The sequence below is a fragment of the Lemur catta genome, chromosome 4 (assembly GCF_020740605.2).
Source record: "Lemur catta isolate mLemCat1 chromosome 4, mLemCat1.pri, whole genome shotgun sequence".
Taxonomy (NCBI): Eukaryota; Metazoa; Chordata; class Mammalia; order Primates; family Lemuridae; genus Lemur; species Lemur catta.
In genome coordinates this window covers 50111109-50238962 of record NC_059131.1, presented here as the reverse complement: position 1 = coordinate 50238962, position 127854 = coordinate 50111109, and the positions used below count along the sequence as shown (strand labels likewise).

The following is a 127854-nucleotide window of genomic DNA, read 5'->3' as shown; positions in this document are numbered from 1 at the left end:
GAAGGCTGAGGCAGGAGGATCACTTGAGCCCAGGAATTTGAGGTTGCAGTGAGCTATGCACTCCAGCCAGGGGGACAAGCAAGACTCTGTCTAATAATAATAATAATAATAATAATAATAATAATAATAATAATAATTCTGATTCTAACGCACAGTCCAGACTGAGAACTACAGATCTGGCCAAAACCTCTCATTTTTCAGATGAGGAAATGGAGGCTTAGAGAAGATTGGTGGTTTTCTTAGGGATGTGCAGTTCATCAGCAACAGGGTAGATCCTGTCTTGCCTCCTGGGCTTCTGGTCAGGGAAGGGGGCGGAACCCCAGAGTCCTTAATGTTGCAGAGCTACAGTCCTGGAGCCCAGGCCAGTCTCACAGTCTGTGTCCCGCTGGCTGTATTCCTGACAGCTCACTCTCCAGCTAAGCATGAAGATGTCTCTCAGGTCGGCCCTACTGCTGCTGCCTCCACCCCCTGCTCCTGGCATTTCCAAAGAGAACTGTGTTCCGGAGAGCCTCTGTTGCATATCTGGCTTGTCATGCCTCTTGCCATAGTTGCAGTTGTATGATCTGCTTGTCCTTGATGTCCCTTCATAGCACTGGAGACAGTGGTAAGAGATCAACAAACCACTGTCCTCAACTTTGAACTTCAAAGTAACTTTAAAAATGTGGACAGCCGGGCATGGTGGCTCATGCCTGTAATCCCAGCACTTTGGGAGGCCGAGGAGGGAGGATCCCTTAAGAACAGTTCCCCTTCTTCACAAAAAATTAAAAAATTAGCCAGGCATGATGGTACCTGTAGTCTCAGCTACTCACTTGAGCCCAGGAGTTCCAGGTTACAGTGATACAGTGAGCTATGATCACACCACTGCACTCCAGCCTGGGTGACAGAATGAGACCCTGTCCCTAAAAAAAATGGGGTAGGGGGAAGGTGGGGGAGGAGAATGAGAGGCACACTCACATTGTGGAACCTCTCCTATAAGCCAAGTACCAGACATGTTTCTGTATCCTCTCCACAACACTGCAAGGAAATGTTGTTAGCCTATTTTACAGAAGAGGAAAGGTGGCTCTGAGAAGTGAGGTGACTTGTCCAGGGTCACACAGGTAGGGAATGGCTGAGTCAAGAGTGTTCAAGCCTGTTCTCATCACCACCCTCTGCAGCCTCCTCCATATGCGGTGCGTGCCAGCCCCTTAAAAGACAAGAGTGTGTCACCCTGCACATTGCTTCTGAGTGGCAAGAAGAATGTGGTAACTATGCAGTGGAGAAAGCTGACCACACGCTGACCCGGTGATCACAGTGAGCGTTAGCAGAGGGACATCGCCCAGTGCCACTGGTGCAGTCTGCTGGCCAGGCTGCCTAACCTGAACCTAGTCATGAAGAAACATCAGAGGAACCCAACTTGAGGAACATTCTATAAAATAATTGGCCTCTGTTCTTCAAACATTTCAATGTCATAAAAGACAAAGGAAAGGCTAAGGAACCGTTCCAGAGTAACAAAAACAAAAAGGGACACAACACCTAAATGCTGTGTGGGATTTGATTCTGCACTGGATGGGGGAAATGCTTTGAGGTCCTAATGGGCCAACTGAGAAAACTGGAATATGGAGTGTAGAATAGAAAAAAATACTGTATCTGGGTTAAATTTCCTGAATTTGATAACCGGATAGCATCTACGTAAGCGAATAACCTTGTTCTCAGGAAATACACACTGAGGTATTATGAGATAAAGGGGCATGAAGTCTCAAGCTATTCTCAAATGGTTCAGAGAAAATAAATGTTGTCTCAGTATTTCTTACAGCAACTACCAGAGAGTTGCGCCCGTAGCAGGTAATGAATCAAAAATATTTGTTGATTATTTGATTAAATAATTCCATGAGCTCCTGACATCAAGGAAAATATTTTTCACAGTGGCTTTCTTTCCTGGACTACCTGCCAAATAAAAAAAAGGGGGTTTTCTTGGCTTCTGACACTTCTGCTTTATTTCGGAGAGGACGTGAATGAAATCCTGATCCTTCCCCAACCCCTCCTCCCTCCACCCCCAGCTCCTCCAAGAAAGGGGAGAACCCTAGTATGAATTTGTTTTACCTCATTATCGATTATAAATTCCTTGCTATTTCCTGGAAATTTATTTGGGATTTTATTAATCTTACCCTGTTCTTTTCACCCTCTGTGCCTGTGAAAATCTTAGGGCAGAATCTCCTTCTACCAGATGGAGGGACTGAATGAGGCCTCTCTCTTGAAAAAGAGAGTTGACTTAACTTGATAAATACTGAGCCCCTGCTATGTGTGGTCTATAGAGCTCTTATCCTTGACATGTGAGGGAATAAACAGGCTATTACTGAACTAAATGTTCCGAACTACCTCCAGCGTCCTTCATTGCTAAGTTTCATTAAGAGAGGATTGCATCCCAGCTGTTTTTGGCAGGGTATACATGTATTAGTCAGGGTCTTAGCTACAAGCAACATAACCTGCCCTGGATGATTTATGCAGAAAATAAATTATTAAAGGCTATTTAGGAGTTCACAGAATCTCTAGGAGGGCCACAGGGGCCAGCTGGAAGCCACTCAGGCAGGAGCAAGGCCCAGCCAGCCCGTGGGCCTCCAGTGGGAACTCCCGCCACCCCCTGCTGGACACAGTCTCTGCCACTCACACCTCTGACACTGGGCACTGAATACCAGGCACCCTGCCCAGCTCTGCGGAAAGCCCCGGCCTGTGCTGTCCCCTGGCTGGGAAACAATTCCTCTGGGTACCTGCTTCCCAGCTGGGCGTGTCTAAGAGGCAGATCCTCGCTGCGAGGAGGGGAGTCACTGACTTGTGTCTCAGGGAGGCAGGACTTGCAATGGAGAAAAGACCCTAATTACGGGAAGAGAGTCAAGAAATGGTTGGTGGCCTCAAGTCAGGACCCACATCCACTAATACAGTACCAATGTGGGAACAGCCAACCCAAGAAAATCTCCTAGTTTCTAGATTTTCTTTACATTCATTACTTCGATGTATGTGTTTTGTTAGTCCCAGCTTTAGTCCTCTCTTGCCTTCTATCTGCTATTGTTTGGCATTCTTTTTTTTTTTTTTTTTTTTGAGACAGAGTCTCACTCTGTTACCCGGGCTAGAGTGCCATGGTGTCAGCCTAGCTCACAGCAACCTTAAAACTCTTGGGCTGAAGCGATCCTACTGCCTCAGCCTCCCGAGTAGCTGGGACTACAGGCATGCGCCACCATGCCCGGCTAATTTTTTCTATATATTTTTAGTTGCCCAGTTGTCTATTTTTAGTAGAGACGGGGTCTCACTCTTGCTCAGGCTGGTCTCAAACTCCTGAGCTCAAAGGATCCGCCCGCCTCGGCCTCCCAGGGTGCTAGGATTACAGGCGTGAGCCACCATGCCCAGCCTATTGTTTGGCATTCTAAAGCATGTTCTGAATATGAAAAAAGTCTATAAAATCCTTGAATCTTAGTTCTAAAGCGGAACTTAGAGGAAGGGAGTGTAAGGAAGGGAGTGTAAGTGATAACGATTCCAAGCACCTGGAAACCTGTTGTCTACAGATGAGGAAACAAGGCCCAGAAATGCGAAATTTGGCCATAGCTAGTATGGCTGTGCTACTGGCTAGGAGTAGGATTTCCCAGAATGTGCTTTGCGTAGTATTAATAGGTGGTGGGGCGGGGAGGGCGGGGAGAAGGAGGAACCAAGGGAAACTGAGAGAGGAAGGGGGGAGGGAAAAGGAAAGGGAGAGGAAAGGAAGGAAAGGGAAAGGGAAGGAGAAAGAGACAGAGATAGAAAGAGATCCCCTGCATTAGATAAAGTTAGCTCAGTTTCTTTCCTGCAGGACTCTCCGGGACTTTAATATACTGCGAAGGAGTTTATGCAATGTTTCCCTAATGCTTTGGACCACAGAGCACACCTGGGATGCATGGCATCTTGCTGGGACTCACAGAACACTCTTAGGGACATACTATCTTACCCCATGCTTCCTCTTACTCCTTAGAATGCTGCAGAACAGTTAACTTCTTTGAATTTGAAACTCCTTGACTTTCATGCAAATACAATTAATTGATTTTCTATGTAACTGGTTGCAGACCAATTTTGAGGGTCCTTTAAAAAGGCAAGGAGGGAACAGTACTCAGTTCCCTTTCAAATTCTCTAACTTGGGAACAGAGTATCTTGGGAAGTTGACCACTTGACTTAAAGTTCACCATTTGACTTAGGAAATGCAACTTGAGATTTTCCAACAATAGAGCCCCTGCCCTCACTGGCAAGCTTTATGGTCAAATGACTGTAACTAACATGATAAAATAATGTTATTAGATGAGGAAAAAGATTTGTTTCCTACTCAGTCAATTTAATACATATAAAATTCAAATGTGTTTAATTTGTACAAACTGAAATATTGTCATGAACTGGTTTTTATTTTTTGTTCATTGCCATGTTCAACCTGACAGATCATCTTCAAACTAATTTCACACACATATATGAACAAAACCTGCAAAAAATTTGGCTCCCATGTGAGCTGTCCCCCAAACCCCTCACCAGAACAGCTGCAAAAGGCTAACGCTTCCAACCACGGCATACCATTTGGTTTAGTAATCCTTGGCACACTTGATATTGAGATAATTTAGCAGCCTATTAAAATGCCCCCCCCCCACTTTTTAAAGTTGTTTGTTTGGTTCCATCTAAACGGCCATTAATATGTTGAAAACCCCCATCTTTGAGGTGTGTTGAGCCCTGATGAATCTCTTTTATTGTAAAAGGACTGAACTGTGGAGGTCACCATGCACCAACCAGTCCAGTTTCTCTCAAATAGTACCTCACTCAACCCATTTAATCCTGTCATGGAAAACGAAAGGCACACTGGCAATGTGAAAGGTCTTATGGTAAAACTTGCAAACTATATTTTTAAACAATTTATGTATAGGCCTTGATGTGTCTAAACATCCAGAAACATAAGAGAAATCTCTTTCCAGGACCTCTTTAAAACCCAGCCAGTCACCCCTCCCTTTGGTTGCTTTTTTCTTGGTGTTCCCATTTCATGTGAAAACATTTGCTCCAGGTCCTAACCCTCAACTATCCCATGAGTATGTGAATTACAGATTCTTGCACATCTGAAGTGCTTTCTTGCGGCTTTTTTTGGTTTTGCTTTGTTTTGTTTATCCTACACAACTTCCTTCCTTCCTTCCTACTCCTTGCTCCCCAGGGCTTTTAGAGATAGGCTAACCACTAATCATGTCCTCCTGCAGCAGTGACAGGAGAGCAGATCCAGGCTCCTCCCTCCGCTCCTGGCCAGAGGATGGAAGCAGTAATGGCCATCTTTAACAACACTGCTATTCACAGCCTGGAGATCTGGGAAACGTCCATGAATGCAGATAGCCAAATGAGCTGCTGCTTAAGTAACACACAGCTGCTCTGCTCTTCTGGGAGCGTTGCTGCCTCCCAGAAGGCAACACCCCTTGCACGTTTTAGCCTCTGCAGACGGCCTTCCATTAGGTCATCCTCACCCAAGATGGCCACTCTCAGAGCATCCCACAAACACAGGGCAAGTTCTTAGGAGCCACTCAAATGCTTCCCTCCCACTGTGTTCTTCTCAAGGGCCATCTGGATTCCAGGGGCCACCGCTAACCATAATAACGGTCATTCTTTCCATTTCTTGCCTTCCTCTTGTAAGTGGAGAGTTTACAAACTCCATTGACTCATTTGTCAAGTTCTGATCTAAATGTGGGGCCTCGGACTAGAGTGAACACCTGCTAGGCAAAAACTAAGCCTGCTGAGGCAAAAAAAAAAAAATCCTGACTTGATAAACGCTAAAAGTGTGACAAGTTCCTCTGGATCTAAATGCCTGTGGCCAACAGTCTGTTCGCTTTTCATTCCCAGAGCTTCCATTTAGTTTTCTTCACGGGAATGATTTGCTATAAACAGAAGCGCGAGCTCTCATGGGGCACTTCATATCAAAGTGCTTTTCAAATGGCACTTAGGACGCCAAGCACTCCAGGCTGGGGGCACTCAACTCGCTGAGTTAAATTAAGGCACACACAAAACAAGGGCTTGACCCAAGGCCCCTGAGTGATGGGCGGGGTGGAGACAGGCTCCTAAGCTGGTCAAGGCTTTGAGGGGGGCAGGACTTGGACAAGCATCGCACAGAACCACAAACGACTGTTAGAGACACGAGGGTTGTGGAGCCAGGAGATGCCTGGGTTCGACTCTGGCTCTACAACTTCCTAGCTCAGTCCTTTGTTCCTCTTACTTTACCTCATTAGTCTCGGTTTTGTTCTTATCTATTAAGTGAAGATAATAACTCCTACTTGCATTAAATGAGAATGATGGTAAAATGCTTAAGGTACAGTGCCCGACACTGCATGGGTACTCAATGGTGACCATTACAGCTTTCCGTTGTGTCCTCATACTTGTTATTGCTCCCTGTGTGGCTCTCTTAATTAACGTAGGGCCTTATGACTTCAGTTGGCTCCGCCCACAGAAAGTCAAGGAACTTTAAAAGTTTAATAAGCACTGAAGATGCATTCTTATTCTCCAAAAGGTAGTAAACCAAGGCAGGAAAATGCACGCCTTTTCCAAAAGGGGTTTGAAACAAAGGCCTTTTGAAACGGATGAGCCTGGCACTTTCCTTTGTGAGTAAAATTAAGGCACAATAATGAAGGAAGCTGATTTCTTCAAGGCACACAGTGGGAGCCCTGGAATGTAAACCCCACGAGTACCAAGAGTCCCTGGTGGCTACATGTCAGGCGGGGAAAGCCTTTGCCTTCATGCTCTTAGAAAACTCCCAGTTAAATGAAACCTCTGGACAAATATACCAAGATTTTTATCATTTAGTCTGTAGCTTAATTCTTACAGTTTCTGATTCATGTTTTTCCAAGTGCAAAAGACCGCTTCTAAGAGTGTCACCTCAATTTCTGGAAGCAGGGCCAGGTATCTGCATTGTAATTAGCTCAAGAGATGTGTGGGCACCCCATACTTTGAAAACCACTGGCCTGAATGCTGCTGGAAATGCTAGGAGAGGAAGGGGTGAAGGCGGGGGACAGAGAACACCACAGAGACTCAGAATTCTCTTAGTCTAAGTGGAAATAGTTTACACCGATATTGTCACAAATCCAAGATATCTGGGGTAAATGGTTTCCTCATTTTTCCTCCATAAATCAATGTAGATATTCTTGGCAAGCTCTGCTCCTCTGCAGGGTGGGCAGCTGTGAGTCAAGTGAGGGCTTTATCTCCTCCTCTTCTCCTGACCTTCCCTTCCTGCCTTTTGCAGATGCAATTCTTTCCCTGTCTGCCTCACAGCTAATTATTTTAGCAGACAAGCTGAGAGCCTGAAGAAAACAGGATATATTCTTGAAAGTAATAACTATACTGAAATTTAGTGGGAAAAGTCCCTCCTTTGGTCCCAGTTTCTTAATAAAATCAGCTAGTGGAGTGAGCTGCTATTTGGCTTAGTTTGCCTGTTAGCAAATCATGCCTTCTGAGTTTAAGGTACTCTTTCGTATTTCATTTTATCCTAACTTGGGAGCAGCAAAGGTTTTTGTGATCTGGGCCATATTCAAAAGTTTTCCAGTCTCAATGATTCGATGGAAGGGTGGGAGGTAGGAGTGCCATAAATCCAAACCTCTTTAGACTCTTAAAACATGAGAATTTCATTACATAAATCTCTCTCTTCACATATTTGTTCAAAAAACCCACAAATACAACAAAACAAAGAAAACTTTCATTTAGAGTGTTCAAGGAAGCCTTTCTTGTTGTTTTTAAAGCGCCTGAGAGAGGATTTTTGTTGGCTCACACCAAAAATCTTAGCTTCTTTTCAATGGTCTGAACAGAAAAAAAAAATGTTAAGGCACAAAAGAGTACTACAAGTATGAAATAGCAAACATAAAGATCATTTTCATCCAATCTTTTCTGAGATTGGTAGGATTAACCAAAACTAAAGAAATAAACATATAAAATTGTCACATTGGCTAGGTGAAGTGGCTCACATGTATAATCTCAGCACTTTGGGAGGCCCAGATGGGAAGATCCCTTGAAGCCAGGAGTTCGAGACCAGCCTGGGTAACATAGCAAGACCTCTGTCTCTACCAAAAAATAAATTGTTTTAAATTAGCTGTATGTGGTGCATGCCTAAAGTCCTAGCTACTCAGGAGGCTGAGGCAGGAGGACTGCTTGAGCCTAGGGATTCCAGATTATAGTGATTGGGCCACTGCACTCCAGCCTGGGCTACAGAGCAAGACCCTGTCTCTAAAAATAAAATAAGTCACATCAGTTAAAAAAGAATAGTAACTTAAAGATAGGAGATAGTTTTCCTAGTACCACCTATACCTTGTGTGCTTGAGAAACACAAACAATAAACACTAATGTCCTCAAAATACACATTATGAATTGTACTCTGCATTAGGGGACCTTGTCAGTTTTGATATCATAAGAAATGTTTTGATAGCAGTCATTAAAATTAAGTGTGGACTATTGGTCACTGAAAACAGTTAAACGCTTCCACTTTTGGACAAATTTCAGGCCAACATTCAGAACTAACGAGGCTTCCAAACATCTGATATGCATTTTAGCTAACTGTACCAGCAGAGATGGCACTTAAAGGGCTTGATGATATTTGTTGTATACTCTGGACTAATATGGGAAATTTAAGGGATGCTTTCATGGTGAAAACAGTAAGAATGGATAAACAGGCAAACAAATAGCAAGAAAATGTATCCAGCACCAACTGCACACTCTCCATCTAGATGGAGCTGTAAAGCTCACTTGTATGAGCTACACAGTTAGGTTCAGGAGCTAAAACTTCTTGCTCACCTAGAAGATCCATTAAGTTTCTCCTTAGAGACGGTTCCTGCACTGAAAACTAAACACCCTGTTGATGTACTTACCTGCTGCTGGTTACTTAATTTCAATATATAGTATACATAAAATATATATTTACTATACAGTATACGGTCATTTATATTTACTGTATACTTAAATATAGAGCACATATATTTACAGGTTGAGTATCACTAATCTGAAAATTCAAAATCTGAAATGCTCCAATGAGCATTTCCTTTGAGCATCATGTCGGTGCTCAAAAAGTTTCAGATTTTGGAGCATTTCGGATTTGGATTAGGGATAATCAAACTATAATACACAGCAGTGGCGTGTGCCCCCTGCCCCCAGCCTTGCAAATCTCTGGCTCAATTCATCCTTGCCTAAAAGAGTAAATGTAGGGGTAAATTTTTTTCTCTAGCAACTATCAACTAAAATAATTCCACAAACTTCCAAATTTTGGAACCAACTGGGTTTATACTTTTAAAAAACCAGTCAAAAGACTTGAAGGAACTATATATAGGTAGTCTCCAAGTTGCAGCCCACGTTTGTTTGTAAGTCAGTTCCATGAACTTGAAACATGTATGTCCTCTGCAGAAGGAAAGCTACATCTGGCAGGTGGGTTTCTCAGCCAGATGACAAGTCATTTTCATCTATCAGTGGCTGACTTGTAGCTGCACTAGCTTGAGTTCAGGGAGCTGCGAACCTTGCCAGTTGGGAGTGAAGAGAAAGCTTCTCTAAAAGGAATGTTGAAATAAGCAGTTTGCTCTGGTTATATCACCACTTCCAGCACCCAACGCTCATCTACCTGGACCCCTAAAAAGTAAGCTTGCTCTAAAAATTGCATTTTCCTCAAGAGTCTGCCAATTTTCTCCAATACACTCCTTAGGCCAAAGTTACAGACCTTCCCTTCACTTAAATCACGAAGAGCTGCTAATCTTCCCTAGGTGTCATGTGAGTCACTGGGCTTCCTTTTAATCCACACAAATGTGTCAATGGCTGGTGGGTGCTTTAACCTTCCCAGAACTTGCATTTGGAGTCAAGGGTGTTTACCGCACACTTAACCGAAGACTCACTGCGGGGAGGAGGGGTGGAGGTCAGCACACTGCTAATCAGCTCTGGGACTTGGTCTCTAAGTGCTTCCCATTTCCCTTCTGCACCCAGCCACTAAAAGCTGAGTTTTCTGCAGGAAGAAGAGGCAAAAGGGCATGCAGGTGCGGGCCTGGAGGAGTGGTTCACACTTTGGAGCCTGATGGTTCTCTTAGCATCCTACAGCAGGAGTGCGAGCTTTGGGGGCACAGCTGGAAAACAGGCAAACCCGCAGGCCCCAGATGCAGTAGGTCCAGAGTCGGGTTCAGAGGCCTGAATTTTTAACACACACTCCACGTGATTCTGACCTCATGCTGAAAAAGACGCTTGGGCAAATAATTTGACTATTTAAAAAATCTAGATATTTATACTCTAGCTACATCACTTCCTATAGGATACTTAACACATGTGATTTCATTTTAGAGTCTCCTTTAAAATTCCAAGTTGTGTAAGTAGAGAACAAATGCTGAACGTATCTGCTTGAATTCCAAAAACAGCTAAGTAAAAACAAAACAAACAAGCAAAATAGCCCACTTAATTGAGCCTTTAAATTAAACTCCTTTGAATTGTAGTCATCATAGTTTTAGGTTCCAAAATTTAGGTTCTACTCCTTCCTTTTCAATAGTTCTTAAACTTAACTAATGCCAGAAGCTTTCAAATGCAGATCTAAGTTAGAAAGAAATAACCCCACACACATTTGGAGGTAGATTGAAGGTTTCGAATCAAGGGGTCAAATATGTATTATCAATTTACTTTTGACATTTGAGCCTTGGTTAAGGCCCAAATTTCTTACTCTTTAAAATACTAAGTCATCACAAAATATGAAAATAAGAGCAGTTAATTGAAGTAACTCACTCGGGAAACCCTTGGATTTGGTTTTCTAAAGTAAGATAGACCTCTAAATTTTCTTGTGCATAATTTAGACATGCCGAAAAATAAAGTCCTAACCCCTACAGAATATCAAGTACCCATTTAACAAAATGACCAAATTAATATTGTGGTACACCTTAACTTCGGAATTTTCTTAATTCCTTAAAACCTTTGATAATAATACCTTTGCATTAAAATATAATTACACTCTTCTATGCACAGAATTCTTTTTCTATTTTTGAGACAGAGTCTCACTCTGTTGCCGGGCTAGAATGCCTTGGTGTCAGCCTAGCTCACACCAACCTCAAACTCCTGGGCTCAAGCGATCTTCCTGCCTTAGCCTCCCGAGTAGCTGGGACTACAGGCACCCACCACCGCAGCCAGCTAGTTTTTTTGTTTGTTTGTTTCTATTTTTAGTAGGGATGGGGTCTCACTCTTGCTCAGGCTGTTGTCAAACTCCTGACCTCAAGTGATCCTCCTGCCTCAGCCTCCCAGAGTGCTAGGATTACAGGCATGAGCCACCACACCCAGCCTGCACAGAGTTCTTACTCTCGAGAATTGGGGGCCCTCTTTGTCAAACCCCTGTTCAAGGAAGAGAAAAGCAGCTCACTAGAGTTTTCTTTTTATTAATCTTTAAAAAAAGTGTTCATCAGGCAAAAGCTCAATTTGATGTTCTTAAAAGTCCGCCCTGGGCTTTGAAAGCCACACTGCATTATTACCTCCATGATTGGTTTCTATACTTCCCAAACCCAAACCTTTCTATTGGCCCACGAAAGTGTAGCTAAAATATTTTCTAATTCTCTTATTCTTACTTCAACTATTTCATGGAAAATTATATGCAAGGTCTTTACCAGACTTTCCTTTTTCCCCTGGTGGGTGGGAATTGAGGGAGTAGATATGAAAGAGACAGGAACTCCCCATTCTGCCAAAAGGAAGAGAGAAACCCTTTGAATTCCCCCTACTCAGTTAGATATTTAAGTGAAAGTATGGTTGTGAAAACCATTGAAATTTATGTATTAGCTCCCTTATTTTCATCTCCCTTAACTCATTTGTTTCTATTCTATGACTAAAGTTACCTGCAATATAATGGTTAAAGTCACTAATTGTAGCCTTTTGCAAGGTTTCACACACACAAGCGTGCTTTCCCGGGTCTTTCTTCTCATCTCCTTCACTTACCTCTGATGTAGCATTTTCAGTATTTGAAGAGGCCAAGGAATTTGAGGCAGAGAAAAAAAGTGACCCTACAAATTGCACTGTGGGTAGTTGGCCAATTAGCCACAGGTTAAGTTTAATGTGAAAACATTTAGCATGTTAAATATCGAGCTAAAATAAATCCTTGAGTTTCTGGTTCACTTGAGTTGGATACTCTCTTTGATGCTTCTAAAATTAGTACAGTTAATAAACTCATTCAGTTGTGCAGTGGTCAAAGTTTGTAGGTGGAGATAAAAAATGAAGAGCACTGAGACATTCATTCCATCAACAATGACACCATGCAGCGCCCAGTATTTTCTTCCTCCTTCACGTAGCTATCACCACGGTCCTTTTTTTTTTTCCTTTTTTTGAGGAAAGAGTTGTTTACTAATTTGCTGGCAAATGAGGTTGGCAGACTCCTGTCTCAGAGTACCAATGCCCTGCCTCTAAGCAGAAGTTCAGAGCTTTTAAAGGTTCTGATTAATCCCATACTCCTATCTTCCGCTAAAACAATATCATGACCTCCACCCTGTGACACAAATAAGAAAGGACTCTCTCCTGCCCCTCCTGACCACTGACCTGAGGCAGGGATGTAGGTTTTAGTTCTCAAAAAGGGCAAGAGGGTTTTGAAAAGACAGAAAACATTTTTACCCTTTTTTCAGGCCATTCCCTCTGTTACATATTTCCCACTGTCAATTTTTACCCTTCCGTATCTCTGGGAGGGGGGCGATGCAGTGATCAAGCTACTTCCTGCTGAACTGCGGTGATATTTTAGATGGAAGGTTTATACTTACTTATGTCATACAAAGTTCTGGCAGTAGATTTGCAGCCACAGATGACCAGCCGAAAAAGGGCATAAACAACAACTCTAACCGTGAGGACTGACATCGGAGATGGAGGGTACCTGATAAGAGAGATTTTACCCCACTTTGTATCTTAAGACACCAGTAGGACTGTGGGTGCTTCCTGTCACCTTGCACGTCATGTCTAATATAGGGCTGGGTAAGAAAGAAACATGGGACCTCTGAGTGCAGAGCTATTAGTTGCACATTGTAGGTGGTCGGAGAGACCGGCTTCTGCAAGTTCAGAAATCATGTACAGAAATATTTGCACCAAATGAGGTTTAGGATAACATACCCAGCAGCAAGACAGATCAACAGAAGAGGCGATAGCCCAGGAAAATCCTCACCAAGGAGTTGTCCCTCCATCCTATAGACAAAACCAAAAAGGATTAGCAAAAATATCAACATTTTAATTTTTTCTCCCTTTTTCTCAGATACTTGAGATCTCTTAAGGCTGGCCCTCCACTGGGGCTACACCTCTTTACTCAGGTATGTTGGACCCAAGGTTTTACTTCTGACAATTTTAACGAGGTGTGAATTGTTAGAGGCACTTCATAGGGTCCCTTTCACTTTTCTGTTTCCAACTGGGACAGGGACCTGAAAGAGGCAAATTTGTGTATAGGGGTTAGCACCTGACCCACTCATTTCACATACTGTTTTATTCTGCTTCCTTTACTTGTGGTTATATTACCATACTTACCTTGGGGTGTTAGGAAGGGTCTCTCATGAACTATTTTCTTAGGGGATTAATTTAACCCTGCTTCTACAGGGCTGCCCTCATCCAGAGGAGGATAAGCAGCAACACCCTATCTCACTTTAGATGGGTTTCCTGCATCAATTCCAGGATGTATGTAATTTCTGTAATAGGTGTAGGGCTTTGCTTACTTGTTGGGTTACCTCTGCTACAAAGGAGGGTCCATCATCACTCTTGTGAAATGTCCAGGGCTCTGTGGAGTGTGCTCCTGGGTCCTGTTGACAATGGGTACAGGCTGACATCCTTGCTGGAGGAGGAGGAGCTGTTGAGCTGTCTCTGTAGCTGCCTGTCCACGGCGTCCATCACCGGAATGCCATTCTCTATCTGCTCTGCTCTTTCCCGGGACCGCTGATGCCCATTATCCTGTCATCCTCTGAGGCCTGCTCCTGCTCTGTGCTGGTGTATGTGTCTAAGAACTCAGCAAAGGACCTGTCTGAGGCCAGCAGCTCCTGGTAGGAGCCCATCTTGGAACTTCAGATGTTCTCTTTGCTTGGGTAGGGCAATCTCTACCCAGCCTGAAAAGGTATCTACAGATACAAGCCTAGGCATCCGAGTGAAACTGTCAATCATTAAAAGGGGAGACTCCCCACATGGGCTCTCTTTGTGGTGGGTCACCTTTCTATCCTTAGACCGCCCCAAGTACATAAACAGTTAGTTGCAAACGGGGTCCTCTCAAATGAGGTCCCACCAAATCCATCAAGGCATCACGCTCCCAATGTGTGTATTCATGCAGGTGCCTCATAAGAGGCCGAGCCAAAGCTTTGGGTAGGAGAAGGAGTCTATGAGAATTCTGTCTCCATTTAGCTGCATCATTCCCAAATGTCAGAGCCTCAGTCTTTAGTTTTAAAGGGGATCTAAATGTAGCCGGGATATCAAGGTGCCAAGGAACAGATCACCTCCAGCAGCTTCCTCAGTAGCTCTGCCAATGGCCTGAGTTCTTTTTGTCATGGTGGCCACCCATTTGGGCTCAGCCATGGCCTGTATTAGGGCCATTATTTTGGTGGCATACTTAATATCCTTACTCACTTTTGGTAGCTTTCGTCTTGCCAATGCTGTAACAATGTGCAGGCTTGCTGAGGCCTGAACTTCAAAGTGCAATGGCAGCCTCCTGTATACTTCACCAGGCCCTGGCATTTATCCAGCAGGAGCTTGGTGGCATCCCCCACCCAGAGGTGAGCTTCTGCTGCTTCCAAAACCACCCTGGTGCTCCTGCTGTTTGCCCAGGTCCGCCCCCTGGGCCCACTGTGATGAGTTTTTCAGCCGCTGCTTGTCTACAGCTGCCTCACTGCCACCTGGCCCCTCCCCCACCACCCCTTGCCTGGCTCACAGAGCACCAGGTGCAGCTGGTGCCAGGGATCAGGGTGGCAACTGGGAAAAGGGGTCCCCAGACCACTTCTGTTCACACAGCTGGTGCCAATCAAATCCCCACCGTCAATTTTGCCCAAAGCTCCTGTGGGGATATTTGGAGGCAGGGGGCTCCAGGCCCCCTCCTTTGCTATCTGAGTCCCGGACTTAAAAAAGAAACTATTTGCTCTTCTGGCGGCTTCCTGCCACCTGGAGTCCTTTGGAATTTGGGAGTATGTTCCTTTCAAGGCCCTTCTTCTTTAGAAAATGTCAGTCCGGGGCAGCTTTTTCACCCTTTCCTTTTGACTGTCTCAAAGGACCCTGCTGGCTGTTCTTGCACATCCAAGCCCTCTATCTGATATTGCTGTAAACTGCTCTGCTACGGCTAGGGGTTCCCTCTGGCCCAAATTGAGCTTACTGCCAGGAGAGATCATTCTGAACCCCAAGTCATAATTTACTGGGCATGGGATTGAAGAGTTGGTTCAGGCAGCACCCCTTGCCCCGCCCCTCCCATAGTGCCAAGATGGAGGCGGCAGCCCACGTGTGCCAATCCTCCCTCCTGCCGGGTCCACCCCCAGGCTGTGGCCCCACCCAGCAACCTGCCCTGGCCGGCTGCAGGGGTTCCAGCGGGGACAGGAGGACCTCACTTATCAAAAATCATACAAACACAGATCATTTTGTGTACCATAAACAATGAGTTTATATCAAGCAGAGAGCTTGAGGCTCAACATTTTAATTCTATAGCGGCAGGTTGACCATTTGAGCTCTGAATTTTACAAGAACAGCTCAGAAGAAAGCACGGACCATCAATCACCACTTTTCCTCACTCTCCAGACAAGTGTTATCACAATAATCTTTAGACACAGGTACAAAAACTCACCAGACAAAAACTCAAAATCAAACACAAATAATATACGGAATTCCCAACACAAACAATCTAACATGCCACGGCCTATCAATCAAATGGGAATTTTCATTTAATAGCCACTTCCCCTCACACTCTAGCCTGTACACTGGATTACAATAATACCATTCTCTTTACACATAGGTGCATAGCTGTAAGTTAAACATTCAGCTAAAGTTTTACCAAAGGGACTTTGAGATGGAGCTTCCTTATGTTGCAAAAAAACTCACAAATAACAAACAGACAATACAGGGGATACAAAAATGCCAGGACCTATCAAACAAATGGGAATCCTAAGGGGACAAACGCCACCCCAAATGGGGCACCTCAGATGGTACCTCAAATGCCCTACTACTGGGCTGGAAGGTTCACAAATGGGAATCCAAAGGGGATAAACACCACCCCAGATGGCTGACAGATTTAAAACCCTCCCCAAATAGGTGGCCAAATCCACCCCCCCACCCTGTTCCCTAGGCCTTCAACAAATGCCCTCACAGGGTTGGAAGGCTCAAAATCCTCCTCAAATGGGTGCCCTATTTCCCCCTTTCCCTGGGAACCACAAATGAGCTCTGAATTCAAATCAAGTTCCCTAGTTCCACTCAACCTCATGACTTCTATCCCAAAAGGTGTTTCAAAACAAATGCCCTGATGGGGCCCCAAACGAATGCCCTGCTGCAGGGCTAGAGGGTTCAAAACCCTCCCTAAAATGGGTGGAAACAGGGTCTCGGCATGCACACCAGGGAACTTACCAAACAAACGGCTGAGGCTGTCTGGATGTTTCTAGACCCATTTCCTTCTCAACTCGGTTCAAGTTGCGGGGAGCTGCGTCTACTTCGGGGAGACAGAGATGGGAGTTCCCTGGAGCTTACACAGGCTCCAGCAGCTGCTGGGGCCATCCCTTGCTCTCTCACCTTGAAAAGAAGTTGCTCCTACCTGCAAAGACCCACAGCTCTGACCCAGGGTTGCTCCCTGCCTCAGTCAGCAGTCATGGGGTGCCATTCCACCAGCACGCCAATGGGCACCCACCGAGGGATGACAAATTCTGTTAACAAAAGTTCAGCACTTGTCCCTGAGGCTGCATCAGAAGAATGAGAACAAGTGGTTTGAAGAGAAGGAAAGAGGAGTTTATTAATTTGGCGGCAAATGAGGCTGGCAGACTCCTATCTCAAAGTACCAATGTCCTCCACCACATTCTTCTCCTTGCAACTGGGAAGAGACTAGATGAAAGACACCAGAGGCCACTCTCAGGATGTCCTGAGGGACTCTGGCCGTGAAGGGGACAATGAGGTTCCAGTATAGAAGTTAATGAAGAAGGAAAGGCAAAAATACTCTTGTCTACTCCCCAGCCCTCATTCTCAAACATAGTATAAAAGTAAGAAAGGGTGAGTTAAATATATTTTCATCCTTTATTTTGTTAAAAATAACATGCCTAAAAGTATGAAGATGAGTTGAAATGTCCTTGAAAAGAGCCATGTTACATACAGGTCTCTCTAGTATTCCTAATTCTGTGAAGGCCACCTTAAAACTTTTGGGAAACAAAATAGTCTTTTGGAAGAAAAAAATCTCTAATGTAGTTGTAATTTGCTTTTATTTCTAGTTTTTAAAAAATGTATTTAGAATCATACCAGAAATAATGAGTTGCTCTGCCAATAACGGAACACTGAAGTGAACCTGACCTAACAACTAGTATAAAGTTGTCAATCCATTTTGCATTATCAAAAATAAAACACAAATAATAAGAAAATGAAACTAAAGACAAAAACTGTTAAGAAAAACAAAGACAGGGTTACTTTGAAAAATTTGATTTTATTTTATGAATCAAAAAGTATATTCATGTTAAATTTAGCATGTTTAGCTTTCCAATGATCTCTCAAAATACATTCCAGATATTAATAGTGCTCAGAACTGTGTAAAAGTTAACATCCAATACCATGTTTTAAAGAAAAAAGTTTAAATGTAGGACCTATTTCTAACAAACCCTTCTCAAAAGTCAAGGCATTGGCAATTCCAATTTAAAAATAGAAGAATTTTAATTGTCGGAAATTTAACAATGGTCTCAAGAGCTAAAAACCAGATCTCTTTTAAAACAGAAATTTTTTTAATTTCTGAGGGATTCATTCCTGGCAACAACTCCAATTAAACATAATACTCCACCCAATTCCCAAATTATAAGTGCATTATTTTACCTTGGAATAGGAAAATTATAAAATGAAGTTTCTAAATTGTAATATATATTAATACACCATATTAACTGTCATGTTTGCTAGCAGAATTATGAAGTAAAAAACAAATTCTACACTCAAGGGACAAATGATAAATGCTCTTTCACTGTTTTATGAAAGAGTCCATCCAATTCTTTGTTGTTTTCTACATATTTTAAAATCATGACCAAAGGCCAAGAGTCCATCTATTTCCCCAATAGTCCCACATGTTTGTCCTTTAATAAGCCCAGTATTCAAAAGGCTAGGGGTATTTATAAGAACATGATTTAGGAACACTTTAGAATTCTAAAGTGACTCTGAGATCCACGTTCCCCAAAGCTAGTAGACATTATTCATTGGCTATTCACGTGTACTGAAGCATGTCCAGCATGCAGGCAAACTTATTTGTTCAAATTGAGGTAAAGCAGACAAAAAATTCTTAATATTAACATAAGCTGCCATAACTAAAACTAACCTTTTGTTGCGTATTTCATATAAACAAATTAAATTTTTTCACAGAAGAGACTCAAGCCGATAATTTCTCTGATTTCATCACCCTCCCAAAATTAAGCTATTTCTTTCAAAGCTATTACTAGTAAAAAATGTTTTGAAATGAAGGAAAACATTTTTTCCAGAACCTGCATTTTGTACTTAGTGCGATACAATTTCTCATTATTTTACTTTTTATACTTAGAAAGACTAATATATGGGTACAATCTGATATTTTTTCAGACACCAAGCAATACCGACAGGATTCATAAATAGGATTTTCTGACACAGGCAGGAAAGTCTGCTAACATTTACAAAATACCAACTACTCTTCTTTCAAGCATAAAAGATGGCTGAGAATTAGTATTTATGATTAGTTTTTCGGTACAAATACAAATTTAAATCTTGATTTTTTTTTGCCATCATTTTAAATAATCAAATTTTACTCCACTTCCAGGTTTCAAACCAAACCAAAAGAAAACCGAATAAAAATTACCCAACTGGCAACAAGTCCCATATTCCAATGTTATTTTTAACTCAACAATTAGAATAACCTACTGCCAGTCATTTATAAGTACCTGCTTGTTTTATTAAATAAACACTGTTCAGTTATATAAAAGAATAATCTATAAGAATGGTACTTGGCACCGGGTTACCTTAATGATTCTGGAATAAACAGAAGCATTTAGAAAACACCAGTCTTAAGCACTTTTAAAATTGTAATTTGAATTACCAAAAGCATTTTTAACCATTACTTTTCCATTGATAGATTCTAGAGAGTCTAGTCCCAGCCAACATGTTTGATTTTAAAAAACAAATAAATCCCTAAGCCACATGGTAATGGAATACTACACTTGCCTTTTATATCATATGGAAACAGTTCCAGGCAGACCAAAAGTAGAAGAAAACCAGCCAAATCAAAGTATTGTAAATAAAGTTCATCTTAGGTACCCCAGAGAGAAAACCTCAGAAATCAAAATCAAAAGACCACCCACTGCCCCTCCCCACGCAAAAACCCACCCAAAACACTTTATTTAGTTCTGAACCTAACATTTCCCTAAGATGTTAACAGGAGAAACTTTAAGGTACTGAAAGCTGCAGCAGTAACTGTTGAAAGTGCCACACTACAGAGGAAATGCCCTATAGGGTTCAGAGGCTGCCCACCCATCCCTAAGCACCCCCCACCCCACTAATATGTAAAAGCTCCTGTTAAAGTTTTTTCTTATGCTAATAAAGGCATACCACCTAGTGTGCTAAAGACTAAAACTAGCAGCATTAGAGCAGTAAAGTGAAAATAGGAAGCCTACACGAATGATCTAAATGCCTACTTAGAAGAAACAAAGCAGCAGACAGGACCCTTTGCCCTCTTGTTGTTTGTAGGAAAGTGGTTGAATTAAACAGTCAGATTTACCCACATTAACAAAAATTTAACAAAGCTTCCCAAAGACACCAGAATAAAACTTGACCTTCCCAGTCAAAGGGCACAGAGAGGCCTCTTCCATGTCCTGGAGTTGAATGAGTTCAAAGATTGGCAATAAAGGAAAAAAGAAAGTGTTAGGGGCATGTTGGGAATAAGCTTTGGAGTCTATCGAACAGTCACACCAAGTTTCTCCAGCACACGGACACCCTTTTCTTGGTATTCTTGTCGGGTCATCCAAAAGTTGTCTTTGTCTTTCATGATATCTGCTAGAACAGCACCACCCAGGAATACCATGTGCTTTCTGCGGGGTGGGTCTTCAATGCGGATCTTAAATTTCTAGAGAAAGAGAGGATAATAAAATGCCACATGTGCATAGTGCTTTCTGCTTTATGAAAATGATTTTTAATCTCACAATAGTCCTGTGATATAAGCAGGATAGCAGGATTTGGTAGCTGAGGTACAGAGCCATTTAGTAATTTGCCAAAGCTCAGTTAGGAAACCACATATCCATCCCAGTGAGTTTGTAACAGTCCTGATTTACACCTATTATCCCACCATTATTATTAACAGTATCCCTATTCACTTGCAAGTGTCCCAATCTGATGGATAAATTACGGGACTGATGATTCTACTGACAGCCCAAGAATCAGTGTGTGATTATAGCAGGTTTTCTCACCCACTTCCAGATGACCACATGGGCAAGTCACTTAACTGTCAGATGAAGTCCAGATAAGAAGACTTGGATATCGACATCATCTCTCCCCAAGTAATAAAAAAAAAAAAGACTTGGATAATTTCTTAAAGGTCTAGCTATGATTCTAGTCCAATGCAATAGAGTAAAATTGAAGCTTTTTTCTTCTAAGCAAAGTTCACTTTCTATTGTCTCAAACTCTAATGAAGTGTTCCCAAAATAAACAAGGCCAAATATGGTCAAAACAAATCATGGGGATGTTGGAGAAAATGAACACAGTAGCCAAAATTAAAGACAACTGGGAAAAGTTTTATACTCTGTAGCTACTATCAATTATCTAGAAAGGACACAGTAATCTGTAGGAGAGGTCAACGTCTGAAAAGAGAAACCTTCATATGACATAGCAGTTTTCATTTAGTGTCACAGATCCTGCAAAAAAGACTCAAAGCTATCTATGCCATTCTAAATTATTTGTGTTTATGTCACATAAGTAAACTGCAAGAATCTGATAATCTATGGCAAAGAAAAACCTCATTTTAATTATTAATAATTCTGAGACTAACCTATTGTTTTAATTGCTCTAGTTACTTTTTTGGTAGGGCTTCGCAAACTTTTTTTGTAAAAGGCCAGAAAGTAAATACTTGAGGCTTCGTGGGTCTCTCTGGCAACCCAACCCTACATGTAGCTAGAAGACAGCTATAGACAATATGTGACAATAGGCAACACCATGTAAACAGATGGGCCTGGCTGTGTTCCAATAAAATGTTATTTACAAAACCAGCCAGTTTTGGCAAAGGGGCTGTAGTTTGCCCACCCCTGCTCTAAGGGAAACTTCGCTAGCCCCTGAAGACACTGCTTCCCCTGTACATTTTTCAACTGGTTGCTGTTTCTCTCTCACACTACCTTCCTAACCCTGAAGGTTTGGTAACAGAAGTTCTTGTTCTTCATTGCTGCTTCTATCTCCTTCCTCCCCAACACTCCACAGCCCCTCTGAAACTCATTCTATCAGACTATTCCATCTACCACTCCTCCTTGCTGAAGTCATCTACAGATCCCTGCAGACACCTATAGATTTGCAGGTTATTTCTTCTCATACCTATCCTTGGTTTGTGCATGCACATGTTCTCTCCACCACTTCCTGCCATCATCCTTAGTGACTTCGTACTTCTCTCCCTCTCGTACTCATTTGGCAAAACCACTTATTAACTCTCTACTTTGCACCGGCTCTCATGCAGCTGAACAAGATAGGAAAAAAAAATTCAACATCTTGCTTTAAATTTACCTTTAACCTGAAATAAGCCCTTAGTGCTGCTTGGCAAGCCTACTACATTTCTCTATTCTCTCTTCCACTCTCCAAGACAACCGTTTCAACATCCTCCTCTCTCTTTTAACCTCTACCACCTCTTCCCTCCTCTCATAGCTTCCTAACTGGTCTTTCTTTGTTCCCTCCACCCCCAAGAGTCTATTCCCCACACCAGACTTAATGATCCTTTAAAAAACCATGTCAGATCCTATCATTTCTCTGCTCAAAACCCTCCCAAGACGTTCCATCGCACTAGGAGTAAAGCCAATCCCTTTACCATGGTTAAAAAAGACCTGCGTGCTGCTACTTTCTGACCTTATCTCCCATCCCTCTCCCTTGCTAACTCTGCTCTAGCCACACTGGCACACTCCCACCAACTTGGGGCTTTTGCACTGCTGCTGCAAGATTCTTCCCCCAGATAGTCACAAGGCTCACTCCCCCTCACTTGATTGAGATCTCTGTTCAAAAGTCACCCCATGAGAAGCCTTTCCTGACCACAGTTTATGAAGGAGCACATGACTTCTTCAACCACTACCATTTTCTAGCTCTTTACTTTTCTTCACAGCACTTATTACTACAGACACATTATTTACACTAAAATCAGGGATTTGGGTTTTGTCCACTACTGTTTTGTCCCCAGCACCAAGACCAATGTTTGGCACCAAGGAGTTCAAAACATGTTTGCAGGCCGGACGCGGTGGCTCACGTCTGTAATCCTAACACTCTGGGAGGCCGAGGCGGGTGGATCGCTCGAGGTCAGGAGTTCGAGACCAGCCTGAGCAAGAGTGAGACCCCGTCTCTACTAAAAATAGAAAGAAATTATCTGGCCAACTAAAAATACATATACAAAAAATTAGCCGGGCATGGTGGCGCATGTCTGTAGTCCCAGCTACTCAGGAGGCTGAGGCAGTAGGATCGCTTAAGCCCAGGAGTTTGAGGTTGCTGTGAGCTAGGCTGACGCCACGGCAATCACTCTAGCCCGGGCAACAGAGTGAGACTCTGTCTCAAAAAAAAAAAAAAATGTTTGCTGAATAAATGATTACCTGAGACTGACTTTAAATTATATGTACAACTCAATAAAATCAGAAAAATGAGTGAAGTGCTTAGCATGGCTGCTTTCCAGTCTTTATGGTGTTCAATGTATGTGGGCACATACTCAACTTAATTTCAACAATTTAAGTCATATAAGAAAGATGTAACATTAGTGTCTCCAAAATCCACAGTACTCTGTAGTATGTAACCTCATTATCTAAAACAGTTTATTAAAGTCAGTGAGATAAAGCTCAGCGATTGATCCAGGATTAAATGACTCTTACTTGAGTACATATCGTGTACTTCACATAGTCCAGAGCTCAGGGGAGAGTTTGGCATGTCAAAGAAACATGAACTATTATATACCAGTTTAAAAATTTCTTTCTGCTGTACATATCAACAACTACCAATTAAAGTCAGTTTCAAGAGCTATGACAATCACTGGGATGTTACAGAACTGAAGACATGATTTTTTACAATCTGGGGAGAAAAGACACATGCAACAAATAGCCAAAAAATAACCTAAAATCAGAAATATGAGATAGCCCAAGTGTAGTGCTAAAGGCTGATTAAATATCCAAAAAGTTACAAAAACCCCCACAAAAAACAACAACAAAGAACCCCAAGTAGGGCATTTATTTCTCCATAGTATAGTAGGTTCTTCCCCTGTACTTAGAGGCACCTACAATTCCATGTTGGTTGGTACAGATGAACCAGAACGTTTGGCCCTGACCTACCTGTCTCAATCCACTGAACACAGTACCACCATTCTGGGATAGAGCTTACCTTGAACCATTTACTTCGACCTATCTCTTACAGGGTGCACTTGATTGCAGGAGGAATTTGTTTAGGAAGACTTCTTGCTCCCTCTGGTGGTTGTCAAGATTCACAAGCTACTTTTCAGGGTTTTAAGAATGTTAATATAGTTGGATAGTTGATACTTACAGAAAGTTTTTCCACATCTCCCTTTAAAACTCGTTCTAAGTAGAGCTGTTTAAGTTCTCGTTCCAACCTCGATGGCAGGCCAGGGTACATAGTAGACCCTCCAGAAAGCACAATGTGTTTATAGAATTCAGATCTAAAAAGGCACAATGGTTATTTATTGAGGATTTCAGATTAGGGAAATGGTATCTCGGGGTTACTGTTATTTGTATCAGCCTCAGGGGGTTGCTGAAAGAATTAAATAAAATTCCACATGTAAACCACAGGGCTGAATGTTTGCTATTACTACTATTGTAAGATAACAATCCCTCTTTACATATAAAATCTTTTTATAATTTCAATGAAAACATTTCTAAAAGCACATGATACAATTTCTTACGAATATAACTCAGTCTTTGTATAACCAAGATTTCCATTACAATCTTCTAATATTTGGACTATGTTATCAACAGTGCACCCCTGGAGCCACTGAGATGTGGTTGTTTGCTACCATTAGCTAAATTCTACTGTGCTTCAGGTTTTTGCATTGTAATTTTTCCATTTGCCTTTTGTAGTTTTTCTTTTGCTCCTTTGCCTTGAGGCTGTCTGCTATTATTTTTGGCTAGATATGTTTTTGCTTCTTATAGCAGTCCATTCTTTCTTTTTTAAATATGCTATTGGTTGTGATACCAGATAATCAAATCAAAAATAACTGCATATGTAGTAAAAGTAATAGAATCTGAGTGAGGGTCTGAGGAAGGCTTCTCACATAAAGTTTGGAAACTGAGTCACATCTATTTTGGCCTCATTCAAACTGGCTTCTTTCTATCTTGTTTCTAGACTCTCAATAGCTAAGGCTACTGCAAGTCTAGCTTCTAGAAGAGCACTGTCTTTGTATTTAATTGCCAAAGCATGCATTTCAAATGTAGCAAAAGCCACGCAGTTGAAGTACAGCTACATATGATATGTATACACAGACATTTACATGTATGCTTTCAATATGCAGAACACACAAAATTTGAGTTGTGCCACTTTCCAATGTAAGCTCTGTGGAGAATGTACTAAATCTAACTCCTGTGCTTTAGAAATGCCAAAACTTTAATCATCACCAATAGCCATGCACTTTAAAATACAATTTGCTGTTAACGATCATTAAATCAAGGGACAAAAAACATCTACATAATCCCTACCATGAGAGTTTATCATAATTAACAAAGGTTAGATTTCTGATCATCTTCCAGTAGGTTTGTAGCTTGTTATAAGCCAACTGCTATTTTTATTAATTCCTATTATTATCCTGGCTCCCCAGCCACTCCATTAAAATTAATTAACTGGTTATTTAATTCAGGGTTAAATAAACAAACAAATGCTTTACAAAATACTTCTGGATGAATTCCTCTATAACCTGGGTGGAAGACAGAGCTTTCTAACTATGACTCAAGCTCTAGATGCAATGAAAGATAAGACTGTAAATCTTTTTATATGACTAAATAAAAACAAGTTTTTGCATAGCTAGAAACAACAGGAGCAAAAGACAAATGGCAAGTTGGGAAAAAATATCTGCAATAGATATCAAGATGCTAAAAGAAATAATTTTTTAAAATTGAGAAAAAACACAAAACAACTATAGAACAGGCAAAAGCCATGAAGAGACAATTCACAAAAAAAATATATATATAAAATGTCCCTTCAACATATAAAACTATGTTCAACCTCACTCTTAATGAGAGAAATGAAAATTTAAAACTACACTGAGATAACTTCTCACTCATCAGATTGGTAAAAAGAAAAATGGTACAACTAACTCCCATAGAGGGAAATTTGGCAATATTTAACAAAAAATACTTGCATTTACACCAAACTAAAAAGCTTCTGCACAGCAAAGTAATCAACAGAATGAAAAGACAATCTACAGAACGGGAGAAAATATTTGCAAACCATACATCTGTTAAGGGGTTACTAACCAAAAAAAAAAAAAAATATATATATATATATACACACACACACACACATATGTATGTGTATATATATATGTGCATATACATATATATATGCACACACATATATATATATATATATATATATGGAACACAAACAACTCAGTAGCAAGAAAACAAATAACCCGATTACTATTAATAGATGGGTAAAGGACCTAAATAGACATTTCTCAAAAGATGACATACAAATGGCCAAAAGGTATATGAAAAAATGCTCAACATCCCTAATCATCAAGGAAATGCAAATTAAACCACAATGAGATATCACTTCACACCTGTTAGAATGACTATTATCAAAAGGAGGACTGATAATGTGGAAAAAAGGGAACCCCTATATGCTGGTGGGAATGTAAATTGGTATAGAGTATTATAGAAAACGGAATGGAATTTCTGCAAAAAATAGAACTACCATATGATCCAGCAATCCTACTACTGGGTATATATATCCAAAGGATTTGAAATCAGTATCACTATACAAGAGAGTATCTTTGTTCTTAGGAAACACAAACTAGTAGAGAACTGATGCATTCAACCTACTCTCAAATGGTTCAGGAAAAAATAGAGAAAGATAAAGCAAATATATAGAACATTAAACTTAGTAAAATGGTGAAACTGGATAAAGGGTATACATGAGTTTTCTATATAATTCTTGTAACTTTTCTGTAAATTTGAAATTATTTCAAAATAAGTTTAAAGTGGCCTCTGAGACACAATAATGTAATATATGTTGTTCAACATCCAGTACTACCCTATCAAAAAATTATTTTGCCTTATCTATTGAAAAACGTTAATGAAATAGACAACTTGGTCCAACTATTTAATTCCATCTATTTCTGGTAAATAACTTTGAAGCCACCATTTCTAATGTACCTGGTATCAATATCGGCCGCTTGGATCGTGTTAAAAAGCAATTCAGCAACACCAACTCCCTCAACATTGATCAAGTGAGGCTGAAATAAAGCTTCTGGTGCTTCAAATCGCTCTCCCCCAACTTTAATAATGCGTCCATCCGGGAGCTAGAAACCGAAATAACCAGGTACTAGTCAGCAAAAGATTAAAATTTCCCAGTGTACTCCAGAACACTAATGCTTTAAAACACATCTGTTGTGTAACCAAATCATTATCAACAACAATTTGTCTTAAAATGTATTTTGAAGGAAAAAAGGTAAAATAAAGTTACATATAGATAACTGTTCTTATTATCATCATGCTCTGTTCTGTTTTTTAAAATGGTATGCCATGCCGCAAATATCAGGAATTTCTTAGAGAAATCACTAACACATGTTCTATCTGTGTGTGCAGCAAAGCACAAACAGGTGGACAACTATTACATTCCGATTATTGCTGATATGTGTTAATGACACTTGTTTTATAATTTTAACACATTTGTGATTTTATGGATATTTCTGCTATGTAGAATAGACATATTAAACATTTTTAATAATTTTCTTTCACCAAATAGTTACTCTGTGAAACTATTACTTTGCCATCACCATACTTCAATACATGTGTGCTACTTCTAACAGAAATCATTTAATCCAAAAAATGTTTTATGATCAAAGAAATTTAAGGAACACTGATCTAGACTACTATTTATTAGGCAATTCTGTTGTTCCCTATAGGTCCTGATAAATTTTAAGTAATTGATAAATATAATTTAAGCAAATAAGATTTAAACAATAGGTAGGTATCATAACATGACATTTGTACAGAAAGCTCTTACTATGGACAGCATGTTCATATTTAATTAAATGAGAAAAGTTAAGTAGAAACTCCCTCTCATACAACCTCACAATTCACTGGATTAACCTAAGTAATAAACATGCCCACGTATGCTGGCATTTGACACATTTTTATACGAAATACCAGAATTAGTTTTACATTAACATTTCTAACAGTGTATTCATAATAATATGATTATAATAATTATATTTAGATTTCAAATTTGACTTTCCAAATGACAAAATACTACAAAGCAAATTCCTAGAACACTCCATGTTTGCCATAATTGTTTACAGATATGTAAAAGGCAATCACATTTTGTAAAAACTCCAAAATTCTTTTTATAAATTCTACCAGGTTTCTTAAAAAAAGGATACCAATCCAAACATTTTACCCTTATTTAAAAAAACCCTCAGGTGAATTCACATAAAAATCACCCAAAAATAGCTAGAAAAACTTCACATTGCATATCTTATTAGCAAAACCTCTTTACCTGTACATTTGAAGCCTCTCTGACAGCATAGTATCTTTCCATGCTCTGTTGGCCAGCCTGGGGTCAAGTTTTCTAACTACCTTAATGAACTGTTAAAACTACCTGTAGGCATCCTGTATCTTTGCACCAAATCTTACCCTATGCTGTGTTTGTCTACTCTTGTCCCTCTTCACCTACTCATCAGTTTACAATTTTATACTTGTACATATTTCTGTAACCTATCTCAAAGTTCTTTGAAAAAGGAAGGAAAAAATAAAACATGTTTTACATTTCTACTTCCCTCATCTTTTGTCTTCTGCCACTTTATTCCAAACAAGTCAGGTAGATGGAAATCTAGAGAAACTGTCAAGCAGATTTCAAGAAAGAATCCCCAGGGCAAATCTGGAGTTACAAAGTAGGTTTTCTTGAGTATTTGGATCAGTATCTTTAAAAAAAAATTACAAAAATTTGTAATTACTTTAAAAATGACTGTTTTGGGCTGGGTGCGGTGGCTCACGCCTGTAATCCTAACACTCTGGGAGGCTTGAGGTGGGAGAATCACTCAAGGTCAGGAGTTTGAGACCCCAAATAGAAAGAAATTATATGGACAACTAAAAACACGTATAGAAAAAATTAGCTGGGCATGGTGGTGCACGCCTGTAGTCCCAGCTACTCGGGAGGCTGAGGCAAGAGGACTGCTTGAGCCCAGGAGTTTGAGGTTGCTGTGAGCTAGGCTGACGCCATGGCACTCTAGCCTGGGCAACAGAGTGAGACTCTGTCTCAGAAAAAAAAAAAAAAAAAGACTGTTTTGCAGATATTTGTGAATATGTAGAGCTAACATCAATCACGTGGTTCAAGAATACTTATTTTTATTGCCTATTACTCTATTTCATTTTAGTAACAATTAGATCAAAGATGAGACACGGAACTATTATACTTTATACTCAGATAAATAGGCTTAAGATGGTAATTCATTAAAAATTCAGATAAGATCAAAACCTCTGGTGTTATAAACTATAACCTAGTTCTAAATCTCCATAGTTACAATTTCAAGTTAACATTTGTTTTGAACATTTCATTTAGAAAATATAAGTCAGGAAAGGCTGCCACCTACCGAATTAGTAAAGCTATATTCTAGGACAATCCTTCCAAAGTATGACTAGTCCCATGAAATTCTGAAAAATCCAGTAGTCTAGTAAGTTTGAGTAACAGGCATACTATATTCTCATAGTTGTGTACACATTAGCATATCAGAAGCTCTGAGAAGTTCTATGTTAAAGTGAAATCGACTGTCTCCCAAACTTATTTAACAATGTAACCCTTTTTTTATGAAACATTTATTAACATCTCGGGGAAATAACATTCTGTAAAACATATGATGAGAAATACCATTCTAGATACTAGAATCTCAAATTAACATCTCATATTTAATTACATCCTTGTGCAGAAAGTAATTTATGATTTTTGTCTTACAAGTGTCCTGAAATAATTAAATTATAGAATCTTAATGGAGGAATGAAAAGTCACACATATACATATTAGAACAACCCAAAACAAAGATACTGGGACACCAACAATCATGGCTGCCCATTTTTAAACACATATATATATTATACACTCGAAATACTTACTGTATAAGATTCAACTAATACTGTGGTTTCTAAGGCCAGTTTCTGCTCTTGCTCAATATTATAGCCCACATAACACAGTTTTTCTTTAATCATGCGAACTGTTTCAAAATCAGCAGAATGGTTGAAGGCATATCCTCGCAACAGAAGCAGCTGGTACAAAAAAATGGCAGTAAGTTCATAATACATCTGAATGAGTTCTCTGCAAAAGCTATTAGTGCTTACTAAATGTGTCATATCTATAAATACAATGAGCAGTGGATCTTCAGCTCCGACTGAATATTTCAGAAGTAGGATTTTACTTTCCATAAAAGGATTTATATTTCAGTTTCACAGAGAGTAGCAGAATTAACAGTTCATGAATAAATAAAACAAGGTAGAAAAGTCAGTTTTTAGAATACTGTATGAGTACTGATGTTTACATAATTTTGATAATCAAAAGTATATTACTGAATATTTTAGTACTCATTCCTATAGTCTGCAACTTGCCCCTATAATCAATGCCGTGTTTATGCAATGTCCCTAGGTTTTAGAAAGTTTTAATCTTAGTCCCTAGTACCGTTTCTGGCATATATTAGAAGGGCAATAGGATTGTTAAATAAATGAATATTAAGAGAACTATTAGCATACTCAAAGGTATAATCTCTAATATTGTATTTCTTAAATGCTAGAAATTATTACAATTTTAAAAGCATCCTGCTCAGAGAAAAAAAGATAACGTGTATCACAAATACAACTGGACTTTTCAAATAAAAACTTAATAAATCTCCTAATCTTTGTGTTTATGTTCAAAAGAAGACCCCCAGAAACTCTGTTGGCTACCCTCAGAATTTTGTCCTAGAATATTATAATTCTCGTTAACTTAATCTTCTCACGTGATAAGGATTACTCTAAATGGGACTGAAGGAACCCAATGTCAAGGTGAAAGCAACACAACCCAATTTAATGCACAGACAGGGTTTCTCAGCAGCAGCACCACTGACATTTTAGACCATATAATTCCTTGTGGAGCTGGTCTTGTTCATTGTGGAATGTTTACAGCATCCCTATCCAGTTGTGACAACCAACAATGTGTCCACACATTGCCAATAGCCCCTAGGGGGCCTCAAAATGTCCCTCATTGAGAACCGCTGACCTAGAGAGAATATACTCATTATAGAATTCTGGTATGAAAATATTCGAAACTTTTTTTTTAATATTTAAAAAAATTACATGTCACCAAGTAGAGGCCTATGTACTTTCTCCAGCAATGTTTTAAAGAAAATTATAACTACTTACATTCAGAAGTAAACTTTAAAATAGTAAGCACTAAAAATGGATATAACCCATAAAAACCACTAGACATTGGGCTGGGCGCAGTGGCTCACGCCTGTAATCCTAGCACTCTGGGAGGCCGAGAAGGGAGGATCGCTCAAGCTCAGGAGTTTGAGACCAGCCTGAGCAAGAGTAAGACCCTGTCTCTACTAAAAATAGAAAGAAATTAGCTGGACAACTAAAAATATATATAGAAAAAATTAGCCGGGCATGGTGGTGCATGCCTGTAGTCCCAGCTACTCGGGAGGCTGAGGCAGGAGGATTGCTTAAGCCCAGGAGTTTGAGGTTGCTGTGAGCTAGGCTGACGCCACAGCACTCTAGCCTGGGCAACAGAGTGAGACTGTCTCAAATAAATAAATAAATAAATAAATAAATAAATAAAAACTACTAGGCATTAAAGTCTGGCACATTTGGGCCCTGTTTATCTCAAATATCATTAATTTGCTATCACTGTATTTTATGGGAAAGAACAAGAAAAGGTAACCCAACCAAGATTATGGTTTAGAGAACATACCTGTTCAAAAAAGGGTTTTTGGCAGAAAAGGCTGCCTAAGCTGTCCAAGAAAGGTTCAGGTTCTCTTCCATCTTTGAAATACCTATCTGTCTATTCCTCAGTAATAACAAATATAATTATTTAATGAAATTAGTATATTCTCATTAGCATATGAGAGTATGCATGTAAATCTTATATGGATTTTTATATGCATAATGGGGTAACTGGGTTATTTCTCTAATGGTGGATTGACTAGAATCCTAAAATGATGCACTCAATTTTGTGTTAATTCAGTAAACTAACTACAATATCTAATCTCTATGATATTTTCCTTTCACTTACCTTGATAAGATATCTGGTAATATCCCTCCCAGCAATATCCAATCTCCTGGTAAGGTGAGGGAGAGAAAAGCCTTCATACACTGGGCAGATGTGAGTTACACCATCTCCAGAGTCTACCACTACACCAGTTAATAAACCTGCATAAAAATCAAATTTTAAATAAAAAGTCAAATCAGAAACTTAACCAACTAGAAAGGTCTAGAAGCCAGAATTTCTTTATTATTTACTATTTTGCAGTTTGTTTCTAATACAGATACTAAAATGAGTGTTCTCTTTTGAGACTTTTAGTCTAATCATGTGCTACCCAAAGGAGATGAGAACAGACCCTGAGATGTAGGACTGAAAAACAGAACATCTTCTTAAAGCTCAGTACGTCTTTATTTTTCTTTCCAACTTGATCACTGACTTCCCTTGAAGTGAAATTTTCTAAAGCATCATGAGTAATTTTTATGAAAACCACAGTGAAAAGTGAGTATTGCACAAAGTTACAAAGTTGGTAAGTGAATTTGTTGAAATTATCTAGTTCTCAATTATTATTTTTGTCGCACAGTATATGCAAAACTCTGTGTTGTTTTGGAAAAATACCTACTGATACTAGTCAGCTAGAAATCTAAGAATAATTAATCTCAGCTAGCCAAAGCATCACTTCAATTACTCACCTGAAACCAGAAAGGCAATGTCAGTTAAACCTTATGATAGAAGTACAGCAAAAAATAAATAAATAGAAATAAACAAAAGAATAGCAAAGAAGCTGCCTTGCCTCATTTCCTATACATGGTATTTAAAACTAGAAGTGGCCACAAAAAGTTAAGTGTTCTACTTTTTGCACCAGGATTAATTTAAGGGGGGGGACTTTTTAAACTTATTTTCTAACAGAAAAAAATTATTTTAACCAGATATGCATTATCTATAACTTAAATATTATTTATTTTCCCATCCCTGAAGAGGCTCCCTCCCTTTCTCTTTCTTATTAATACAAATTTGCAGGCACTGTAGTATCTAATTGTAATGATTTGCCTTTGGATACATTTATTGAAACCACATCTTTTTGAAGTTGATATAATTTGTCTTTCCTTGATTTATGCTGTAAGCCTCATAAACCTCAAATCCTGCCTTTTAATGTTATAATCTTTTAAATAAAAGTTTCCACTGCAAAAGAAAAAAAAGACAAATCCACACCATCATTGGCTTCCAATAATACCAACTAAAGCAGGAATTTACATTTTATTTCTCAAACGGCCCTTCTTACCAACCTCACCTTACTTTCTACCATTCCTATCAGGTCACATACTGGCTTTTCCCTGAACATACTTGACTAATTTCCAATGCCACACCCTTTTGTCACTGGATTATCCCTTCTTTCCACTTTAAGTCCTACAGTTTCTTTAAGGCTCAATTGGATTCTTACTTTTTTGTTTATAGGTAAACCACCCTGACCACTCTAACCTCCAACCCAGATTCCCAAATTCCAGTTATTCCCTCAATCCTATCTGTACCATGCAGCCAAACACACCCTCCTAAATCACCATGTCACTTCTTTTATTCAAAAACCTTCTACAGTTCTGAATGCTTCTTCCTATTTTTATTTACTTATTTTTTTACTGATAGCACTAGTTACCATGTTTAGAAGGAAGAAAATTTTACTGTGAACTTGGAGTTAATCTGGATAATATCACTGAACTATTATTTCTCAAAATTAAGGAGTCAATAGTTAAACAAAATAGCTAAATATCCGGAATTGAGAGAGTGTATCTTCTCATTGGACAAAAATAAATTCATGAATATTGCTAGAAAAATCTGTTAGCATCAATTTTATTCAAATAAAATTCATTTCTGCAGAACTATCTCACTTCCACCTTGCAAAATGGAACTCTTATTACAGGTTTTAAGCTTAGACTAAAAAATGTTAATATATAATTTTCCAAAGTACTTTATAAAATATTTTTAAAATTATTTTTTAAAAAATGAAATAAAATTACCTAGATGCAAATAAGCACTCCCTCCCACCTGGTAAAGTAACAAGTGAGTTGTGATTCCTCCTTCAAAGGAAAAATTACTCACAGCTGACTATCATCTCCTTAAGGGCAAAGAGACCAGGTCTAGCTTACTGTTACAACCATATCCTCTGTACTAAACAGAATGCAAAGCACATGTTATGTTTGGTGAACGAAAAAAGCTGCTCTAAAAATTTAACTCCCTCTTTTCCAGAAGAGCTTTTGGAAGGAAAAAAAAAAAATTTAACTCCCCTAAGTGTTTTTCTTTTCTTTTTTTTTTTTTTTTGAGACAGAGTCTCGCTCTGTTGCGCCAGCTAGAGTGCCATGGCGTCAGCCTAGCTCACAGCAACCTCAAACTTCTGGGCTTAAGCAATCCTTCTGCCTCAGCCTCCTGAGTAGCTGGGACCACAGGCAGGTGCCACCATGCCTGGCTAATTTTTTCTATATATATTTTTAGTTCTCCAGCTAATTTCTTTCTATTTTTAGTAGAGACAGGGTCTCACTCTTGCTCAGGCTGGTCTCAAACTCCTGAGCTTGAGCGATCCTCCCTTCTCGGCCTCCCAGAGTGCTAGGATTACAGGCGTGAGCCACCGCACCCAGCCAGTATTTTCTAAGTATCTATATGTAGTACTAAAGATATTTTTAAAACCCAATAGCTATTTACTAAAGTAATATAGGGCTAAAGATATTCCAAAAACTCATTATGTTTTTACAAGGTGATTTTTGCTAATCCATGTGTAGAATCAGAACCATAATATGAAGTTGTTAAAATTATAAAATAAGCAACCAAAGCAAAACGATATATCATTTATAAGTATTATGTCACATACATACTTAAACAGTGAGATTTAATTCAGGTATCAGCTCCAGAAAGCTGCTCTGACATGCTGAATCAAAATTATGCTTCTGTATATTGCTTTCTTTTTCACAAGTTCCTTCTGGGTATCTTTACACTTCAAAGACCTAAAGGACTACCTGGTACATATTTGACAGCCCCATAAATTCTCCCTAAGTTCCTGCTGAATTTATAAGACCATCAAAAAATATAAAGAGCTCTCCCTACCTGGCCAATATTTTATTCCCAATAGATAGTTGCTAATGATAATACCAAGAGAACATAGTAGTGTCTTACAGTAAATCCACCTCAAAAGTTGGAAATACACTCCCAAATGTCTACCTTCTCCCTATTAATCTATTATATACTTGACAAGCATTATTTTTGCTAACGTTTTTGGATTACTGTGTTTTTTTTCTTTTACTCAAGCCAATCTTCAGGCCAAATTCTATGTTTATTCTCTACTATATTAAAATTAAAATAGCCTAAAAAAGAGAACATTCTATTTTTTAAAAAATAATTTTTTTAATCTTTAATCTTTTTTTAGTCTTTTTAAATTTTAAATCCTTCATTGTTTAGTAAAGCAAATAAAAATGTGTATGAAATCTTAATTTTAGAAACTAAAAGTATTTCAAATTGTGGTATATATATAACATACTTTTCTGGGATTTATAACTTATTGCAATATCAAATTTCTATGACCTGAAATGCACTTAATAACTGTTTGCTGAATTGATTTTTCTAACAGTTAAGCTTCACCTACCTTGAGCATACAAAGTCAGAACTGCCTGGATGGCTACATACACACCCGAAAACTGGTAAGTTTCAAACATTACCTAAAAATGAAGAGAGAAAGGGAAAAAAAATTGGTATTTAGAATGTTACACAATAAATATCTATATGCTTTCTTCGTGGTCACAGAGCAGATTCGTTGCCTGAAATAGTATCGAAGGGAACTGAGAGATCAGATCCTCTTGCCTTTAAGTCCTGCTGTCAGAGAGCTCCAATTCTGAAGACAGATTTTTGGATACACACTTCACAAGTGCTATAAAGCAAAGATTTCTGAGTGTATTAGTTAATGGTTAATTAGGGCAAAAGAAAGCTTTCTGCATTTGAATGAGACTTCCCTAACTGATGTCATTTAAATGGGAACTACCTTTTAATTCAAAGGCAAAATATAAAAATTGCTTAATTACTGAGCCTTCCAATTGCTCTCCTCCAATCTGGGCTAACACTGTGGCTCTACCCTCAGCAGTTAACAAAAAAAAAAAGGAAGTAAAATGGGAAGAAAATTAATGGTTAATTCCAAATTGTTGGCAGATATAGAAACTGCTTAGTTGCTGAGCCAACCATCCCTACTGTAACTTCACTCCTCACTGAACTACCTTGGAGAGAGGAGGAGTTCCCCTGTGCCCTCACTAGTCAAACCCATGCTCATTCTCTGTAACCCAGGTCAGCTGGGAATGTCCTGCATGATGTTTTTGGTGATTTCTAGTGAGCACTCCTTGACTGGTAGGGCTGCCTATCACTCTGAATATGTAGATATTAATATTATAACTGACCACAATGACAATTATATAGAATTTAAATTTTACAACTCTGAAACACATACTCATCAGTTAAGCAATTAGATATTCTGACTAGTATTCCACCAACCAATTTCTTCCCCCTCCACAGGTATAAAAATGGAAGAGAATGATGAATACATATATGGCATATACCAACTTGAAAATCTGTTAATGAGATTAAAGTAGGACATTGTCAATCATAGACAAATTTGCACTCACAAGAGTATTAAAATATGAATCATAAAAAATGAGATGGATTCTGTAACTAAAACTATGACCTAAAATTTTTAAAACACTTAATACAAACACTGACTTTTAATTTAGACTTTGAAAATATTGTCTAGTAATTTCTTCTTAACCCTTTTCAAAATTTCCATTAACACCTAAACATATTTATATAGAACAAAATATTTACATTAAGTAGTGACTGGAAAGCTACTAAAATATAGAAAGTTATCACAAGTTTCTACCTCGGATATAATAAAATGAAAGAGAATCTTTTAAAAATTACTTATCTAAACTATTAGGAAGGAAGCCCTCTTGCTCTTTTTTTTTTTTTTTTTTGAGACAGAGTGTCGCTTTGTTGCCCTGGCTAGAGTGAGTGCCATGGTGTCAGCCTAGCTCACAGCAACCTCAAAACTCCTGGGCTTAAGTGATCCTACTCCCTAAGCCTCCCAAGTAGCTGGGACTACAGGCATGTGCCACCATGCCCGGCTAATTTTTTCTATATATATATTTTTAGTTGTTCAGATAATTTATTTCTATTTTTAGTAGAGACGGGGTCTCGCTCAGGCTGGTCTCGAACTCCTGACCTCCAGCGATCTACCCGCCTCGGCCTCCCAGAGGGCTAGGATTACAGGCGTGAGCCACTGCGCCGGGCCTCCTCTTGCTCTTCTTAACTGTGTACCTCATTTGCCTCTTCAATCTCCTCCTGCTGGCTCTTCTCTCTCTGGCCCTTGTCCTCTCACCACTATCTACTCTTCTCTTCTCTGGTGAACCCTATCATCTATATTCTGGTGACTGTCAAGTTTGTATCTCCAGTCTTCTCTCCTGAACTTGATCTTATATATATAACTATCTATTTGACATTTCTGCTTGGATGTCTAATGAGGACCACCAAACTTAACATGCCCAAAATTGAAGTTCTGATCATTCCCTCAAACTGTGTTCTACTTTTCTCAGTATTTTCCCCCAGCTCAGTTGATGGTAACTCCATTCCCCAGTTTCTCAAGTCAAAACCTTTAGGGTCATTCCTGACTCCCCCCTTCTCTATTATCCATATCTAACGCATGAGAAAATTCTTTGGCATGCATTAGGACCTTCAAAATAGACCTACAATCTGGTCCTTTCTTACTACTTCTACCTACTACTACCCCAATGCTAAGCATTATTATTTTTTGCCTAAATAACTGACAAGGTCTCCAAACTACTCTGTCTTCCATTTTGCCTCCCTATGGTATACTCAACCCACAAAAGCAATCAAAGAAACCTAAATCAGTATGTCCCTTCCCTGCAACAGTCCTTCATTTCACTCAGAGTAAAAACCTAGCTCCCATAAGGCCCTATCATTACTTATCCAACCTCATCTTCTGTTACTCTCCTCTCAACCACACTGGCTTCCTTGCTGATTCTCTAATATGTCAGGCTTGTTCCTACCCTAAGACCTCCCTTTACCTGGAATGCTCTTCCCATATATCCTGGCTAACTCTCTTAACCTATCTTTGTTTAAACATCACCTTCTCACAACCTATGTACAACTGCAACTTCTCACTCCCCTTACCCCTCTCTATTTTTTTTCCTTTAGCATCTACAGTTGACCCTTGAACAACATGGGTTTGAACTGTGTAGGTTCACTTATACACAGATTTTTTTCCAGTAAATCTCTCCTTCCTCCACCTCTGTCCCCCCCCCAACCAGACAGTAAAACCAATCCCTCTTTGTCCTCTTCTTCCTCAGCCTGCTCAACATGAAGACAATGAGGATGAAGACCTTTATGATGGTCTACTTTGACTTAATGAATAGTAAATATATTTTCTCTTCCTTATAACTGTCTTAATAACATTTGCTTTTCTCTAGCTTACTTTATTGTAAGAATACAGTATATAATACATACAACATACAAAATATATGTTGCCTATGTTATCTGTAAGGCATGGTCAACAACAGGCTACTAATTAAGTATTTAAGAGGTAGTTAAGTATTTAAGAGATAGTTAAGTTTGCACTGGGGTGAGGGAGAGTAGGTGCCTTTAACCCCTGTGTTGCTCAAGGGTCAACTGTATTACCTTCTAACAAATCATTAACCCACTTAATTAAAAACTCAACTTAATTAACTCACTAAATTAAAAACTTATTCGTCTATCTTCCCCTCCTAGAATATAAGTTCCATGACAGAAGGATTTTGTTTTGTTTACTGATATATTCTACTTATAATAATGACTAGCATATAGTATATGTGCTAAAAAAAGTAGGATCTAGAAGAAAACAATTATTTTATTCCCTTTATCCATAACAACAATAAGAAAAAAGAAAGAATTTTTGATTTAACATTACATAACAGAAACACACATATGCATAGTCCATCCAAAAACTTACCTCTACAATCTTCTCTCTGTTTTTGGTTGGGTTCATAGGGGGTTCTGTGAGCAAGATTTTACAATTTCTGGTGTCTATGTTAAGTTTCTCTGGTCCAAATGTATAGTCCCACAGGTGTTTCATGTCATCCCAATTTCGTACTATGCCATTTTCCATAGGGTAGTTAACTTCTAACATTGAGCGTAATTCACTTGCCTCATCACCAACCATAAGATCCTAGAAAATTATATCAAAGTTTTAGACCAAATTTTTGCATAAAATTATATTCATTCCCATGATATTTCAGAAAACTTGGGAATAATTAATTTTAATCTTTCTGGCACTTTCAGATAAAGTTTTTATTCCACAAATTAAAAATCTTTTCTATCAAGAACAATGACTTGCAAAGTTTAATCATGGATAATAAATTTTTATGTACAATGTGGTTTAAATCAATAAATTGACCTTACCTTTAACACATATGTTTCCAAAAGAAGAGCATAAGCACAAATAAACCCCACATTTTCATATTTTGGAGGGTTTTGTATGAGGTTTCATCTGTTTCTTTTGCTCAAATGTTCAAAAAATAAGGCCTGTGATATGTGAAATAGTACATCAGGGAAAAAAAAACTTGCAGGAAAATGCTCAATGCATGCAGCACATTTCTTTGTACTAAATATAAAAATGATAAATGTAAGTACTATAAAGCATAATGAAAGAAGCAAAAAAATAAAATGATTGCTTTATTACACTATAATATATATGTACCAACTAACATAAATTTCATAAATTTCTACCTACATATGGAATTAGAATACATTAAGTTTCCACATATGCCTAGCCCCAAGATCAATGAAAATTTGTAGAGATACAAAAAATTAAGACATAAGGAAACAACTCATTCTTTAAAAGTATCTCATTAGCAACATTTTCAATCTTAAAATGTAATATTGGAAAACTATGATATCAGACATGAAGTGTAATACTCACAAGTCTTATCTCTAATGAGAGCATACTTAAGATGACCCATATCTGAAAAGTCACACTTAGTATTTATAATAAGGCTAATGATGTCCTAGAACTTAAACTTATTTTGTTGCCAAATGTGTCTGTCTTGAAAATAAAAAAAAGAAAGAAAAAAAATCTCATTTTCAAAAACAGCTAGTTAAGATGTTAAATAATATTCATTTCTACAGGTGCAGATTATTCAACTTAAAAATCTAGTATCAGAAAAAGCCATTTGCTACTTAAGTGTGCTATTTAAGTTTAAATACGGGGAAATGAAGAAAAGCAGCAGCAAAATTAACTGAGATGTCTTAAAACAGAGGCTTGAAAAAACACATACATTGAGTTTTAAACTTTTTCTTCTGAGATAGGGTCATGCTCTGTTGCCCAGGTAGGAGGTCAGTGGTGTCATCAGAGCTCACTGCAACCTCAAACTCCTGGGCTCAAGCGATCCTCCTGCCTCAGCCTCCTAAGTAGCTGGGACTACAAGTGCATGCCATCACAATGGCTGGCTATTTATTTATTTATTTATTTATTGGGTAGAGATGGGGTCTTGCTATATTGCTCAGGCTGGTCTCAAATTCCTGGCCGCAAGAGATCCTTCTGCCTCTGCTTCCCAAAGTGCTACAATTACAGGTGTGAGCCACTGTGCCTAGCTGAGTTTTAGACTTTTAAAAAACAAACAAAAAAAAAATTTTTAAAAACAGATCAGAGGTAAAACCAGAGTGAGGACCCTATTAAAAAAACAAATAGATTTCTGGAAAAAAGTGTTCTTGAAAGCAACACAAAAAAAAGGAAAACAAAGTTAAAGCAGATGCTACAAATGTTCACTAAAATTTTCTGATGCGACTGATCTCTTATAAAGTTAATTTACTACAACTTATTACTCAAATTTCTTAAATATTAACTGTTTAGGATCTTCTATGAGGAATATGTAAAAACCTATATTTAAGAACTCTAAGGCCGGGCGCGGTGGCTCACGCCTGTAATCCTAGCACTCTGGGAGGCCGAGGCAGGTGGATCGCTCAAGGTCAGGAGTTCGAGACCAGCCTCAGCAAGAGCGAGACCCCGTCTCTACTAAAAATAGAAAGAAATGATCTGGTCAACTAAAATATATACAGAAAAAATTAGCCAGGCATGGTGGCGCATGCCTGTAGTACCAGCTACTGGGGAGGCTGAGGCAGTAGGATCACTTAAGCCCAGGAATTTGAGGTTGCTGTGAGCTAGGCTGACGCCATGGCACTCACTCTAGCCCAGGCAACAGAGTGAGACTCTGTCTCAAAAAAAAAAAAAAGAACTCTAGTTTATGACATGTATATGTTGAAGTATTCAGAAAGAAGTATACTGATATATGCAATTTACTTTGAAATACATCAAAAAACAAGATGCACTGAGGGAGGGATAGATGGATAGATATGTGATAAATCAGTATATATATATTAATGTCAGAATCTAGGTGATACATATATAGGTTTCACTGCTAAATTCTTTCAACATTGTTGTGTATTCTAAATATTGCTTAATAAAATGTTAGGTGAAAAATCTATACCTGCAAAAGTACATATACCACTTTTGGTCACTAACAAATCTAATTTAATACACAATTTTGTTCCTTTTCTCTATAACTTAGTGTTGTACAAGATAACGGATTAGATAATTAGATGGTTATATAATCAATATTATTTCAACCAATTTAGAATAAGTCTAATCTGATTTCAACAGACTATTTACTTTTTATTCTGTGTAAGAATAGGGGCTTTACCTGATCCAATGCCAACTCAAAATATTAATGAAAGCCTCATGTATCTACTTCCTAGGACCATATATACTACAAAGGATTAATTAAAAGAAACATCTGGCATTGAGTATTCTTACCTTTCTCTGAACAAAGAGGACATTTAAAATGAAAGAAAAGTATTAACTTATTTAAGAAGCACAAAATTTCTTGAGTACTGAAGCTATCTAATTAAAAAATTTACCATATCTAAAATTTTAATCAAAAAAATCCTAGAATCTATGATCTTCCCCAGTTTCAACTTCCAAAACCCCAAAATGCTAAGAGTGTTACGTAGCTTGCCCTCATCACTCAGAAACAAGTTATAAGTGATCAGATCAGGCCTTAGGTTTTTATTAATACCACCTGCCCCACTACTGGACCACAAGCCTAAACCATCACCTATTATTACCTGTAAGAATGAAAAAAATCACAGTAACTGCCTGAAATGCTATTTCAAGGTCACACTTCACAAAAAGCGGGTAGTATAGATAAATTTGCCAAGAATCATTTTGAACAATGTCACCTTAAATTAGAAAATAGAGCAAACACAAATGTAAAACCAAAATTAAATCTCTAGAAGGAAATTCCATTAAAAATTTTTGTTAAATTAAGCCTACACTGTTCTCTACAAGTACACCCTTTTTGTAATTTCCTTAAGATATTAAGACAAATGCATCTTTTATGTAGAATAAATATAAGAATTTAAATGTTTTTGTTTATTCAAAAGAAGACCTTGCAAAGTTACTGTTACTAGTTAAAATATATCACATCATTAGAAATGATTGATATTAATTTTTGTCAGAGCTTCTTACAAACATATTAAAAACAAACTTGAAAATACCTTCTACAGAAGCACTCAGACTACCACACAAAAGAGTCAACTGTCTGAAATGAGCCCAGCAAGCTTCTAGTTGAAAAAAAAATGGCACTACACAATGGTATTTATTTGGGGGGGGGGATCTGTTGTTTGTGGAAAAGCTTTACAGGTGCTTTATCTTTTTCTTATTTACCCTTAGTTTGTCTAATCTGCTCATCAGTAAGGATGATAGGGAAACAAGTCACTCTTATTTATTCCTCTTTTTCTAGCATATTAAAGTTTTACTCAGTTTACTAAATACACATATGATACTATATTGGATGCAAATATATACACAGGCTAAGATCGGCAATGTTCAATTTAACACCAGTCAATAAAGGGGATTTATCCAAATGTAACAAACTTCCCCAATTTTCTGAATCACACATATCCTACATAAATAAAGCCATTTGGTTTCTAGTATTATGCACAGCACATTCCATTTTAATGATAACATTCAGCTACAAGAAAAACAAGGAAAACAATTCAAAACTATGTTAGTAATTAGTTCTTGTTTGGTCCATTGTATGCAATCAGGAAAGTATAGGACTTAATTAGTTGCTACCAAACTGAAGCAATGAAAAAGATTAAAAATCAAAGTACTTAAAATAAAAATATGGAATTACCCCCCCAATACTAAAGGGACACAAAACAACAACTACTGTCCCACCAAGCAAAAGTGGAAAACAAACAGAGAGCATGTGTGTAACCTCACTTACCATCTTTTTGTTATTCTACTTCAACGGGTCAAGAAAGGTGAAGAGAGAGAAGGTAGAAGTAAGAGTCAGAAAAGGCCTAAATAAAATCCTCACTGAAATTTTTAAACATACAAGCAATAGAGACAAATTAGGTTGAGGTCAGATGCAGTATTACCATATTTTATGGAGTTAATAATTAGGGCCAAATTAACATGGATAGTTATTCCTGAATGAAAATTAATTCATTAAACGATTTAAATTTCCATTTCTTTTAGTCTACCACCACATTTTAGCTAACAAGACACAAAATGTACAAGTCAAACTAAGCACAGAAATTCCAAAAAGTTTCATTCATTACTGAATTTAAGAACAATAATTAAGAAAAATAAATAATAACAGCAAAGATATAGCTGAATAGGTAGAGAGTTAGATAGTTCAAGGTTGTTTTTCCAAGCTCTTGTACTCAAGTTAAATTTGACACAGATCTTTTACTGTTTTCTACTGGAAGAACAATTTAACTTGGGAGGCTTAAAAGACTGCAGAGTGAATAGGACTGAGCTAGTAGAACACAGAATGACAAACCATACAAGCAAATGCTACAGGAGAAGTCCTTGGCAAAAATGTCTTATTAGAATATTGACAAGGTTGATTTGTATCACTTGGCCTTAAAAAGAAAGTGGTGTAAAGAGATGTGCAATTATTTGTGCCTATGTTGGAGAATAAAAATGGCTATACATGATATAGCTTCATACCTCAAACACGTTATTGTCCGTAAGTATATAAAAAGCCATTTTTCTTTAAAAACCTAACACTAAATAAAAAGTATTACCTCCAACTTCATTAAGCAGTTTATCCTACTATCAGCTAAATTTCAAGTTGAAGTTCATTTAAGATAGAATTCTATCAGAATGAAAGGAGTTCACAAAAAAATAAAGAATTCCATAAATTTCCCAAAAGACCCTTAAAAAAATTATAGTGTCCCATTTTATTTTTTTGTAATGCAACAAAGGCCAGAATAATTAATTCACTACTTTAAGTCTTTAAAAAACTAGTACAGAACCTAAGTTTCAGTGTCTATTTTTATTCTTTGTGTAACTCAATTCTCTAGTCCCAACTGCAGAGAGCTAAGTAGCAAATCTCTACCACCTATTAGCACCTTCCTAGGTATCTCAAACAAATGTTCCAAAGAGGTAACACCCTAATTCATTTCAAATGACTCATAAATTTATAGTTCACTGAAGTCTTGCCAAAGACTGTCCAGATAGGACCAACGATGCTAGCTTATTCACAAATAATTCACTATAAAAGCCCCTAAATTCTAATGCATTCTGTGTAACATGCTCCCTAGGCCACCTGAAGAATTTTAAAGTCAATTGGTGACCACTGTTCTTTTGATTGTTCTATTTCTTTCATGCTTCTAAAATAATGTAATTCCTACGTGATCTTTGATCCCCTTAATAAGGGAGAAAAATCTATCATCCTTAACGTAGAACCTTTCATGTTAAATACAGCGAGTAGGCAATGTAAGCTTTCCCTCCTCTCTTTATATGGTAAGGTAGATGAGTGCAAGGCCAAATAAAGACTTGCAAGGCTTCCTTCTGCACATTATGGAAATCAGTTATATTAGTGAAAAGAGGAACCAATGAGATTTACATCCTGTGTTTTCCTGCCTAGCTATATAAAAAAGTAGGGGGATCAGGGCACGAAAACATAGAAAGAAAAAGTCTAAGGTCCCAAAGAGACACTAACATATAATGACAAATCTATGCAATTGAAATACATAAAAATATCAGGCTGATTTCTTTTAAAAATTAATAGGACTTTGAGTCACTAATACAGTGTTTCCTGTCAATGTAAAAAACTTAAGTATTTTACTCCAAAGAGTAATGGCATCAAGCCACACATAAACAAAATCAAATGAAATTAGCTTTGGTTCTCGTGCTCTTGTTCAGATGTTAACATAAATTTAAAACATGAGAAATTTTGCTCTCCCCCTTTGCTTTTCATGACATCATATTTTAAAACTACTTAAAAGAACTGTTAAACTACTGTTAAAAGAACACCTTACATGTCTTGATTATCATTTATCAATAAATAAAATATTACCTTGATTTCAATGTTTCCCACTTTGGTGGTTGATCTGATAATAGGTCTTCCAACCAAAGCTGGGAAGATGTGTTCTGGAAAGTTAGAGCCTGCATATCCACACTTCACAAACTGGAAAGAAACAGAAGTAGGTTAGGGTCAAGGTGTTTAGTACATTTATTTAAAAATGGTAGCTGAAAAATACCACTTTGCATTTATACAATATTTTAAAAGTAGCCAACTATTGCATCATCTCCTTTTACTTTCTTCTCCCCCCTTGGAATATATTAAGCATTGATCCTTTTACTTCTTTCATGGCACTGATTACTCCCAGAGTTTATGTTTATTTACTGCTTAATTAGTGCCTAAGTCCCCCCACTAGAGCGAAAGCCCCACAAGAGCAGGAAGCTAAGCAGTTTGTGCTGAAGCCTGATACCTAAGAGGCCCTGGCACACAGTGGTCACTCAAGAAGTATTTGAGGGCTGGACAAACTCACTGAACAAATGCTAAGTATTTTTAAAAAGAAAAATGTTAGAAAATTAACACAACTAAAGTTTCAATTCTAAAGTAAGATTTCATTCATCTTGGACAAATCACTTAAGCAATCTCATTTTCCAGAATCAGAAAACCAAATGGCATTTGGACCAACATCATCATATTATGAAAATAAACATCTATTAGGCTTTTTTGGCTATTTACATTTTTATATTTAGACAAACATATGTAGTAATACCAGGTAACATAATTTCATATTTAGATAGTGTACTTCTCTGAGGAGAGCATATCATTGATTCTAATAATACTTCCATTTTGTGCATAAGAAACAGATATTCTAGGAGATTTAACAACTACCGTAAAACTTAAAATGAAACCAAGGCTTTTTAATTCTCATATCAATAATACAGTCTGTTTAGTACAGACATTGCAAGGAAAAGGCAATTAAAACTTTCAGAGCAGGAGGAGGAAGCTATATAAGGAAATGCAATCATAGTCTCTACCCCCTTTAACAATATAAGCTATGCTATACAAGGATTTTTGTGTTTACTGATGAATCCCAAGTACCTAGAATGGTGTCTGGCACGTAATTAAGTATGTATTAAGTAACTGACCAATAAATATTAAAAGTTTTGCTGTTGACAGCATGACACTATGATTATTTTAAAATATAAATATATTTAGTATTCAGAAAAAGTCTATTTTTCTATGGCTCTGGGAATCATACATTCTTAGAAGAATTAAGGATGAAAACAGTACCTGAATGTGATGCATGACTGTAATAACACAAAGGTGGACAGAAAATATTAATGTACTTCTTGGCAGAAAGCTACTGTGGACAAGAAACTGTTTTGTTTGATATGGTAAAATGTAGCAACATATTGAACTCACTGACTTTTGACCAGCCCTCCAAAATATAAAAATTTGATATTTTCAAAGATCTCTACAGCAACCTTGTTGGAAATGTTGATGAACCACATTTAATTATAAATAGCCTAGAACATCCTGCCATCCAGAATTTCACTTGTCTTTTAAAAACAGAGCTTTTTAAATATGTTAAAGTCATGACAAACAGATTAAGCTTTTATGAAAAATCATCCAAAAGTAGGAATTTTCACATTCCCCATAACACATGAATTCCTATCCTCTCACCTCATGTTTACACTTGGAAACTACATAAAATATACTATTCAGATATGTTTTCTTCCAAACCCACAAAACCTTGTCCTACTCAGTTTACCATTGAGCCACCAAGGCTAGGTCACTTTTCAGGTATAGCTAGCCATTTCTAAAAGTATAATATAATCCTTATTGGATTACTTTTCAAGGCTGAAGTTAGTGTGATATGATGGCACACGCAATAGTGCATTAGATAACCTATTAATACATGCTCATATCTACCACCTCGTTGACAGTGGTTGACGATGAAGAACTAGAATATATTTCCCACCCCAAAGGAGCGTTAAACAGAATTCAAGAGCACTAGTTCATTTTTTTCCTCAATATCTTCTCAAATAATTTATTAATGTGACCTGGAACGACTTGGAGGAACAATTACCTTGAAAGAAAAGATTAATACCTTTTTTGGTATATTCAAACTAAAGGGAAAAAAAGAAAACCTCCCACTCCTTCTCTCCCATATCACAAACTCTCTTTTGTTCTTAACTCAAAATCCAGATCCCTTGATATGAACTAAAATGATATGGAAGGGCAGAGAACACGTTTTCATCATTATCCCAACCCTACCCAAATTTCTATATAAATAAAATCTGTCATGATCACCAGCCTAGTGTCAGTCATAATTTATGCAAATATCTTAAATATAGGAAGTAAACACTATTTGAATATTCAATTCTTATGTTACCTTAAAGTACTGAACAGATATGGACATTGAGTGGGTTAAAAGAATCCATTGATCCGGCTGAAAATGCTCACTTATATGGGTTAAATATTCTCAAAGAAAATTACAGAATGAATGAAAAGAGAATCTACAAGTTTTTAAGGGCCATTTTCAGAATACTAAATGTAAATAAATGATTTTATTACATGAGAAATCATAACAGAAGATGAGGGTGGAAGGAGGAGCCTAGGATGAGGGATAAAGCCAAATCCTAGTGCAGGGACGAGGCTGCTAGGTTGGCATGTCATCCCTCTCATTCAGAGCCACACACACTGGACACACACAACATGGCAAAGCAGTAATTGTATCACTCAATTTCTGATTTTAATTGTTCAAATGAGTAGTTCATATCTTAAAATTGTTTCAGTATATTTTAAGCAACAAACCATGTGCCAAGTGCCTAAAGTTAGAAGACAAAAATTGAGATCCCTGAAACTATAAAAAACAATTGTAAACCCACTATTACTGCTTTAAAAAGAAACAAAAATTTGGCTTTCAATTCAAATTAAAGATATCACTTATTAATAAAACTATGTATTCTTCTTAAGCAGCTTATTGGAAGCAGATACTGTCATGCAATCCAGTACTAGCATTCTTACAGGACACGTATTAGATATTCTGTCAAAATAGCAAAAACTGCACTATTTCACATTACTTCAAATGTGAAAGCATTATAGTTATAACAAGAACCCAAATAATTCATTTTTCAATATAAAACTAATCCACAGTCTATTCCTTTCTTGCAAAAAAAATCCCAATATTTTAAAAAATCTAATGATAAAATACAAAGAAAATATTCTTTTCTAAATCATTCTTTTGGTATAATTTTAATTCTTGAAATTCCTCCCCCATGCCAATCATTGTAAGACCTGGTGACTTAGTTCTCTCATTGTGTGCAATAAGGCTGTGTTTAAGAAATAGATTTTACCATATATAGTTTCCTCTTCATAGCACTGTGGTTTAAACTAGCTCTCTTGCTTCCCACTGAGTCATCAAATGGTAAGAACATGAACAGTATAATGTTCTTTTAAGCAAAAATGAAAAATTCTATCTACATCTGCTCTAAAAGTACCTTTTTCCCATCAAAAAAATAAAGTGGGGTGTATATAGCCTCATTGGGCTTATTTAATTTGCATTTTCCCCTTACAAATTTTATCTGATGGTATTGATGTGTTTATTAATTTACCTAGTGGACTATTCTCATCTTTGATAAAGCAGGCCACTATAAACTACAAATGTCTATACAAACTATAAATGAAAATATAATTAAGCTTCTCTGTATGACTAGACCTTATTAAGCATTGTGCCAGCAACATAGTACACACTGGGAAAATCCTTATTTTGTTGATGAACTAACTCACTGCTGATGAAATCATCCAAGTTTGGTTTCAGGATACATAACACGGGGGGCCTGGGCCCAACCCTTGCAGGAGACCTAACCCTAGAGCTTCACACATTTCCATATTTTCAAGTACCTGGGTCACTTTCAGTGTCTCAATTTTAGAAGGTAGGTTTAAATGATTAAGGAGCAGAAGTGTGTAAATTTTTGCAATCAGGTGAGTTTTCCTCCTCTAGGCCACTCTAAAGAGACACTGGTTGAGCTGAGAAATAATGAGAAAATGGAGCAGGACCAACATCTGGCATGTGATCGTAAGAATGAACTTACTCTTAGAGCATTTAATTTTGGGCCTGATAGAGGGGTTAAAAAAAGAAAAAATCATCAACTTCTCAAATAGCCCATAATTTTAAAACCTAAAACATGTTAGGGAGCAAATGAAAATACTTTAGGGTAACAAACAATTTCTATGAATTTTTGAAAATTAAGTCTGAATATCTTCTTTAATATTTAATTGTAAAAGAATCATTGTAACGTCAGGTAGCTCAATAAAATCAAGACGACTATGTCAAGAAGTATAAACTGTAAGAAACAGAATATAGAATCTGAGTGGTTCCTAGTCCTCTACATTTTCAGAAACATCAAAGCATTCCTGACTGTTTTGTGATTCACATAGTATATCAGAGCTGTTTCTTCATTTGAAACCAATCATATCTATAGAAAATTTGGATAAAATTTAAAAGTAACTAGGAGAGTAACAGCATAAATTTTTAGTTGAATTAACTATACTCTTCAAAAAATAAATGAACTGTATTTTTCATTTGTGTCATGGTAACTGATCTTTTGTCTTAAAAAACAGTATTTTAAAATTATGGATTAGTTTCACATTACCTCCCCACCCATGCCTCCCTAAGTCCGCCTTCCCCCTGAAAAAAATAAAATTATGGATTAGACTGAAGGCTAATCAATGATATATTACAGTCAGCTCTTTAGTGTTAGCTAAACTAACAAAATAGTAACATAAAAATTTGCTTATGGTTAACATTCCTATTCTAATTGAGTATCAAAAAACCTCATATATACAATACAGGGTTCATTACCCATAACCCCTTAAGAGAAGGAATCCATTAAAATAGAACTGGCTTGAGTTTCTCTTAGGATATTTTATTTTTTTAACTTTTGTTTTTAGAGACAGTGTCTTGCTCTCTTGCCCAGGCCGGAATGCAGTGGCATGATCATAGCTCACTGCAGCCTCTAACTCCTGGACTCAAGCAATCCTCCTGCCTCAGCCTCTGGAGTAGCTGGGACTACAAGTGCACATCACCACCCCTAATTTAAAAAAAATATTTTTTTGTAGAAACAGGGTAAATGAAATATATGTTTATCATTTAGATTAAATATAGCTTAACAATATATGCTTTGTTAAAAACAAAACTACAATTTTCCCATAATTCAGAAAGGTCATGAAATCCTCTCCCATTTATCCCCTTGTCTCATAGGTAACCACTATGAAATGAACATTTCTTATGTATCCCTCCAAAACTTTCATATATAGATACAAGTTTGTGGACATATAAATATCTTTAATAAAGAACACACACATAAATGGAATTCTAGAAGGTTTTTTTAACTTAATAAATCTTAGATATGTTTCCACAGCAGTGGATCTACATTTTTTAAAGCATTACACTTTGAATAAATGTCCCATTATATGATAACACTCTTTTTATTCTAGTCCATTTTTAACAAAGTTCAGATGAAGCTATTATAATTATTGTTTGTAAAAGTCTGTAACAAATTCAATCAAGTGCAGCATTATGACAGCGAGTACCAGATCTTTTTTCCCCTGAACAGTCCAGTTTCCAAAGTGTCTTAAAGTTCAAGTAAAATCTACTTTAATTCATATGTCACATTTATGGGAGAAGGGAGAAGTCACAAATGTTGCAACACCACAATGGTTAGAAGCACTATAGAACTCATCCAAAAGAAGTAACATATCCATCTTCTAATTTGCTGACTTTGCTGTCCAAAATACATTTCTGAAAAATGGAAAGGGGGGGTGGCTTTTGAAAGAAACAACTTTCAAATAGTTTCTAAATCAGAGCTTTAGTCAAATTTTCAATATTTTTGAATCTTAAAGACTAACATTATCTGTATCTTGAATCTAAAGGGGAAAAGGGGGCTTGAAGGGGGGACCAAAACTGGTTAACTTCCCCCAAGGTCAGTGGAATTAACACTAAGGGCTTGCTGGGGTCCTAGGTTTCCCAAAATCATCCAATGGAATATGCTGGTCTCTGCGGGCCTGCACCTGGGCCAAACTACCAGCAGGCAGAACAAAAAAGTAAATGATGTGCTGGCGATCTGGCCTCCCCTTCCCTTGAAAAACCAAACAAAAAACCCTATAAACCCTCAACAGACACTGAGAGAGGCCTGAGGCCCATTGCGTGACAGCACTTCCCCTTTTTAAAGTAAACCCGTTTCCTGTCTCCCGTTCCGTATCTTCAACTATACAGGAAGAGGAAGGCCTCTAGGTCTTTCTCTTTTTTACACACCAGCGACCCGGGGAAATAGAGCTCCTCTCTAAACACACAAATCGCTCCGGGCACTGTGGCAAAAGTAGCCCAGGCTCGGGCACCCCGGTCCCGGACGGTCAGCAAGTGGGATATGCATCCAGCGCCAGTCTGGCTTGCCGACCTGACCCGGAGGGCTGCGGAGGTGGTGGGCCTTGGGGATGGCAGGCTCCGGGAACACCAGGGCCCGGCCCGCTCTCCCCACCCACACGCCCGCGGAGGTAGGAAGTGCAGCCCCGCGCCCCTTCGCCCCAAGGTGCAGCCCAGGGCGCGGAGGGCCCGCGCGGCCCCCGCACGTCCTCGCCCGGCCTGTGGCGGCCGCGGCCTCCTCGCCGGGCGCTTACCCCCGGTGCCGTTGTCGCACACCACCACTTTCCTGCCCTGGCTGTCCATCGTCCGCCCGAGGAGAGCCGCCGCCACCGCACAACCTACACCGCCGCCGCCCGGCCCTTTTCTCTTCCTCCTCCTCCCTTTCCGCGGCCCCTCCTTCGGCCCAACTTTCTTCCCTGAACCGGAAGTTGGCGCCGTTCCGCCCGCCACCTAATACTCGGCCTGTACGGAAGGGGTGGGACGGGAGGTAGGAAGCCGCGACTGGCAGCGGTGAGCTCCAATAAAAAACGGAGACGTGTCGAGGCCCCGCCTACGGCCCCAGCTCCCGCTCTGCCGTCACGGCCACCGCCCACCGGGGTTCTTCCTCACAGCTTCTGGTTCCCGGCGCTTAGGCCGGCGCTAATGGCGGCCGGTGTCGCGTTGCGCCCTTCTACCTAAGGTATGGCAGGAGTTAAGTAAGGGCGCCGCTTAACGGACTGCAGAAAACGCAGGCAGGTGAAGGACACCGGGTCTGCCGCGAAGTGGCAGTGGAATGTGGCAGGGAAGCTAGCCGGGAGGGCGGGAAGCAAATCTGGAGGTCCTTGCCGGCCCGACTATTGAACATGGCTTGATGTATCATTGCGTCTAGGCGTTTTCAGTGGACAGAGATGGGATGGATACACACACATTTGTTTGAAATCACGCGTTTCTTCGCAACCTCCAATTCCAGCCCAACCTTCTTTGCCCAAGTTGCTCTGTGGTCAGGTGAGCGAGAGCGGATATCTACGTTTCCGGGCTCATTGCTCACCGCTTCCTTCTTATAGCAGCCCCCTATTGCTTCACCCCTTTTCAATATATGTGCCTATTTGAACCCAGAGCCTCGGCTTTGAAATCAGACAATCCTACTTTCAAATCTAGCCCTGCCACTCAAGGGTTTTGTGATTTGGGCATACCCTTGTCTGGGCATGGGGATAATAACCTGTGCCTCTGTGGGTTGTTATGAGGATAAAATTCTGTGCGTAGCGTAAATGTTAATTAAGTGGTAGCTATTTATTATTCTGTACTTTTGATTCTATTCTGTCTGTAATGCCACAATTTTTTTCTTTTTTATCATTTGGCAGATTGCTACTCATGCTTTAAAGCTCACTTTGTCACTTCTCTGAAGACTTTGCTCATGTCTTCAAGATGTTCTTTACTCCCTTTCTTTGCTATTAATTTACCATGGACATATGAATAAGATTATTGTGCTTATTATACTCAAGGAATGTTTATTGGATGTGGTGACATTAAAAATTCAAATAAAAAATGCCATTATTTTTGAGAGATGAGAACTAGAATTTTGCCTTCCACATGGCTGTACACATACAACTAGAATAAAACTTGGATCATGAGCCCCCAATCCAGTATTCTTTCTATAATCTAGCTGCCTCTCAGTTTTCACGTTTTTCTTTTATTAGAACAGTGGTTTTCAAACCTTTCTGAAAGCATAGAGTGTTTTATTCAAATTTAATCTTATATGGAACCCCAACACATATGATACATAAAAATAAAGCTGCCATAGTTGCGGTTGGAAATTTGAAGGGGTAGGATAGGTAAGAGGTCTTGGAGGAACATTTCTTCTCTTCATCTACTTTAACAGTCCTTGAGGTACCTCAGCCTGCAGAACAATCGATTCATAAATTGTTTGGGTATAGAGTCCATATCTTACTTTTGTGGGCCCAGTACCTATCACTGTGCAATTTTTCTGGAATTACATTAAATTGGACTCAGCAAGTTGAACTCAAGCATTTCTGTGTTCTTTTACTTTTTCTCTTTGTGGAATTAAATTGATTACTGATTTTTATTTTTAAGAAATAACATTGTTTTCTTCTGATTATAAAAACAATATATGCAGATGATAAAAAATGCTGACATCTTTTCAGTATACTAATGAAAATGCAGCACAACTCTTTTATCTTGCAAATTCAGATAAATAATAACGTTATGGGTAACTGGCTTCTGCCTTCTACACCAGGTGTATCCTGGTGATTTCACTTTCTTCATAATAATGTGACCCTACATTTTAGACAATTGAATGTTTTGAGGGGCCTTCAATTCCAACCTTCTGGTAAGATTTTATATATATTATTCCACACAAAACCCTTGCTAGGTAGATATCCCCATTTTACATATTTTGAGAAAGTGGGGGCTTTAAAAAGTTAAGTCTAGCAAGGCCACTGGATATATTGATATAGAAATCAGTTGTATTTCTATATACCATCAGTAAAGAATCTGAAAATGAAATTAAGAAAACAATTCCATTCACAAGAGCATAAAAAAATAAACTTAATGAAAGCAACATAAGACCTACACTGAAAACTACAAAACATTGCTGACAGCCAGGCATTGTAACTGATGCCTATAATCCCACCACACTGGGAGGGAGAAGCAGGAGGATTGCTTAGGGTAGGGAGTTCAAAACCAACCTGGACAACATAGTGAGACCCTGTCTCTGCCACAAATAAAAAAAATTAGCCAGATGTATGGTACATGCCTATAGTTCCAGCTACTCGGGAGGCTAAGGTGGGAGGATCGCTTGAGCCCAGGAGTTTGAGGTTACAGTGAACAATGAGTGGGCAAATGCATTCTAGCAGAATGATATGCCATCTCTAAAAAAATATAAAATTCCTGAGAGAAATCAAAGATCTAGATAAATACACTATGTTCATGAACTGAATACTCTCCAAATTGATCTATAGATTCAGTATAATCCCTATTAAAATGCCAGCAGGCTTTTTTTCTTTTTAGAAATTGACAAGTTTGATCTTAAAATTTATATAGAATGCAAAGCAACCAGGATTGATAAAATGATTTTGAAACAGAAAAAGGTGGACTTCTACTACCTGGTTTCAAAACTTAAAAAGCTACAGTAATGAAGACAGTGTGATATTGGCATAGAGATAGAGGTATAGATCAATGGAACAGTATAAACACTTAAGAAATAAACCCATACATTATGGTCAATTGATTTTTCAAAATGGTACTGAAAGAATTCAATGGGAGAAGGGTAATCTTTTCAACAAATGATGTGGGAGGAGGGAAAAACTTTCACCTTTACTTCACATTGTACACAAAAATTAATTTAAATGGAAAAGATTTGTACCCTGAACAAAGAACACTTAACAACTTAATAAGAAGACAAATTACCTAATTTAAAAATGGGCAAGAAATTTAAATAGTTATTTTACTAAAGAAGATTTATGAATGGCTGTGTTCAAAATTATTAATCATTAAGGAAATGAAAATTGAAAGCATAAGATACCACTAAATACCCACTAGAATGGCTATAATCAAAAAGACAGAAGATAAGTTTGGTAAGGATGTGAAAAAATGAACCCTCATACATTCTTGGTGAGAATGTAAAATGGTACAGCCACTTTGGAAAGCAGTTTGACAATTTTTCAAAACATTAAGCTTAAAATGACCGCATAACCCAGCAATTCCACTCCTAGGTATATGCCCAAGAGAATGAAAACATGTTCACAGACTTGTACACAAATGTTTGTAGATTTCTCATAATAGGCAAAAAGTGGAAACAATTCAAACGTCCGTCAATTTGTGAATGAGTAAACAATATGTGTTATATCCATACAATACAGCATTATTTGGCAATAAAAATGAACCAATACATGCTGTAACATGGATGAACCTAAAAAACATACCAGATGCAAAAGACTATCTGTTGTGTGATTCCATTGAAATTTCTAGAAAAAGCAAATTGTAGATATAAAAAGCAGATCAGTGATTGCTGTGGCTGGGGCTGGGAGCCAGATTTGGCTGCAAATGGGCATGAAACAACGTTATAGGTTGATGGAGTTCTAAAACTAGATTTTGGTAATGGTTGCACAACTGTATAAATTTACTAAAAATCATTAAACTGCACGCTTGTAATAGGTAAATTTTTAAATATATAAATTACATCTTGTAACTTCAACAAAGTTGTTAAAAAATTTTTGTTACCTGCCCAAATTTACCTATCATGTAGCAGAACCAGGATTAGACACAGGTGTGCCTAACTCCAAAGCCTGAGCTCTGTTTACTAAGAGTTTTTGGAAACTCCGTATCTGTCATGAAAACCTTAGTCATTTCTAAACCGAGTCAGCCTACTCAGGAATGACTTTCTTAGAGGGATTCTAGCATCTCTCTTGGACCTGATTTAGTTTCTGTGCAGTTATTTCTCTCTGTGTTTTCTAAGTTAATGAACACAAAGTCACCTTAGGAATGTTTTGGGTAGAACTTTTAATTCACTCCAAAGATGTTCACTCATTTTAGAAACTGACAGTGTTACCACATATATATTACACCTTATTCTGTATCTGAAGAATTCAGGAAGGGGACAACCATATGATTTATTTAATTCTACTTAATTATTTGGTTTTAAAAGTCCTAAGCCAAAAGATTTGTATAATACAGTAGAAAAGCACTTCTCTATTTTGTCAATTATCTAACCTCTTCCAAGTTATTCTCATTTATGTTGCTAAGATAAATATTTATATTAGCAAACAGTATTAAACCAAGTTAGTTGGAAGCAATTTAATCCATTGAAAGTGTTTAAGATACCATGACACTTCACTCCTAAACTCTGTAGCATGGATCTCCTAAGAGTAAGTGCAGTCTCCTGCAAAACCACAGTATCATTATCACATCTAAGAAAAATTAGCAATAACTCCATATCATCTAATGTCCAGTCTGTATTTCCAAAGATGTCCCTAAAATGTTTGTAGCTGTTTTTCCTCCAAACCAAGATAAGTCTCTAATTTAGTCTCTTAATCTAGAATAGTCCTCCCACTTTTATTCTATCTCATTGACTATTTAAAGAGTGCAAGACATTTGGTTTGTAGAAATGTTCCATGTTCTGGATTTGTCTGATTCTCTCCTCATAATTACATTTTAAAGTGATATTTATAGATAATGATATTATGGCATTTGATAGTACTATAGACAATTTGGGTGTGTTACATGGACATTCTTTGCTTTTGAGAATAAAAAATTCACATTATTTTGACATCAAAACCAAGTACAGTTCCTTCTGAAACTGTGTGTGAAGTAAAAAAAAAGAGAACCAAGTACAGATCTTAAGTTACTATAAATACACTAGTGTCCCAATTTAGATCCAGCCTGGGATGATTACAGTTGTTATGCAAAAAAGTATGAATGTGTGATATATGATTTGGGATCTATGCTTGGAAAAGGGAATAAATATGAAAGTAAATAAATTTAACAAAACATGTACTATCCAGTTTCCTAACTTTGTTTAGCCTCTTACCTGCTTTTAGATGCTCTGTCTACATAATTACATCTCAGGATCGGAGGAAAATAATTCTGAAGAATTATTGTATATTTTATAACTTAATAGCTTTAAATTATTTTTAATGTCATAATCACTATTTTTACCTTTTATTGTAGAAATTTTAAATGCACATAAAAGTAAAACGTATAGTGTAATGAAGAGCATGAAACCATCACCTATTTTCAGCAGCCATCAGCTTTCTGCCATTCTTGTATCATCTATCTCCCTCCACCTACAGTTTTTTTGCTGTTTTTGTTGTTTGCTGAAGTATAAAGCATATCTGGGGCATTGTTCCTTTTCTCTTTTAAATACTTCAGTTTGTGTTTCTAACAGATAAAAGACTTTTTTGTCTTTTTAATCGATATATCCTTGTTATACATATTTTAGGGGTACACGTGATATTTTGATCCATGTGGATAACGTGTAATTGAGATATGCATCACCTCAAACATTTATCTTTGTGTTGGGGACAATACATTTCTTCTCCTCTAGCTATTCTGAAATATACAATAAATTATTATTAACTATAATTTCCCTACTGTATTATTGAATATTATAACTTATTCCTTCTAACTGTGTTTTACCCATTAACCAACTTCTTTTCATTCCTCCACCCCTTCCTTTCCCTGTCTCTGGTAACCACCATTCTACTCATTACCTCCATGAGATCCACTTCTTTAGCTCTCACATATGAGTGAAAACATGACATTTGTCTTTCTGTGCCTGGCTTATTCCATTTAACATAATATCTCCAATTCCATTCATGTTGCTGCAAATGACAGGATTTCGTTCTTTTTATGACTGAGTAGTATTCCATTGTGTATCTATACCATATTTTCTTTATCCATTCATCCATTGATAGATACTTAGGTTGAATCTGCATCTTAGTTACTGTGAATGGTGCTGCAATTAAAATGGTAGTGCAGCTATCTCTTCCATATACTAATGAATTTCCTTTTTTTGGATATATACCCAGCAGTGGGATTGCCAGATCATATGGTAGTTCTACAGATAAAGACTTGTTTTTTTAAGAGACGGGCTCTTGCTCTGTTGCCCAGGCTGGAGTACAGTGGCTCTGTCATAGCTCACTGTTACCTCAAACTCCTGGGCTCAAGTAATCCTCCTGCCTCAGCCTTCCGAGTAGCTGGGACTACATGCAGCCATACCTGGCTAATTTTTAAATTTTTCGTAGAGATGAGGTCTCCTTATGTTGCCCAGACTGGTCTCAAACTCCTGGCCTCAAGCAATCCTCCTGTCTCAGCCTCTCAAAGTGAGATAAAGACATTTTAAAAACAATTACAATACCATTATTATAGCCAACAAAATTAACAGATTTTTTTATTATTTAATACTCAATCCATGCTCAATTTTCCCTAATTGTCTCAAAAATATCTTTACATTTTTTTTTTTTCCAATAAGGATCTAAGTAAGGTTCACAACTGCATTTGGTTGATATGTCTCTTAAGATTAGTTTAGTTTATATCACTTTCCTCCCTTTTTTTATGCCATTTTTTTATTGTTGTTGAAGACTAGATCGTTTGTCCTATAGAATTTCTCACTTTCTGGATTTAGCTAATCATATCTGAGCAGTGTCGTTTTTCTTATTCCTCTAGCCTTCATATTTTTTATAAACTAGTAGTTAGATCTAGAAGCTTGATTAAGTTTAGGTTCAATTATTTTCACAACTGTATTCATATCATAGGCTGTGGCATGAATAATAATTACATCACAGTTGAAGGAATATAATGTCTGGGTGTCCCATGTTTGGTGATGTTAAAATTATTCAGTGCGTCCTGATATTATCAGAAAATCTATTATAGAGTTCCCCATAAACTTGTCACTTAATAGTTTTGGCAGCCAATAATGATTATTGCCTGATCGGACCAATAAACATGATCAAGTACAATTTGTCTGACTCATAAATTCTCATATCCAAAACTGATAGATTTTGCTTCCAAATAGAAGAATGATAGTTTTGAAACTAATTTAGTTAATGATTTTTAAAAATCAAAAAACATACCTCAGGCCAGGCCCAGTGGCTGATGTCTGTAATCCCAGCACTCTGGGAGGCTGAGGCAGAAGGATTGCTTGAAGCTTAGGAGTTCGAAACCAGCCTGAGCAAGATCAAAACCCAGTCTCTACTAAAAATAGAAAAATTACCTGGGTGTGGTGGCATGCACTGGAGTCCCAGCTACTGGGGAGACTGAGACAGGAGGATTGCCTGAGCCTAGGAGTTTGAGGTTGCAGTGAGCTATAATGATGCCACTGCATTCTATCCAGGGTGACAGAGTGAGACTCTGTCTCAAAAAAACAAAAACAAAAATAAAAAAAACCACTTAGGCACTTAGTGTGTACTATACAAATTAAAGTTTTAGTTGGCATTTTAGTTGTGATATTCCGCATTCTCTCCTCCCTCCCCCATCTCACGCCACTACAAAAACTAACTCAAAATGGATCAAAGACCTAAATATAAGAGCTGAAACTATAAACTGTTAGAAGGAAACATAGGTATAAGTTTTCATGATCTAGGATTAGGCAATGATTTTTTAGATATAAGACCAAAATCACAACAGCAAAAAAAAAAAAAAGATAAATTGGACTGTATCTAAATTTTAAATGTTTGTGCTATAAAAGATACCATCAAGACGGTGAAAAGACAGCTCACAGCGAGAAAATATCTGCAAATCATATATCCAATAAGGATCGCGTACGTAGAGTATATAAAGAACTCTTAAAACTCAATAATCTGTTGCTTCTCGCTGTTGCTCAGGCTGGTCTTGAACTCTTGAGCTCAAGCAATCCTTCCACCTTGGCCTCCCAGAGTTCTAGGATTACAGGCATGAGCTACCATAGCCGACAGAAAATTGGTATTTGACTGTGGTATCGTTACTGAAAACTCGGCCACTTGTCCACAAGGCCAAAGAAGAACGAGGACAAGCGGTTTGAGGAAGAAGGAAAGAGAGTTTACTTTGCCTGCAAAGGAGGAAATATGGTAGACCTTCTCGTCTCAAAATCCCAAATTTCCTGAACATTCACAGAAATACAGAGTTTTTAAAGGATAGGTTCTCAGCTTCAGACAATTACTGTTGAACTACAGATGATAATTTTGATCATCCCATCTCCTGAAGGCAATCTCCTGACCTCCATCCAGGATCTCCCTTTACCAGGTCCAGCTGGGCCATCTCCTGTTGCACAAATAAACAAAAGACGCTGCCCCTCCCAACCACTAGCCTGAGACAGGGATGCAGGCTTTATTTCTCAAAAAGGAGTGGAAGATGTTTTAAAGAGACAAAGTATTTTTGCCATTTTTTTCCCCAGGCCATTCCCTCTGTTACATATTCCCCGCTGTCAATATTTCCCTTCCATATCTATGGAAGGAGGGGTGACTACTCTGTTACAGTATCTGAACAGAAGGATAGAACTATTCCATGCAGAGAGCCTGGAGAATTCTGTCTCTTTTTTAACAGCAGTAGGGCTCTGACCCAACGAGGTGTTGTTTTGAAGCCCACAAATATGTGTAGAACACCATATTTTCATCATCAGCACTTTTACAAACTTTTGCAACTTTGTTATATATGTTGTTACCTAAACTCAGCCACTTACTGTTGATTCATTTAGGCTTTTATTTCCAAGTTTAATTTTTTGTCCTTGAAGCTTGCTGACCCAGTATGCTCTCTGACAGTTGAACAATGATTCCCCTGTTGTATAAGTTTGGTTGTAAGTTGTATAATAGGTCTACACTATAATAAAATGTGTATCACTCATATAACATATATAAAAGTAAATGTGCTCGCTTCGGCAGCACATATACTAAAATTGGAATGATACAGAGAAGATTAGCATGGCCCCTAAAATAATTAATAATAAATAAATAAATAAATAAAAGTAAACATGATGTCTGTCTGGAAAGTATCCAGCCATTGTTATTATAACAAGAATGGTTACGTGGCTGGATACTTTCTGGACAGACCTTGTATATCCAATATAACATATATATGATAAAACTTATGCCCATAGGCTCTATTACACAATTACGTATCATTTTTATTGTTCTCAGAATTTGACTTTTAGTAGCTGACTTTTCAATAAGTCTCCAGTGCCCCTATATAGTTTATAAAATAGCTAAGTTTGAGTTTCTCTTTTCATGTGATTTAGGAGAAAATATCATGCCTGACAACAGTATCCAACATCAAAATGTAAGCTCTGACCTCCAAGTGATCTGTTATCACAAAATAAAAGGGAATGATCAGAGCAATAGCAAATGCTTAAATTTGAGAATCACAGGGACTATCTGAATAAGATGCATAAGATTTGATCAAATTCAGACTTTACATATATTTAACCTAAATAAGATGTTCTGTGATTAAAATTTGATGTTAGTGAACAAACACAGGACTTGAGGGCAGTGATACATTTAAATCTAATGAAAAATTAAAAAGGGATAATATTCCATGGCCAAGTCCCCAAAAAGCAGCATCTGGAACAGAAGGAGCTTTTTCACAAGCTGTTTCAGGCCTTGAAGCTTAATAAAGAAGTCTAAAATAAAAACATGTGAGTTTATGGAAATAAAAATAGAGCCTAGTAAGACTAAGCTCAGGCTCTGCCTTTTCTATTGGCCTAGAGGCCTAAGGTCTATCTCTTCTAACTCCCCAGGGTTACTTTTTTAAAAAATTAGGCCGGGCACGGTGGCTCACGCCTGTAATCCTAGCACTCTGGGAGGCCGAGGCAGGTGGATCGCTCAAGGTCAGGAGTTCGAGACCAGCCTGAGCAAGAGCGAGACCCCGTCTCTATTAAAAATAGAAAGAAATTATCTGGCCAACTAAAAATATATATAGAAAAAAATTAGCCGGGCATGGTGGTGCATGCCTGTAGTCCCAGCTACTGGGGAGGCTAAGGCAGTAGGATTGCTTAAGCCCAGAAGTTTGAGGTTGCTGTGAGCTAGGCTGTTGCCACGGCACTCACTCTAGCCTGGGCAACAGAGTGAGACTCTGTCTCAAAAAAAAAAAAAAAAATTAATACACAATAATTGTACATATTTATGTGGTATATGTGACATTTTGATACATGCATAGAATGTGTAATGATCAAATCAGGGTCATTAGGATATCCATCACCTCAGTTATCATTTCTTTGTATTAGGAACATTCCAAATCATCCCTTCTAGCTATTTTTAAATTATACAATAAATTATTGTTAACTAGGGGCCGGGCGCGGTGGCTCACGCCTGTAATCCTAGCTCTGGGAGGCCGAGGCGGGTGGATCGCTCGAGGTCAGGAGTTCGAGACCAGCCTGAGCAAGAGTGAGACCCCGTCTCTACTAAAAAAAATAGAAAGAAATTATCTGGCCAACTAAAAATATATATACAAAAAAAATTAGCCGGGCATGGTGGCTCATGCCTGTAGTCCCAGCTACTCGGGAGGCTGAGGCAGTAGGATCGCTTAAGCCCAGGAGTCTGAGGTTGCTGTGAGCTAGGCTGATGCCACGGCACTCACTCTAGCCCGGGCAACAAAGTGAGACTCTGTCTCAAAAAAATAAATAAATAAATAAATAAATAAATTATTGTTAACTAAAATCACCCTAATGTGCTATCAAACACTAGAATATATGTCTTCTCTCTAACTGTAATTTTTGTACACATTAACCAACCTCTCTTCATCTCCTCCTTCCTGCTAACCATTCCAGCCTCTGGTAACCACCATTCTACTCTCTACCTCCTTAAGATCAACTTTTTTATTAATAGCTCCCACATATGAGTAAGTACATTCAATATTTGTCTTTCTGTGCCTTATTCACTTAACATGATGTCCTCCAGGCTCATCCATGTTGCTGCAAATGATAGGATTTTATTCTTTTTTATAACTGAATAATATTTCATTGTGTATATATACATTTATCCATTGACAGAAACTTAGGTTGATTCTGCATCTTGGCTATTGTGAATAATGCTACAATGAACATGGGAATGTGGATATCTCTTTGACATACTGATTTCTTTTCTTTTGGACATATACCCAGCAGTGGGATTGCTGGATCATATAGTATTTCTATTTTTAGTTTTTTGAGGAATGTTCATACTGTTTTCCATAATGGCTATACTAATTTATGTTCCCACCAATAGCATACTTCACTCCCCCATTCTCCACATCCTCACCAGGATGTGTTATTTTTGTCTTTTTGATAGTAGCCCATGTAACTGAGGTAAAATGATATCTCATGGTGGTTTTGATTTGCATTTTCCTGATGATTAGTGATGCTGAGAATTTTTTCATAAAGCTGTTGGCCATTTGTGTATCTACTTTTGAGAAATGTTGATTCACATCATTTGTAAATCAGATTATTTGGGGTTTTGCTGTTGAGTTGTTTGAATTCGTTATATATTCTGGTTATTAATCTCTTGTCTAATGGACAGTTTGTAAATATTTTGCCCCATTCTGTAGGTTGTTTCTTCACTCTGTTGACTGTTTCCTTTGCTGTGCAGAAGGTTTTTAGCTTGATATAATCCCATTTGTCTATGTTTGCTTTCGTTGCCTGCGCTTTTGAGGTCTTACCCAAAAAATCCTTGCCAAGATCAATGTCCTGGAGCATTTCCCCAAAGTTTTCTTCTAATAATGTCATAGTTTCAGATCTTACATACAAGTCTTTAATCCATTTAGAGTTAATTTTTTATATGGTGAGAGAGAGGGGTCTAGTTTCTTTCTCCTACATATGGATATCCAATTTTTCCAGCACCATCCAAGGTTGCTTCTTACCTGTGTGATAGTCTTTATGAGTCCAGCTGAGATCTTCATGTACAACTTCAGATGAAGCTGTGAGCCTTCTGTACACTCTAACTCACTTCCTAGTCCTGACTCTCAGATAAGGTAAACAGCAGAGGAGTTAGCAGGGAGTTAACTCTCTTTCTGTCACTGCTAAAGCAACATAGCAATTTAGTCCAGTGGTTTCCAGTCTTCACCACAAGGATCCCACTGAACACATTTTGCTGCTTAATGTTGGCTATTTTTCTGAACTCTTGCCAGGTAGAGTATATACTCTGTATGTTCACCATGTGTAGATGACAGTCATCTGACATGTGCCTCCAATAACTGTCATGGTATACCCTGAAATAATCAGTATCACTATTGTTTTGTGGAATATTGAAAATAGCCCTCAGATGCCCATGACCACCTGCAGATTTATTACAGCTCCCTTATTTTAAAGATGAATAGACTGAGGTGCAGAGAGGTTAAGTGATGGAATAATGAATCCAGTGGAAAGCATACTGAACCATGAATTAGGAGACTTGGGATCTTGTCTTCAATTTAACAGCACTTAGCTTTGTAATACTGGTCAGACTTTTTAAACTTTTCTCACTTTATACAATTCTGTTTGATTTTTGCTCCCCGCCATAAATGCGTTACTCTTTTAATCTTTAAGGATGTTATTTTACAAAGCACAGTTATGACATTGAAAATTGTGTTCTTATATTTTATTGGTGCAGTACTAACCAGGTTGTCCATTAAGATTATCAGATATTCTCACCTTATACACTTGTTCCTTCCTTATTCCTTTTCTATCTGTTTGCTTTCCCTTTTTCTCCTTGATGATCAGAATAAGACTTACCAGGTTCAGCCGCATGACTTGCATTAACATTTCTGGAAATGCTGTCGATTATATTTGTTTAGGAACACATAGATAATTGACACATTACACATGAATTGACTTCCCATTGTAAATTATACGTACAAATGATTGGCTCCTAAAAGAATGTTGTCATTGACAATAGACTGCTCATCTTCAATGGCCTAGAAACCTCATTATGCTAAAGTATAATATTAGAGACCTGTCGCATAATTTTGGCAACATGACACCCTCACTTTTCGCATAGAACAGAGAACTTGAGTTTTCTTTTGAACATCTGGTTGAGATTTAATCTTGGAATGTAAACTTGCCACAGAAAAACAGGTAGACCTGTTCAAACCTGTTTGGGTGTCTTAAGAATAAATGATTGCTTTTTACTCTTTGGTTAAGATTATGGGGCAAGGATATTTTCCATTGTTGCTTTGGTTTGGCAATGACATTAATGTAGAAAAAGACTTTATTAAGCATTATAGGTGTTTTCGTAAATTTTGAGGACCTCAAAGAAAGAGTTTACTAGGGACTTGCTAGTATCGACTTACAACTTTTATTTATTTTATTTCATTTATTTATTTGTTTTTTGAGACAGAGTCTCACTCGGTTGCTCATGCTTGAGTGCCGTGGCATCAGCCTAGCTCACAGCAACCTCAAACTCCTGGGCTTAGGCAATCCTTCTGTCTCAGCCTCCCGAGTAGCTGGGACTACAGGCATGCACCACCATGCCCGTAGTCATATATAATTTTTTCTATATATTTTTAGTTGTCCAGGTAATTTCTTACTATTTTTAGTAGAGATGGGGGTGTCGCTCTTGTTCAGGCTGGTCTCGAACCTCTGACCTCGAGCAATCCTCCTGCCTTGGCCTCCCAGGGTGCTGGGATTACAGGCGTGAGCCACAGCACCCAGCCTTGGACTGTACGACTTGGAAGTATAATCTACTACTCATGTAGGAAGCATGGAATGAGATCACCAAGCATGTTATGTAGCATGACACCATCCCTGAAAATAAATACTAGTCCATTTACTGCAGCTTAAATGGAATCAGTCTAAATAAATTAAGCACTAAAGAAAATAATAAAGTCTATTCCCAGTAGTAACAGTAACAGTAGCTACTATTTATTGAGGAATTTTTTGTCACACATTGTACTAAACATTTAAAATATGTTATCTAATTTAACTAAGTCCTCACAATAATCCTATGAGGTTAGTACTATTTTACAAGTAATAGAAATGAAGCCAAGAGAGATTAAAATCACCTACCTAAAATAACACACCTGGCAGGAACACCAGGATTAAAACCTAAGTCTGATTCGAAGTCTGAGTTCCCTCCATGATAAAATACTACTTCTGTTTTTTATTCTGTGATTTTTTGTTTTGGTTAATAATTACATAAAACATGACTTCATTCTCTCTTTAAAATACAGAGCATTACATACAGATGCACTTCAAGTCCCTTTTCCTCCCATCATCCCGCCTAATTTCCTCTCACCTTCCCCAGAAGTATTATTGCTTTAAGTTTTGATAGGTTTTTACAGATCATTTTTTAAATGCCCATTAGATGTGTATATAACAATGTTCAACATTATTAGCCATTATGGAAATGCAAATTAAAACCACAATGAGATATCGCTATATATCTATTAGAATATTAGACTGGCTAAAATTAAAAAAAATAATAATACCTAATGCTAATGCAGAAACGATCTCTCACACATTGCTGGTCGGAATGTAAAATGATACACTTAGTCTGGAAAATACTCTCAATGTCTTATAAAACTAATCATTCACTTACCATCCAACCCAACAACTGTATGCTTGAGCATTTACCCCAGAGAAATGAAAACATCCATTCACATAGAAAGCTGTATATGAATGTTCATAACAGTTTTATTTGCAATAACCAAAAGCTGGAAACAGCTAGTTTTTGTCATTTAATTAATGGATGGTTAAACAAAGTGTGATGCATTCATCCCATGGAATACTATACAGCAATAAAAAGAAACAAACTATTGATACTCTATTGAGATACACAACTTGAATAGGCCTCAAAGGAATTAGGATGAGTTTTAAAAATCCCTAATCTTAAAAGGTTACATACTGTATGATTCCATTTCTTTCTGTTTTTTCTTTTTCTCTTCCTTCTTCCTCTCTCTCTCTCCCTCCCTCTTTCTCTCTCCCTCCCTCCCTCCCTCTATCTCTCTCCCTCCCTCCCTCTCTCCTTCCTTCCTTCCTTCCTTTCTTTCTTTCTTTCTTTTTTCTTTCTTCTTTCTTTCTTTCTTTTCTTTCTCAGGGTCTCACTCTATTCCCCAGGCTAGAACCAGGCTAGAATGTAGTGGTGTCAACCTAGTTCACTGCAACCTCAAACTCCTGGGCTCAAGTCTTCCTGCCTCAGCCTCGCGAGTAGCTGGGTAACTAATTTTTCTGTTTCTCGTAGAGATAGGGTCTTGCTATGTTGTTTAGTCTGGTCTCGAATTTCTGACCTCAAGCAATCCTCCTGCCTCAGCCTCCAAAAGTGCTGGGATTACAGATGTGAGCCACCACACCCGGCCTATAATTCCATTTCTATAATATTCTTGAAGTGACAAAATTATAGAGATGGAGAACAGATTAGTGGTTGCCAGGCATTAGGGACGTGCAGGGGAGCCGGATGGGTATAACCATGAAGGGGTGGCATGAGGGATCTTTATGGTGAGGAAGCAGTTCTGTATCTTGATTGTGGTGGTGGTTATACAAATCTATACGTACGACAAAATTACACAGAAATACACACACAAATGAGTGCATATAAAATTGGTGAAATAGGAATAACTTTGTGGATTGTATCAATGTCAATTTCCTGGTTTTGACATTGAAGTATACTTATATGTTATCATTGGGGGAAACTAAATGAAGGGTACATAGGACGTCCCTGTACTATTTTTTTCAATTCCTGTTAGTATAATTATTTAAAAATTAAAAAGTCAAATGCAAAAATATTCATTAAATACATATATATTCCTGTATAAAATTTATAGTATTGATTGTTCTAAGTGTCTTTTCTGTAAATAGTATCATTCTGATGATGTCATCCTCCAAGCTTATTTGCTCACTCAACATTCTGTTTTTGAGATCCATCCAAACTAATACATAGAAACATAATTTCTGTAACTACTGCAAAGGATTCTGGAATATGACTATGTCACATTTTATTTATCCCTTCCCCAACTTATAAATACTTAGATGTTTTCCTATTACAAAGCTTGTTGTGATGAATATCCTCGTATGTGGCTCATTGTGCACATTTGCAAGAGTTTTTCTAGTGTAGTGTTTCCGATAATTAGAACTAATAAAAATACTAGCTGTCAGTGTTTCTTGAGCACTGGCTATAATATTACTATGATTGATGAGGACATTGAGAAGTTAGCTAACTTGCCAAAAGTCTCACAGCCAGTCAAAACCATCCTGGTTAACTCCAGTGCCTGCATTCTTAACCACTGCAGTGCACAGCTGCCTCCAGCACTGGGATCTGAAGCTGTTTCACCACTCACAAGTTGTCATTACAAAGGAGGACAGGCTAGAGAAGTGCAATGGGACATTACCTTTTACCAACCGTATCATACTATTTTCTCATTTTGAGTTTGTGTTCAGTTAAAATTCTGATCTTCTTCCCAGAATGTTTATCTGGGTGTCCTCAATCTGTACTTTGCAATTTAAACTTTTTTTTTTTTTTTTGAGACAGAGTCTCACTCTGTTGCCTGGACTAGAGTGCCATGGCGTCAGCAGCCTAGCTCACAGCAACCTCAAACTCCTGGGCTTAAGCGATCCTTCTGCCTCAGCCTCCTCAGTAGCTGGGACTGCAGGCATGCATCACCATGCCTGGCTAATTTTTTCTATATATTTTTTTAGTTGTTTGGCTAATTTCTTTCTATTTTTAGTAGAGATGGGGTCTCGCTCTTATTCAGGCTGGTTTCGAACTCCTGAGCTCAAAGGATCCTCCCACCTCAGCCTCCCAGAGTGTTAGGATTACAGGCATGAGCCACTGCACCCCGCCTGAAATTTAATCTTTAAGCCTAAAATAGGGTCTTTTAAAATTTATTCTGGTTAATTTGATCTTACTGGTTTGAAACTGTAATTCCTACATATTGAGATAAACATTTATTTTAAATATAAGGGTTTTCAGAGCATTACCTGTAAAGTATTCCTGCCGAAAAAAATGTTGAGACAGAATTGCATTGGGCTTTTAGAGTTAACTTCCATTTAGAGGAGATGAAAGGGGTAGAGGAATAAGTTAAATGATATCACAGGGAACTGGGTGCAGGGACTCACGCCTATAATCCTAGCACTTTGGGAGACCAGAGGATTGCTCGAGGCCAGGAGTCCAAGACCAACCTGAGCAACATAGCGAGACCTCATCTCTATGAAAAATAGAAAAAATTGACTGGGCATGGTGGCAAGCACCTGTAGTCCCAGCTACTTGGGAGACTGAGGCAGGAGGATCACTTGAGTCCTGGAATTTGAGGTTGCAGTGATCTATGATGACCCCACTGCACTCCAGCCTGGGCCACAAGCAAGACCCTATCTCAAAAACAAAAACAAACAAAAAAACTCCAAAAAGCATGATACCACAGGTAAGCAAACTGACACATTCATAATGTAGAATATTCTACAGGACAATTAACACAGTTTTTTTGCAACAAATCAATGCCATGAATAAAGTGTACGTGTGTGTGTGTGTGTGTGTGTGTGTGTGTGTGTGTGTGTGTAGGGGGCAATTTTTTCTAAATAAAAAGAAACTTAAGAAACAGAACAACCAATTGTAATGAGTAGAACTTAACTTTAAAAAAAGGCATTTTGAGACAATTGTAGAAGTAGGATTATGGGGATTCGATTGTATAAGAGGATACGAAGGGATTATTGGTAATTTTGGTAAGTACTATAAAGGCATTGTGATTATATCAGAAAATACTCATTTTTAAAAGAGATTCTTATCAAAGTATTTGTAGGTAACATGCTATGATGTCTCAATTTGCTTTAAAATACTCCAGGGGAAAAAAGGATAGATTCAGCAAATGGAGCAAAGTCTTGGTAATCACTGAATCTGAATTAATAAATATATTAAGAGTTCATGTACTCTTCTTTTTAAATATACATTTTAATCTGTTTAACAAATTCAATAATAAACTTCAAAGTATTTTCATTATAAAAGTAACAGAAAACATGGTAGGGGGAGGGTTTGGAAGCTTAGAAAAGTAAAAGAAAAAGTAAAGCCCATAGCCCCATATCCTCTACCCACTGTTAAAATTTAGGTGCATTTTCTCCTAGTATTTTTCGATGTGTGTTTTGGTTTGATTTTCATGATTGAAATGAAATCTGTATATCATTTTATATCCCATTTTCCCCCTTACATATGTAAGCACTTTAAAATATCATGAATTTTCTTAAGCATCATATTTAATGATGAACATAGTACTGAAAAGTAACCAAGTTTTTTAAAAAAAATTCCTTTTACTTTAAAAAAATATTTTTTTGAGTAATAACTTATGTAGACAATACTGCATTCATTTAAAGTGTACAATTTTATTAATTTCAAAATGGTATTTTTTTTTGTTTGTTTTTTGAGACAGAGTTTCACTCTGTTGCCCGGGCTAGAGTGCCATGGCGTCAGCCTAGCTCACAGCAACCTCAAACTCCTGGGCTCAAGCAATCCATCTGCCTCAGCCTCCCGAGTAGCTGGGACTACAGGCATGAACCACCATGCCCGGCTAATTTTTCTATATATTTTTAGTAGTCCAGCTAATTTCTTTCTGTTTTTGGTAGAGACGGGGTCTCGCTCTTGCTCAGGTTGGTCTCGAACTCCTGAGCTCAAACGATCCTCCCGCCTCGGCCTCCCAGAGTGCTAGGATTACAGGTGTGAGCCACCACACCCAGCCAAAATGGTATTCTTGAAATATATTTTATCTTATGTTAATATAGCAACTCTAGCCTTTGTATGCTATTGTTTGAATAATTTTTTCTTCCATTTATTTCCAACCTTTCTGCACCTTTATTTTTAATTTTTATTCGTCAATTAAAGGAATAAAAATTGCATATATTTATGGTGTACAACATGATATTTTGAAATATGTATACATTGTGGAATGGCTAAGTCAAGCTAATTAACATATGTATTACCACACATATTTATCATTTACTGTGAAGCCACTGTCATAGGCTTCAAAAAGCTAGAATACTTATAATCTACTCTCTTAGCAATTTTTAAGTATATGATATATTGTTATTAACTTTAATCACCATGTTGTACCATAGATCTCTTGAACTTATTCCTCTTGTCTGAAATTTTGTGTCCTTTGACGAACATCTCCCTGGTCCCTCACCTTCCCCCAGCCCGTAATAACCAATATTCTACTCTTGTGCTTCTATGAGTTTGACTTTTTGAGATTCCACATATAAGTGAAATCATGTGGTATTTGTTTATAAGAGGATTCTAACAAGTAATTGGCTTAATTAAATTAAATTAAACTGGCTTAATCAAAATATGGAATTTGTTGGCTCATGTAGCTGAAAATTTTAGGAGTAGACTTTAAGAACAGTGTTATCAGGGACTCAAATAATGACTCCAGGACCCAGTGTCTTTCTCCATCTCATGGTTACATTTCCACTGTGTTGGGCTTTAACTTTGAGGTGGTAAGATGATATCAGCAATTCTCCATCTTATATCATTCTAGGTTCAAAGTTAGTTGAAAAGAAGTCTTTTCCCATGACTCATTATGATTAGGCAAATTTGGTCAAATGACTTTCCCTGAACAAATCAGTGTGACCAGGGGGAAAAAAATTCTAATAGTCGGCTGGTCCTGGTCACATGCTCAATTCTTGGTGGAGAAAAGATATCCATTTGCTGCATGTGGACCAAAAACAGAATTCATAACAGGAAATCACAGGGCTGTTACCAAAAGAAGGGAAAATGGATGTGTGCTGGACAACCACAAAGCCATAGGAAGACACCATAGTGTAATAATTATATGTATCATTTAGGACTTTTTCTGATGCAAGTAACAAAAAAAAATTTAACTCTGTTTTTAAATAGTAGAGAAAGGAATTGATTGGCTCCCATAACTGAAAAATCCAAGGAAATAAATTTTCAGGCATCTCTGGATGTAGGACATACAAAATGTCATCTCTGCATTGTGCTCAGGTTCCACCTGATGACTCCTAGCAGTTCTAGGATCCACTGCTCCCTCCCCAGCACCCCACCTGGTGATGCCTAAATGACTGCAGCAGCTCTTATCTAAATATTTTCTGCTCCAGGTCCAGGGGGGGTAGGGAAAGAGCTTCTTTCCTCCAACACCCAAACAAAAGTCCTGGTCCTCACTCTAATTGTCCAGATTTGGGCCACATGCTCATCACTGGACCAACCACTATAGCCAAGGGGATGGGAATTGCTTATTGATTTAGGGAATAGCCCTAGCGCTCAAATCTAAGGAGTGAGAACAAAAAAGACATGGCTCTCTGAGGGTGTTCTGGCACGCTGTTTTCACAGAAAAATGGTGAATAGATGCTAGGAAACAAAAGCAATAATTGTCCACTACACATGAATGCTTTATAGACACTGTTACACGTGATTATGCTCGGGTAACTATTACCTTGTAATTATTACTGACTTGTTTAGTGTTACTTTGAGTAACACTTTCAATTCACCAAAAACGGTAGTATTTAAAAAATGCCTCACTAAAAGTTGAGAGCCACTGTCCTATGGTTGGTTGAAGTTGGTATATTAGTTGATATAGTCAATCCCCTATCTGTCCCTCACCACTCCCATATGACTTTTAATATGGTCTACAAGTGGCTAGTCTTTCAGTATTTCATCTGTTCTTCAAAATTTCTCAGATTACTGTCAGCAGTTCCATGATCATGTCTGCCAAGGTTTTTTAAAATTACAATACAGTGTAGTTTATTGTGACACTTGAATTCTGCTGTCATAGGCTTTAATTTCATCTTAAGGATATACATTTTAGCAACAGCCATTTACTCCTTGCTCATGATGTAGCTGCTACAAAATTTGAGGGGCATATATACTGATGGATCCCCATCCCCAGCTCCAAGGGAGGGCTCTGATTGGTTTAATTTAATCAGGATAATTCCATCTCCCTTGCAACAGTCATTGGTTTAGGTAACCTAAATAAAAGCGAGTTTTATGGGATTGACTGACCACTAGATTTGGGTCAAGATGGGTCCAATGAGGGGACAAATTTTTGTTTGATGATTAAAGAAATCCCATTCTCTTTCTTCTTCTAGATGGTATTATATCCCTAACTTTATTGAATTTATAGTGTAATTTGTTTATTTTTTTACAATGATGCCCATGATGGTATAGTGTAGTTTAGAGATAAGATATTAACATGAAAAATCAAGTAGTTGCCCCAGAGCATCTCCTCTAATGGATTCTTACCCTCCTCTGATTGAGCTGCATGCCCTGCTCCTATGTCAATTTAGATGGTGATCATGAAAGAAGCCTCCATTATCCATGGGGGAATGTAATTTCATCTCAATTCCATTACCAATATATTTGAGCAATACATTGATAGGTCTGTTGTCAGAAGCTTATACAGCAGTGTATGTGTGCGTGTGTGTGTATGTGTGTGTAGCTGTATCACTATATCATTGTAAGTCACTTGAGTATTATGGATCAAAATATAATAATGATTTATTTCTATTAGCAAGTTTGGAAGTTTTTATAGATAGAACTTTAGGAAATAAGGAAGAACATGTGCAAAAATTTAGCTGCTAAAGATTGCTCTTAAAAGTGTTTCTAGAAACATTTTATAACAACATTGCAGTAAGCATCTTTTGTGTACATAATTCTTAGGACATAAATTCCCAGAAGCAGAATTGCTTTATATACACATCTTTAAGGCCTTTGCTCTGCGCTACAAGCAACTTAGCTGTCTAATTTTCTTGCCTCTGCTCTCTCTCCCCCTCCATTCTGTTTTATGTTGGTAAATTTATCTCCCTAAAACCCTGTGCTCATCATTTTGCTTCCCTGCTAAAAACCCTTCCTTTCTCCCTGGAGTCCAGTTCCTTGCCCTGACATCTGAGGACTCCCACAATTTAAGTCTTCCCTAGATTTCTAGTGTTTTCTGGCACCACTCCCCTGCACAAACCTTCCATTATTACTCAATTCATCTACTCTATCCCCCATTATTCCTTGTAATTCCCCATCTTTGCAATTTGGTTCAATTTATTACTCCTATAATAAAGGAAGTGTTAGAATTAGGAATGAGTAATTTAGTTTGTCACAACCTCTATGAACCTTTCCCTCACCTGCTGTCCTCCACCTGAACCCAAACTGTTGAGTTGTCCTACCTCCGGTGCTAAAAATATCCAAGTGTATGTGCTGACACTCCGTCTTCCTGTTTAGCCCCTCACCCTGCGCTCTTCTTTTTATTATGTTTCGTGCCTCTCCACTTGATGCCTCCGAGTTCCTGTGTGGAGAGAAAAGCATTTAGAGTGCCAAGAGTGTGCCTTTCTCTCATTTTCAATAATTACCTTCCCAGAGCCCATTAATCAGAACATGTTTTCCCATCTTTCTAGGCTCATTTTGTGATTGCTTTTCTGCTTTTCCATGCGTTCTTTATAGATTTTACAGCTGTTTCTGATGCTGGAGTACCTGGCCTCAAAATAACTAAGACCTAAACCTTGGTTAAAGAATTAGCATCCAGTGGGACAGAGTTGAAAAGATGATGTAAAATAACTACAAGAGGTTTAAAAGAGAGAGAGAGAGAAAATACCATTTGCTTCATAAGTTTTTTCCAGCATTTTGTTTCTAGAGCACATTCTAAAAGAAAGCATTCATAAATTCTCAAGTGTCATCAGACTTAGGGGAACTGATATAAATAAGGTTAAAATAAAAAGGCTTATATAAAAAGTACAGCCAAATTGTTAACAACTCTGAAATTACAATTGCTAATGATAAAGAAACAGTTTAGAGATAAAAACACATAATTTGGTTAGAGAAGATGAAGTCAAAGGAGACATACATGTAATTCTCAGCCAGACACAGATTTTTTACAAAGATATCCTTAACTTCATTTGGCTGACTGGGGTTCTTACTTCCATTAAGAAACCACTTCAAAGATAAAACAAATGAGAAAAATTAGACTTTTTTATGCATGATAGGTTTTTCTGAGAGTAGATTCAAATGATGGAGCCTATTATGTTCTTTCTTAGCAACTAGGATTGGTTTTCATATTGTATCAATTTTAATAATTTAAATTTATATACATATGTAATAAAATAATTCTTTTTTTCTATTCCTTTGTTTATGAAATTGTATTTGAAGTGAAAAGGACTTTGAACCGAATATAGTGACTTACAAAGACATAAAAATGTGGTTTTGTAACAAAAAGGAAGGAGAGAAAATGATCAAGTAGAAAAATACCATTATCAATATTTTTAATATTTTCATTGTTCAAACATTTTACATGATTAAATAATTTTTCAAAGCCTTCATAGTCTTTTAGGTAAAGTTACCTGCAAACACCGTTTTCTTTATTATTTTGAATCATCATTTCATCAGTTTCCTTTTGGAAATTTGTAACTCATTTGCTTCTTTTTTAAAAAAAACAGCTTTATTGAGATATAATTAGTATACCATAAAATTCATCCATTCAAAGTATATAATTCAATGGCTTCTAGTACATTCACAGAGTTAGGCAACCACTACCAAAATCATTTTTAGAATACTTTATTACACCAAAAGGAAACCCATACCCGTTAGCTATCACACCCAATTCCTCCAGACCTGGGCAACCACCCATCTATTTTCTGTTTCTTTGGATTTACCTGTTCTGAATATTTTATATAAATGGAATCATATGTTACATTGTCCTTTGTGACTGGCTTTCTTCACTTAGTATAATGTTTTCAAGGCTCATCCATGTTGTAGTATGTATCAGTACTTTGTTTCTTTTCATTGCTGAATAATATCCTGTTATGGACATACCGCATTTTATTTGTCCATTTACAAGTTGGACATTTGGGGCATTTCCATTTTTTTTGCTATTATGAATAATGTTGCTAAGAACATTTATGTACAAGTTTTAGTATGAACGTGTGTTTTTATTTCTCATTTCTCTTAGATATACATCCAGGAGTGGAATTGCTGGATCTGGCCCAAGATCTTTTTTAATATAGGACATTTATTTAATATACTTAATATAGCTATAAATATAGCTATAAATTTCCCCCTGAGGACTACTTTAGCTAAATTGTTTATGTTTTGATATGTTTTCATTTTCATTCATCCCAAAGTGTTTTATAATTTCCTTTGTGATTTATTCTTTGACCAATTGATTCTTTAGGAATGTGTTGTTTGATTTTCATATATTTGTGAGTGTCCCAAATTTCTATTTCATTCCTTTATGGCCAGGGAACATATTTTTGTATTATTTTAAAACTAAAGCTGAGAGTGGTGGCCCATGCCTGTAATCCCAGCACTTTGGGAGACTAAGGCAGGAGAATAACTTGAGTTTGGTGCCAGCCTGGGCAACATAGGGAGCCCCATCTCCACAAAAAATTTAAAAATTAGCCAGGTGGGGTGGTGTGTGGTGGTGTATGCCTGTAGTCCCAGCTAATTGGGAGGCTGAGGTGGTAAGACTGCTTGAGTCTGGGAGTTGGAAGTTACAAACTTATACTAACTCAGTTCCACTGAGACAGAGAAACATTACTCCTATATATCTCTACCTGCTCTTTCCCCTTTTTGGACTATTACTCTCATATATGTTATGTCTATATATGATAAAACTCAAAATACATTATTATAATTATAACTTTACATATTTTTATGTGTAGTAAAGAAGGTAAGAGAAGAAAAGAGAGAGCAGGTGTATGTTTATAGAGTTTATTTTATTAACCTTCTTATTTACTATTACTGGTCTCCTCATTTGTTTCTGTGATTTAGAGTCACCATCTTGTGCAATTTTCTTACTCCATAAAGCTTTGCTCCCACCATCTACTTTGCACTGCTATTGTCAAACATAATACATTTGTACATGTTATAGGCCAAACAATACAATTACATACATTTCATTTTACACAATTGCTTTAAAATCAGTTAAGAGATGGAGAATAAATATAAATTTATCCTTTTTAAATAATTACCTTTATCAGTACTCTTTATTTTTATTTTTTTCACGTGCATTTGAATTACTGTCTGGAGTCACTTGCTTTCAGTATGAAAACCTTCCTTTAATGTTTCTTATAAGGAGAGTCTGCTAAGAATGAATTCTCAGTTTTTGTTTATCTTTTTGTTTTTTTGTTTTTTAAGACAGAGTCTTGCTCTGTTGCCCGGGCTAGAGTGCCATGATGTCAGCATAGCTCACAGCAATCTCAAACTCCTGGCACAAGCAATCTTCCTGCCTCAGCCTCCCAAGTAGGTGGGACCACAGGCATGCGCCACCATGTCTGGCTAATTTTTTCTATTTTTTTGTTTGTTTGTTTGTTTCTCAGCTAATTTCTTTCTATTTTTAGTAGAGATGGGGTCTCACTCTTGCTGAGGTTGGTCTCAAACTCTGATCCTGCCTTGGCCTCCCACAGTGCTAGGATTACAGACATGAGCCACCATGCCTGGCCTAGCTTTTTGAAAGATAGTTTTGCTGCACATAAGATTCTTGGTTGCCACTTTCAGCAATTTGAATATGTCATTCCACTGCCTTCTGACTTCCTTTATTTCGGATGAGAAGTTGGTTGGGTTTTTTTTTGTTTTGACACAGAGTCTCGCTCTGTCACCCTGGCTAGAGTGTCGTGGCATCAGCCTAGTTTACACCAACCTCCAACTCCTGGGCTCAAGCGATCCTCCTGCCTCAGCCTCCCAAGTAGCTGGGACTACAGGCACGTGCCACGCCACCTGGCTAATTTTTTCTGTTTTTAGTAGACATGGGGTCTCACTCTTGCTCAGGCTGGTCTCAAACTCCTGACTTAAGGGATCCTCCCACCTCGGCCTCCCAGAGTGCTAGAATTACAGGTGTGACCTGCTATTCTCGGCTGAGAAGTTGGTTGTTAATCATTCTTCTAGTTGCTTTTTATTGTTGTTATTGCTTTCAAGATTTTTTCTTTGTCTTTCAGCAATTTTACTACTAGGTGTTTGGATATGGATCTCTTTATATTTATCCTACTTGGAGTTCATTGAGCTTTTTGGATGTGAAAAGTTGGGTTTTTTTTTTTTTTGCTATTATTTATTTAAATAAGCATTCTGGCCTTTAGTTTTTCTCTTGTCCTTCCTAAAATCCGATAATTCAAATATTTCCTTTTTTGATGCTATACCATAAATCACATAAGTTTGCTTTATTCCTTTTCATTTTTTTCTTTTTTCCTCTGACCGTATATTTTCAAATAATCTGTCTTAGAATTCATGGATTCTTTCTTTTGCTTAATCAATTATTTTGTTGGTGCCCTTTATTGCATTTTTCATTTCATTCATTGTATTTATCAGCCCCAGTGTTTTGTGTTTTGTGTTTGTTCATTTGTTTGTTTGTTTTAGTATTTTCAATCTCTGTTAAATTTCTCATTTTGGTCACTGGTTGTTTTTAGGATTTCATTATTTTATTTTATATTTTCTGTTATTCTTAGTGATGAGGTCTCACTCTGTTGCCCAGGCTGAAGTGCAGTGGCACGATCATAGCTCACTGCAGTCTCAAATTCCTGGGCTCAAGTGATCCTCCCACCTTAGCCTCCTGAGTAGCTGAGTCTATAGGCACATACCACTATGCCCAGCTAATTTTTAAATTTTTTTGGTAGAAACAGGGTCTTGCTATGTTGCCCAGGCTAATTTTGAACTCCTGGCCTCAAATGTTCCTCCTGCCTTGGCTTCCCAAAATTACTGGAATTACAGGTGTGAGTCACTGCATGCAGCATTGTTTTCCTTATTTCATTGAATTGCTTCTCTGTATTGGCTGAGCTTGTTTTGAATTATTTGTTTGGCAGTTAATAAATCTGTTGAGGGTTAAGGTTGAGACATGAGAACCCCAGGAGTGGGACAGGACTTTGCCAAAGAGCGACCTGTGGACATGTCAGTTCACTGAGCAAAAGCTGCTCGACCTTAAGGGGAACATTCCACTAATTGGGTATGTCTGCAAATGGACCCCACCTCGAAGCCTGAGGGCCACAGCCTGGATGTCTGCAAACGGACCTGGGGTCCCCAAGGTGCAGAGAATGATCAAAGGATGTCAGCCCAGCAGATAAGAGCAGTTTGCTATTCTAAGCCTGAAGCAATGTTCCTATCTCTCTCCTGACTTCATGTCTCAGTAGATGAGGAACTGGATAAAGTAGAAAGAAGTACGGGGCCTCTTTGTTCCAGTTTAGATTATACATTTTACTGCTGACTCATGATTTTATCTTTAACTTGTGTATGCTTAGCTAGTTTATTGTTACTTTGGGGGATCTTGAAACTTAAACTCATGATATGTACATGTAAATCGGTGACTGATAATAATTGTTTGCTGAAAGAATAAATACTAATGTGGGACTTCACTTGTGGCCTCCTGGCACACGGGAATGCTGGAGGACCCCTGATTTCCCCTTCACTTTAATATATACTTTGTCTCTGCCTCTTTTATTTCCAATCTCTTGCGACGTTCCTGCCTGGGACCCGATTTGTTGGGAGAGTTGCGAACTCCTGGCATAAATCTTCATTACTTTAGGGTCAGTTACTGGTACTTTATTTTGTTTCTTTGGTGGTGTCGTGTTTCCCTGATTGTTCTTGATCCTTGTAGTTATGCACTTAAAGAAGCAGGGACTTATTGCAGTCTTTGCAGACTGGCTTTGCCTGGAAAAGCCTTTCACCAGGCTTGCTACTCAGATAAGCTGGCCTGGGGCCTGGGTCAGCCCATGAATATGCTTGGTAGCTGGGTCTGGGGGTTAGGCCTGGAGACTGGATCCATTGGGGTGGACCTGTTGATTGGGCATGAAGCCTGGTTCCACAGGGGCTGACTTAGCACCAGAGTCAGCCTTGAGCCCAAGGGATAGGATGGCTCATACTGGGATGGGCTTGGTGCCTGGGCCTGCAAGGGTGGTCCTAGAACCTTAGTCTATGGGGACCAGCCTGGTACTGGCATCTTCTGGGGTTGGCCTGGACTCTGAGTCTTCTGGAGCAGGCCTGCACACTGGGGCCAGTGGGCATTGAGGCCATAGGGACCAGCCTAGAGCCTAGGGCTGGCCTGGTGCTGGGGCACATATACAGCCTGGATACACAGGGGCCAGTCTAGAGTCTTGGATTGTGAGTGCTAGCCTGATGTGATCAGGGCTGGCCTGGAGCCTGAGTCCATGGCTGCCATTCTGGAGGTTGGGTGGGCAGGTATTGGCCTGGAGGCTAGGTCTGTGAGGACTAGCCTGAGTCCTGGGGCCTTAGTGGCCTGAGTCCTGGGGTCTTAGGGACCAGCCTATAAACCTGGGTCTATAACAATGGTCTTGGAGTCTGGGCTGGGGGAGCTGGCTCAGCACTGATTTCTACTAGGATGGGCTTGTACCCTATGTCTGCTGGAATGTGGGGCTGCATGGACCAACCTGGCACTGGGCAGGCCTAGAGCCTGTGTCCGTGGGTATTAGCCTGGTACCTGAAGCCAGGGCTGCTGATCTGGCACTAGGGTGGGCCTTAAGTCTGATGCTGTGTGGGTGAACTGGCCCTGGGCTGGTCTGGAACATGGAGCAGGCCTGAAGCCTGGAGCTATAGGGGCTAGCCTGGCACTGGGTGGGCCTAGAACCTATATCTGCAGGGAAGAGACATAGATAGAGGCTAGGTCCTTGGGTGCTGGCCTGATGACTAGGGCTGTGGGGGCTGGCTTGGTGATTGAATCTGCCAAGCAGGCCTGAAGCCTGGGGCTGCAGGATCTGGCCTGGCACTGGGGGAAGCCTGGAGTCTCAGTCTGTAGTTACTACCCTAGAATCTGGGGCCATGTGGGCCTTATCACTGCATTTTACTGGGGTAAGCCTGGTGTTGGGGGTCCAAGGCTAAGTTGGGTGCTCACTTCCCTCTCCTTCCTCTGAATAGAGGGTATCTCCATGCTGTGCTAACTGGGGTTGGAGAAGGGGTGATACAGGTAATATAAAACTATCCTTCCTGCCCTTTTCAGTGTGTCTGTTCTTATTTCAGTCAGCATCCAGGGGCTGTCATCTTTCATCTGGTGTCATTAGCTCCTGTGAAGGTATTTTCATGCATGGGTAGCTGTTCAAATTGATGTTTCTATGGAGAATGAGTGCTGGAACATCCTATTCTGCCATCTTGCTGATGTCCACACTCCCTTTCTTCATAGAAGGGAAAGATGTTTGAGCAGGTGAGAGGAACAAGAACATAGGGCACTGTCCTGAAGCCCACGTGGATGCCCTCCAAAGAATCTCTTTGTATTGAACTGTATGAAATGTGAATTAGTAGCAACCACAATCAGTTCACTTTAATGAATTATTAGTTATCTCCTTACATTTTAGTCTTCATCTTGAGGATTTAGCCTTTAGTAGCACAGGCATGTACAAAAGAAGGGAAAGAGTATTTCTTCGTAATCTTGGAAAACATACAAACTATACTAATTCTTACTTTCCTGAATGTTGGCCAACAATTAATAATTCAGGACATCCAAATACAGACAACACCAAAAACATATTTGACCATTCTCCTGTTTAAAAATGTAAAGCATGTTAAAGTAGAGGTGGCAGAATTTGTTCATGTGGAGTGTGAGAGAAAATAGAAGGATGACTTGATGGCTCTAGGCCTGAGCAACTGGAAGGATGAAGTTGTCATAAAATGAAGCAAGCAATTCTGCAGGGGCTGCAAGTTTTGGGAAAGGGGCTTATTAGGGATATTTTTGAAATTAATACTTCAGACTAGTGTCTTAATCAGAACTCTACACTCTTACCTCATTTGAACCTTCTGCCTGTCTCCCAGCTCTGACCTGCTTCAGGCTGGGAGGCCAACAGTCGGGAAAAGGGCATGGTCAGCTTCTGGGTCTCTTCTCCATTGTGGTTGTCCTCTTCCCCAGCCTTACCACATCTTCAGTTCCTCTTCTGGGACAGGGAGAGAGGGAAAGATCGTACTGACCGGCACCCTGTGAAAGTGCCCTCTAGGAGATGGAGATCCCAGGGCTGATCCTTCCCTGAGTCCCTCAGAAATCCCTATGTTAAGCTCTCTGGTGACGGGTCCCAAGACTCTGGCAATGCCACCTCTGACTGCCATTTTTGACTGCTCCCTGTTGTCTTTTAGGCCACCTCACTGTTGGGATCCCACGGCCTCTCCAAGGAAGGATCCAAGAGGGACCCAGGATCCACATTTGGTCCGTGAGAACCACCCATGCTTTGCCCTGTCCTCAGAGGGAGTATAGTCCACATCTAGTGCAGCCCTCTCTACTCTGCCACCACTGGCCACTTTGGCCTAGAGAATTTTTTCAGAACTTATCTCTGTGTCACACATACTCCTAGAAACTCAGGTCAAACTTTCCAAGAGATTCTGTTGAGGTCCCCTCTGTTGATTGACTGAGGTGAGAGGACATACACACCAGAATATAATATGAAACAAAACAAAAACCTAACAATACCAAGTGTTAGCAAATATGTGAAACAAATTATCATATACTGCTGGTGGGAATGCCTCTTTGGAAAATCTTTGGCAGAATCTACTTAAAGTGACCAGTTAATTTCATACCTAGTGATATACTCACCACACACACACACACACACACACACACACACACACACACACACACACACACACACACATACATTTTTTAAATGGAGTTTTTTAAAAAAGAATGAACTACTATCACAATATGGGTAAATTTCACAGGCATGTATTAAGTCAAGGAGGCAAAATACAAGAGTTCATACTGCTTGATTCCATTTATATGACATTCAAGAACAAGCAAAACAAATGTATGCTGTTAGAAGTCAGGATAGTGGGGTAAGTAGCGAGTGGGTGAGAGAGGTTTCTGGGAGGTCTGCTGGAATAGTCTATATTTTAATCTAGGTGATTATATTCATAATGTAATGGGTTTATACATTTCTAAAATTTGATATAGCTGTACAGTTAAGATTTGTGCATTTTATTACATGTATGTTATACTTCACTAAGAAAGTACAAACAAAATTTATGGAGAAACTTGTTTTCTCCCACCTATTTATGCATTGCATTTTCATTGTTTGATAACATGAGCCAGCGATTTTTTACAAAGGGTGCTTTAGCTGTGAGGACTTTTTGAGCCAAAAACTGGCAGAGGTGTTTCAAAAAGTGAAAATGTATGTCTAAATAAAAATAATCCTCTTCTTTTGCTGCCTGTGACTAGTTCTTGCAGTGCTTTTCAGGGTTCCACTTAATCCAGCCATTTGGCTTCCTGGGCTTCTACCAGAATTTACCAGCAGGGGTCAGCCTGTACAAAACTCAGAAGCTTGAGCCTTCTGTGAATTGGAACTTTCTTTCCCAGTTCAATCAAGCCGTCCCGGCCTTTTAGTTTTCTCACTTCATGTCTCCAGCCACACTTTCCTCTGCTCTGTTACCACCACCCACTCCTGTGATCACAACATAGACCAGAAACTTCACTGCCTTCCTCACTCACTCAAACACCCTCTCCTTTCTTTCCATGTTCTCAAATAACCCTCCAGCAACACTCCTTTCACCTTACCAAGCCATTCAGTCCAATGACCTGCTATTTTCTGTCCATCGTGCAGTCTCCTCCTCTCTTCACTGTCCCCATCTCTCTCTCTCTTTCTCTCTGTTTTTCCTTTTAGAGATGGAGGTCTCTCGTCTCTCTCGGTCACCCAGGCTGGAGTACAGTGGCGTGATGATAGCTCACTGTAGCGTCAAACTCCTTGGTTTAAGTGATCCTCCTGCCTCAGCCTCCCAAGTAGCTGGGAATACAGACACACACCACAAAGTCTAGCTAATATTTTTTATTTTTTTAGAGATGGGTCTCGCTATGTTGCCCAGGCTGGTCTCAAACCCTTGACCTCAAGCGATCCTCTTGCCTCAGCCTCCCAAGTTGATAGGGTTCCATGCCAGGCTTGTCCCTCTGTTATATAAGCAGTACCAAGCACTTTCTAGGTTCCTAGTAGACCCTCAGTAAGTGTTTGTTGAATTAGAATATCAATCTAGACTTTGACTTCACCAAGACAGGAGACAGGTATGGTGCCCTTTATTGCTTTAGAAAGATAATAATTATCTTCCATTTCCCACTGGAGGTAAAAAAAAAATCATAACAGCAATTTATATTTGTATAGTATTTGTCTTTTCAAAGTAATTTAACATCATTATCATAATAATAAAGATATGTAAAAATAGGTTACATAGATAAGTGTTATTCCCATTTGATAGATGAAAAAGATAAGACACAAAGAGAGTTGAGTTGACTAAAATGTCAGAGTAAGGACTAAAGCCAATGCCTCTAGCCTACCCATTTGTGTATCTTTTTTTTTTTTTAGACAAGGTCTCCTTCTGTCGCCCAGACCAGAGTGTAGTAACCTCATCACAGCTCACTGCAACCTCAAACTCCTGGGCTCAAGCGATCCTCCTGCCTCAGCCTCCAGAGTAGCTGGGACTACAGGTGCACACCATCACGCCAGGATGATTTTCCTATTTTTTTGTAGAGATGGGGGTCTCACTCTTGCTTAGGCTGGTCTCAAACTCCTGGCCTCAAGCAGTCCTCCTGCCTCGGCCTCCCAAAGTGCTAGGATTATAGGCGTGAGCCACTACGTTCAACCCATTTGTACATCTTAACTAATATATGTAAATGTTCTGTCTCTTGATCAAACTTGCAGTTGAGAGGATAGCTTAATAGCTAAATATTCAGAGCCTAGGGACAGACTGTGAAGGTTCCAAACTCAGCTCCATTACTTAACTTGCTTTGTGATGTTGCACAAGTTACTTAACTTCCCTGACCTTTAGTTTCTCCACTTTTAAAGTAGGAGTAATGAACCTATTTGAGGGGGTTGTAGTGAGGTTATAAAGATATATATCTTTATATCTTTAAAGTCTCATTACTATATTTAAAGATGATATAAAGATATATAAATACATATGTGTTTATATATCTTCATATATATAAAAGATACATACCCACACAGTGCTAAGCATGGTACGTGGAAGCACTCAATCAAAGTGAGTTATTATTTGTGGAAGTCTTTTGAGAATAATGATTATGTTTCACGTTCTTGTGTAACTCTAACAATTAGCACAATGCCTTTTACAGCGATGTTTAATACAAATGTCTGAGACAACGATCTGGCAACATTGGGATTTCTGTTTTCTTGAATTTATCCTTATCTGTGAATACTGTTGCCTTGAGGAGTGAAAAAAGAAGTGTAATACGTACTCGATGTGACCATTCTCATGAGTATACCCTTTAAGACCTGATAATGAGGAGCAGACTTGTAGACGCCTGTTCTGTATTAGTTCTCTCATTTTAGAGTCCATTTTCCTGTTCTTCCTTGAAAAGTGTAATTGATATAATTTGCCTCAAACCCTTTATTCTGGAATGGGTTATATACCATGGCATGGCAGTTACTGTGAATTGCCTCAATAAGGCATTGAACATTAATGAGGTAGTCTCCACTCCCATAGGATAGGATAGAAAATTATACAGTAAGATGCAAACTAGGTAGGCCAGTTCTCTTTAAAGAAGTTTATCAGAATGGACAAATCACATGCCATGTGAAAATCCCTTTTTGCAAGACAAAGTGATAATTTAAAATAAACCTACAAGAGAGAAGTAAATGCCGTAGCATTTTATTTAATATGCTTCGTCCTTTTAAAAATACCTTATGCTGTAATAAAAGTTTGTTTAAAAGTACAATAAAAGCATTCTTCCTTATTCCATTTACTTTACAGAATTTAGTAAACTATTAGCAGCATAGAACAGAGTGGTCTCCGTTTTAATGTTCAAGGATCCAAAGTAATGAGACTTTCAGTTTTAGTTGAAAGTCTACAAAGTTTTTGCTTGTACCCATAGTCCATTTTTAATAAATGTTTGATTCTTTCCTTTTACTTAGTTTTCAAAATAATGAATTGGTTCTCTAGCATTCTGCAAAGATGATCAATGAGATTTTTTAAAGTATAATTTTGGACTTAATATTTATACATATTTAATGTATTTTAATTTATTATAGCTATAATAGTGGAATAGTTGGGTTATTGGCAAGTGCATGTTTATGAGAAACTGACAAATCAATAAGAAAAAGACAGGCAGTCCTACAGAAGAATAGCAGAAAAGCTTGAACAGATGTTGCAAAAGAAGAGACCCAAATGGTCAATAAATACGCAAACTCATGTTCAATTTCTTCATTTATCAGGGGAAAGCAAATTAAAATTACAATGTGATATATTATAAAATTACAGTGCAATATATTACATACCCACCAGAATAAGTTAAAAAGATGGAAAATGCCAAGCATTGGTGAGAAAATGGAACCACCAGAAAGAACTCTCATACACTGCTGCTGTTGAGCAATAGGTATCCGACATACAAAAGTGCTTTCTTTATGATTTTATTTACATAAAGTACAAAAGCCAGTCAAAACCAATCTATGAGTTTAAAGTCAGCATAAAGGTTATCTCTGTGAAGGGGGGGAGGGTAGTGATTAAAAGGGAACTTGAGAAAGATTTTAGAATAGTGGTAATGTAGGCCGGGCGCGGTGGCTCACGCCTGTAATCCTAGCACTCTGGGAGGCCGAGGCGGGTGGATCGCTCGAGGTCAGGAGTTCGAGACCAGCCTGAGCAAGAGTGAGACCCCATCTCTACTAAAAATAGAAAGAAATTATCTGGCCAACTAAAACATATATAGAAAAAGTTAGCCGGGCATGGTGGCGCATGCCTGTAGTCCCAGCTACTTGGGAGGCTGAGGCAGGAGGCTCGCTTAAGCCCAGGAGTTTGAGGTTGCTGTGAGCTAGGCTGACGCCACGGCACTCACTCTAGCCCGGGCAACAAAGTGACACTCTGTCTCAAAAAAAAAAAAAAAAAAAAAAGAATAGTGGTAATGTAGTGTTTCTGGATCTGGGTGCTGATGACACAGTTGGGTTCAGTTCATCACAATTCACCAAGGTCTATACTTACGATGTGTGCAATTTTATGTATGTATAGTATACCTCAATAAAAAATTTTTAAAACCCTACAATGTGATACTACTACATGCCCACCAGAATGGCTAAAATAAAAAAGATACAAAATATAGTTGTCCCTTTGTATCTGTGGAGGACTGGTCCCAGGACTTCCCTTGGGTACCAAAATCCGCAGATGCTCAAGTATCATTTTATATCAGTACCATTTTATATATATATAAATATATAGTACTTACATATAAGCTATACACATTCTCTATAATTTTAATCATCTCTAGATATCTTATTATACCCAGTGCAATGTAAATGCTATGTAAATAGTTATTATACTATTTTTTGTATTATTTTTTATTGTGTTTTTTTTCCAAATATTTTCCATCTGGGGTTGGTTGAATCCATGGATGTGGAACTCTCAGATATAGACAGCTGACTCTACTAAGTATTGGTGAAGATATACAGCAACAAGAATGTGCATAGCTACAGTCCCTTTGGAAAACTGGCCATATCCACTAACACTAAAAATATATATACATATGTGTATATGTACATGTAATTTTATGTATATAAAATTGTATATCAGGTATACATGTCCATAGAAATGAGTATATATGGTTTAAGAATGTTCCAAGCAGCAATATCCATAAATAACCTGAACTAGAAACTGCCCAAATGTCCATCAGTGGTAGAGTGGATAAATAAATTGTGGTATACACACATGGTGAAATGCTATGTATCAATGAGAATGAACAAACTACAACTTCATGCAACAACATAGATGAACTTCACAAAGTTAAAGTTGAGAAACTAGGTATCAAAACACATGATTCCATTTATATAAAGTTTGAAAATAGGCAAAACTAATCTACTATGTCAGAAGAGAGGATATGACTAACTATGGGGGGTTTTGTGACTGGTACGGGTGACAAGTGGACTCCTGGGGTTGTGACAATGTTCTGTTTTATAATCTGTGAGCATTACACAAGTGTGCACTTTGAGAAAATTCACCAAGCAGAATAGCAATGACCTGTACTGTGCACTTTTCTGTATGTATATTTCAACAAAAATTCACATTAAAAATGCCCCCAGATCTGAGATCCAATCTGATTTAAACATTACTCAAATGCGATCTTGTTTCTTTGGGTCACTTTTTTCTTCTTTTTTTTTTTTCTCTTTCAGAGTTATCAAAAGATCATTATACTATCAAAAAGGGAAGTTCTTTGTTGCTCCTTGCAGCACTGTGAACATAATGTACACGTATGTTCTATAACAGTCCAGTGACACGGCATTGAGCTACATCATCCATGAGTAATAGCTAACTAGTTTGAAAAATAGACTAAAATTCAGGGTTGCAGTAGCATATGGCTTTTACCCGAGTTAGATAAATCATTAACCCAGGCACTCTGTGGTCCCGGGTATTTGACTAACCTTGAAAACCAAGCCAGGGAGCAGAAGTAAAGAGGCCGTGGCTGCCTTCCTCCCTGAAGGGGAGGAGACGAAGCTGGTGAGGAGTTCCAAGCACCACATATCCCCAGGCCAGCTTTGGTTCTGGTCTTTTCTCTGATCTATAAGGGAGGAGATATCTTCAAGGAAGGATTTTAAATGACTGTAAGGAGTCCAACTAACATATCCTTTCCCCCCTCAATCAACCCATGAGAACATTTCAGGAGAGGTGGAATGGGCTGTTGGTTTATCTGCTACCAAATGGTAAGAAATAATCTCATGAAAGTTTACATTTTATCTTTTTTCGAAATGAACTTTTCCCTTTTCTGCCTCCACTGCCGCCATGGCACCCCTGAAAAAGCTTGTGGCAAAGCGGGGCAAAAAAAGAAGCAGGTTCTGAAGTTTACTTTTGATTGCAGCCACCCTGCAGAAGATGGAACCATGGATGCTGCTCATTTTGAGCAGTTTTTGCAAGAGAAAATCAAAGTGAACGGAAAAGCTGGGAATCTCAGGGGAGGAGTTGTGACCATCGAGAGGAGCAAGAGCAAGATCACTGTCACTTCTGAGGTGCCTTTTTCTAACAGGCATTTGAAATACCTCACTGAAAAATACTTGAAGAAGAATAATCTACGTGATTGGTTTTGTGTAGTTGCTAACAGCAAAGAGAGTTATGAATTACCTTACTTCCAAGTTAACCAGGACGAAGATGAGGATTAAAATTCATTTATCTGGAATATTTTGTATGAGTTCTTAAATAAAACTTAGGAACCAAAAAAAGAAAAAAAAGAACTTTTCCCTCTCGTGGCTGACAGCAATTTCTGCATCAAGCAATGTGTTTGTCAGCAGCTGCAATTAATAAAATGGATCATTTAGTGATGCGAGCTTACTCAACCAGGAGGGGGCGAGCAGGAACAGTAAGCGTAGATTTTGCTTGTCTCGTATCTTCTGTCTGTGTCCCATTTGTGGCTGCCAGATTAAACTGCCTGAAGTGAGTTAGGGTGAGACTTCCTCAAAGACTTTGAGCCGCTCTCCACTGCTTAATAAGTTAAGTGCAAAGTCTGTACTCTCAGAAATTTAAACTTAGCTCAAGATAACTACAGTGTATTTTGGTCCCTGTTGTAAAAGTATGAAATCAGATACTGTAGATTATGTGTCATGGGGGCAATAGCAATTTTCTTGTTTAGCGACCTCATTTCCTCCATCTCCTGGCCGTTGTCAAAGGGTACATTGCTCTTGAGGGAGGATCTGACGAGAGCAAAGCAAAGAGAGCTTTGCATTGGTAAGTGCTGCATGCCCCAAATGGCTTTCTTGGGTATTTCAATTTAAGCAGTTATTTCCAGCTATTTCAATACTCATCCTTAGGCCTTGTTATATCCTGGAAAGAAACTAGAATATTTTCAAGGACTACCACATTTTTCAAGTACCACTGGAAAAAAAGTCACAGATTAACAGTCCTCATCTTGAGTGCTCCTGTCATCCCAGCCACTTGGGAGGCTGTTGCAGGAGGATTGCTTGAGCCCAGGATTTTAAGTCCAGTCTGGGCAACTTAGAGAGATCTCATCTCTAAAAAATAAAATAAAAATGCATATAAAAATCCCCACCTGATTTCATTTTATAAAGTGGTTACTATTTTTCTACTTCCTGTTAACAAAGTAGCAAATGAGAGGCTAGCTGCTGGACTAATGATTTGTAATGGTATATACATTTCTTTTTCATCAACTATATATGAAAAGTTTGAAGACAAAACTAGCTCCAACTTAGTTTTCCAACCTCATCTCTCCTATAGAGGAAACTCCCTACCCACTCTAGGGTATTTTTATATGTCCCATGCAGTGTCTGATATGGTGCTTTAACAAATAAATCTAAATACACAAAATAAAACATTAAAGGAAATATGAGAGAGTATCTGTATAACCTTGGGGTAGGGAGATCTTAAGTAATACAGAAAACCCAGACAAGTTAAAGAGAAAAGTAGACATGTTTGACTACATAAAAATTATTTTTTTTTGCAAGGCAAAAGATACCATAAACAACGTGAAAAGAAAAAGTTTGCAATAAATATAACAGAATATGGTAAACACCCTAATAAACAGAATCCTAAAATTATTAAACAAAGGACAACACAATAGAAAAATGGACCAGTAATATGAAAAGGAAATTCATAGAAGAGGAAATAGAAGAAGGTGCTCAGTCTCACTAGGAATCAGGAAAATGCAATGAATTCATGGATAGAAATATATTCATGTAGGCCAGGTGCAGTGGCTCATGCCTGTAATCCCAGTGCTTTGGGAGGCCAAGTCTGGAGGATTGCTTGTGGCCAGGAAGAGTTCAAGACCAGCCTGGGCAACATAGCGACAACTCGTCTCTAAAACAATTCCAGTGGATATGGGGTTAAAAAAAGAAAAAGAAAGAAAAAGAAATTAGTGGTGGCGCACTCCTGGCATCCCAGCTACTTGGGAGGCTGAGGTAGAAGGATCACTAGAGCTCAGGAGTTCAAGGTTACAATGAGCTATGATCATGCCACTGCACTCCAACCTGGGCAACAGAGCTAGACTCTGTCTCAAAAAAAAAAAAAAAAAAAAATAGGAAAGGAGCAAGGGAGGTGGAACCCAATTAATGTTAGGTCACCTGTCCCTGCAGGGGTGCTCACAAAATGGACACGTGGGCCTTTACAAAAAAACAGATGTTTTCAAATCTACTCTAGATGCTTTGTTACTAGGGAAGAGCCTGAGAAAAAGGGAAATGTCTCCATGCAACAGCAGCAAGGAGAACTCAGCATGTGGCCCAAACAAGGAAGAAAGTGTGCGTCTGACAAAGTTAGTTCATTCACTTATTCAGCCACTCAACCAGCATAAACTCCAGGCTCTGTGCTGGGGGTCAAGCACATGGCTGTAAGAGAAGCACAAAAACCCTCAGGTAAGCCACCTCCTGGGGCCAAGTCCTCCCCTGGTTGGGTGCTGCCACTTCAGAGGAAGGATGAGGCTGAGAAGGCTGTGCCGCCTCCAAATCTGCCTCTCAGCCCGCTAACAGTAACAACACTTTCGCTGTCCTGGCAATTCTCTACCTTCTGCCCACAGGGCTTGGCTTCTCCCATGCTCCCATCACCCCCACCGTCCCCCAACTACTAGGATACCCCTCAAACCACAATAGTCTGGAACAGTCCACATCCCAAGCTGAATTTTGCAAATAACCCTACAGGAGTGGGGCTGGGGTGGTGTGTAGGACTGGAAGAAGCAGGCAGAGGAGATGTGCTAGGCAGGGTGGGAGGAGGAGCACAAACCCTCCAATGCCCGTCCTCTCCAGACAGCAGTTTTGTGAAGTGGTTAACATCCTGGTACCAAAGGTCCAGATTGCCTGGGCTCAACATGGCTTTTCCACTTGAGGACCTGAGTGACCTCAGACCTCTTTAACCTCTCTGTACCTGTTTCCTCTTCCATAAAGCTGGAGGAATAGTTATTTCGTAAGGTTTTATTGTGAGAAATAAATTAAAGCCCTCAGAGCAGCAGCTCAGACATAGTAAGTGCTCTGTGTGTTAGCTACAAGTATTATTTGGGGGACCCTCTGCCACTAGGACAGTCAAGGTAGGCCTGCTCAGTTCTCTCAGTTCAATTCTACAGCTCTATTCCTGGTGGCCCGTGGGTAGCTCTTGGACAAAACTCAACATAATCTCCCAAGACTAACAACTGTTCTTAGCAACAACAGTTTAAATTCATATTAAGTGGAAAAAGGAAGTCTGCGTCAAAAGAACAAATCTGCAAAGGTTTCCCCAGCCCAATTGGGTTAGATAACCTCTGAGGTTATTATGCAGAGTGATTTCATTCCTCTTTTCTAAATGTCTTGCTTCCAGACTAGGCCCAGGGACCTGCCACTGCATTACAGAGCCCATTTCAGTGCCTTTCTTTCCAAAAAGATGCATCCCTTGGCAACCCTCCTAGAATGTGGAAGCAGCTCATTTTAAAATAGAACGCTTTTTTCTTTGCTCCTTCTACACTTAGTAGACAGTATACCAAGTGGAAAAATAGTCATCGTAGACCTTCCTCTCGTTTTCTTCCCTTCTCCCTGCCCTTCCGCTTTTCTTCTGAGTCTATTTTCTTCCCCTTTTCTCTTTTTTACTTCTGTTTCCTTTAATCCCTCCCTATGGCTCAGAATGGAGCTGATACTGTTCTGGACTTGATACTGTTCTGAATCTAGGCAGGTTTGGGAAATGGTAGCTTCTCTTCTGAACTTGGTGCTTGGCTGGAAAATGAGATAGGGGAGGTTCTTGGACAAAGAACTGAAGGTGAAGATAGAAGGGACTGTGTCTGAGGAAGGGTTTAGAGATGCTCCCCAAGCTGATTAGTTCTTTACTGGAGAAATGGCTCTCTGGCCTCCCACAAATGGCCACACTTAGTTTCTCTGAGACTGAGAATAAAATGCATAATGCTGGACCCAAGCATTCCCTTGGTTTTCAATCCAGTGTCTTTTTTCTCAGTGTTTCTAGATATAGCCAATGTCGACTATTTTTATTATTTATTGTAAAGTGCCTGTCTAATCTTGGTACCACGTATGATTTATTTTGTTGGTTGTTATTTCCTGAGTCACAAAGGTAGGGGTTCCAGAGTTGAGGAAGCCCAAGAATGAATGATATTTGCTTGACTGCTTAGCAACCTCCTGCCTAACAATTAATCTTTTCAGAGTTATGCCCAAGGACCAGGTACAGGGTAGGAGTTTGCTCTGAAGCTACAGATATCCTGTTCATCTCAGCCGTGGTTAGACTATGAATAATGTTTAAAGGCAAAGAAAATGTTTTTAGTTCTCAACCAAAAATATTGTTTAAGTAGATGTGAGTAGCGCCTTAAAAAAAAGGTTAGCTTTGTGGTTAAAAAAAATGAAAATTGTCATTCCTAATTTCCTAAATTAGCCTCTGAATTCGATTGGTTTGTTCTGAGTTAGTTTTGAAAACTGAACTGAGTTTTTTGCCAATTCAGACAGCGATGTTATAATTTGGCCTCTTCTTCCTTTAAGGAGTCTATGCCCCTGGGTTTATTAGGTTGCTCATTTAAAACAATCAAAAGGAGCTATTTGGCCCTGCCAGGGTGGCTCATGCCTATAATCCTAGCACTTTGGGAGGCCGAGGTGGGAGGATCCCTTGAGAACAGGAGTTGGAGACCAGCCTGAGCAAGAGCGAGACCCTGTCTCTACAAAAAAGAAAAATTAGCCAGATGTGGTGGCACAGGCCTGTAGTCCCAGCTGCTTCTCCTGAGAATCACTTAAGCCCAGGAGCTTGAGGTTGCAGCGAGCTGTGATGACGCCACTGCACTCTAGCCCAGGTGACAGAGGGAGACCTTGTCTCTCGCACACATAAAAAAGAGGTATTTGATTCCTTTCATAATTACCCAAGTCTTAAGAACACCAAGGGAAAAATAATCTGCTCCACAAGTGTGAAGAAGAAACTCTGAAGTTAGAAGAACAATTTGTGTGAATGTCTTTTATATCTGCCTTTTTACATTTGGGTAAATTTAAACAAGCATAAGAGAATGTCCACCAGCTAGACATTGTAGCTACGTTCTTGATTTTCTCCTCCCTTAATGGTTTCTCCTTCTAGATTCTTCCTCCTCTCCCAGACCTTTTACTCTTGGGGTGCCCCAGGGCTCCCCTTGTGGCCCTGGTCACTATCTGCACTCATCCCTCCTCTTATCTCATTCAGTCTTGTGACTCAACATTCCTTTCAGGAATGCAGGAGTGCTCAGGAGTGAAGCAACAAGGTGTTTCCAATTCTGAAATGGTTCGGTTAAACAAATAAACTAAAAGCATCTATTAATAGAGAAATATAGAGCTAATATGGTAAAATGTTAATTGTTGGCTGGGAGCGGTGGCTCACGCCTGTAATCCTAGCACTCTAGGAGGCCGATGCGGGAGGATCGCTTGAGCTCAGGAGTTCAAGACCAGCCTGAGCAAGAGTGAGACCCCATCTCTACTAAAAAAATAGAAAAAGTTAGCCTGGTATGGTGGTGTGTGCCTGTAATTCCAGCTACTTCGGAGGATGAAGCAGGAGGATTGCTTGAGCCCAGGAGTTTGAGGTTGCTGTGAGCTAGGCTGATGCCAGAGCACTCTAGCCTAGGTAACAGAGTGAGACTCTCTCTCAAAAACACAAAGAAACAAACAAAAAACCCAACTGTTGAATGGTGGTAGAAGGTATATTTACCATAATAAACATATGTACGTTTCTGTGTGTTTGAAAATTTTTGTGTTAAAAGGATGGGAGTAAGTAAATAAATGTTTTCTACGTACTTAAAACTCCCAAATTATGTCTCCCGCCCAGATTGTCTTCTGAACTCCACACTCATATATCCGGCTGCCCACTGACTTCCCCGTTTGGAATCAAAGTAATATGCCCAAAACTGAACTTCTGATCCGCCCACCTCCAAGCCTGCTCTATCAGCAGCTTCTTACGTCAGTGGCTGACAACTCCATTTTTTGTAGTTGTTCAGGCCCAAAACCTTGGAGTCACTTTGACTCTTCTCCTTCTCTCCCACCTCACATCCCACCCACCTGGAAATCCTGTTTTTTTCTGTCTGCAGGACACATCCAGAATGTGGTCCCTTTTCTCCACTGCCACTCTACAGCCTGGGCTGAACCATGACCAGCCCTCACCTGGGTCATTACAGTGGGCTCCGAACAGTCTCCCTGTTTCTGCCTTGTACCCTTCTGTTTGTTCTCAACAGAGGAGCCTGAGAGACCCTTTTAAAATGAAAGTCAAATTGAGTTCCTTCTCTGCTGAAAAGCTGTCTCACTCAGAGTGAACAAGGAAAGAGTAGAAGCTGAAATCCTTCCACAGCCCCAGGCCCTGCCTGACCTGCTTGCACTTCCCTCCTGGCTCACTATACTCCAGTCACTCTTGTTTCTGGAATAAGCCATAATGCTCCTGCTTTCCTGGGACTCTGTACCAGGTGTTACTACTTCCTGGAATGCTCCTCCTCCAACCATTTGCACCTTTTTCAAGTCTTTGCTTGAAGTTACTTCTCAACAAAGCCTACCCTTAAGATGGCGACCTGCTTCTCCACACATGCTGGATCCATCTGCGCCCCCTCCCCATTTCCCTATAGCACTCACCACCTTCTAACACACTTCCTTATTTCATTATTTGTTATGTTTATTGTCTGTCTCCTCCATTTGAATATCAGCCTGGTGAGGGTAGGGATGTTTTGCTTGCTGTTACATGCCATGTGCCTAGAACGGTGCCTGGCCCAATATGGGGCCTGCCATGCAATAAATATTTCTGGAATGAATGCATTGAATAAATAGTCACACCTTGGTTGTATCTCTTAAGCAAAAGAATCTATAATGAGAACTTTAATAGGCCAGAAATTAAACTTAACAACTCAAAGTTCTTTTTTTTTTTTTAACAGAAAATATCGTTTGTACCCAGACTGGGACCAATTCCACAGGAGGAGTCATTCCACTCTCAGAGGTGTAAAACATTGCCCAAAGGTATTCTTCTGCAACACCAAAACAGTGCTTGGAGCCAAGCCTCAAGGCTGGCTCTTCAACAGTGCAACACCATCACATGCATCGCAACAGCCTGGAGGGCTGACAACTGCTGGATAAAATTTTTAAACCCAGAGTCCTGAGCTACACTTTCCTTTCACTCCAGTTTGTTCTTCATTTTTTTACTACAGTGGAACTAAGCTGTTTATGAATGGCCTCTTCTATGAATGATTTCATTGTTCTTTTTATTCGGTATGTTGCAATTCTTGGAACTCATCAATGTTCAGCTGTTTCATTGATTTCACTTAGCACTTCCTTAAAGTGAAATGACATGACTCAATATATGAGAGTCAGTGTGGGCTAAAGTCAGAAGAAGACTAGTGTGGACTGGCAGAATTTGAACAAGTGCCCTGTGTGATATAAGGATGCACCTTTAATATCCATTGTCTTTAAAATGCACCCCACATCCTCTATATTCAATGGCAAGCCAGGTTCTTTCTAAATATTATTAGTCACTTATACCAGTATGAAAATTTTCCTTTTGCTAATACAATAGATTTCCCCCAACCTTTCTTGGTTGCTTTTGTAAATTGCAGAACCAGAATTATCATTATACTCCCAGGAAGAGCTATTTATATATGCACCGCAATTCTTTTCCACACTAATTCTGCTACTAAAAATAGTCTATTCTAGAAGATGGCTCCTTTTTTTTTCTGGCTTGACCATATTCATAGACATGTTAAATGCCTTCCGTAGTGTCTCAAAATAAATGTCACAGTTTTAAATGGATGAAAAACCCAATGGTTAATAAGTTCATCTTATCCTTTTTACTCCATGTCTTCCCTTTTCTGTTAGGGCATGAAAATTGGTGAATTCAGAAAGAAAAGGTAACTAATATAAGGCACTAAATGGAAATGAACTGTACAGAAGTTGAATAGAGAATTTTAAAAAAAGGTCTGAGACCCGAAAGAGAATGATAGAGCGTGAAAAAGGGAATGATAGAGCTAACATGGCCGAACGTTAACAATTGGTGGATCTGAGCAAAGAGTTTCTGGGAGTTCTTTGTACAATTCTTGCAGTTTCTCTGTAAGTTTGAAATTATTTCAAAAGAAATAGTTAAAAACAAAACTGATCCCTTTGGGCTAAGTATTAGTGAAAAAGGCATCAACATCTAACAGCAGCTGGGGATACAAAGACGAATAACATATGGATCTTGTCCACGTATTGGCCACAGTCTGAAAGGGGAAGAGAGACAGGTAAGGGTCTTGAGATAATAAAGTGAAGATCCTTGGTTTCAGCTTCCACCGTGGCACTAGAGAATAGATACCAGAGTACCAAAATTAAGTTGAAGCTAACAGTCCCTTCCCTCCATGTGGAATTTACAAAAGGAATGAAAAAAATAACCTGTCTTGCAATTTTTAGATTCCTCAGTCCGATCAAGGCTATAGAAAGAGGATAGGGCCCAACTCTTGACAGAGAAGAGCTGGAATGCTACCTTCTTAATCCCATGCTTGAGGGACACTCCAACAGGATACCTTGGTGAGCTGAAAATGTGTTTATTCAGAGGGAACAAACAGAAAACAAAAAATAATATGGCAGATAAACTCTAGTATATTATTAAATGTAAATGATCTAAATACTCCAGCTGAAACACAGAAGTTGGTGGAATGGATAAAATGCAAAAATGCATGACCCAGCTATATACTGTCTACAAGGAAACCACTTCAAATATAACTATATACGTACATTAAAATTTATTTCTTCCTGTTGAGAGATGGCAAGCTCAGGCCTGAGAAACGTCAAGCATACCATGGAACAATGTTTGATTCCTGTGCTGGAGAATCCAGTTGGGGACAGGGGTATTGCTTTGGTGGTGGCTTCAAGAGAGTGTCCTGCATTGAAATCAGGCTGCATTCCCTGTGTTCTGTCCCGTAGGACTGACTGCCTAGAACAAAAAGAGGCTGGAGGGGGACCCAGAGGCTGAGGGGCTGAGGAAGGAGGTGCACAGGACTCTTCAGAAGAGCACCACATCCTCCTGGTCAAAAAATGACAAGGACGGAGCCCATTTACTTCTTCCCCAGACCCGACCCTGGCAGGGAGAGAAACTGGTGGCAGCAATGAGGAATGAAGTGAGCAAGGATAAAGCAGAAAGGAAAACATGTAAGTCCTCCTTCCCACTGTAGGGGGAAGATATACCCTGGTTCAGGTTCTGAGTTTTGATTATTAGAGGAGATTGGACATTCTGATTTCTGCATTGAGACCATATTATATTTGCCACTTATATTGACTGTAGTCAAAGCAAGCATAAGACTATCTATTTTGTAAGCATGAGCAGAGGTATCATGGGCCAATTGGAATTTTCAACTAGTGCAGGAAAAGAGAAACTCCACTTAATAAAAATGATGACATATTTATGGATATTGATAATACTAAAGAATTATGATTAACTTTTAAAAGAGTGACAGTAGTACTGTAGTTATGTTTTCAAACAGAGTTCTTATTATGTAGAGGTAGATCCTGAAGTATTTATAGATGAGATGAGATGAAGTCTGTATTTGCTTCTGAATAAATGGGTGAGGGCATAGATGAACAATTTTTGCCATAACTTGATGATTGTTGAAGCTGGGTGATGGGAACATGGAGATTAATCATACTATTCTATTTTTATATATGTTGAAAATTTCTGTTTTATAAAGTTATAGAAAAAGGGCAGTGGAAGAAAGAAATAAAGTTGGATTTTGATCACAATCCATGTATGATGCTTGCTCAACCTACTGCTTCCATCGGCAAATTAAACATGTGGTGCTAAGGGCTATAATACAGCAACAGTTGGGGGACATGACCCGAAATGGAGAACACCTAGTATAGGAGAGTCACAAATGCTTTACACAGGAGGAGTATATGTTTGGGGGCTAGAAAGTTAACTAGGAGTTGCTAGGTCAAAAGTAGGGGAAGACATTCACTGATGGAAGGAATCATCATGGAAGACATAGAATTGTGAAGGGACATGGCATGTTCAGGGCATGGTGGTAAGCCTAGTGTGCCCAGAGTGAAGGACGTACAGGGTGCAGAGTGGGGAAATAATGGAGTGGGAAAGACGAGGCAGGCTTTGAAAAGCCTTGTACAGTGCTGGGGAGTTGACCTTGAATCCTGTGTTAGGTAGAAGAATGCCTGCAAAGATTTTCAAATGAGAGAGCCACATGATTTCCATTTTAGAAAGAGAGCCCCAGTAGAAAATGTCCCACTGGGCAGGTGAGCCTGGTATCAGAGACACCCCTAGGGAAATTGTTGCTGCAACGCAGTGCACATAGGAAAGTGGATAATGGAGCCAAATAGAGGCTTATCAAAGTTCTTGGCATTTTTTAATCATGTCTTCCAAATAATTATCCTTTCTCCCTGACTTTCACAACCATCCCAATCACTCCTCACTAGAAAATTCACCTAAACTCTCAAGCCACTTAACAACAAAGGCAGAACATAGAAAGTCCAGAAGCTTAAAGAAGAAGATAGGAATGAAGAGGACTAGGTAAACCACCTGTTGGACACCTCTCTCATCTGCCTTGGCACTTGCTAATATACTACCAGGGACTAGGCATTTAATAATCCCTTTTTGAGCAGCTGTACATTATTATGTCTTCTGATTGAATGCAAGGAGATACCAGTATCACCTATGAGATAGTCTAGCCACAGATGTTTAATTGGAACCCGTTAAGTGTTTGGATCTAATTTACAGTTTATAGGAAATATAGTTGAACCTCAAACAACATGGAGGTTAAGGGCACTGATCCCCTATGCAGTTGAAAATTTGTGAATAACTTTTGATTCCCCCAAAACTTAACTACTAATCACCTACTATTGACCAGAGCCTTACCAATAACATAAATGATCGATTAACACATATTTTATATATGTATTATATACTGTATTCTTACAATAAAGTGAGCTAGAGAAAAGAAAATGTTATTAAGAAAATCATAAGGAAGAGAAAATATGTTTACTATTCATTAAGTAGAAGTGGATCATCATAAAGATCTTCATCCTCATTGTCTTTACATTGAGTGGGCTGAGGAGGAGGAGAAAAAGAAGGGGTTGGTCTTATTATCTCAGGGGTACCAGAGGCAGAAGAAAATCCATGTATAAGTAGACCCGTGCAGTTCAAACCCATGTCGTCGTTCAAGGATCAACTGTACAGGGGACAGAGGATCAGGTTCATATACACAAGCAAGCAATCAGAAAAAAATAGATGATACGATAATTGACCTAGTCTCTTCTATAAGTCAGTGTCATGCACCAACAAACTAGACTGGATGAAGACAGATTTAAGGGACCAGGTACAGTGGCTCATGCCTGGAATCTCAGCACTTTGGGGCCAAGGCAGGAGGATCACTTGAGGCTAAGAGTTTGTGGCCAGCCTGGGCAACATAGTGAGACTCCCATCTCTACCAAAAATGAAAATTAGCTGGGCATGGTGGTGCGTGCCTGTAGACCCAGGTACATCTAAGGCTGAGGCAGGAGGAGCGCTTGAGCCCAGAAGTTTGAGGTTGCAGTGAGTTTTGATTGCACCACTGGACTCCAGCCTGGGTGACAAAGTGATACTGTCTCTAAAAAAAAAAAAGAGAGAGAGAGAGAGATTTAAAGGACAGAATAATCAGACGTAGTAGAAATCCTGGACTGAATCTTCTTGAACAAACCAAATAATAAGAACAGTTTGATCTGGGATCTGGGTATTAAATGAGATAAAATTTATTAAAATGGAAAGGTGGAGAACAGACTGGAAAAAAAAAGCAGGTCACAAAATAGTATGTATAATATAAACTAATCTTGATTAAACATTACAAAGATAAAGATCTAGAGGGATATGCACTGATGTGATAATTTCTTTATGTTTGCTTATCTGTATTTCAATTTTTTCCTGCATATACTGCATTTGTAATAATTAGATCATTTTTAAAATGTCAAAAAATACTTCTTGATTTCAATGGTCTGGACACAGCTCCATTTCATCTCCAAATCCTATGTTTTCTCACAGTTATTCCCTATAATAATATAATACTGCCACAAAAAAAGACCTCATTTAATTGGCTTAATTGTGAAAGGAATGAATATATAACATTCCTAAGTTAGTTATTCATGAATGTTGCATCAAATGATATTTAATAGTGTACAGTCAACTTATGCACATAATTCTACTTGTGCTTTACTCTATGGTCCAGTGTTTTGTTCACTGTTAGGCATTTTGTAACTATTCAATAAATACTTGTTGATTGTTATACACAGGAAAAGCGAGGTTGGATTTGATTCTTCTTTTCCATCAGCACTACAGTTAGGAGGCAGAGTCATGGGTTTCTGTCCTCATTTTCATTTTATTCTGTGGTTGTGGCAGCTGACCCAGTTAACTACTGCTTCCTGATTTTAAAGTAACAATATGCAGGCATTGGTGCTATTGCTATTTCTTCTTCGAATGGTTCTGTGGAATGGAAGTGGCAGTGGACTTGGAGCTTGCCTGCTTGAATCCCAGTCCCTAACCAGCTTAGTTGCTCACATATTTGAGACCAAAAAAGCAAGGTCAGATGACATCTAGGGTTGCTCCCAGCTGCAAAATTTCATAATCCTAAAACATGGTTTTCTTATTTTTTTCCCAAAATGAGATTCTCAAAGCCAAAACAAACAAACATCAAAACCTGTATATATTGGGGATTTTTAGCCGGTAGCAATTTGTATGAATGGCATCCCATGATTGGCATATGATGACTATATCAAGTAAAGAGATTAAAACCAGAAATTTTTATTATTTTTTTTATTTTCAGAACAAATGAAAGCATTAACTTGCCTCTAGTTCTGCTGATGATCCAGTAGATTCCAAAATAACTACCGGCTCAAGCTGACTTTTAATAAGCTTGGCAATATAAGATGCCCTATTACATCACAATGAAAGACAAGTTTATAATTCAGGTTAGATAATGTTAAGAAATGTAAGATAACTTTCTTTTATTTTCATGGGCTTTGGGATCAGGATAACTTGCATTCAAATGACAGTTTTGGCATTTTCTGCTTCATTTTCCAAACCTACTATTAAATTTTTCAGTTTTACTTTTTTTTTCATTTCCAAGACTATTGTCTGAATGATGTTTTTTATGTTTTTGTTTTCCTAGTAGCATCCTGTTCTTATTTCATGGTGGCTGATTGCCTTCTTCCTGCATTATCTCGTTTCCCACATATTGCTTTCTTCTTTTTCCTTGTCCTGGTCCACATCGTTGACATTAGAAGCTTCCCTCTGATGTCTGTAAATCCTTAGGCGGCTGCTCTTATTCAATTGTGTCGACAGATCTTTTGTTGTTGAGTTGTAGGGGTTCATTATATGTTCTAGATATGGAACCTCATCAGATAGCTGATCTGTAATATTTTTCTCCTATTCTGTAGGTTGCCTTTTCACCTTCTTTTTAAAAATGTTTTTTATTGTTATATAATTATACACATTTAGGGGTACATGTGATATTTTGATACACACATACAATGTGTAATGATCAAATCAGGGTCATTAGGATATCCATCACCCCAAAGATTTATCATTTCTTTGTGTTGGGATTACTTTCTTAATAGTGTCCTTAGACATAAAAGATGTTAATTTTAATGAAGTCCAATTTATAGATTTTTCACATTGATTGCTTGTGCTTTAGGTGTCATGTCTGAGAAATCACTGCCTAATATAGGGTCATGAAAATCTACGTTTATGTTTTCTCCTAAGAGTTTTGTACTTTTAGCTCTCATATTTAGGTCTTTGATCCAGCTTGAGTTAATTTTTGTATAGAGTGTGAAGTAGAGGTCCAACTATTTTCTTTTTGCATGTGGGTATACAGTTGTCCCAGCACCATTTGTTGAAGAGATTATACTTTGCTCATTGAATGGTCTTGGCACCCTTGTTGAAAATCAATTGACCACAGATGTATTTCTGGACTTCAATTCTATTCCATTGATCTATATATCTATCTTTATGCCAGTACCACATTGGCCTGAGTTTTGTAGAAAGTTTTGAAATCAGAAAGTATGAGTCTGCCAACTTTTTTTTTCTTTTACAAATTGTTTTAGCTATTTGGGGTTCCTTAAAATTCCATGTGAATTTTAGGATGAGCTTTTCCATTTCTGCAAAAAGGTCACTGAGATTTTCATAGGGATTGTGTTAAATATGTAGATTATTTTGGGGAATGTTCATATCTCAACAATGCTGTATTAAGTTTTCCAGTCCATAAACACAGGATGTCTTTTCATTTATTTAGGTCTCCTTTAATTTCTTTCAGCAACGTTTTGTCATTTTCAGTGTACAAGTCTTACACCTCCTTGGTAAAATTTATTCCTAAGTATTTTATTCTTTCTGACCCTGTTGTAAATGCAATTGTTCTTAATTTTTGGATTATTCATTGCTAGCTTTTGGAAATGTATATAATATTTGTGTGTTAGTTTTGTACCTTGTAATTTTGCTGAATTAATTTATTGACTAATAGTCTTTTAATGGATTCTTTAGGATTTTCTACATAACGGGGTATCTGCAGATAGAGATCATTTTACTTCTTCTTTTCCAATTTGAATGCCTTATATTTCTTTTTCTTTCCTAATTGTTCTGACTAAAGCTTCCTCTTCTTTTTTTAAGACAGGGTCTCACTCTGTCTCACTTTGTTGTCTGGGCTGGAGTGCAGGGGTGTCGTGATAGCTCACTGCAAGCTCAAACTCCTAGGCTCAAGAGATGCTCCTGCCTCAACCTCCTGAGTAGCTTGGACTACAGGTGTGCACCAACACACTTGATTTTTTTTTTTTTTTTGAGACAGAGTCTCACTAGAGTGCCGTGGCATCAGCCTAGCTCACAGCAACCTCAAACTCCTGGGCTCAAGCAATCCTCCTGCCTCAGCCTCCTGAGTAGCTGGGACTACAGGCATACACCACCATGCCCGGCTAGTTTTTTCTATATATATTTTTAGTTGTCCATATAATTTCTTTCTATTTTTAGTAGAGACGGGGGTCTCACTCTTGCTCAGGCTGGTCTCGAACTCCTGAGCTCAAATGCTCCACCCGCTTCAGCCTCCCAGAGTGCTAGGATTACAGGCATGAGCCACCTCGCCTGGCCGGGTTTATGTCTTTAAAAAGAAAACCCCTTTACTTTGTATTGCTGTATTTACTTTGTTGTTTTAATGGGTAAAAGTATTTGCTGTCTTTCCCAGAAACACTGACTGAAATTAATAGGTTTTGTGCTATTTGTTGTTTGTTGTTCCTGACTCAAGCACTCACACCGAATTCAGTTCTCAAGACTTTCAGAGTTTGGAATTGCCTGAATTTTCTCTTTAATAATCCAAGGACACCACTGACATGACCACAGCCCTGACATATGTTATGGTAGGCTGCCCCTTAGGAACACCAGAGCTATCCAGCAATGTGGAAGGAGTTAGTCACCAGCTAGTAGGAACCTCCTCAGTCACTATATTTGTGCTCTTTTTGCTGTTCTGCACCACAAAATAAACTCTAATTCCAAACACTGCTTGTAAAGTAGCCCTGTCCTTCCACTAATCCTGTGGAAAAAGTCCTTGCTCTAGCCTTGTTCATTGGAAAGCTGTGGCACCAAGAAGCCACTAAAAGGCATTCAGTGGAGCCATATTTGCACACAGGACTTCTGCTTGGGCCTGGGAGTCACCAGTTCCCCTGGGCACAGGGGACAAGCTCTGAATCCTGGCTGCATGTGAGAGTTATCTACAGAACTTAAAAAAAAAAAAAAGGCCGGGCATGGTGGCTCACACCTGTAATCCTAGCACTCTGGGAGGCCGAGGAGGGTGGATCACTCGAGGTCAGGAGTTCGAGACCAGCCTGAGCAAGAGCGAGACCCCGTGTCTACTAAAAATAGAAAGAAATTATATGGCCAACTAAAAATCTGTATAGAAAAAATTAGCCGGGCATAGTGGCGCATGCCTGTAGTCCCAGCTACTCGGGAGGCTGAGGCAGTAGGATCGCTTAAGCCCAGGAGTCTGAGGTTGCTGTGTGCTAGGCTGATGCCAAGGCACTCACTCTAGCCTGGGCAACAAAGCGAGACTCTGTCTCAAAAAAAAAAAAAAAAAAAAAAGGCTGATCCCCAGTCCTCACTTCAGACCAATTAATTTAGAATATCTGGGGATGGAATGCAAATGGTATATATTTTTTTTAAGTTCCCCCATGATTCTCAAGTGCACCAGAGTTAAGAGCCCTGTCTTAGTTGGTGTTCTGGAGGGAAGTGCTTGGCAGAGCTTTTGGGGTCTCTCCGGAGCTTGTTAAGGTAGCTCCTCCTCTAGGTGGGGCCAAGCCAGAGGAACCCAGGCTGCCTCACTTCAACCCTGAGAGCCTTGGAAATGAGCAACAAAATCCATATATATTTATCCTTCTGAGGAAATTGTTTGACATATGCATGTTATCTTAAGGACATATATCCCTTGAGTGTGGCAAGTAATGCTTAGAAATTATATAGCGTTCCTGGCTTCATTTTATGACCTTAAGCAAGTGTATAGCATCTCTTAGCCTCAGTTTCCTCATCTATATAAAAGGGAATAACAATATCATAGTGATTGGTGAAGGTGAGGTGGGGCGGGGCGTGGGACTGCATCTGACTGCTCAGCTCAGGAGCTTCCTTGGCCCAAAGGCAGAACAGAATTCCCTAACAAATGTCAGTAGTTAAAAAAAAAAATATATATATATATATATATCATAGTGGTCAATAAATAGCAGTTCCTCTAGTTTTTAAATAATAAAAATAAAATAAAAGGCAAAAATAAAAGCCTAAAAATGGTACTGTCAAGGTAAAAGATGACTCTGTGAAAAGCTGCACTGTGTGTGGCAGGAATGTAGCAAGCATGGTGTTGCAAAACAGTGTTTTGCAAACTTTAGTGTTCCTACAAATCACCTGGGGACTGTGTTAGGATGCAGATTCTGATTCAGTAGGTCTGGGGTAGGCCTGAGAGTCTGCATTTGTCATAAGCCCCCCAGGTGGTGCCAATGCTGTTGGTCTGGAGACCACAGTTTAAAGAGCAAAGTAGAGGACATGTCAGCCATAGCATCTGCCTTACCCAACAACCCCTTGTAGCTGAAACTGACCATCGTCCTCTATAATCTTCCATTCTGAACTTTTGTGAAGAGTGGGAAGGGGAGGATACTGGTTGGCCCCACAGTGGGCTTCTGACCCAAGGAGAGCTCCTCCCTAGGCTGGTGGCTGGGCTTCAAAATACAAGATGGCATTCTGAGATTTAGAAAAATAATAAAAAATTAAAAAAAAACCAAAATACAAGATGGCAGCTGGGCATGGTGGCTAAAAAAATACAATACAATAAAATAAAAAGAAGCATATTTTCTTCTCTGAAGCAGGTTAGAGAAAAAAAGATAACTAATAGTAGTAGTAGTAAAATAATAATAATAATAAAAAAGACAAAAAAAGAAAAAAAAGAATTTTTTAAAAAAGGCAAAATACAAGATGGTGGATCTGAAGGAGGCTATGGTAATTATCTGGGCCACTCAGCGCAGGAATTTGCACCAAAGCACAGGCCAGGCCCCAAGGGCAGTGCCTGTAACTCCCAAGGGGCCAGATAGGCTCAATGGTTCCATTCTGCATGTCCAAAACATTCCCTCCTGTTTTCTTCGCATAGTCTGGATACATCCACTCATTCATTCATTCGACAGCTGTGTATTGGATACTTACTGTACTCCAGGCAGGGTTCTGGGCTCCAGAGATACAGCAAAATAAGGCCCCTCATCTCAGGAAGTTGGTGTTCTAGTGAAAGACTTCTTAACAAATTGGTGAGCTAAATTAAATGCAAAAGAGATCTCACCAGAGGGCCTCCAGGGTCAATCTGCTACATTCTGCTGAACACTAGGAATGTGTTAACTAAGTTAAGGGAGTTGTAGAAGAGACTGTGTAAGTGTCAACATATATCAGAAGGGTTAGACAAATTCATGTATGATGGAATCATAACTGCCTTTAATGTGTGAATTATGTATGCATTCAGGTTACAAAGAAAGTGGGAGATACATGAAGATACTCTTTAATTTTTTGCAATTATACTTTAGAGGGCATCTATCTTTAGACAACATTATCTGAAAATGGTTTGGGATAAGTTATTGGCCCCTACTTTAATGCTGAGCATTGTTTAAGTACCATTGTAGCATACAAAAGAAAGATAGTCACATACTTATGTTGAATGTGTGAACTTATAAGAAAGACAAGTCTTTTCCCATGGCATTTAGTAGCAAAACGACAAAACCATGCATATGTCAGACCTGCAGCATTTTTAGTAGTTGTTTATAAAGTAATAGTTAATGCATAAAGTGAAACAACTAAAAGTATTCAGAATTCTGATGGTCCAAACCTGTCCTCATTTCCTACAGAAGGAAGCAGTAAAGCACAGCAGTTAAGAACATAGATTTTAGAGTCAAATACATTTGAGTTCTAATCCCAGCTCTGCCTCTTTGGAGCCATGTGGCTTTGGGAAGTTACTTAACTTCTCTGAACCTTGGTTTCCTCATCTGTAAAATGGAATAATACCACCTTCACAGGATTTTTATAGGGGTTAAAAAAACAATCTATGTGTAATTCAATATTTACTGGCTTTTATGAATTGCTGTATTCATTAAAAGAGACCCTTATCCCCTTCCCACCACTCCAGAGTGACCTTGCATTACTCTTGGGGACAAAAAAAGGAGTGCTTCATAGTGCCCATCATGACACCCTGCTGCCTGCATCTTTTCCAGATTTGGGTCCCCTTTGTCCACAGCTGCTGTCTCTGGCCTCGTGGTGGTATGCTTGATTCCCTACCCCCAAGCCATGGTCTCTGGATACTCTCAATGCTTCCAAGTCTTGGAGTCCAAAATAAGTGCTGGGGTAAACAGAAGTGGGAGAAAGGAGGCTCTTCTTCTTCCTTCTCTATTATTGACAAGTCTTTCAAAGCCCTCAGGCCTGTAATCCCAGCACTTTGGGATGCTGGAGCAGAAGGATTGCTTGAGGCCAGGGGTTCAAGACCAGTCTGGGGAACATAGCATAGACCCCATCTCTACAAAAATTAAAAAACTAGCCAAGTGTGGTGGCATATGCCTATAACCCCAGCTACTCCAGAGGCTTAGGTAGGAGCATTGCTTGAGTCCAAGAGTTTGAGGCTGCTGTGAGCTATGATCATGCCATCACTGCACTCCAGTCTGGGCAATAGAGCAAGACCCTGTCCCTAAAAACAAGCAAAAAGGCCCCTCTTGAATAGTTTCAACTTCTGCCTCTAACTCTCACTAGTGAGCTCAAAGGCAGTCCAAGGGCCGGGCGCGGTGGCTCACACCTGTAATCCTAGCACTCTGGGAGACCGAGGTGGGAGGATTGCTCAAGGTCAGGAGTTCGAGACCAGCCTGAGTAAGAGTGAGACCCCATCTCTACTAAAAATAGAAAGAAATGATCTGGACAGCTAACAATATATATAGAAAAAAAAATTAGCCGGACATAGTGGCACATGCCTGTAGTCCCAGCTACTTGGGAGGCTGAGGCAGTAGGATTGCTTGAGCCCAGGAGTTTGAGGTTGCTGTGAGCTTGACGCCACAGCACTCTAGTCCCAATTCCTTATCTAAGCCTCTCTCCCTTCCCAGACTTCCTCTCTGCATTCTCCGGTTCAAAATAAAAGCTCCCTCACATACAAATGCATACAGGCTAACTGATACTGACCTGGTGTGGGGGGTGCATGCTGGAAGAAGGGTGTCTATACCATCTACAGTAACCAGATAACAAATGCCCTGGTTTATATGGAAGTGTTTAGATATTGATTACACTTCATCCCACATATGACACTCTTTTCCAACTTTAATTTAATTGAATAGTATAGTGTATAATTTTGTACATGGTGTACTCTATGAGAGACACTCAATTTTTTCTGTTACCAAAAGAACAAATCAATTTCACAGATACAGTGTCAAATTTTTATTAATAGGATTTCATACAAAGAAAAGAAATGGGGTGCCACTTCCACTTTGCTTTCCCAGTGGATGACAGAAACAATATTAATTCTCAACTCTTAATGATCTGAATGACTTTTGAGGGTAATGAACTGAATTCGAGGTTGGAACTCTGAGAAGATTCCTTCTTCTGAATGCCGGAATGAACTCAGTGAGTTCCTGTGGGATTGACTTACCTCAGCAACTGGGTTCCAGGGCTCACTGAAATCGTTACAGTGGCCAATTATGTACCCAGCAGGACATCTGGAAACACAGCCAACCAAATTCCAAGCACTAGTGGACATGTCTATGCATATCACAGAGAATAGAGCTTTGGGTGAATGAGATATTAAGGCTGCATGTTTTTGTGTACATATAGTATTTAGATATTGCTGAATGTTTGATTTGATTTTTTGTATTGTGGTAAAATATATATGACATAAATTTACCATTTGAACCATTAAGTGTACAGTTCAGTGGCATTAGGTACATTCCCATTGTTGTGTAAACCATCACCACTATCCATGTCCAGAACTTTTTCATCATTCCAAAGAGAAACTATCCCCATTAAATGATAACTTCCTATTCCCTCCTCACTCTAGCCCCTGGTAATCACAATTCTACTTTAGTCTTTATGAATTTAACCATCCAGGTACCTCATATCAGTGGAATCATACAATATTTGTTCTATTATGACTAGCTCACTTCATTTAGCATACCTTCAAGGTTCATCCATGTTGGAGCGTATGTCAGAATTTCATTCCTTCTTAAAGTTGAATAATATTCCGTTGTACGTGTGTACCACATTTTCTTTCTACATTCTTCCATTGCTGTACATTTAGTTTGATCTCACCTTTTGGCTGTTATGAATAATGCTGCTATGGACATGGGCACAGGGCAAGCTGAAAGGCACATTTCTGACCCATGGAGCACTTTTCGGGTATCACAAAGCACTTGGAAAATAACTCTTGCATGAGGAAATTCAAAAGAAGTCAAGTAAATTTCCCAAGATAATATAGAGTTATTATAATAGAGGAAAAATTAAAGATAATATATTATAAATCTAAAATATAAGAAATTATTGGACATGTTAGAAAAATAGCAAGAAATGGCATTGTATGTTTCATAAATGGGTAGAAGAATGCAAACTTGTTGGCCTACACACCATACAGTTCAAAGATAGGTGTTTGCTTTTGGCTGCCTGTCTGATTTAATAATTCCATTTGTATTATTGGTCAGAGGATGGGCATGGGGGTAATTTTGATCAAATTATAGTATTCCTTCAGTGAAAGAATCTTGTCTTTTCCTTTCCATATAAATTCTACTTCTCAGCTGCAGCTTTTGATCTTCAGGTATAAACTGAATTGAGTCTGGAAATATATTTAGAAATCCACTAAAACAGTGGTTTTACTGGAGAACTGTCGGAATCATTTGGCAATATCTGGAGACAGTTTTGGTTGTCACAACTAGGGAGGTGCTACTGGCACCTAGTGAATAGAGGCCAGGAGGCTGGTAAATATCCTACAATGCACAGGACAGCCCCCACAAGAAAGAATTATTCTGCCCAAAATGTCAGTAGAGCCACTGTTGAAAAATTCTGAACTAAATGAACAAAGTATATTGAGCTAGAAAAATCAACCCAGAAAGAATTGGTATTTGAAATCCCTTGATCACAATGAGGCAATATTTCCAGTTCTCATAAAGGTGCTCATAAATATTGAGTGCTCATAAGGGGCTCCAATATTTTCTTTCCTTCCTTCCTTCTTTTCTTCCTTCCTTCCTCTCTCTCTCTCTGTCTTTGTCTCTCTGTATCTCTGTCTATGTGTGTCTCACTCTCCTTCCTTCCTTCTTTCCTTTCTTCCTATTTTCTTTTCTTCTTCCTTATTTCTTTTTTCTCCTCTTTCTTTCATTTTGTAATGACATGAAGGAAACTTATCTACCATCCTCTGCTCATTTTGGAGTTTTATCATTATTTATTTATTTAGAGACAGGGTCTTGCTCTGTCACCTGGGCTAGAGTGCAGTGGTGTCATCAGAGCTCACTGCAACCTCAAACTCCTGGGCTCAAGTGATCCTCCTGCCTCAGCCTCCCAAGTAGCTGGGACTACAGGTGTGCTTCACCATGCTTGGCTAATTTTTGTAATTTTTGTATTTTTTATAGAGATGGAAGTCTTGCTCTTGCTCAGACTGGTTTCTAACTCTCGGCCTTAAGTGATCCTCCCTCCTCAGCCTCCCAAAATGCTAGGAATACAGGCATGAACCACTGTGCCCGACCTCATCATTATTTTAAAGTATTAAGAAATATAATGGGGGAGGGGTTTCAGATTGGAATTCAGGCAGCCTGAAACCAGTCCTACTACCTTGAAGTAGAAAATATTGAACATGTAATCGCAGACATACTTTTGCTGACCATCCATTCCTTTCTCTCACAAATGGGCAGGGCCAGTTTTCATCATGGGCTCTGCTCACCTTTATTCGGAGTTCACAGCTGGTTTCACTTCTGATTGGTTCATGCCTCATTTAGACTTGTTGGTGCCCAAGATGAATATTTTTACTATTACCACAAAAAGTGAGTATAATATCTATACTGCCCACCCCAAAGAAGTTGGGAGGATCTTGTGCAGCAACTGAAAATACTTACAACAGAATAACAACCGTATAAATGTAAAATCCTAAGGAATGGAAGGGTATGAAAATACTAAGGGTGACAACCCAAAGAGCAAAATGTGCATGACCCCATCTGGGGGCTTGAGGTGAGGTTATTTTTAATTTGTTTTGGTTTTTTGAGCTAACTTTTTGGTTTTGCTACCATTTAATTTGAGAGGAAAAAAACAAAGGCCATGATGCCCTTGAATTTTATCTCAGAGTAGTTCAAATCCCTTTTTGGTCACAGGAGAGCAAATTATGACAGAAAAGAAAAAAATCTTCTAAATAATTGGGTCATCATGGTTTGGATCCATGTGAGCTCTTCTGGGACAAGATTTAATCACTTCATAAATTGCATGTGGTGATTGTGTTATAAATAATAATCCTGCATGCCTCATTAAGACCCAAATGCATGTTCTTATGTGAAACTCATTCCTTTTCTTGCCAGCCTGACTAGATGCATTGTCCTTGGAGTTCTGTCTTGGGAAGCAGGTGCACCTGGCTCAATATTACACAGGTGCCAGGTGTCTCAAGAACAGTGAATTTATATGCTCATCAGTTTTGACAACCTTGCTCTAGATTAATTATCCAGGCTTCTCTCCTTAACTGGTGGATCAATTAATGAAAATTACCGTATAGGAAAAGTAGCTTGCCTCCTGAGACTCAGAACAATGTCTAACTCTATGTTTAAGACTTGGGAAAGAGTTTTACAAAAGGCAAGCCTGTCCTAATTTCTTCTAACCATTTAAAATATGTTTACTTAGAATGAGCTAACTTTTTTTAATGCAACAATGGAAAATAAAACATAGAAGTTAAATGGATTTTCTTTTAATAATACAGATTGTAATAAGGAATTCCCACCTTTCTATAGTGGTTCATTTACAAAAGACTCATTTATAATGAAGTTGGACAACATGACATTTGCCTTCCAAAGACAGCCTCCTAGGGCAGTGCTCTTAAGACGAGCTTCACTGACTAGTACCAGTCATCAAACCGTTTGTCACCTGTCCATGACAATATAAGCACAGAAATTGAGAGTAACCAGCTAGGAAGCTTTATAGCAATCCAAGTGCGTGATTACTTTTCTAGTGCTTTATTTTCATTTCATTCGACAAAAGTGTCAGTTCATGTTGGGTTGGAAATTTAGAAAGCTGGTCCTTCTCTGAGAAAATTTGAGAAGTGCTGTTGTAGGGAGTTCTTTCAACACTGTACCATCCTCTCCAAGTATGATGGTCCTCGCAGTTTTCTTAAAGGCAACAGAAAAATGGTGTTCTGTCCTCAGCTGCTCTACTTTAAAGAGTAAAGACACACAACAGCCAATGTTTTCACCTGTAAATTTCAGCTCCTATGACAGAGAACCAATTTCCTGCTGCCCTTCTAGTCTCCTTAATCCTTTCTAAATAGAACTCATCTCCTTCCAGATCTTGTGCAATACCGAAGCAGGCCCGGTGTGAGGTGTTTGTAATACTCTGGTTGGGCCCCGTGTTTACAGGAGTGCTAGGGAGGAGTATCTTCCCTCTCTGGTGCCTCCGCATTCCTCAATCCCATTCCAGGAGTTGGTGTGTTATCACTCTTGCATCACAGACGAGTTAGGTTAGCCGAGATGGGAAGGAACCTGTAATAAGCTATGAGGTGATCTTCCTTTGTCACAGTGGGCCTAGATTGTGAAAGAAGCAGCGCTGACTTAGGCACCTTGACAAGCACATATAGGAGCCTCTCAGGGATCTAGGGGTCCTTTGGCAGGCAACACAACATCTGATTAATTGATAGGCTTAGAGTGCCTTTTGTATACATATATGTATACAAATGTGTGTGTGTGTGTGTGTGTGTGTGTGTGTGTGTGTGTGTATTTGGAGACAGAGTCTTGCTCTGTACTCGGGTTAGAAAGCATGGTGTGAGCCCAGCTCACAGCAACCTCCAACTCCTGGGATCCAATGATCCTCCAGCTTCAGCTTCCTGAGTAGCTGGGACTATAGGCACATGCCATCAGGCCCGGCTAATTTTTTTCTATTTTCAGCAGAGACAGGGTCTTGCTTTTGCTCAGGCTGGCCTTGAACCCCTGACCTCAAGTGATCCTCCTGCCTCGGCCTCCCAGGGTGCTAGGATTACAGGTGTGAGCCACCTCACCCAGCCTGGATAATTCTCCTTAATACTAATTTTCCTCTAACCTCTCCAGCTCTTCTTTTTCAATATTCTACATGGGTTTCTTTTTCTCTTCCCTCCCTTAAATAATGGTGTTCTTCTGGGTTCTGTCAAGCACTACTTTAGGTTATCTCTTTTCACTCCTCTCAGTCTTCCTCCGTAATTGTCTAATTAACCACCACTAATCCTTTACATTGCCTGTTCCTAACTCCCCTCTTTCAGAGCACTTATCACAATTCTAACAAACAATTCATGGTATAATTAGCCAATTAATGTCTGTCTTTTCCATTAGATTGTAAATTCCATGACAGAGAGATTATGTCTGTCTTCTTCACTTCTGTAATCCTAAATACGTATTTGTTGAATAAATAAATGAGTGAATGAGTGAGTACATGAATGAAGGAATAAACAGATGGTTAGATGGTGATCTCATCATCCCTCTGTCTTAGTCCATTTTCTGTTGATCATAGCAGAATACATGAAACTAGGTAATTTACAAGAAACCAAATTTATTTCTTACATTATAGTTCTGGTGGCTGGGAAGTCCAAGGTTGAAGGAGGGCATCTGTTGAGGGCCTTCTTGCTGGTGGGGACTCTGCAGAGTCCCGAGGCTGCGTGGGCCATCACATGGCAAAGAATGTGAACATGCTAGCTCAGGTCTCTCTTCCTCTTCTTATAAAGCCACCAGTCCCATTCCCGTGGTAACCCATCAATCCACTACCTATGAAAGGATTAGTCCATTAGACCCAATCACCTCTTAAAGTCCTCGCCTCTTAATACTGCCACATTGGGGACTAAATTTCAACATGAGTTTTGAAGGGGACAAATATTAAAACCACAGCTCCTTTCATGGCATCACTTTTCATCAGAATATTGATGACTATAAAAAGGTATATTGCCAATTCTCTTTCTCTTTTGTGGCTGAATAACAAAATGATATTCAGGGAAAGTCTCCTGTTATGTTCCAGACACAATTGTTAGAATATCAGAATTCTATGGAGATACTTTCTAAAGTATGCAAACTGTCAACAGAGGGGGCATACAATTTAGCTATTGTTTGAACTAGGAGATAGCATGGTACTGCCCACAAAGTGTTGGGAAACAACTCTCCACGAGAGACGTGGGGCTCTCATGTTTTTGCACGTATTCTAAGTAGAGGCACAAACAGAGTTTTGCTCTGTGCTATCTTTTCAAGGATAATATGAATACAACCTTGGAAGATGGAGATAACATCTCACTCCAGAGCAGAAGGTAGGTTTACTTGCTGTCCAGTATGGTAAAGATAGTGGCACCCTCTTGGGTGAAAGTTGGGCGATGGGTTTGCCTGCAGCCCACTATAAAAACTCGAGGTTCCTAAGCTAGTGTTTCTCTCCTGTAATGCAATCCTCCACGTGTGCAGGTATCACCTGGACCTTGTTGTGTCACCTATACAATTGGAGTCAGGGAATCAATGCAAGAATCTAATGATTCCCTGGTTACTGCTATTTCTGTGAGTAATAAACCATCTTTTGTCACGGATTTGTCTTTGGTCAATATCCATAAAACTGTGTCAGATCTAGCTAAGTTGCAAGTAGGAAAAAATCTCAAATCCTTAACAGTTCTTGACACAAAGCAGCTACTTATTAACATTCATATTAATTATTTGGTGATCAGGAAGGAAATGTTTTAAGCATCTTACATCTTATAACTGGTTGTCACTTATATATATGTGCATTACAGTGTTTTAGTTATAACTTAGAAAATTGGGAGTTTTGGGTTGATGTGTATTAATTATACACTTTTCCCTTTAAATAATACAAAATAGCCTCTCAGGTTGGGTTTTCACACAGAGTTTCTACTTTCAGGAGAGCTTGTCTGGTATTGAGTGGGAGATACCTGTGCATTTGTCCATACTTACTGGTACGTTGGTTTGGAAGTACATTAACTCATTCTCTCAAGCGTAGACTTAGCATTGCCAACTACCACCCCAAGGGCAAGAATTATGCATTTTACTGTTTTGCATTCCTCCCATCTTTCCTGTAAGGCTTGGTACAAGCTTTAGTCCAAATATAATCACTACGCCAATACCATGCCTCGACTGTGCGTTCTAAAGATTGCAGCAAGGCCCGGTGTGGTGGCTCACACCTGTAATCCTAGCACTCTGGTGGGAGGATTGCTTGAGCTCAGGAGTTTGAGGCCAGCCTGCCCAAGAGTGAGAGCCCGTCTCTACTAAAAATAGTAAAAATTAGCCGAGTGTGGTGGTGCCTGTAGTCCCTGCTACTCAGGAGGCTGAGGCAAGAGGATTACTTGAGTCTAGGAGTTTGAGGTTGCTATAAGCTAGGCTGACACCATGACACGCTAGCCCAGGCAACAGAGTGAGACTCTCTGTCTGAAAAAAAAATAAAACAAATAAAAAAAAATTAAAAAAAAATAAAGATTGCAGCAATGTTTTCTCCCACCAACATACTTCTGTGTAATGTGACATTGTCCCTCCCTCTTCAAGAGGTACAGTCTACTTTTTTGTCCCTTTGAATCTGGAAAGGCCCTAAGACTGCTTTGACCAATAGAATATGGCAGAAGTAACACTGCGGAAGTTCCAGGCATAATTCTGTACTGGCTTGGCAGGTTTTGCTCCTGCCTCTTGCAATGCTTGCTTTTGGGCTGCTTCCTCTGAGAATTCAGCCTTCATGTTGTGAGACGATCAGGCCACATGGAGAAGCCACATGTAGCTGATCTGGATATCAGCCTCCGGTGTGTTCTTGGCCAACACTAAGCATCAACTGCCAGACAAATGAATGAGGCATCTTGGACATTTAATCTAGTTGAGCTTTCAGATAACTGCACGTCCAGTTGGCAATTAATTGCAATTGCATGAGAGACACTGAGCAAGAGTTGCTAAACTGAACCCAGTTAACCCACGAAACGATAAAAAATTGTTGTTTTAAGTTACTTTGTTTTGGAGTAGCTTGTCACACGGCCATAGATAACCAGAACAAAAAGGTTCCTGAATAAAGAATTATACTTGAGCATGTAGTTTTAAACTTATCCTCATATACTTAGAATCCTTTAAAGCAAGGCCAGACATGATGGCTTATGCCTGTAATCCTAGCACTTTAGGAGGACAAGGAGGGAGGATCGCTTGAGCCCAGGAGTTCAAGACCAGTCTGGACAACATAGTAAGACCTCATCTCTAAAAAAATAATAATAATAATTAGCCAGATGTGGTAGCAGGCACCTATAGTCCCAGCTACTCTGGAGGCTGAGGCAGGAGGATCACTTGAGCCAGGAATTTGAGGCTGCAGTGAGCTATGATCCCGTCACTGCATTGGATGACAGACCAAGACTGTCTCAGGAAAAAAAAAAAAAAAAACACAAACCCAAAACTTTAAAGGCAGGAAGCAAGTTTTACTCAAAATCCAGCATGGCAGCTTGTACCTCATAGACATTATTTAAATGTTTTTGTAAATAAATAAATGATTATATATAAAACTAAAATCACTATAAAGCACATATCTCAAACCCAAAATAAAAAAAAAAATATTTTGGTCACTTTCTAACCAAGCACTTAGAAATAATTCCTCTTCCTTAATTTAAATTTATCTAGTTTCTTCTTGCTTCCTCTTGGGCATGGCCAGATCTCCAGACCAGAATCCAGACAACCTGTTTGACCACAGGTTTGAGCTCATGTAGGAGGATATTCTAGAACTGGTTTTGCTCTTGTTGGGCAACAGTTCGCATCTAATGTTATTTATTATGGTAGCCCAGCATGGAGTCTTATTCATCATTGTTTTTAAGGGGTTGATAATGTTGATCATAATTCTGGGGATATAATCTTCAGATATCAGAGCATAAAGTGTTTTCTTGTCTCAAAATATGGTCACTCGGAAGCATGGCAGTGGACAGCAATGCTCTCCACCTACCCATCAGCCTTCACAGTGTGCCTCTTCTCTTTCACTCCCTGTGTTCCAGCCTTGCTGATCCTTCAGGCCCTTAAATACACCATGTTTCTTCCCAGCACAGGACCTTTGCACGTGCTATCTTAACCTCCCGCTCCCACCTCTCCAATCCTTCATCTAGCCAAACTCATCATTTTGCCTGAGCTCAAACACAAGTTCCTCAAAGATGCTTTTTCTGACCTCTGCAGAATTGGTAAAGTGCCCCAGTTATAAGCTCACATAACATCCTATTTTTCCCTACAGGATATTTTGTAATTTTAATGACATATCCTTACTCATGTACTTACTTTATTTCTCCTAAGGTACACATTTTTGACCTGTTTATGAGATAATCTCCGTAGCTCACTCTACACATTTACATGACTTACTGTTCTACTTCCATCATCAATATAACTTTACTATTCCAGGAAACCCTTACCCAGGAAGCCAAATGTTGCAAATAACTTTATTGTTGATTCCAGGAACTTCTAGAAAGATGCATCAGATCTTTATTTTATTTATTTATTTGTTTGTTTGTTTGTTTGTTTATTTATTTTTGAGACAGAGTCTCACTCTGTTGCCTGGGCTAGAGTGCCATGGCATCAGCCTAGCTCACAGCAACCTCAAACTCCTGGGCTCAAGCAATCCTTCTGCCTCAGCCTCCCGAGTAGCTGGGACTACAGGCATGTGCCACCATGCCTGGCTAATTTTTCTATATATATTTTAGCTGTCCATATAATTTCTTTCTATTTTTAGTAGAGACGTGGTCTCGCTCTTGCTCAGGCTGGTCTCAAACTCCTGAGCTCAAACAATCCTCCCGCCTCAAGCCTCCCAGAGTGCTAGGATTACAGGTGTGAGGCACCGTGCCCGGCCAGCTCTTTAAAATAAAGCATCAGATGACAACTTATATGCCAAGATTCTTTGAATCCCTTGTCTCAAATTTCTGTGTCTACCAATCCTAACTTATTATATCATGATTCTTACCCAATGTCAACCAAGACTTCCCTCTCCCCTCATTAAAAGACCCACATTAGACCAGACTTTTAAAGTTCACTAAGTAGCCCAATCTTGCCCTTATCTCCAAGATGCTACAAAACTGTCTAGATTGTGCTTTCCCTTACATAACAAGCAATAAACTGAATTTTGTCTTAGTAACATGTTGCTTTGGTGATATTTTGGGGAAGGTGTTTTTGATACTAACAGCTAATCAATGTATATGTTTAATGTGATATGAAATTCCCTAAATAGGTCTCAGAACCATCACAGATACCCTGGGCTTGAGGTGACAAAGAGATCAACTAGTTAACCTAGACCTGTTTCAAAGCATACCTCCAAGCGTACCCAGCTCTCACCCACCTACCTGATCTCAGTCAATCAGGACACATTCATTAAATACACATTTCTGTCCTGAATAGCTGCTATTAAACTGATGGTGGAAATCAATGATGTCTAAGGTTTGAGTATATATAGTAATTGATTGATAGATTTCTCTCATGAGAATTTACATTCTCTTGAGGGCGCAGACCTGGTCAGTTTGATCACTAGTATATCTCCGTGTCAGAACAGAATAGGTGCTTGATACACAATTATTGAATGAATGAGTGGATCAATGAATAGATGAAAGATCAAGATGGATTTCACGAAGTATGCAAATGCAACTCTTACTGGTAAGACTTCCTGGCTGAGCCTCTTGTGACAAAGTGAATAGGAAAAAATAACTCCACTTTCTCACCCTTCCAGTCTAACCTAATTCCAGAGATCATCACTCAACATACTGGATTTCACATGGTGCTCTGATGGTGATTTCATATTGTCACGTAGTTGCCTATGCACTAGTTCAGGATTTTGATTTGCTCAGCCTTATGTGGTATCCCCATTAGGTGAAATGGAGCTTGTCCACAGGGTTGCCATTGTTTGAGAAGGGAGTGAAAATGAGTTCCTTAGGGCACGTAACATATTGCTATGGCTTGGCTGACTGACCAGAGTCTGTTGACACTTGAGTAACCCACGAGGAAGGCTGTGGTGCCGCACCCACAGGGGGTGCCACAGCAGCAGCAATCCACCTTAACAAGAGCCATTATTGAGATATATCCATCAAAGGTTTGGTTGATACAAGCCTGTCACTGTTATATGCATATTAGAATACAAGTGACCAGGGGACTGTGACTATTTTTTAGGGTTTATTTAGAAACTTCACTCATGCAACATTTCTTAGGCACTTAAAACATCTTAAGCACTGTGTAAAGTGCTCTAAGATATATGGATTTTTTTTTTTTTAAGGGACAGGGTCTCACAATTTAAGGGCACGATCACAGTGCACTGCAGCCTCAAACTCCTGGCCTCAATTGATCCTCCTGCTTCAGGCTCCCAGGTGGCTGGGACTACAAGTACACACCATTGTGTCCCTCTGATATGTGAATATTTTTAAAAAGGTTCTTAAAGAGCCTTTGTCTTAAATATATTCTGTTACGGAGAATGATGACCAATGTCCATATGTTCAATATAATAGACTAAGTATAATATTTATTAAAATATATTTGTTGATTTTACAAATAAACACTAGATATTCATAGAAGATATATTATGGGCTAAGCCCTGGAGACACAAACAAGTGTTAAATCCTCAAGAGGCGTACACAGAAAGCTGATTAACAATACTCATGCCCACAGAGTGGCAACATATTCAGTAGTGTGGTAGAGGAAGTTCAGAGGAGAGAGGAATCATTTCCCAGTAGATGTACTTCAGGGCTAGATTCTGAAGCAAAGGGAGTTTACTTTTTTTTTCTTTTTTTAAAGAGATAGAGTCTTGCTCTGTTGCCCAGGCTGGAGTGCAGTGGCCCAAGCATGGCTCTATAGCTTTGAACTTCTGAGCTCAAGTGATCCTCCTGCCTCAGCCTCCCGAGTAGCTGGAACTACAGGTGCACACCACCATGCCCAGCTAATTTTTTAATTTTTTTATAGAGACAGAGTCTCCTTATGGTGCCCAGGCTGGTCTCGAACTCCTGGCCTCACGTGATAATCTACCCCCATCTCAGCCTCCCAGAGTGCTGGGATTATAGGCATGAGCCACTGTGCCCAGCTGACAGTTTCCATAGCAGTCACTTCCACAAACATCAGCTTTATTTAATCATCTCTAAAAATGTATAGGACAATGATGGCAATGGTCTCTGCCCTTAAAGGTACAAATATTACACTTATAACAATTAGAAAACAATAAAAGATGTTAGGTAAGAAAATACTGAACTGCATATGATCAGGTGTGGTTCAGCTCTTGCTGGCTAGCGGATTTCCAGAAGAGAGTTGGCTCCAGGAATTAAGTCCAAAAGCTGTCCTGATTGGCTGGGATCAGGTAGGTGGGTGAGAGCTGGATAAGGTTGGAGGTATGCTCTGGAATAGGAACAGATTGGCTGGCTGAGGTCTATGTCACCCTGAACCCAGGGTATCCGGAATGGTTCTGAAACCTATGTAGGAAATTTTTTACCCAACACATCTGTGGCCTGGCCTGCCTATTGCTGAACACCATGGTGGCCTTGGCAGCACACTGACCTCATAGGAATATTTCAAACTGGAGAAAACTCCATGGGAGGTGGGAGTCTGGGAGCCAGGGGTTCAGACAGAAGCTCTTTTTGGAGGATTGAGGGCCTGGAGATTGATATCCATGGTAAGCACTGCACACTTTAGCCAGTCCCTTCCTTTGCCCTTTCTTCCTGCTGACCACGCCTGGATGGACAGGAAATTCTTATCTGTTAGGCTATAGTGCACTGTTCCTCTTCCTGGAAGATGGACTGATTTATTTTTGGCTGAGGAAAAAGTAAAAATATTTATGTTATCCTAGAGCTTGCTAGCATGTCAGTTTTTGTCCTGAGGAGCCTATACATTAATATATTGGATATCTATTAGGTTATAAAGTACTATGCTAAATGCTGGTGGGAAAGGATACAGGTTTCATAAGGTGTGCTCACTGCTCTCAAGGAGCCTGTAGTCTAGCTAGAAAAATAAAACATACACATATAAAATTATAACTAATACTAAGCAATGCTGTCCATTAGAACATTCTGTAATAGTGGAAATGTTCTATAAATCTGCACTAACATGGTAGCTGCTAGCTACATGTGGCTGTTGAGCATTTGACACATGGGTAGTGCAACTGAATTGAATTTTTAACTTAATTTTAAATAACTTAAATAGCCACATAGCTTCCAAATTGGACAGCTTAGTACGAGGCATTCCATGAGCACTACAAAGGACTGAGGTAGGTCAGAAAGGATTAAGATCACCTACTTCAGGTTGATGTAGACAAGAAGGGATTCCACAAAGGGAAGAATTGGGTCCTTAGGGATATGTGGGATTCTGAAAAGTAGAAGATAGTACTAGCTTCTGGGAATTTTCAGGGTGCTTTTGGGGGGGGGCCAGAGAGTAAATACTGAACAGAGTTCTCTTGTGGTTTTCATTTCATCTATTGTGTTAAAAAGATGATTAGGCCTGATAAGGCAATTATCTCTCCTTAGTGCATCTTTATACTTCATTTCCAGGGACCTGAGCAAGTAAACTTAGGGGCAATGGGAAGAGTACTGCCGTGGGAGTCACGACACACGGTCATTAACTCATCCATGGGGCTTAGTTTTCCTGTCTAAAGACTCATGGGTTGTGTAGTACATGTTCTCCAAGTTTCTGTCCTCCCCCAGTGTTCTCTGATTCCCACCACATTCTAGTGATACAGGGCGGGGCGGCCCAATGCCCACCCAGCATAAAGTCTCGCTGACGGTGGAGAGGGGGCTCAATGGGAGGGATATAGGGATGCAACAGGCTGCATCCTCTTGTTGGGGCTCAGAAACTGATACCCCCAAATATGGCGCTTTGACATATTAAACTGAATAAGCCTCACGCTCTCTTTGACCTTACCCTGCTTTCTCCTTTATCTGCCTAACATTCAGACCCATCCAAAGGATCAATTATGTTTTCTTTTCCCCTCCCCGTAAGACCAAGAACGTAACCACACCTAAGCAGGCCCTTTCACAAGACAGTGTACATATTAATTTCTGTTCCCAGATCTATTCATTCTCCTTAGTAATCCCCTCAATGGAATTCCTCTCCTCTCCCCTCCCACAACCTGTTTTGCCAGGATGGTAGATAAATTTCTGAACCTTGCTGAGGGGGTGGATAATCACTCTGTGGTTCTCCCTGTGTACGCATTAAATCAATTTGTGTGCCTTTTCTACAATTAATCTGCCTTTTGTAAGTTGATTTTCCAGTGAAACTTCAGAGGGAGAATGGGACGTTTCCCATGTCCCCTACACTCTCTACCTTTCTGTTTTGGAGGGAGAAAGCAGAGTTTAAGAAGAGACAGCCTCATCTCCAGAGTATCTCTCACCCCTGAGGCAACAGAAGATCTGTTACAGCCTGGGAAAGGTAGAACAGGGTGGAAAATACCAGTAAACAGAAGTGGGAATTAGTTTAAGCTGTGTTGAGAGTGTATGCTTGGGGTAATGTTGAGTAGGGGAGGGGCATCTGGTTCTAGAAAATTCAGGTCCTGGAAACATTTTCCAACTTCATAATTTCTCCTAAGATTTTTCACCACTGCTCCCCACTATCTATTATCCATAGATCAAATGTGGTACTTTAGTTATTGAAACAAAGGGTTGTTTTCTCACACAGTCATCAGACATCTTAAATCCAAGGTTCTGTCTCGACAAAGACTCTCTCCTTGACCAAACTCTAGTCAGGCTCCTTGAAGCCCTCTTTTCCAGCAGCCCTCAATCTTGGCCTATAAAAACTGCAGACTATCAACATGATTTCTTCCACTCCCCCACCCATACACACACTCAGAGACTTGAGCAAACACAGCAAACGCCAGCATGGTGTCTAACAGCTCAAGGCTGCATCCTTAGGAGGACCCCAGGCCCCCTTAAAATGCCTACCTTAGAAAGCTCTACCCTGCTGCGAGAATTTACTGCTTGTTCCAGCCAAAACCTGCAGATGGGTAGATAGGGCCCAGAATCCTTAGAGCAGTTACTTTAGAACAGCAGTCCCCAACCTTCTTGGCACCAGGGACAGGTTGGTTTCATGAGAGACAATTTTTCCACGGACGGGGGGGGGGGGGGGGGGAGAGGGGGGAGCTCAAGTGGTGATGGGTGGCCCTGTTCCTAACAAGCCACAGACAGGTGTGTGTGTGGGGGGGGGTGTTTGTGTTTGGGGATCCCAGCTTCAGAAAGTTTGCAATTATAAATCTCTTTTCTTCCCTTTGAGATGTAAATTTACCACGCGGAATAGTTTCTTTAAGGACCTGAGAGCCTCTCTTTGAAAGGCAAGCATTCAAGGAGGTAACTCTTGGTCCCAGCCCCATGGGCACCTTGCTCTAAATTGCACCACTTCTCCTGTCATAAAGACACAAAAAGTTTGCTTCTCCTCCAGACAAGTGCCAGTGAACAAACCTAGGTGACCTAGTCGCATGGACCAACCCCCCTTAGCACCCCCTCAGTGCCTTTCCCTCAGCACACTGCAGCCTTCAAAACGTCCCCTGCCTTTGGCTTCCACAGAGTTGAGTTCAGCTCACTCTGGGCCCTCTGTTCTACCGCAATAGTTATTACAGAATAAAGTCTGTCCTTAACCACTTTAGTGCCTGGCTTCAGTTACCTTTGACAGTTTTGTCTTTTGTGCGGATTTAGAAGGGGAACAATTTCTGGTAGTTCTAGTACTTTCACACCAGGGCAGCTCTAATCTGACCTCAAACCACATGGCATGCTTGTCTTCCTCCTTCTCCACCTCACTTCAAGGGCCTCCTCGCCTGTTCTCTGACTGTTGGGGCCTTGGCTCCCTTGCTGGCAGGAAAGCTGGGTATCTCTGGGTTATCTTTAGCTCCTCCCTTTTCTTCATGCCTCCAGATTCTATCTCCTGGTCTCTGGAATCCCTCCTCCTTCCATTCTTGATGCAATTGCCCTAGGTCAGGACACATCATCTCTTGCCTAAAGGAATCTAATTACCTTTTTACTAATCTTCTCCACATAGCTCCAGAGTTGCTCCTTCTAAAACATTCCACTGATCCTCTCACATTGCTTCCTTCTCATTACCTTTCCTGGCTCTCCACTGCCCACTGAACAGAGTCTAAACTCCTTAACAGGCATTGTGGGTTCCTAGTGATCTCACCTTAACCTACACTTCTCTCACCTCATCTCCCATGGAACCTGTCATCACTATTCCTTAAACACATGCATTTTCACACTTCTGTGGTTTTGCTCATATTCTCTCTCTTTTTTTTTTTTTTTTTGAGACAGAGTCTTGCTCTGTTGCCTGGGCTAGAGTACTGTGGCGTCAGCCTAGCTAACAGCAACCTCAAACTCCTGGGCTCAAGCAATCCTTCTGCTTCAGCCTCCCAAGTAGCTGGGAATACAGACATGTGCCGGCTAATTTTTTCTATATATTTTTAGTTGTCCGGCTAATTTTTAGTAGGGATGGGATCTCGCTCTTGTTTAGGCTGGTCTTGAACTCCTGACCGCCTCGGCCTCCTGTAGTGCTAGGATTATAGGCGTGAGCCACCGCGCCCGGCCCTGATCAAAAAATTTTATTCTTTTTCAAGGCCTATCTCAAATACCACCTCCTTCATGAAAGTGTTCCCAATTGTTTGAGTTGGAATTGTTTCTTTCCTCTGTTTTTCTGCCTCATATCATTTTTTTTAAAATGTCACATTCATAATTGAGGTATAAGTTATATAGAGTTACCCCTTTTTGGTGTATAGTTCTATGAGATTTGACAAACATGTAGTTGAGTAACTAACCATCACCACAGTGAAGATATAGGATATTTTCACCAAACCAAAAGTTCCCTTGTGTCTCTTTGTAGACAGTTCCCTCCTCCCATTCCTAGTTTCTGGCAATCACTGATCTGATTTCCATTTCTGTGCAGTTTGTATTATTTTAATAGATTTTTGCATTTTCTCCTATAGGCCTTGTCTGTAGTCTCATCTCTTTCCCACTGGATTGCAATCTCTTTGAAGACTGACAGGTGTAATCATTCATCTTTGTAGTCTTCATTGTTTAAGCACAAGTACCAAATATATTTATTATGTGTCAGGTCATAAATATTTGATAAAAGAAAGGAGATCAAGGAAGAGGAGGGAAAGAAGGAAGGAAGGGAGGGAGGAAAGAAGGAAGGAAGGGAGGGAGGGAAGAAAATAAACAAAGGAAGAAAGAGCCAGTGAACAAATGGGCAAACAGCCCTAGGAGAGTTCTAATTCAACAACAGGGCAGCTAACAAGACTCATATGCTAGTAGTGAATTATTCTGAGTTACTTACTTAAACTTTATTTTATTTTAATTTTTTTTCTTTTCTTTCTTTTTCACTGTGTCTCAGTAATTACTTAAACTTTAAAAGTAGCTACTTCTAAACACCTAAACATTAAATATATTAAGGTTTGAATCAGCAAAACATTTTGAAAATATTATTTTTAGCTACTTTAGTTTTGGGAAGGAAGTTTTAATGTAAATGACACATAAATTGTAAGCTGCCTCTGATCTCCTTGCATATTTTAACACCATAAGTAAGACATGAGGCTTCCTGTCCTTGGTGCACTTAAAACTTCCAGGAAAGTTGAGGAAAGTAGGTGTTGGGGCTCAGGACACACCACCCCAAATATGACTGCAAGAGACCAGAATATGCCATCCCAAAATATACTTCTTTGGCATATTTTGAGCTGATTAGTCTAAGAAACTGCAGACACTGGAGTAACTCTGAAAACCTGTCCTTTTGTAAAATAAATTTACATCTGTAAATGAAATCTACATTAATAATGTTTCTGTATCAGAAAGAGGGCTGCTGCAGACAACTGTTATTACCTGGGAGACTATTCATCTGCTTGGCAAGACAGCCTTTGTTCATCATGCGTTTCCCCTCTTGCCCTCCTGTGTCTTACCACAGCCACCTTCAACGTCTCAGGCCCCTATTCCTTTCTGTAGCTCAGGATGCTGAATAAGCTTCAATCATCTGACCCTTCTTAGAACTCATATTTTATAGGACTCCCATACATAATAATTAAATATGGTTTTTCTCTTGTTAATCTGTCTTATGCTAATTTAATTCATAGCCCAGCCAGGGAACCTAGAAAGGTGGAGGGAAGCCATTTTATTGCTCCCAAACAGAGAAAAGTAATTAACATTAGCAAGTGCCCAAAAGTCATTGTACTATATGGTTTACATTCTGTTTTATTTAATTCTCACAACTATCCTCTCACATAGATTAAAAGTTGTTAGGGGGTAATTCTGTGTTGGGAAATAATGTTGTTAAAGGAAGTCGGGGGAGGGGGGTAATCCTCCAAGGACAGGGACAGATTAAAATTGTATTTTTGGCTCAGGATGAGTTCTTGGACACTTCTGAGTTTTTTTTCTGTGAAATCACAATAAGCTAGAAGAGTCATGGGCTTTAGAGTCCAGGGTAATAAACACTATTTGGTGTCTATTTCTGATCCATACAGGGTCCTCCTGGGGTGGTGACCATATTCATTTCAGAAGTCAACATGTGAGGAAACTCTTGTGTACCATTTGATGAGGTTGTCAACTAACACACATGTTGTAATTTGCGGGTTAAGGGGTATAGTTAGTATGTGGGTAAAAATGAGAACTGCCTTCCTTCTTTCTATTTTTTGGTGTCATAGAAACTCAAAGGGATTTTGAAATCAGTCTGGGGAAATAATTTTCTTAGTTCTTAGAACAAGTTGGAAGATAAACTTTGGGCAATGTATTATACTATGCCCTTTGTAATTAAATAATCCAAGATAATGTGTTAAAGTTCATGGAGATTTAAATTCCTGAGCTGATTAAAGAGAACAGTTAAGACTGTAAGGTTTTTAAAAAATGAGTTAATATTACTCCTGGAGTATTGTAGGCATTATATAGTGATGAATTGCACGTCTTTCTCGATTATTACCTTCCAATCTTGCAGAACGTCTCAGAACTAAGTAACAACTAAAAATAAGGCAGTACAATTTAACTTGAAGGCTGGGACCAGAGCAGGAAGACTCAAATTTTAGGCTGACTCTGGCTTGTGTCCCACCCACGGAACGTGGAGCCATTGAAGGTTGTGGGATCATGATGGAAGTGCTGTTTCAGGAAGAAACATCTGACAGTGTGTGCAAATGGGCAGGGGAGGAGAAGAAATGGAGGGTACTGCAATACCCAGGCTGAGGTGATAAAAGAGGGGTTGAAATAGGAATGGTAGGAAATCAAAAAAGAAAATGGTAGTGCGCGCGGCCAACACTGGACAATGACCGAACCCAAGTGGGGTTGGGTGAGTGAAGAGAACTGAACGAACGGCTTTAGTACAGGCTCCTTGACTTCCCTTCTGTCTTTTGAGCGCACATCCTCCGACCAGCGGGGTTAACGTAAGCCTCTAGCAGGTCCGGTCAGCAAACGCCGCACGGGTGGCAGGACCAGCCAGGCGTCCCCCTCAGCCCCTTTCCTTCTCCGCTCCCGCCCTCCGACTGTCTCTCC

General features: G+C 39.1%; 1 protein-coding gene, 3 long non-coding RNA genes, 1 other non-coding gene and 2 pseudogenes across 10 annotated transcripts in view; 4 read left to right on the top strand and 3 right to left on the bottom strand.

Annotated features, from left to right (window-relative positions):
• Positions 1 to 1387, top strand: part of LOC123636987 — a 9282-nt gene extending 7895 nt beyond the window's left edge. The window contains exon 3 of the long non-coding RNA XR_006734728.1: positions 1155 to 1387. This is a non-coding gene — a long non-coding RNA (uncharacterized LOC123636987). The remainder of the gene's footprint in view (positions 1 to 1154) is intronic.
• A 10564-nt stretch (positions 1388 to 11951) lies between these two features.
• On the bottom strand, positions 11952 to 16830 carry LOC123636986. Its single transcript, XR_006734727.1, has 3 exons — positions 16531 to 16830; positions 13665 to 13748; positions 11952 to 13146 (listed from the first exon to the last, which is right to left on the bottom strand). It is a non-coding gene; the product is annotated as an uncharacterized LOC123636986 (long non-coding RNA).
• A 737-nt stretch (positions 16831 to 17567) lies between these two features.
• On the bottom strand, positions 17568 to 52021 carry ACTR2 (actin related protein 2). The gene is made up of 9 exons (XM_045549742.1): positions 51844 to 52021; positions 45219 to 45329; positions 38798 to 39013; positions 35399 to 35471; positions 31807 to 31943; positions 29661 to 29810; positions 26706 to 26851; positions 23863 to 23995; positions 17568 to 20227 (listed from the first exon to the last, which is right to left on the bottom strand). The coding sequence occupies exons 1-9, from the start codon at positions 51889 to 51891 to the stop codon at positions 20057 to 20059; spliced, it is 1185 nt and encodes a 394-aa protein (XP_045405698.1). The 5' UTR covers positions 51892 to 52021; the 3' UTR covers positions 17568 to 20056.
• Positions 52022 to 52174: 153 nt separating this feature from the next.
• LOC123636984 lies at positions 52175 to 98402 on the top strand. 6 transcript variants are annotated; one of them, XR_006734722.1, is made up of 5 exons: positions 52175 to 52267; positions 52457 to 52572; positions 81969 to 82038; positions 95635 to 95965; positions 97136 to 98402. It is a non-coding gene; the product is annotated as an uncharacterized LOC123636984 (long non-coding RNA). The 6 variants fall into 6 exon arrangements; XR_006734725.1 differs by lacking the exon at positions 52457 to 52572 and having other exon boundaries at positions 52181 to 52267; positions 95635 to 95716; positions 95905 to 95965; XR_006734723.1 differs by lacking the exon at positions 52457 to 52572 and having other exon boundaries at positions 52181 to 52267; positions 97136 to 97252; positions 97649 to 98402.
• On the top strand, positions 60923 to 61019 carry LOC123637599 (annotated as a pseudogene).
• Positions 88590 to 89776, top strand: LOC123636983 (annotated as a pseudogene).
• On the bottom strand, positions 95640 to 95830 carry LOC123637617. Its single transcript, XR_006734971.1, has one exon. It is a non-coding gene; the product is annotated as a small nucleolar RNA SNORA74 (small nucleolar RNA).
• Positions 98403 to 127854: the final 29452 nt, after the last annotated feature.

Bases quoted from the DNA above. Each gene is read 5' to 3' on its own strand.
- ACTR2 (XM_045549742.1), bottom strand. From the start codon at position 51,891: ATGGACAGCCAGGGCAGGAAAGTGGTGGTGTGCGACAACGGCACCGGG. The intron at 35,472-38,797 runs GTAAGTTTTTGG...CTTCATTTTTAG, and splicing joins ACAGAGAGAAGATTGTAGAG to GTAATGTTTGAAACTTACCA. The intron at 31,944-35,398 runs GTAGGTGAAGCT...ATTTTTATGCAG, and splicing joins TCTGACTTTGTATGCTCAAG to GTTTATTAACTGGTGTAGTG.